Raw genomic sequence first — 132,460 nt, forward strand, 5'->3', positions numbered from 1 at the left:
TTAATAAATTATATTTAATTAAGATAAGCTATTTATATTAAAATTTTAGAAAATACTTATGGAAATATATAGAATAATATATAATTTATTTATTACTAACTATTAATAAATAAATAGATAAATAGAGAGAATAATCTAATTAATTAAAAAATATTTATAATATTATCTAGATTAAAACTAAGATAATTAGATTAAATTACTACTAATAATATAATTTATTATTAATAATATATAAAATACTATAACAGATATTATATCTTATATTATAAATCTAGAATAAAATCTAAGAATAAATTAGAAAATACTACTAGTTAAGAATAATTAGAAATAATACTAATATAAGTTTTATATTTAGATATATTATATAAATCTATTATAAAAGTTATTAGGTAGGTAGAAGAAAAAATAAAATTTTACTATAATATAAAGTATAAAAATTTAACTACTATAATAAATAATAAAAAGAAAAAATTCTAATATTTAAAGTAAATAATCTAATAATAAATTTAATATTATAAAATATTAATTATTTAAAATTAAAAAGAAATTTATAAATAATAATTATTATTTAATACTATTAATAAGAATATAAGTTTACCTAGTATTCTATATATTATTACTTAAACTAACAGTAAATCTAGAAAATACTAATAATAAAATAACTAATATTAAAAAAGAATATAAGATTAAGAGAATCTTAAAATAAAGATTAGAATAAAAATAACTTTATTATCTTATTAAATAAATTAGTTACTTATATAAAAATAATATATAGGAACTAGTTAGATATCTTAACTATTCTAAGAAGATTTAGAAATACTAGTAATAAATTAATTAAAAGTTATTTAATTAAAAGAAAAAGTATTAAATATAGAAGATAAAAAAATTATAATAATATAGAATAAAAAAGTATAGTAAAAAAAATATATATTTTATTAATTTCTAGCTAATAAATCTATTTTTTTATCTTTTTTTATTATTATTTTTTTTTCTTTTAGTTTCTCTAATTCCTTTATTTTTTTTTAAATTATAAGTAATAAAGTTACTAGTATACTTATAAAGATTCTTATTTTTAAAAATAATAAATATAAGTAAAAAGTTTAACTAAATTATTTTAAAATTTTTAGATTTTATTTTAAATTAAAATTTTTTTATTATAAATCTTTTACTATACTATAATAAGTTATTTCTAATCTCTTTTAAAAAATAAAAACTCTAATTTAATATACTTTTAATAAATATAAATATATATTTTATAGTAACTTAAGTTTTTAGATTTAATATATTTTTATCTAAGTTAGAATAATAAATATATAGGAATATTATTTTAAAATTATATTTCTCTATTTTTTTATTTAAAAGCTTTCTTTTAAAGACTAGAATCTAAAAATATAATAAGATTAGTACTAAGATATTAAAAAGAAAAGTAAGTTAAATAATATTATTATTTATTAGAGATATATATTTCTTATATCTTTAGAAATAAAGAATATAAGAGAGAGGGATAATTAAAGAATATAGTATATATTATTAATTAATAAACCTGCTATACTATAGCTAGTACTATAATAATAATAAAGAAATAATAAACTAATCTAGTTATACTAGAATTATTTTTAAAGTATAATATTAAGAAATATTATTATACTAAATATTATTATACTAAATAAGAAGAAAGAGTATAATAAAGATAATTATCTATAAAGTAGTTATATTTAAGTAGTATAAATAATATAATAAAAAAAATTATTTAAGAATAGTTATTACTACTATATCTAGAAATTTTATTTAATATCTATTATTTTTAGAACTAAAGCTAGTCTATCTTTTAAGCTTATACTCTTTAATATATCTTTTATTCTTTAATTAATATATCTACTAAGGACTCTTTTCTACTTATTTATAGAATATCCTTAAGGCTAACCAGACTTAAGGATTGGCAGACCTCATCTGACAACTAGTCTTTATTTAGTTTAGTCTAAAAATTTAAATACTTATCAAGTATTATTATATAAACTTAAGTTAAACTTAAGTTAAGTTTAAAAATTTAAAAAACTTGACTATTTTTAACTTAAGTTTATTAAACTAGGTACTATAGTTAGTCAAGTTAATTATTCATAACCCTAAACTCGACCAAACTCGATCATATCCAAGTCTACTGAAGTATATAAATTATAAGATTTAAGATTATAAAAGAACTATATATCCTATATATCTAGATAATTAATTTTATATAAAATATATATTACTTAGTTATTAGGAATAGCTTCAAGTTTCTTAGATGTAGCTAAATTTAGTAGGGTAACCGGTTCACCTGTGATGACCAGCTGACCTGTGATTTACATTAATCTATTCCTGACTATTTAATTAAAAAACTTAATATTTTCTAGTGATCTTAGAACTAGTAATTATTTTTAAAGCTAATATAATATCTATTATAATACCTATTTTATTAAAGTTAAAGATATCTTTATCTGAAATTCTATATTATATTTAAGCCTGCTAGAGTATATTAAACTATATATAAATAATTCTAGAATCCTTATATTTAAATTTTTAGTAATTATATTTTTATATAAATTAACTTTTTAGTTCTAGTTATTACTTAGTAAAGTTAGTAGCCCAGTTCTTTCCTACTAGTATATATCTAGATTAATTATCTATTTCTAGAATAAAATTTACTATTTTAGTAATATATTTAGATCTAGAGATAATATTTATTCTACTAAAGTCTTCTTTTAAATTATGGATAGTAGTTATTTATATAGAGTTCTTATTAATATTTATAGTCTTATAGTTAGTCTTAGAGTATTAAAGATAGTATAATATAAATTATTACTATAAAAAAATACTTAAGATTTTATTTTAATTTAAAGTAGAAATTATAAGTGTGATCTAATTATCTTATTCAATTAATTCTTAGAATAATTACTACTTTTTCTATAGTATAATAGTTATTTAAATAATTAGTGTTTAACATGCGTTGACTTTTATAATAGGGTGCGCAACTTGCGTGTGACTTACCCGGGAATTATGTTAGCTTCCGCTTTCTCTGACATTAGATTAGCCTAATATATTAATAAAATATAAAGATCTAGTTATTAAATACAAAAACCATTAATTATTACTTTTTTTATTATTACTAAGTACCTTATTATTTTCTTTTTTTTACTAATTTAATAATAAGAATATTATTTTTCTATATTCTTTATGTATTATATTTAATAAATCTTCTAGTCTAATTTAATATTATTCCTATTCTAGCCTAGACCTAGCTAATCAGTTATTCCAAAGCAGTGGTCTTCTATCCCACCTGATTCTATTGATTCCTCGCTCCACCAAGCTTTTACCTTTATCAGATGAATCCATCAACAACTTCAACCGCGTTCTCTCATAATAGCTATAATTGATATTACTTGAAGAGATATTAAGATTAAGAGATTTAACTTAAAATATATATTTCTTTATTATATTCTTAATCTATATACTATATTTTATATCTATTAAGTCTCTGGTTGTTGAGATATTAAAGGTTAAAAAATACTATTTTGTATGGAGTACCGAGTGAGCGGCTCGGGTGTGGTGCGCGACTCGGGTCGACAGCAGTCTACAGGGGTTACATGGTCACGTGTCGCAGCCTTGGCAGATCGTGACAACTGTCCTGAAAGACTTCATAATACGAAGTAGAATAATAATTTATTAGATTTAGTGGTGGAGGTTAAAGCGTGAGTGGGGCATGGAATGTGTAAGGATATTTATGACCGCCCTTCGTAGTAAGGTATAAAACAAAAATTAGGAAATCACTATAGTATAGCTGACCCATAATATCTGTCAGCATTGGTTAGCTCTGTGACAAGTATATATCATCTATTAAGTCTGTTAGTCAGATAGCTACAGAGGTTCTGTGGCCATCAAAGCTGCTCCTGGCGTGTTCTTGCGCAGGAGAGTTCTGGACCGAACAGAACCTTAAGACAAACCACCCGCATACCGGTACCCCACTCACTACTACATAGGTAGGTAGCTAGCTACTCTTGCCTCCCCTGTCTCACCGGTCCGTCTCACCCCAATCCAAGTATGTCAGACTTTCTCGTACAGTTGTCTGCAGTGCCATCTCGCGGCCATGGGGCTGCCATTACAACCGACAACGACTATGACCGTCAGCTTCGGGATCTGCTTGCATATCTCAAGCAGCCTGGCCTAGTACCAAGCACAGCGGACCTCAATGACTTCCTGGAAGTAAGGTTACATACCGCATGAAGAAACTGCCAAATATAAATTCCGGGAGACCCATGAACTAACGTTTATACCCCAACTACAGGCTGTTAACCCTGCCGTACATAGCTTATCATTCCTATTCCTGCTCCGGTTCCAAATACACCTTATCCAGAAAAGAACGAACCGTGATGTCCCGGATGATCTACTACCCGGTCACAATCTATGGAAATACACAGTTAGGTTTTTGCGTTTATTTGACCCCATTCAGGTGCGATACGCTGGTCATGAATGGCGCCAACTCGTTGAGCTCATCGCGAGTGCCGCACAATCTGTTTCAAACGTAAGACATCCATTTCAATGAAGACCGTAAACTGACATTATATTGACCTAATGAAGCCAGTTCTAGCTGTTAAAGTGATTAGGAATGCGCTAGAACGATTTGACACTTCTGGGACGTTTACGTCAATACATCTGCTATTCGTCAAGCTTGCGCTACATTCGTCGTCGTACGCTTATGCACTTCCTATCTTGGATAAATTCCTCTACCAATTACCTGCCGATACAGAGCATGCATGCACCGAACACCTCTTATGTTCAGTGCAGACATCCAATGGAATGTTTATTACTGATTCGTCGGGCTTTTCGGGGGTTTTAACGTACCGGGACTACCTTCAATTTTATCTCTACAGTGCGATGATACACATGGCTGTTAAACAATGGGATCGGGCATCCCACTGTTTGAACATCGTTGTATCGTCGCCAACCGCTAACTCGGTTAGCAAAATTATGGTAGAGGCATACAAAAAGTGGACATTGGTAAACCTGCTTGGACACGGAAAGGTGATTCATTCCAAGGACATCTCTCTACGCATAATTGGACCTGACCAACACCATCCTACTAGCTCCCTCCCACCTCCAGTTTGATCGCACCTCATGTGATGCGAGTTTACCAATCACTAGCGAGGCCATACATTTCACTGGCCGAAGCCTTCGAAAAGGGCGACATGCGAAAGTTGGCCGCTGAGATCAACATAGGACGGGCTGTTTGGCGAGCTGTATGTCCCAATACGCCGGTCCACTGCATTGTTCCTGCTGATAAGTGCAGGATAACAATTCCGGGCTCGTGTCCCAGATATTTGACGCGTACGACAAGTTCGTTGTTATCAAACTAGGGATCATATTTTCTGCACTCACAATGCCGGATGTGTTACAACGGGCCTCGCCCTGCTTGAAAGGATCCCATGACATCGAGGAATTTGTGGTCTCGCTGGTGATGTCAAATGCATTGAGAGCCACCCTTTCCCATTCGTCGAGCAGTGAGAATACCACAATGCTACGTTTCGCCCCAACCACACGGACTCGTGGCGTCCGCGAAGAGTATATACGCGCTAGACTGATACAGACGAAGCACGCTCTGACTACAATCGCCGGAGGAATAATTCAGACGGACCGCACTCTGGGAATTTCAAATGAGAATCTTCAATTCACAGTTAAGAACCAGACGTGGAATGGTAAATCGGAGAAATCTGGGGTGGTGGGTTCTTTCGAGGTGGATGGTGGCGATGTTGGCGACATAGAAGAAGACCTCATGGGGAATGCCTACTAATGCCATTCTTGGATGAGGCCAGAGTTACGAACAGCCATGCGAGCAAGTAGCACGGTACAAGCGAGTGACTAAACCTACAACAACTGGTAGACCTCAGAATTAGGGTTAGCAGCCCGAAGGCAGTTGTTCACAGCACCCAAGTGCCCAGTAACGAGCCATCAACCAGTTGCTCATTAATTAGGCTTATATAATAAGCAAGGCGCTGAAAGTATCTCCAAAACAGCCATCGAGGTACCCCGGCCGGTCGATACTGAAAGCTTCGTTGTAGTTGACCACATACATACCGCAGTAAGAACTGCCATGTACATTTGGTAGTGACGATTCAGAACTCGGGGAGCATCTCCGGTTGCCGAACCTATAAAATTTCGATGATATGATGATCTGAGGTCTTGGTATAGCTTTATTTTGAATAAATCAATGATCTTCGTATTAGTCATCACTATTGGTTTTAAAATTATCTATCGGGCAAGATGCCTAAAAACGGGTGCCCGGAAAAACTAGCTATCCGACTCAATATGGCAATAGTAGGAAGCTATAGACCCACCAAATGACCAATAACCCCCCACTTCTAGTCGTGACAACAACCCCCTCTGGTGAAGTAGTTTCTCGCCGGAACCTTACGTCTTGGTACTTCTTTGAAGATCCCACCGCACATATCTTTTGCTTTATGGCAATCTTTCATCAACGTTGAAACCCATAAGTGTCAGCCAATCAGTGTAATTGGCTCCCGGAATGTCCCTCACGGACTCTTCAGCGATTGATATCGCAAAATCTGCATCCTTGGCCTCGCGCTACCTTGCAACACTGTCCGAAGCAAGTCGGAACGAAGCCCTCACAGCCCTTCATGACGCCCTTTCAGCAAATAAGGAAGTCATTCTCGAAGCGAATGCCAGAGACCTCCAGACGGCAAAACTATCTGTCGATGGCGGCAGCCTCAGCCATAGTGCACTGAAGCGGCTCGATTTGTCAAGACCGGGAAAATACGAGGATATGTTGCAGGGAATTCTAAGTGTTAGGAATCTAAAAGATCCCAGTATGCCTGTACCTTGATTTGTTGATTTTTTCACTTGTTTCGTTTTTCTCGGTGCAGATTTCTGATACTGTTTTTAAGTTGGCAACGTTACGTTAAGAACGCTCCTCGACGATGGTCTTATTCTGGAAAAGGTGGCATGCCCTATCGGGGTTCTCTTGATTATCTTCGAAGCCAGGCCTGAAGTCATCGCGAACATTGCTGCATTGTCGATAAAATCGGGGAATGCTGCGATATTAAAAGGTCTGCGCACACAGTAACGCTATCTTCATTTTGAAACCCGCGCTGATGTTCAAAAGGTGGGAAAGAATCCACGGAATCTTTCGTCGTCATCTCCAAGGTAATTTCGGAGGCTATATCGAATACCCAGGTGCCGCAGTCGTCCATCCAACTTGTGAAAACACGAGCAGCTGTTTCCGATCTGTTGGTACAGGACTCGCTTATCGATCTCGTTATACCCAGGGGCTCCAATGACCTTGTTCGATTTGTGAAAAACAACACGAAGATACCAGTCCTTGGTCATGCGGACGGCCTCTGTTCCGCCTATATTCATTCAGATGCCGACCCAGAAGTTGCTGTCAAGGTTATAGTGGACTCAAAAACCGACTATCCTGCCGCTTGCAATTCGTTGGAAACCCTACTCGTACACCAGAGTGTTTTGAAAAGTGTTTTGTTGTTTGTCGCGAAGGCGCTAATATCTAAAGGCGTTATCCTTCGGTGCGATGAGTCCTCCAAAGCGGCGCTCATGGAAAGCTTGACTTCCACGGAAGCAGAGTCGCTTCAGGATGCTCATGACTCGGACTTTGGGACTGAATTTCTTGATCTTACCCTGGCTGTTAAAACAATATCTTCCGACTCGGCTTTCAATAGTGTCGAAGCAGCAATAGCCCATATCAATTCGCACTCTTCCAAACACACGGATATCATCGTGACCCGGGCAGAGGATATTGCAAACATCTTTATGAAAGGTGTTGATAGCGCAGGGGTATTTTGGAATGCATCAACAAGATTCGCAGACGGAATGAGATATGGATTTGGCACGGAAGTTGGTATCAGCACCAATAAGATACACTCTAGGGGACCGGTTGGTTTGGATGGGTTGACTATCTATAAGTATCTGATTCGAGGCGATGGCCACAGAGCTAGCGATTATTTTGATGGGCCTCAAGGCAAAAAGTACAAGCACCACAATTTACAGATACTGTAGTTTCGATACTTGAATTCAAGAAGATTTAAACATGTTCATTTTTTCCTTATCCCGATCGACGCCACCTAGTTACCGGAAGTTATCGTTCAATCAATGGCATGTCTTTACATTCAAGCCAACTCGGTGTGGCGGCGGCTATGGCTCGACAGGCTTCAATAAAGACACGGCCTCGTAGGACAACCTCAAATTCATCCCGGAATAACCTGCTTGCCACGACAATCTAAACTATTCCTTTCAGACCTTGAAACCACGGGATCTTCTGCGACCACGAGCTCTCTCGAACTTCCGACCCTTGCTTCGCACATACGGTTTCTAGGCTAAGATTAGCATACAAACGAAAAACCCCAGGGAAATATCAGGAGCACAAACCTTATGCTTGTGAGGACCAAAACCGAAGTGCTTCACGGATTCCCTGGCGTTCTTGGGGCCACGGAGGAGGAGAGTGTTTGCTCCAGTTGGTGCTCGTAGAGCGAGTTGATCCAAGGTTAGAGTCTCACCGCCAGCTTTCTCGATGCGAGCCCTGGCAGTAGAAGTGAAGCGTAGGGCAGCCACGGAAAGCTTGGGGACAGTAAGGAGACGGTTGTCATCGGTAACGGTGCCGATCACAACGATGGTCTTGCCTTGGTGGGACTCGGTTACATTCGAAGCGATGCGGGAAAGCGAGACGGGTGGGCGGTTGATACGGGACATGAAAAGGCGGCGCAACACAACCTTATTGAAGTTCGATTCCGTGCGGCCTAGAATTTATTAATTAGCCCTCAAATGTCCATATCCCCAAACCGGCAGGTGTTCAAGGTCGGTCATACGGGCAAGGAAGCGGTAGAGCTTCACCAGAACCTGCAAGTAAACGTTCTCGCTTTTCGGCGCTTTGCGATGGGTGCTGCGCACATGGTGGCGGTCCAAGTCGATACCTATTTGTCCACCGATAATCAGCAAGATTCGCTTGAATAGAGCGAAAAAGGAACGCGTTAGGGAATAACGCGAGTCCCTATTCAATTGTGCCTGTCAAGATTCATGATTTTGTATAATTCCTGAAACATACCCATGGCTGCTGGAGAGTTTTCGACTTCGAAGTTGGCTGACTGTCGCACCCGGATGCAAAGTGAAGCCGTCGAGGGTTTCAATAGACGATTTTCAGATGGACGGTGTGTGCGGGTTGAGCCCTACGCTAATACATTTTGAGAACCATCTGGGCTGGGCCGGGGTATGCAACGCCGGGTCCGATTTCTTGGCTAAGTTTCCCACTCGTGAGTCGAGACGGAGACGGGACGCTTAATTGTTCAATTCGAACCCGATGCAAGTAGAACACCATGCCATTGGAAGGATCTATTACTTGTGAGGTTATACGGTGTAGATAGCTTTTACTATATTATTAACCCTATTCTTACGGTGTTCCTTTTATAACAGATAACGCAAAGTAATGAATAATACAGCGTAAAGCCTGATACCTCTTCAGGTTGTCTGTGTTCGCAACGGAAGGAAATGGCCGCTTCTATTATTGGAAATTTAAAGAACCCCTCCCGATTGACTGTCTAGAACTAGCACGACACGAGGATAGAGTTTTGAATGGTAGATCAATATGGAATAACTTCTACAAGGACGTCAGAGTCGTGTACTCCTCGTATGGTTGGTCGATTTGCTGAGAGCATTTGGACCACAGCGAAGACACCCGCATTCATATAAAACATCACCTTTCGTCCCATCCCAAAAAGAAATCTCGAGTTAGCTCAAAACTGAGCCAACTACTGGCCATACTCGGTGCCACTTTGAGAAGATTTGGCGCGATGCCCTTGAAAAGACCGCGCATTCCTTCTTCAGCCACAATAACCTTCACCGCATCAAAAATTGATGCGTATTGGTAACCCATGTTGGACATTGTATTGATCTGGAAGCGTCGCCGAAGGACATCACTGAAATGCGGTTAATATAGTTAATAATCAAAAAGAGGCGTAATTGAGATAGTCCAACTGATTAAACTTACAATGGATATGTGCATGTCTGCGCCACTGCCCCTGAGATAGCCCCTGCTAGTAATTTACGAAGGGCACCGGGTGTCGAGTCCCCCTCGGGGGTCAGGTATTTACGGACTGATTCATATGTCATGAAGTTGAGACCAACCTAAAGAAAGTTAGCTAACCAAGACCACTCGCTAGGGACCTTCGAGTAACCACGCCATACATATGGTGCAACGCCGGCAACAGTTGGAACGATACCGCGGTAAAGCGCTAGGAACCCGCCCTCATTCTTATAAATTAAGACCATGGTGGTAAACATGCCAGGCAGCTTCTCTCCGGCAATTTCTCGTTTGAGAGCGGCAAACGAAGCCGACTGAATTGACAATCTAGTACGAACAATATCAAGAGGATATGTGATGACGACCGAGGTGATCCCGGCCGCGCCTCCGCACACAAGTCGGCGTATTGGCGTCAAGTCCGCATTTGGCGAAGGCTCCGCAAACTGCAAATATTAATACTTTTCATCCCAGATAACTGTAACCTTCAGCTAAGAACTCACTCTCTTATAGAAGTTATAGCTCCCAAATTGAACCGCCGAGTATGGTATAATGCGTATACAATTCGTCCCATTTCCTCGCAGGAAGCCTCGCCAGCCTTCCTCCTTTCCAATCTTTTTAAGAGCCTGCCAAATGGACAGCCTATACTCGTCTCTACCAACCGTCTGGACCTGGAGTAGAATTTTTAAACGTTCGAGTGGCGACACGATGGTTCGGGATACAGCACCCGCTACACCCCCAGCAAGGAAAGCTGCCGTGACGGGCTCGGAAACTGTAGTTTTTATCCCATGTAAGAGAGAGGTATTCTCCGGGAAAGGCCCCTGTTCATGATTAGCGGGGGTAATAAGTAAAATCATGAGCTCCGGTTACCTTATTTGATGCAGGTGGTGGTAATTGCGAGATTTTCGACAAAGTGTTTTTGCCATTGCCGTCCGGTCGATCATGCCGGGCAGCATCCTGGCGGTCTAAGCTCATTCTGGGCTAATAAATGCGAGGATCTAACGATAGATAACCAAGTCGTCTAAACGTAACTACAGGCATTGAGCCCGAGGTTACTTACGAATGAACAGCTCTCGCTCACTCGTATAATAGTATCGTGTTATGCCAACCAATCCCGGCCTCAAGCGTATATGTATAAAGACCAATATGCAGCAAGGTAGTGAGATTTGGATATTCGATCTTCGAATGCTGCACTAGCCATGTGTATATGGTTAGAGCTGCATCGTGCAACAAAATGAACCAAGTAGAAGAGCCGGCCTTAGAAAAAAACGATGGATGGCGCTTTTCAGAATTCCGGGACGCGGTAAGCCTAGATAATACACCAGAATATGAATCAATATGACGAGCTGATCGACCACTTTGAGCACGCGAATGTTAGGGGTATTAATTTCAATTCGGTCCCGGTTCGGGAGCTGAAGAGGATTCCGAAGCCGCCTGGAGAAAGTCGGAAAAACTCACCATGTCGGGGTTTCTATCAGACGACTTCGGGAGCCTCTTCAGGCCAAGGTGAGCCTCAGAACTGCCAGGCGTTGTTATCAAGCAAGCGGCAGGTAATATGGTTAACTAGTTCAATAGTATTAATCCTCAGACCATTATGTTTATTTTTCCCTGAAAAATTCGTCTCACTATCCTCCAAGTGATCGCATGCAGATGCGTTGGTCTGATTTAGAATCTCCGAGAGGTAAATAGCAGTCTCCGCTTACAGGGACCGTTCAACTAGACAGTCTAGCTAGGTATACCGGAACATGTAAATATAGAAGGAAAATACCAAACAACCCCGAGTCTCTGGAGAAGGTAGCCTATGATACCGTTTACTATGATTAACGCTCTTAAGGGTTGTCGTTGGCGTCATTGAGATATTTCCTTGGAATATGGATCCGTCTCAAGTACCACTTCGTTTTAGGCATATGCCGCCGCCTCTAGCCAACTCAAATCACCCTCCTCAGTCTTTTTTTGTCACTTCCTCCCTTCATCTCACTCGGGTCCTTTACTCGACGCCTCCATCCAGAATCCCTCTCGACCGCGTTTTTTTCGCCAGCAATCCATCATCATGTCCCGTCCTGGTACTACGCTATATGTCACTGGCTTTGGCCATGGCACCCGAGCTCGCGACCTTGCCTACGAATTCGAACGGTATGTGCCGCTCGTCGATTGCCACGCGCTACCATGATCCATCCGAACCGCATCTCCCTCCACCTTCGCTGTTCTTCTCGGTCGGTCCTCGCAATATCGGCGCCGGAGATACCTCCTGTCCTGTTATGAAAGATCTTGTCCCACTAGACGTCTCCATTCCAATCGAATCTCCTAATCCGTCATTTTTCTTTACATTGTACTTCTGCACTTCTGCCATCTTCCTATACCTACCGTCCGCATTATTCTGCTATTCACATACAGTTGCTACTACATACGTACTAACTTTACCTAGGTACGGGCGTCTTGTTCGATGTGATATCCCTGCGCCGCGTACTCCTTCCAGCCGCCTGTATGTTCTCACCACATATTCTTCACCTCACCAACATTGACGTCCTCCCAGGTTCGCGTTTGTGGAGTATGAGAGTCGCCGTGATGCAGATGATGCATATCATGAGATGCATAACAAAAGGATTGGTCGCGACGATTTATTGAAAATCGAAGTAAGTTACGCCTTCATGGCTACATACTCTTATCCGTTTTATTTTATTTCGATTATTTTTAACATCGTAATCAGTGGGCAAGGACCCCGCCTTCTGCCTCATGGCGCTTCGATTCCGGCCGTGACCGCCGGCGTGACCGCACTCCACCTCGCCGTGGTAGATCACCCTCTCCCCGACGTTCCCGTGGAGACTATTCCCCGCGCAGAGATGATAGATATGAGCGCGAATTTGATAGAAGCGACCGTGACTATGAACGACGTGACCGCGACTACGACCGCCGAGACCGCGACTACGATCGTCGAGACCGTGACCGCTCTCGTGACCGCTCCCGCAGCCCCGACGAGAGAGATCGCGACATCAAGGATGACCGAGAAAGACGCGAGGAGGAGCGCGAGCGACGTGACGAGGAGCGCGAGAATGGCCCGAATGGCGAAGACAGGAAGGGTGAGTTCCCGTTGTCCCGACTAACTTCCAACATCCGCTAAATAAGACAGTTCCATTAGAACCCTTGACGTCCGCTCATGACGAGCTTGACACTGCTGAGTAGATTGTCTTTGCGAAAAAAGTATAACGCTCCATTCCACTCCATTCCACTCCATTACCTGTCGGGCTCATGAGAGACTCGATGGCATACTGACAACTTCTTCACCAAGCGCGTGGCATTCTAAATTGTTCTGGAAGCTGGGAACTGGTCTTTGATCCGGAGACTTGTTTTCACCTGCCTCATCGCACTCTTGATCAGACTTACCTTTAATTCCTGTTCAATTTGATTCTTTCCAGTTACACCTTTTTTGCCCTTTAATTTTTTATGTTATTATTTTATTTTTTTTTTGTTGCACTACTGGTCTTCCTGCCACGTCGCGTTTGCTTTGCCTTTTCCCTTCCATCTCTCTCTGTTTGCGCTGCCATATGACTTTGCAAGGCTGAACGGGAACTGGAAAAAACAAAGAAAGGGAAAGGAAAAAGGGTGCTAAAGAAATGACGGCTAAGTGATCATTACCTCTGGCACGAGTTTAATTATCCCACGTGGTATTTATCATATTGCATAGAAGCGGGAATCAGATTCGAACTCACGCCGATCGGTTCATTTTCTTTTGCCATTTCCAATTCCACCTCCGCCGAATCATGTCATCCTCACGTTGATTTCGATGAAACCAGTCCGTTCGTTTTCGCCTTCCGTCGCAGATTAATATAAAACGATTATAATCCCCGTCTTCGCCCATGACGTTCCGGTCGTGATCCTCGATAGCCGTTTAAAACTGCAAGGGACGTTGTCACTAGTAGCTGTAGGATTTACTTTATTAAATACCACAGACTTCCCAATTGGGAATACAAGTTCTCTTAGAGGTAGGTGGGTACAGCGAGATACGCATCTTGGATTCTATTTGGTTGGGGATTCTATTGTTCCGCTTTGATTTCGAATGGAACTTATTAGCTGCCAGCCTGCTCATGCTTTAAAGATGCAGCTCAGAATCGGCACTTGACACTACAATGCCATTACAATCAAACTTAACTTGTAACTGCAAATTGATCAACTGTAAGTAGAGGCAGCTCCGGTGAACCTCCTTCCCTGTAACAGTCTTGGTTAATTTCAGATATCATGCATGGGAGGTTTATCACTAAATGTAATACAATAGTACGCACTCGTGCTGAATGAACGAAGGGGCCCCATTAGATCTCTTTCTTCAACAACCATCTAAGATTATCAAGCGTGTTTTCCAGAAGTCGTTTAATATTAATATTTCATGAAGTCCAAATTACAAAGAGATTTTCATTTCTATCCTTCAAGAAATACCTAACTATGATACCAGTAGTACGCATTACATATGTTTTAGCTTATCACAACGCTGTCAGAAATCCACTAAGATGTTTTGGAGAGCCTCCACCAATACAGAAATAGTAATATTGTTTCCTATTTATTTTTCATTCTAAATGACATTTTCAGGTGATGACACCCGCACCATAAGCATATCAAGAACAGCTTAGTAGAGTAACGTGGGGCGAGACAGCCACTCTTTCCCGAGCTTGCTTACTACATTTTCTCGTGTGTAGCCATAAGAGATCCTTAGTAAACAAAGTATTAGAACTATATCCTCGATATAAGTAGTTACCTATTGGGGGACACTTACCGATAAAGGTAGTCACCAGGCGAGACCGAACCTGGCAGATATCCTCAGGCACCAGCCAAATAGTTGCACCTAGCTTGCGTGCGATACTGATGCTGAGTTTTGCGTTCGCATAGGCTTGTTCATCAGTCTGGCCTGGAGTCACAAGATCATAATCGACATAGGAGGCTTTCATGCCGTTAAGTACATCGAGCAGGAACACGCCGGAGCCAATCGACTGATCTTTGAAACTGCGTATGGAGGAGCTGCGGCCACCTTTGCGGGATAAATCATTCGCCCACTTTATCATTTCTGAGTCGGTGATTTCGCGCTTACCCAGTCGACTTGCCAGACTTGAGAGAGTATTGGTGATATCCCGTCTCATCAGCTGCCACACCAAGCCCAGTGTCAGGGTCCGTTGGCCATCAGTAATATCGGCTCCTTGTACACCCACCAAGGAGAAGCCATGATATTTACCAAGTTCGATGGCATAGTTGGTGTTTTCTACTGCCTTGAAACGCATCATCTCTTGTCCTGATGCTGGCGGTTTGTTGACGTGTCTCCAGTTGACACTCCCAGGAATAACCTTGTCGTATGCTTGCATCAAGACGGCTCCGTCGCGAAGGTCATCAAACAATGAATTGACGGCGGGCTGCACATCGAGTGAATTTAGCCATAGGGTAAACACTCTTGCCTCCCGTTCCCCTTCGGCGTCAAAGTCCTCAACCTCCAGCTTTTCCTCCTCCGTAATCGGGTCAAGACCAGGGATGGTGTTGAATAGATTAGCAACAAACGCAAGATTAAGTTTTGGATTCCCTGCAACAAGTGATGTTGGAGTCAAGAATTTGCGACAGTTTAACTTTTCCGCATTTGTCAACACTTCCTCTGCACGTTCTAGTAAGTCTCGAGTCTGGAGCGGTTGTCGTGAGCAAAGTTCAGGTGCCAATTGATTTAGGAGGACGGTGTAATTCTCGCCGTCTTTCACATCGGTGGAGAAATTTGTAACCCTTTTTGGGAAGATGACGCTGTCAGCTCTTGGTCTGTAAGGTAAAAAGAAACAGACCAAAGGCATTTGAATTCTGCATGAGTGGGGGAATTCCAATATCGCTTACCTTCGCGGCCATTGCGCGTTTTTCAAGTGGTAATTGAACCAGCGCAGCAGTATCTGCTCAGGAGGAAGACGTAGGAATTGCTCCAATGTCTCGTCCTCTTCAAGAAGCCTGTACAGCTCGGGGTGAAGTTTGATGTCAATTTTTCCCAGCAGACCGCGGCGAATAATTTGCCAAATCAAGCCCAGGATAAGATGTTCTCGCACTTCTATAATGTCGCCGCTTCCGATGTTCACGACCGAACATCCGATCCCCTTAGCCGAGTTGATGACAATGTTGTTGTTTTCGGTCATGTGGAAAGCGTTCAGCTCCTTTATTTTCCTGCCAGACTTATTCAAGACGCGCTCATCGATTGTGTCCGGAACGCTGTCGTTGATCAGTTTGGCTAGAACCAACCCATCTTTGCATTTATCGAACATCTCGAAAGTATCGGTAGGAAAGGGTAGAAAGTGCCCAATGTCCGGGTCACCTGCGAGGACAGCATTGATATGCCTCGTGAATTCAGTTCTCTCATCTTCATTAATTGTATGCGTCACATTCGAGGAGGAACCTTGGACATGGATTTTCCCTCCTACACTACCTTTCGAAGCGTGTCGTGGTGCATGGGGGGCAGCTGCAGAAACAGGGTCCCGAACAGGTGCGCCTTGTGCGGAGCCGGAGCGAAGTTTGGCAATGAGCTTTGAATATGTTTAGCTGCTTTACAATCAAAAGATGTGTAAACCGGGGGCGCTTACATCAACATAATCTTCAAGTTCCACCCGACGAGAGCTGTCAAGCTCAACCTCTTTTAGTGTTTGTCGCACCGTGTCGTAGGGTTGGCGCTCTGATTGCTGTGTCGCTTTGATCACCGTGCCCTCATCTAGATATCCTTTGTCGTCCACATCTAGTTTCCGGAACGCGTCCTGGAGAGAAAAAATTTCACCCTGCTCGAACTGCGGGTACTTCCTACAAGGTGCAATTAGAGACAGTGTGAAGTATAATGAAGGCAGGGACAAAGCGAGAAGAATAAGCGGGTGTTCAACAGATATAGCTACGAACCTTTGAAGTCTGATCACGTTCATTTTGCCTGGCGCCCTCAGGTCTAGCAAGAGGGTGTCAATGGATTTCAGGAAGGGCAGGGCTTTTGAAGAGTCCGCTTTCAGACAAGGATGAAGGAATTCACTGGTGAGTAGATTTTCAAACCGGAGAGCAGGGAAGGAGGGGGGTGGACGAGTGCCTGTAAGGGTGTGGCTTTGACGATACACTGTGGGGGAGATTTAAGTACTACTACTCCGTACTCGAGTCGTACTATCCATATTTAGGCAGCCTAAGCCGTGGCCCAGGCAGATTGATATTTACTGTACGTACTCACCTTACAAACGGAGCGGGGTGGGGTCGACAACCGTAAGATCGGCTTAGTGCCTGTCCTCAACAGCGAGGCCTCGTACTGCTGCGCATTTGAAGACCATTCTCCGTAATAATACTGTTCCAGAAATATGAATCGTCGACATGCTCCAGACTGACAGTTAAATTGTTTTGTACTCTGTGCATACATCTAGACGGTACCTCCGGGAATTCTACCAGCCCTTGTCAATGATGTAATGAGCCAAGTTCTAGAACTTACCTCACTACATACTACGTAACTAAGTGTCCCTCAGTTGCTTGCTTAAGTGGCCGAGGGAAGACCACACAGTAATTGGGCGGCATCGCTCAAATCTGCCTCCGCTCTCAGGCTTCAAGTAGATTACGTCATATGCTACGTATCGCAAAATAGACTCCCGTTTCGATGTTGAAGGAGCGCTGGCCTCTGGTGAAAGTGGCATTGGTTTGTTGGAACTTGTACTGTTAATAACGTCGAAGGGCCCAAGGAGGTGTACGACGATAGCCTCCTGTACTTGGGATGGTTTGTGCCGAGATACTTTATGCCAAGAATGGAACTAGGAGGCTCTTGCCTGGATTGGAAGACTCAACGATTTCCCCCAGTTTCCCTTTCTACTACTCGGTACATATTGCCTACTGCATGCAAGAAAAGACCCGTCCGCGAGATTCCCCATCAGCCACACGTCTACCCTTTCGAGAAACTTGATTAATACAACATTTCTTTATTACAACGTCAATCTGACCTATTCCTCCTGAATCTCGCTTCATTCTTAAAAAGACAAACCTACCTCATTTGGACGCATGAACCCTTCTCCCCCATCGAGGTTGAATGCGGCGTCCAATCGTACTGCTCACTGCTACTCCGTTAAGTTCTCATCCGGTTTTTGTCAGTAAAGCCCACGCTGTTGGCATTGCGTCCCATATTCATCGCGCCACGGTCAGTTCATTCACGGCGTTAATGGCAACAGAAGCTCCGAGAGAGACGGCTTGCTCAAGAATATCATCACCCCTCAACAACGCTGAAAATACATATAGCCAGCCGAAAAAAGGTAATGATACACAAGATGTCCTCCAGAGGTCCCAAGGAAGAGACCATACCGTGTCTCATAGGCATAGGCTTGGCCTCCGCCACTATCCTGTTGACTCCCCGCCTCTGAAGGCTAGATGGTTTTACGCAGTAGACTCGCCTAAATGGAAACCATCTTTCTTGGATCCAAAAAAGGAAAATGTGAAACCCTTGCCTGCTCCTAAAAAATTTGTCCCCTTTACTCCAAAGGATTCTCAGTCCCTCGAACATTCATTCCAGCGTTTGTGCAAGGTCGAGATAGAACTGGAGAAAACACATAACGACCGGCCAACAGACAAGTCATGGGATGAACCAGTCAACGTACCGGTCAACGAAGATTACCTTTTCGATGTGAACATAAATCGGAGGGAATTGGGCCCAGCCTACTGGGTAGGGCCTGTATATGAGGTTCGCCGTGGCACTTGGTTCTTTCAGGAAGGATCTACAATCAAGCCATGTGAAGAGAATCTTGCAACGCAACTTGAGGAAGGCTATTTGAAAGTGAAGCCGTGGCGCTCGGCAGAGCATAGCCAGCACGTAACCCGGCCCTTGACGACAGCAAATAGCCTTGAGCAAGGTTAGTCTATTAATAGGAGATCGAGCTGCCAATCGCGCACTAACCATGCAGATTGTACCGAGAATTCGGCGCCTCCGTCTACCAGTGAAGCACGAAAACATCGCTTATTCGGCTCCTACATGAATAGCATTGTCACATACCAAGATTCTACAACAGCACTGCTCACGAGCGATGATTTTATGTCCAGAGTGAGTACAACAGTTTATCAAACTCTCGGTGGAGTACCAGGAACCAGGGTAGTCCGTGGTTTTTCAGAACCGAAGAAGTACAATGGGACCCAGGATAAGAACTCCGGTGAAATACCAAGTAGCAAACCATGGCCCGACGCCCCAGGTGCACCAACCGGAAACGCAGCCACGGAAGGAGCACCAGAACTTTCGGAACCTGATATGTCGCCAATGGAATTGTCGCAGGACACGGCTCAGTCCGAGACGAGACCGATTACAACATTGGAACGGCGCGTTTCATCGTTAGCTGGTGCTCAGGGCTCCGTTGATCTCGAAGAACAGGCGCGTAAACAAGAGGAAAAGGAGATGGAAGATTTAAGAGAAGGGGATGACGAGGATAGGGAAAGGGAGATCGATCATCTCGTCCTGGTTACACACGGAATTGGTCAACGACTTGGTCTGCGGTTAGAGAGTGTTAACTTTATACACGATGTGAACGTCCTCAGGAAGACAATGAAGCGCGTCTATAAAGCGTCGCCAGACCTTCAAGCCCTCAATTCTTCTTTCCCAGATAAACAGAAGAATTGTCGCGTTCAAGTATTACCTGTGTAAGTTGAAGGACCATAGGCTCAGCGCCGTTATTTGGTACTGACCACTACCCAGGTGCTGGAGGCATCTGCTGGAATTCCCTTATAAAAAGGTTGGACAAACCCGCAGTGAATTGGACCTAGCGGACGCAGACACGCTCGAAGATGACGTATACCCTGCGTTATCAGACATCACGCTTGAAAGCGTCCCGGCCGTCCGAAACCTCATCTCTGACCTTGCCATTGACGTGTTGCTCTATCAAAGCAAGCACCGTGAGCAGATTTCTGCTATAGTCAAGCAAGAATGCAACCGGATCATCGAACTCTACATGAAGCGGAACCCCTCTTTCAATGGAAGTGTGAGTCTCTGTGGACACTCTTTGGGGAGTGCAATTTTGTTCGATATTCTTTGTTCCCGGGGCATGGAGCTGAAGAAGACTGATGATCTAGACGAGTCATCTGCCAGTGCATCAGCATTTACATTTGAGTGTGAGGAATTTTTCTGTTTAGGGTCTCCGGTAGCTCTATTTGAGATGCTCAAAGGCAAGACGATTGCTGGGCATCCTACCAGGGGAGACCAGTATAATGCAGAAGAGAGATCTAAGCGACAACCTGCAACTCTAGGCACAGGTATAACCATTAACGAGAACCAGTTCGCCGTATCCACTCCAAAGTGCCGGCAACTGTACAATATATTCCATCCTTCTGACCCGGTGAGCTATCGCATGGAGCCCTTGATATCTCCAGCAATGTCGTCGATCAAGCCACAGCCTTTGCCATCTGTCAAACGGAGCATCTGGACCGCATCCGGACAAAGCCTTTCATTGATCGGTAGTCGTGTGGGTCAAAGTGTCGGGTCACTATGGACTAACTTCACTTCTGGTGTGGCGAGTAGTCTGTTGAACCGCAGCCTTGGTATTGGCCCCGAGGATAGTTCTTCACAACAGTGCTCGGGTATCCGCTCGCAGACACGGCCACGTACCTCGCTGCGACCAGATCCGCCCGGGAATCGAAGCCCCACCTTGATAGACCCGGATATAGAGACATTATACGAGGGGTTTCAAAAGGCCAAGTTAAAACGCGAGAAAATAACTACTAATTCGAAGGCCGAGCATGATCCGGCGTTGCAGGAGACGGACCGTGGTCTGAGAAAATTGAGACTTGAGGAAGAGAAAGTGAGAATATTGAACTCCAACGGACGAGTCGATTATAGCATACAGGAGTAAGTTCAGGCTCCGCTTCTGGCTCTACCTTGACGCATATATTAACATGGCTTAATTCGGTGCAATAGGGGGGCATTTGATATATCCCTAATTGCAAGCCTTGCCAGCCATCTTAGCTATTGGTCAGACGAGGATGTCAACCACTTCATGCTTTCACAGATGCTCTGCAGAAAGCGTACCCAAGCTTAGAAGCAGCTAAACCAAATAATAGGTGGAACGCCCAGCTGCGCTAGTTCATGGTATGGGCTATCCTATCCCAAGACAGGCCATGTGCTCTATTAAACATCGACTAAACCGGTGACCCTGAAACTTTTCGAAAACATGGATGTCTCCACCGAAGGGATATATCAGCGTACCCATCCATGGGTCGGCGAGCAGCCCATAACGTATGTTGCAAAAAATAGATTGCGAAAGTACTGGGTTTCATAATAAGATAAAATGGGTTCGAGTACTTAAGTATCACAGTATATAAATATATTCATTATCATCAATGCATATAGCGCCCACAACCTTACCGGCAACTATAGAACCACAGCCCTTAGCGCCTGTAAAAGGATAGAAAAAACAAATCCTCTAGCGACAACTTCAATCTGAAGACTGTCAAATACTTTGCCAAGAGCTTCGCGGCTAGCTACTGCTCCCATGACGCTCGTTATAGCTTGCGGAAGTCCTTTTTGGACAAGAATCCGGCGAGCGGCCTCTCGTTGACGCTCCCTTTCAGTATTGGACATCGCCGGCGGCCAGGTGCTCAATTCTTCAGCTGTCGGCAGTGCATTCTCACGAAGTTTAGTTAGATACATCCCGACAGCCTCGTCTGTGGTATGACTGTCGATCATGGATTCCTGCAGTAAACCGCGGATAGTCTCTAGACTTGGGTTACCCGGTCGAATTATATAAGATTTCGCCGCGTTCAACAATGTTCGACGTATGTTCCAGGCTGAGGATAGTGAATATAATTCATTTATAACGGCAAATATCAGCTCCACTGCCATTCGCGTTTCGTCTGGCGAGATAGTGCTTCCCTGGCCTTTCCGCGCGGCCGCTATCTCTGTGGATTTCCTGTTCTCCGTGGGTACGGCATCCCTATTATTATTATTCTCTTCCGTGAGACTGGCAGCAACGGGCGAGACCCGACCACCCAGGCCATCATCAGCATTTTCCTGAGACGTGCGGGTTGGTCCGATAGTAGTCAATGGCTCAGTAACAGGAGCGACCTCGACGGGCGTATTGACGCCACTCGTATCACTCGAGTGCTCCGACTGAGGTGGGAGCGCACCGATTGCTGTGTCGTCGCTTACCCTCAAATCCCCCCGTCCGGTTGACATACCACCATCCAGAGGTGGTGCGCTTTTCTGAAGCGAGACGCGACGTCCTTTACTGTCACCGCCTACATCTGGGCCAGCTTGTGTCTTTTTGTTGGTCCCTCCGCCGAATACACCAGTGACACCCTTGGGTGCGTTTGTTAATACGCCCAATACACCTTTGCCAACATTTTCAAACGTAGACTGGCCTGGAAAAGCAAAGCCTGGCTTTACCGAAGAACCTGTGGTATTTGCACCAAGCCGACTATCCTTTTCGAGAAATCGTCTCATAGTCACACTCTCGGCAAGGGGCTCGTGTCGAAGAGCGTCATGCAGGTATCGCTCGAGATCGCGTGCAAGAGCTTGCCGCGTTTGTCCCTTCCAAGATGGTATGAGTGAATGAGTGTCACCAAAACGCAATTGATTCAATCTCGCTATCGTCCCCAGGGTCTCATGAATAGATTCAAAGTCCGCATATTTCTTAAATACCATCCATCCACTGGTACGTCCAGAATGAGGTTCAACTTGAATTAAGTAGTCAGACGTAGGCTTTGATCGTAAGACCGCCGTATCCTCAGAATCGAAACTATCATCAACTGTTATAGATGCGCAATGAAGAATTGAGGCTGGTGGAATATCATAACTGTCTGAGGTGGAACTCGTTGGAAGCCCCGGAGACTGTACAGACGGCGAAATTATTGAGTTGCTCACTTCGCTGGAACTGACTTTCTGTCCTTTCTGAATCTCTTCGATCAATTTGGTTTCTGGCGGAGTCCCTTCGCTACTCCGTCGTTGGCCCGCCAGGCTCCCCACGCCGGCATCAGGAAGGGTACGGTTGTTATGCGTTGAATCATCTGCAACCTGTGTGTTGTCCTGCGTCGCCTGTTCGGCATCATTGGGAAAGTTTTGCGCTGCAATCATATCGCTCAGGCGTTTGGCTTCTAGCAAGGCTTCCTCAGTTGCTTGATCTACTGTATTAGGTATCGAGCCCGGCGTCCTCGACGGAGAAATCGGTTCTGAAACGCCGTCATCCGTAGACCTTGAAGGGATTTCTGAGTTGCCCCCGGAAGCTTTGGCTCCTGTTACGCCATGGTTTCGAGCCCCCTCCACACCGGCATCAATTGCACTCATTATATCGGATTCACCTTCGCTAAATAGATATGTAATCCAGCCATTTATAAACTCAGGCCGTGACATATTAGAGATCGTCGACTCAAGGATAATCCCGCTTAAAACTTCCCGCAGAAAGTTTCGCACTGGGATACAATTGTATGCGCCGGCATCCAGAAATCTGGCAAGAACATCGTCGGACATGGTCTTAATTTTTTCCCCTTGCTGCCGCTGGGCTAGAAGACTCGAGAGGCTGCTCTCAGGGTTCGATTCTAGATATCGCTGCACAGCATCTTCTGCTGTGATGGCAGGGTCGGCTGCCTCAAATGCCGCACAAAGCTCATTCAGAAATACGATAACCATAGAAGACGAATTAGTGAGAAATTCTAGGAAGGTGTCTACCGTTCGTTTACGGCAGAGATGGGAGGAGATGGCGGTTACGAAATCAGCCAATACCTTCCTGCATGAAACAGGGAACGTTGATTCAGACGGAAGAATCGGCTGATACCAGTAGCTTTTGAATCTGGTAAGCATATGATAAAATATGTGGTATAGGATCTTACTTCACGTAATCTCGCACTGCCGCCTCGATTAATGAATGTAGCGCGGTGGCCGTCGCTGGACCAAGGGAGATGGATAAATTAACATCCATATCCAACTTGCTTTCCGTAGTATACTCCCCATCATTGTCAACATTCGGGTCGATTCCAATTCTTTGCTTGCTCTTCCAGTCAAGGAGTTTATAGACTATGTTTAACGAAAGCTGCTTCCTGTTGGAGCTTAGGGTTTCTGGTGAATGACGATTACTTGCGCCCTCCCAAGACGAATGTAACGCAATACCGAGCGCTATACCAATGAGTAATATCCCAAGTCTACCCAGGATGATATATGTAGCTCCCATAAGACAAACTAGAACAAGAAGCAGCGATTCGTTACCGCATGTTGATAGGAAGTGTAGCATCCAGTCCGCCAGCTGTTGCATCTGCAAGCCATTCGAGTTGGCCTTTACCGGCCGGTCGTCCATATCGTAATTCACGCCGTTGGTGGAAAGAGGTTGCTCGATGTGTCGAACTTGATCAGGTTGGAATTCGTGCGAGGCATCGTTTGAAACGTCCATATTCATTGGGGTCAAATAGCCGGTACATGAGCCGCAATCAATTCATCAGGGCGTTGCATGCATTCAATTAGGTCGGCAGAACGGTATGTAGGAGCCAGGAGGGGTGACGGAGGTAAAAGGAATTTCTATACCCCTGTGATCCTTAATGGTAGTACAGGTGGTAGTTATGAGGCGAAACATGATCATTATTGAAGTGTAGTTAATACGATAATATTTACGTAATATATTGCTTTTCCATATGTGGAATATGATCTACCGTGCCAGTGGGCAAGCTGGACTGCTTATTCTCTTAACGATAGTTAACTTACTTGGTTCCCTCCTAATGATGTTCAATAACGCTACTCTATTCCAGTTACCCTTTACCAGTTCGAGGTGCAATGGTTATCCTGTTTTCCAAAACTCAGACTTGCAATCTTGCGGTTGATTTTCAGAATGTGTCATTGATTTATTTCTCAGTTTTCATCACCACAACTAGTAAATGCAAGACTGAACATGTACCCGCTATTCAATGTGAACCTACAAAATAAAGCAGGGGGTCCCCAGTAAACAGGTGGAGATGGTTATCCGCTATCTGAGTGAACCCAGGCACTTAAAGTATATGTGAATCACGCCGGACGCAAAAAAGATGGCGGTGCGGTCGAATCCATGTGGCTGTGAGCAAAAGGTCTTGATTCAAGTTGGCTATCGTGCTTTGATGTATTTTGTATGAGACCCCTGCGCCACTAGGGTGGTACTGCCAGGGCTGGTGCATTTTGAGATAGTTATGGTAGTAAAGGCGAGAGACCTGCCAACTTTATTGGCATAGCCTCGGATATCCAACCAGTCCCCTGCACTTGCGGAAGAGAGGTAATTGACATTGATGTTGGTGCTCACTCCAGTAGATTCCAGTCCACATGAAGCGATTGCCAAGCCGCCTGCCCAATCCGTGACACAAGCAGAAAATACACCATNTAAGCCGCCTTTGGAGTTCAGATGTTTAGCGCCAACCTGAAGCCTCGCAGAGAATGAGCCTTCTTCGGCATGATATATATCCACATCGCTAAGCAGGAAGTTGTAAATAGGGCTGTTGGCTTGGACACGATTGCAAACATTAAGAACCTGTTGTAACGGTGTCCTAGTCCCATTTGATTCAGCCAAGTTATTTTGCGCCATGGCCATCGGGCGTCGGGAGAGAAGCTAAGAGAGAAAGGGAATCAATTAATCCAGATCCAAAGTGTGTGCATGTTTGTGTGGAGACTTTTGGGGGTTGTCTTGTACCTCGATCCATTCGCGAAATCTTAACCCCATAGAGCAGGCGGGGAGAAAGGCGGCAGAGCGTCAGCCTCAATCTTCAACCTCATCTACAACATATCAAGCTTGAATACACCCAGCGTACGTACTGACATATCACCTCATTAAGATCATTGTACCTCTCAGCTTGCTAAAGCATATAACCTTTCCTAACCTATAATTACGGATTGAAATTCATAAGACATCTCGTCTATCCCTTTCAAGTATCCAGCTTCGAAAGGCAAGACCAACAATTATGACTTCGCGGTCTAGAAAGAGAGTTTCAGAGGTCTCTGATAACTTTGTGGTTGATGACGAAGCTCATCTTAACAAGAAGTCTAGGACTAATGCCTCACACCTCTTAAATTCAACTGGCCCCCGTACTCCCCATGGGATCTACACCAGAAAAGAGGACTCAAATGGAGATAGCTACTGGGAAATCTCAAAAATGCGTCGTATCACTATATCCTCGTTTCGGGGCAAAACTATGGTCAACATCAGGGAATATTACGAGAAGGATGGGGAAGAGCTTCCTGGGAAAAAGGTAAGCTGCAGCCACACTTGCATAGTTATCCTAGAAAAGATCTCTAACTGCTCACAATAAAGGGAATCTCATTGCCAATCGATCAATTTTCCGCCCTGTTGACTCTTCTACCTGACATCGAATCTGCTTTGCAAGAGAAGGGAGTATCGATCCCTCGACCAGATTATGTCGAGTTAAGTGCAAACTTCGATGGTAATGGCGGAGAGAAGGATTTGACTGACGAACCCTCGGGGGCTCGGCCCTCGCGACTGAATATTGAGGCTACAAGCGACGAAGATGAAAGCGAAGAATAGGGCTTATGAAGGTAATCCGGATGGGAGGTATACTCTTGCTGTAATTTGAATTCCAGTCCAGTTTATTTCATGCAGCAACAAAGGGGCAAGCTGATTATTTGCTCTTGTTTCGTGTCTCTATACACAATCTCCATTCAACTTAAAGCTAATCATTATCCAATTACTTGACCGCCCACCCTGGATAGTGCTGAATCGAATGGCTTTTCATTTTTGTCGAAGGTTTCCATGAGCTGCTGCTCCCACACATGATCTCTAGTAGGAAATGTCGCGCCCCACCAACAAATGAAAGATTCAGGATGAAGATTGCCTGGGGATTTAGACTACGAATCCTGCTGTATTACTGGATCGACAATATTCGTTGGTTGTTGGCATGCTGTTCATCTACCCATCAGATCAAGATTTATGAGTAGGGCAGCAGGGGACTGTTTACATAGTATCCAATATAGTTAACTGGAAACAGAAAGAAAGAGGTGCCGCAGTCCGTGGCTATGCAACATCACTCCATAGCCAGTTCAACCTAAGCATTAAGTATGGCCGGGGGCTTCAACGCTTTACCGGTATTAGGGATGTTTGGCCAGCTTGATGCCCTTGTTGGATAGTAAGGTGCGAGGTGCGGGGAGCTTTTTATTCGATCACCGAACATTTACCAGCCTTTCTAGGATCTCAGCTGACCATGTAGGTAGAAGAGTACAGTCCCTTTGGCGAGTCGTAAATCGAGATGCATTGATTGAAATTTGGCCATTGACTTTGAGGCATTGACCCCACATTTCGAATACCAGTCAGTTGTCACCTCCTCGTCGAAGAACCAACGAGTCAACGACACCAGGAGGAGTCAACTTGCAGTCCGCCTCCTCGGTGCTTCTCCATTGGATCCACCAGCACCCCTGAGCCGTCTTTGCAGAATTCCTCGATTAACTAATGTCATTGCTTTTCTTTCGCTTGTCCGTGAATTGTATTGCGGTCGCCATCACCTACTTCTGGCTTGACTCCGAATGTCAGCGTTATTTTGAGACTTGAACATCCGTTACAAATGCGCCTTTCGAGTACCTAATCAATTTCATTTTGATATTGCTAGTCCGTTGTGTCCGCGAGATACCCCCATTATTATTTGCAACCAGAGAACACCAACGGCGCACCGAGCATTAGCTGTTCATCGAAGACCGAGGCTGGGTTAAGTACCAACTGGGACTCAATATTTTGTCGTCCTTAAACACAGAAGGCGATGTGTTTTTCTGACGACTCTTTCCGCTGTGTCGTGCTGTATTGAAACACTGAATTTAACAATCTGGAAACCGTCAAGAGGACACGCCGTTGCCAATTCACACGCCAATTCACGATCTTTCTTCAACACGGGATGTCTATCCCATCAACCGCTATTATTCCAAGAAAGTCTCACATTCCATGAAGTATGCCGTATACCTTCTCCGTCTTCAGAGAATTAGCCCAACTCACCCGCCACGCTCTCACCTAGCTATCATTACCGATATTTATTCTCAACCCAATAGCTTTCTTCTTGCCAGACGGCTGTTGCCATCATCAATTTATCACCGTCTCTAGCTGCGACTGCAGACGTTACGAATCACAATAGATCCCCACACGCCTCGAAACGGATTAATTCTCCAGCTTAACTCCTTTTCATTTCGCAGCCCCAAACTTGTCTTCGCCGTCGGAAGTGGGTTGTCACGAAATCAAGCGCGTTACCTAGGATTGGCTCATACCTATCGATTTTCTGCTTGCCAATACTCGTCTTCGGAAGCGTTTCTCCTTGTCATTGTTACATGTCCGGAATACGGTTTCTCGCAAGAAACGGTGGATGCGCTTAACATTGAGCTGGGGACGTTGAAAATGTCAGAACCACCCAGCGGACAACTTGCCAGCTCTCCAAATGCCATGGATGATGGCAATATCAGCGGGGGTCTTGGTAACTTGAACCGATGGTCACAGTCAACGACCTCTAGCAACTTTTCGCCGAATTTTGTAAATCATCGGCGCCAGGAGAGTGCCCATAGATTGCTTGCGACAGATAATCATATCTCGCACAAGAAGATCCCAAGCTTAGAAACTAGCCCCCAGGGTCGTTTCCCATATCAGATCAGTCAAGAGAGTCACGGTCCATTTACAAGAAATCATACTTCACAGTCAGCTATTGAGCGGAGTCATATGGAGACGACAATGCCAGACCAGACGGAACTAAACGCGCTGCCGAAATCATCCACGAATACGATAGGTCCATCTTTGTTGCGGCCTGAGTCCCCTCTTTTCGAGTCGGCATTTGTACGGAATGATCTACGAGGGCAAAAAAGTTCACCAGAAAAGGAGCTCTTTGAGCCGGTGCCAGCTGACTATTCCACCCACCAAACCTCCGGCCACCCCTACAGCCAGAATGATAAACGGCGACAAGGTACCTCTCAGAAGGCCATGCTCTCCAAAGCTCTGCAGAAGGCGAACACAGCTGTCCTTCTTGATAACGCAGCGAATTTTGAAGGTGCTATGGAGGCGTACCATGATGCATGTCAACTTTTGCAACTAGTGATGCTTCGAAGTAATGGAGGAGAAGATGAGAAACTTAAACTTCAAGAAATTGTAAGTGCACACGCGTTCTTAGGTCGTGGGATCGCAGCTCATAAACAACCAGCGCGACACTTATATGATTCGAGTTACCGAGCTCCAGCGTATGGATTTTTCGTTTCGCAATATCGACAGCAAGGCGCTTCCTGAACGTCCGCTGAGTCAAGAATCGTACGGCGAATATATTCAAACTGTTCAGGGGGGTGATTATGGCTTTGCCAATGGAGACTCCGGCTTCTTAGAACAGGAATCACCCGCTGCCCGCGAGACAGTTTTGGAAGGGGCAAAGACATCGGTTCAGCCGCACATTCCTCCAAGGCGCCAGTCGTTGCTCCCATCAACTATAGAAGTTGGCGTGCATAGTCAAAATTTCTCGTCTATTGACAAGGATCAGGCGAATTCTGCACAGTCTATAACCCAAGGACAGCCCTTTTCACACAACCGTGAGAACTCGAGCGTCGTTCCCGCCTTTTTAGGGGAATCAATCTTGGAAGAGAATGAGCATTCTCTTAAGTCTCGGTTATCGGAGCTATCGGTTTTGAGCGAGCAAGCCCGAGATATGAATGGGTCGACTTCGTGGCTGGATACTATAGATGAGTCTGGCGCTTCTTCATCGCCGTCGACGCATTCAAAAGCGTCGTCTGTATACTTGCGCCGCAGAAGAAGCACTCGTAACAGCCATGGTACGGAAGCCGAGTTCGATGCTGCTCTTGACGCAGCGGTGGAAGCTGCATATGATGAAGGGTTTGAACCAGCAAGCGGATCGGAGGCGCAGGAAGATAATGATGATGCTTTTGCAAACGCTCGCCGCAATGTTGAAATCGCGAAACAAAAAGTAAGGGAAGCTGAGCGAGAAGCCGAGGTGGCGATGACACGGGGACGGGAATTACGTCGACCCCAGGAGCAAGACAGCTCGGACAATATTAATGATTCGGGACTAGAGTATCTTGACGAGGAAGCGGAAGAAGAGGAACGATTGTTAGAAGAGATGACTAGGGGCTATGTTATGGATGATTTCGAGTTTGACCTCCAGTCGAAGTCAGCACTTCCGCGTCAGTCTACTTCGGGCGGTCATCTAAGGAACACTTGGGAGAGCCCTGCCACAATTAAAACAGTAGCAACAGGTGGGACGCTACCGCCTCTTGTGGAGGATAATACGTTTCCTTTCGAACAGAGTCCAACTCAGCAAGGGGAGCCAGATTTCCACCAAGCCTTGGCGCAGTCGGCTTCTAGATCAGCTCACGCACAAAGCGTACGCGCGCGAAGAATGTCCGGTCAGACCACGGTTGAACTCAAGATCGAGACCAGTGCTCGTTCAAGCTCTGGGTCGATAAACCCCGATATCTCTCAATCCTTGGGCAGACGAGCGACCCGGTCCTCAACGGCGCCAGAACCATTAGAAAAAGAAGAGGATTCGACGAGCTTCACTCTACAACCAAACGGTATCTTCGACGCAAATTCCTCGATAGATTCGACAGTGAACCAAACTAAGCGGGATGCGTCTATTGGGTCCGTCAATGAAGAGACATCCTCGAATTTGTACCTTGCTAGGGAAGTAACACAAGTTGAGGATGACGACACCAATGGAAATTCTAAAATGCTTTCACCAGCTCGCCGGCCGATGGGTAAGGTGCCCTCCGCGCCAGATAATCTAGGTAGGCCGCATCCAAGCACCTTGCCTCTTCGATCGAGAAATGTATCAGTGCCAAATCCAGACGTTTATACCGATTCCCCAGCCACACCGTCGATGAACGCATTCCCCACATTGGATTTCCAAAAGGGAATTGCAACAGCTTCGATAAATGCTTTGCCCACACCAACTGCTGCCAATTTTGTCTCCAGCGCGCTGCCAAGCGACGGCCTCTATTTGTTTGACAGCTACATTCATTCGCCAACCAGCCCTGGCTCCCCCAATCCGCTTGCTACTAATTCACCTCTCCCGCTAGAGCCTTGTCCTGAGTCGTTTCTCTTACGTCCGTTCTGGCTCATGCGGTGTATATACCAAACCATAGCCCATCCCCGGGGCGGATACTTGTCGACGAAATTATTCGTTCCCCGTGATGTTTGGCGTGTTAAAAATGTTAAACTTAAAGGCGTCGAAGAAAAAATTTCGAACTGTGACCTGTTAACGGCAGCATTACTCAAGCTATCCAAAGTTGACATGTATGACGCCGACGCTGTTTTGGAAGAGATGCAAACATTTGAGAGTGTATTAGATCAGGTTCAAATGTCATTATCCAAGAAGATTGGCAGCGAGGTGGGTGTACAGGGCGCCATGCCTCTCTTTAAAGCGGCACAAGCGCTCGACGATGTCACAACTTTTGATGCACCACCGCCGAGAGTGTCAAACGGACCAAGCAAATCATATTTGAGCTCTTGGCGGAAGCTACGGTCTAAGAATTCTGGATTTGGTGCGGGCTCAATGCCTAGCTCAAAGGAGCCAAGCAAAGACCATTTGACAATAAGCTCACTTCCAATGACCCCAATACCGAATGCCCAGCATGCCAGCCGAAACATTTCACAGGTGCAGTTCAACGGACCGAACGCGAACTACATGAGTGCGTTGGGCCGACTTTGTGATGCTGCTCAAATTTTGGGTGAGTTAAAATTTGAACCGCACTTGCTATTGTGGTTACTGACGCAGTATTATTGTTCTTTTCGCTAGACCAAATCGCCCAACAAGTTGAAGACCCGGGCTTGAGACACTCTTCTCAAACGCTTGTAGGGTTGGAACTTAGCACTCGCCACGCGGCTGAATTCTTTGGCTTTTACATATGCCGATTTGCGCTTAACGACATTGGTATAATGCTTGATAAGTTCATCAAGAGGGGTAGTGAATGGGTTCTCCTTTAAGCAAATGCAGGTTGCCTCTTTTATTTCTCTTTTGACGCTTGGGCGTTTCTTCTTTTTCTTTTTCTTTTTTTACGGTCCGCCACCTATAATTATACCCCTGTGGCGGTTAAATCCTTTGGCTGACATCTGGGAGTTTCTTATCACTTATCATGATGATGATGATGCAACAACACATCGCGCTACGTTTATGATAATTGTCTTGTCTACACAATACCCCATGTCATGTATATAAGTTCCAATATATGTATACATACATACGTTGCAATCATATCAATTTCCTGCACGGCCATTTTGGCTCTACCTTGAGTGCCATCTGCCCGCTTCCCAGTGCCAATGATGGTACGCATGATAATAAAGAAACCTACTATGTGAACTGTAACATAAGAAAACGGGGGTCTTCATCTCGTTGATAAATATGTAGCCTCTTAATATTGCTCCGCGTCAGAGAATTCTCTGAATGTGAGTCTGGCTGATTCACTGAAGATACCCGCCTTCCAGATCATCTCCAGAATGGGCACTTCGAGTCACTCGATGTGGAACCCTCTTTCCTGTGCCAGGGAGGGGCGACTAAAATAGCTTTCCAAATCAAATACTGAAATCATTTCTCAGAAAACCTCCCCCGACGACCCGAGACAAATTTGACGACGCCGCTCTGCGTCACGAAGTATTTCCGCAGATAGCTTGAGACTTGGCGCTAGATGCGCGTACCGGTCGACCTCTGTTATCACGCTAGATATAATACTATCCACGCGGAACGTAGAGGGCAATAAAGCCGCGAGTGTAGGAGACATAGTTGCGCCCATTATTAGTAGTGATTGGGATACCATTGATAGAGCACCTTGCCATAGATACGGGAGATGGCCGTCACGATGACTAGTCACATTCTCTAGTTGGCATAGGGTAGCCTCTAAACAACGTCGGCAACATTCTCTTACCCACGGATCGCCTGCTGTCTGCTGATTCTCAAAAACCGCCAGTATATAAGGCCGGTAGATGATTGTTCGACAGGCGAAGTACCGGAGTCTGAGGACAGTCTGGACGGGCTGCGAAATGGGGGAGTGGGATAGAGGAAACCGAACGGGTTGGGGAAGGCCGTCATACCATTGGGATAATTGGAAGTCTAATTCCGACACGATTGGTGCAAGGGAAGCGAGCGTGAGGGTGTTGTCTCTCTGGTAGATCATGTGGCTAACTCGATTGAGCAATCGCCTCAGCGCAATCTCAGCTAGGAAATACCATAGTTCGTCACGACCAGCACGGTTGGCAAATGTATGTTTGGCATTCTCGTCGTTCTTGCCCGCATCATCACCATCGTCATCGTCATCATCATCATCATCATCAAAGCCCTCATCAAATTTTCCTGGAAGATCGACGAGCTCCTCAAAGTTCACAATTCCAGAGTGCGGTAGATCTAATTCAGCCAACAGATCACTTTCATAGAGGAGGGTATTCCAATATACCCTCACACTTAGCTCCCTCCATTGGATAGGGACACGAAATGGGCTGCCGAATAATAACTGTAACTTGATGCTGGCGTTTGATAGCAATGCCCAGGCTTCAAGTGGCCGCACCAAGTAAAATAAGTAAGCAGCTGTCAGGATAATACATTGCGCGGCAGCTGCAGAGTTGCGCATAATGACAGATGGCAGAAGATTCCATGCGGCCGTAAAATATGAAAAACCAGGAGGATTCTTGTCCGTCGGTACCAAAGCGATACTGCCATACTGGGCGGCACAGCCAAGAGCTAAAACCAAAAGAACAACGCAACTCTCTGGGCCTTCCCTAAAGCCAAGAGAAACAGCCGTATTATAATATCTTGGCCATGTGTATGGATTAACACACGCATACCAAACGTTGACTAGTTCAAAGAAGGTTTCGATATAAGCCGGGGCGTGGGATAGATCAAGCGTAGCGGGAGTATCCATTCTGAGCGGCTCACGGGCCATTTCTAACTGTAACAGCGTTTGTGGATCATATGGGCGAGCCACTAAATCCTCAATCAAGGGCCAATTCAGGAGATTCAGTGCCGGCGTGGTGTGTACTTTGGGCATTGTTGATATGCTTGTTGGCGGGTTTGCCCATGAGCCGAGTCCGACAATGCAGGTTGTTCTTCCAGGTACAACGGGATGCCTAGACGATTTCGCAACGATGTCATCGCTTCTAATATTGATGTCGTTACTTGTTGCAGGTGAAGTCGAGGACAACGGCAAGCGAGCATTTTCCGCTGCTAGGCTAGTTTGTAGTAGTCCCTCAATTCTTGTGAGCCTTTCAATAATCAATTTATCTCCAGCATCTAGCTTTATACCGGGTTCCCTGTAGACGCATTCTGCATCAAGGTCAGTGCAGAGTTGGCACCTTGGGCGTGCTCCGTTGCACCTAGTTTTCCGTAAACGACAGATTTGGCACTACTTTGCTTATACTTAACGATTAACAAGGTTTGGATGGATGGGGGGAAAAAAAGAAAAGAAAAAAAAAAAAAAGAGGATGTTGAATGGATGGGAACGAGAGCCTCAATATGACCGCAGGCTCTATGCATGCCATGAGAGTCTTTGTTCGCAAAGCAGNAAAAAAAAAAAAAAAAAAAAAAAAAAAAAGAGGAGGAAGGGGTGGGAAATGGAGCGGGCAAAGCTCACGTACTCAAATGTTGCGAAGATCAGAACGAGTGTAGGTCAGAAAGGTGATAAAAATGGAGCACAGTGAAGATACATACAGCAATTGTAGCACGTCTTCGGGGGTATTCGGTGGCTTCGGAACTGGGGCGTTTTCTCTTGTCCGCTAACTCATTTAAAACAGTTGGTGAATTAGAATCGAAGGGTAACTCCCTGTCCCTCTCTGGGGAAATAGACATGGTTTCGGATGCGGAAATGGTTAATCTAAACATAAGCGGACCAGGCCGCCGTGGAAGAGTGCAAGTCTCTTTATATACGCAGGCAAGCTTCACATGCCAACAAAATCACTGGCCATTCGTACCGTTGAGCTGTTCAAAGCGAGTATCCAAACTTTAGTACTCCTAGCATTTCTCGTGGTTAAGAAGGGCAAGGCATCGGATATTTTGAACACCAACAATTAGGGCTTTTGTCGTATCGGACAACGCCTTGGGCTGAGGACGGAGTTCGGGGAAAGTAGTGGTTCTGAATCGTTCTCGAAACAGCGAGAGATATGGAATAAAGGGAAAACTTCTGGAAGAAGCGTGGCACGGACACTTGAAGAACCGTCGGCAGTAAATACCGCCTGGAAGCTAACCACTAATCCAGGGCCGTCCTGATTGCTAGGCGACTTGGTGGTATGGCCCCGAAATATTGACTACTCCGTATGTGGTGGTGACTCATGATTGTCTTATTGTTTCCCCACCTTTCAACGTTCTTTAAAAATGTATCCGTCTTCTGGTTGAGCGGGGAAGCATTAATAATATGTATGACGGATTGACGGTGGTTCGGGTTCCTAACTTCCTCGACGGACTGTACCGGCCGTTGACCCCACGTGAGAAGATGGTGGGGCCGTTCTGCTATGGACGTATCAGGAGTCCAGGACACTGCGGAGCGTGGATGGACTCCGAAGTCAAATTCTCACCGAGAGCAACGATTAAATCAACTTTGGCACGATTGCCTGTCCCTAGCTCAACCATAAAGCCTGGCCGAGGCTTGTTTCAAGGGGTCAGGTATTGTTTGTCATACCTTCCGAGATACGGTCTGTCGTCCGTGGTGGATGCTCAACGGAGCCGATCTAATTTGGAGACGAGAATCTTATGCGTCATTCCCTTGGTTATTCTGTCCGTTTGGAACTGTTGGTGGGCTTGCCTTTATATGGAAAGGTGTTGTCGTGAAGGGCTGAGGAGCCTGCCATACCGAAGCGACTCCACTTAAGCAGCCAACCCAAGGTGAGGACACTACCCAGCTGAGCTCAGTGTTGGAAGCCGATCTTCGAACAATCTATGACAGTAACATTCAATGGTTGTGTCCGTTACGTACTAGAGACCTTACTACTGTAGAGTACGGAGTAGACGTGGAATTAAACAGAGGTAAAGGCAGTCGTTCCTCATGTCGGGTCTGGCGGGGCCCAGTCCAGATCGGAGATGGTCGTTGCCAAATATGGAGTAGTGTAATTAACGCGTCGCTTTCTCAAAACAAAGCAACGCGAGATTAACTACGGTCACACCTCCCACAGATTCGCAATAACACCCTATTTGCGCCTCACAATTTGAAGACAAATCAATCTCTCATTTTACTTCTGGTTCTCATTGATCGGTTTCGAAAGCGAACGCAATACCTCCTTCATCGATAATACGTTTACTTGATATCGATATCATGCCCAGACCGGCAGCGAAGCGCAACCGTCTGGCGACGGCGGCTTCGAAGCAGACCCAGAGTCATGATTCATCGCGAGATATCGCTGGGTCTCGCGATATTTCACGGTCACCAAGAAGCGATGCAGTGGGCAGTTCGCGACTTGCGAATAGCGCTGACCCATCCGATATTATACGACAGCTAAGGAACCAAACACCACTCAGAAAAGCGCACGGATTTGCATTAGGGTCATCACCTGGAACCGAACAGGGAGCTACAGGAAGTCGACCACCTACGAGGGCCCGGGGCTATTCTTCGACCCTTTCCATTGCTGGGCGCAAAGGAGATACGAGCTCCAGGATCCCGGGAACGCCTGCTTTTGAGAGTTCGATGTTGAGCAACTTCAGACGACGACCTCGACAAGCGAGTATTCTACATATGATGCACGATGAGGATGGGTCATCCGATCTAGACGACGACGACTTTCTCGGCGGCTTAAGTCCGGAGGATGAATCAACACCACTGAATATCTCGCGAGGGAAATCATTGGTGCTTAGGCCTGCCGTGTCTTCCCCTGAGCAGTCTCCGTCTTTACTTTCAAGTGGTAAATCTTCGAAGCGCAAACGGTCAGTCGACGAAACCGAAGCCTCCAACTCGTTTCTCGGTTTTGAAAGAAGCACACCTGGGGCCCCAACATCAGGAATGGACACAAGACAGAGAGGATCCCCCGCTGATCTGCTCCATTCAACACGATCTCCGGCTACTTTCAGCGAGACGATGGTACCGCCAATGAGCAGCCCTGTTCCGGGTCTCACTTATGGAATGTCTACACCAGATTCAGATCGGCAGGTTTCTCGTGCAAACCAAGTCCAGATCCCAAAGGGCGCACAGCCAAGTGATAACAAGCTTCATATCCCAACAGCAGCACTCCAAGATAAACTTTTGCCTCGAAGGCGCCAAAGGAGGGTAGTGCGCCGGGCCGCATCCAGATTTGATGTCCTCAGCGAATCGGATGGAGATGAAGTCGCTACACCTGCGCCAGACGATGATGAATTGAGTTACTTACCTTTCCGGAATCGTTCTCGTACGCGACGACATCCAGCGAATAAGCCGAAACTGGCCACCGGTAATCGAGGCGAAGCAGATATGAAACCTCACGGCAAAGATCCCAAAACCGTTAAACAAAACGGCATTAGCTCTCGTAAAGAAACAAATAATGGCAAAGAGAACGAGTCAACCGTCATGTCCTCACCTTTGTCATCAGCCCTTGAGTCCGACGAATTCGATCCTGAATTCGACCTTGAACAAGAATCTCCGGTCAGGGCTTATTTAAGTGAAGAATTAAGAATGCAGGCTCTAAAATTCGCAGAGGTGGATAAATGGCAGATGGAGTTTGAGGATGTGATTACCAGCACTCAGGAGAATGGGGCCTTTAGGTGAACGCTGTTCAACGCCCCAGGATATGAGTTTCACTTATTATGTTTGAACTAGGCAAGTTAATGTAACCTTAGAAAATCTGAGAAGTTACGTTTATCACACCCCCGTAGACTAACTCTAGATTTACATCGAGCCGCTGGACGGTGATTCAACCCCGCTGTCAGATTGGAACCCCGCTAGTTTGCCGAGCAGGGCCGATGGAAGCCGCCGTTGCATTGGACACACATAAAATAGCTCCAGTCCCCAGAAAAGTGCGCTTGGACTTCTTACATAGTAGTAGAACGGAAAAACCATGACTTCTCTCGACACCATTCTCACGGCCAAATATCCCGCCAAAGCACATGCTCGTCGGGTTGCCGATGGTCTCAGGGCTCATGGCCACAGTGGAGGCGCCATCTATCTAGAAGCTCAGAAAACCCGCTTAATAGAAGACAATGACGAGCCGGTGCCCTTCAGGTAAGTGCTTCTTGGCCATGAAAGGGATACTATTCTTTGTTGCAGGCCGTATTATTTGTGGAAATATTGCTTATTTGTTGACTATCGCAGGCAACGCCGCCCTTTCTTTTATCTCTCAGGGTGTTTGCTACCGGACTCGTCTCTAGTCTACAATATCGATTCTGATCATTTAACCCTCTTCATTCCTCCTGTTAACCCAGATGACGTGATCTGGTCTGGCCTTCCACTGTCACCTGCGGAGGCACTCGAGCGATATGATGTCGATAATGTGTTGGAGACACCTGAAGTCAATGCAACATTGGCGACCATTGCTGCCTCGAAAGACAATAAATGTGCTGCTTTTGCGATTGCGGAGCAGGTATCTGAAGGTACAAAATTTGAGGGCTTCTCTGAAACCAACTTCAGCGTACTGAAGGGTGTCATTGAGGAGACTCGCGTAATAAAAGACAGTTACGAGGTTGCGCTTCTTAGGAAAGCAAACGATATCTCCGCCAAGGCCCATATTGCAGCTATCAAAGCCGCGAAATTTGCGACCAACGAGCGCGAAATTGAGGCGGCATTCATTGCAGCCTGCATCGCTAACGGAGCCCGTGAACAATCATATCATCCGATCGTTGCCTGTGGCGAGAACGGAGCCACTCTACATTATGGAAAGAACGACGAGAACTTGGTCGACCAGGCTACACACCGGAGGAAGGACAACGTTCTAATTGATGCCGGCGGAGAATACCGTACTTACTGTGCAGATATCACCCGTGCGTTTCCGCTGAACGGTAAATTCCTACCAGAAACTCGCCAAATCTACGAGATTGTGCTCCAAATGCAATTAGAGTGCATCGATATGCTGAAGGAAGGGGTACAGTGGGAAGACGTCCACGCGTACGCGCACCGCATTGCGATCAAGGGCTTGCTGAAGCTGGGCATTCTGCGCGGTTCAGAGGAAGAGTTATTTGACAAGCGGATTAGCGTTGCTTTCTTCCCCCACGGCCTTGGCCATTACCTTGGAATGGATACGCACGACACTGGCGGCAACCCGAACTATGAGGACAATGACACCATGTTCAGGTATCTTCGTGTCCGGGGTCAGCTACCGGCTGGGTCTGTTATCACCGTTGAGCCTGGTGTAAGTCTTATTCACTCCACGCTGTGTCTTTCATTGTTAATTACTGATTGTTTCCCCTATAGATTTATTTCTGCCGTTTCATCATTGAGCCGTTCCTCAAGAACCCCGATCTCCAAAGGTATATTGATGTGGATACTCTGCAGCGATACTGGGCTGTCGGTGGAGTTCGCATCGAAGATAATATCCATATTACTAAGAATGGCCACGACAACCTGACTACAGCGCCCAAGGTGATTGAGGAGATCGAGGCTCTGGCTGCTTAGGACCACAACTTTATAAAACACCGAATCCCGAATTTCATGCTCTCGAAGGAACATCATAAAGTACAGAACCATAGAGTAACACAGCTGCAAAGGAAATCTTAAGGACGTAGAATTGCCGATCAGTGGGTTGTGTATAGGCGGCCCAGGACCTGCAGGCACATAAACAGGTGGCGGTGCGTCTAGAAAAGCGAGAATAGAAGATCGGGCCTGTGACGAGCAGATTGCAACAAGTGATGGATCGATCCACTGATAGGTGCGCCCACAGTTGCGAGTCACTTCGACAAACCGGTTTGTGCCCCCCTACAGGCCACTGCGAAGTCGCTTCCTTCCACTTCCCTTCACCCCAGATTCTGTCTCCGCTCGATCCTGTGCGCGTTTCTCCTTTTGGTCCAGAACCACAGTCAGGACGTCAAAACAAAACTGCGGAACATCGAGACATAGCTGCTCAAAGTCTTCGGCCGCTTCATGGCGCAAGACATGGCTCCTCATACCCCAAAAGTTCGACACGGGCTTGCGAATAGTAACATCATTGGGCGCCGTGTTTGCATATACATAGCGGGCATAGGCCAATTCACCACGCGAGGTACTGTTGATGCGATGTATCTTAGAATGTGCAAGAGACTTCAGGGCAGGAATGCCCAGTTTCCCTGCCAGCGTGTATACACGAGCATGTTTGAGGAGCTGTTCGCCAGTATCATCTGTTACATCAGCAGTTTGTGGTTGTGAAGGTGCATAGTCCCGCGTATATTGATATTGTAAGAAATAACCAAACGCTTCGACGTCTTCATCAGGGAGTTCAACCCGGCGCTATGGAATATATGGTCAATTAGCGAACATCACCAAATGGGAAATAATGTGCCACCTACTGGACCTTCGCCAAATGCCTTAACCTGCTCGGACAGCATAGGCGATTCCAACAGTAAGCTCTGGTGGGCAGTCATGGCAATCTTTTTATCGCCGCTTCCAACAATAAGCTCGACAATTGGTGATGTCAAGAAACTATCGAGAAAGTCCATCATTACGGTCCCCATGATTGCGGTTGAAAATAACACATAGATAGGCTATAAGGGAGGCAAGTGAACGCGGCTGGGGTGTTGTGAACTTACTCAAGGAAGTGGAGCAGTTTTGGGGGCTGCGGTTCCTCTGCTGGTTGCAATCCGACCTCTACTGGTTGCGCATCTTGTAAAAAAACATCTTGTGACTGCTCTGTTTGACCGTCATTTCCTGCGCTTGGAGCCGGTGTCATCTCCGCATCGACTGGAGTTTGCGTGTTCCGCGCCGCATCTTCAATTCCACCAACTTGCACCTGCGGTGCCGAATCCATTTTCAAATATCATGCGGGAACTACGTAAGCTCGGTGAGTATACAAAGGGCACTGGGAAACAGTCAATGGAAGCTAATGGTAACTGACTGAAAGCAAATGAACTCTAGATTAAGCTCCGAAGGTGCTGTGTACCTACGTCACACGAGCAATTATGTATCCAATTAGGTTCAGTCTCAAAGACAAAGTTTCCCAATGGAACTTAATTGTAATCTGATACACAAGCGAACAGATTAACACAGACTCATTCATTGAGCAGTTCAAAAGCTCCTTTAGCACTAGTAACACGTGACCTGAGCTGTGCTCTTGCCCCTGCCGAGATCATTAATGTGCTGTTAACTACTGAAGTTACGTAGTTAAGCCTATCAGATTCAGATAACTCCAACCATCGCTGGAGGATCACTCCAGCTGGGGTGCTGGACTGTCAGCCTGGAGGCAGATCAGCGATGCCTCTTCTTTGTCGATTCGACGAAGTCAAAACTGCAGTCGATGTAAGCTTCTGGCACTATTTTGTGTCTCGAGAGGTTACAATATAGACGCACATCCATTGGCCGCAATTGTGTGCATTCTGGAGAGTTCTCCATGTACACGAGAATAATTGGCCGCGCCATTCTCGTCGCATTCATCGAGCAACATACGACGTAATCGGTGCCTGGCAGCCTGAGGGCGCATCAGCATACTCCGTATATGAAGGTGCGGCTAATAACGGGGAATTGCAGCCGAAGAGGGAATTTGGATCCACCGCCCTTGCCGCCAACGACTACGTACTTGGAATCAAAGAATTTCAATCGTCCACACTCCAAACGCGCCAATCCATATGTTCCGGTCGTTTTTACTTCGATCACAGAAGCTTTATTTTGCCCGAAACACGCTCTACAGCAATTCAACCAGAGGCAGCCTCTGCGTACGTAGCATGGCGACGCTCATCAACCCCGCAAGGGACCCTAATACTTTGTCCAACTATAATAATTGGATTTGTACCCATAGCACCGTCAACTTTGAAATCCTTTTTGAGCAAAAGAAGCTTGTCGGAAATGTTATCCACAGGCTCAGATCAACCACCAATGCTGAAACTCAGGAAGTTATTCTTGATTCACACCACGTCGATATCGATGACGTCCAGGTCGCGGGCTTACCCGTGAAATGGGAGCTTCTTCCTCCACTGGGCCCTTACGGGACCGCGTTGAAAATTAAGCTTGAAAATCCTGTTAAACTTGATGAAATAATTGACGTTAACGTATGTCAGATCGCAGAGGCCAGCAGCCGGCCAGGCCAATACGCTAACGAGGGTTATAGATCTCTGTCGAAACAACAGAGAAATGCACCGCTCTCCAGTGGTTGACTCCTGCCCAAACATCAAACAAGAAGCACCCATATATGTGTAAGAAGACCTTTCGAAATTTTGTGGCCTGTGATAGTACTTGGTTAGAGCTAACGGTTGTTGGGTTTCAGTCTCTCAGTGTCAGGCCATCCACGCCCGGTCGATTTTCCCATGCCAGGATACGCCTGATGTTAAATGCACTTTTGACTTTAACATCACTTCACATTTGCCCGTGATTGCTAGTGGCCTGCCTGTTCGCAATTCCTTGGGCAAGCCGCAACTTGGCGTAAAAAGCCTTTACCAGTTCCACCAAAAAGTCCCTATTCCAAGCTACCTATTTGCTTTGGCTAGTGGGTGAGTGCAAACGCCACTAATCACAGCTGTAATTACTTTTCCCCCTACTAATTTAGATAGCGATATTGTGGAGGCTCCTGTTGGGCCACGTAGTGTTGTTGCAACCAGCCCTGATAAGCTTCAGGAATGCCAGTGGGAGCTCGAGGCGGACACGGAGAGGTTTATCGATACGATAGAGGTTTGCTTATAGACTTGTTTGTATCGGGATATCTAACTAATTTGTGAGTTCAGAAACTTATTAACCCCTATGCATGGGTTGAATTCAATATCCTGATTCTTCCGCCCAGCTTCCCATACGGAGGTATGGAGAATCCGGTATTCACCTTCGCGACACCTAGCATAATTTCAAAGGTAAGTTCAAAAAATAACCTGAGCACATTCTTCTGTCATTAATGTAAGCCACCAGGACCGAGAGAATGTCGACGTTATTGCCCATGAGCTGGCCCATAGCTGGAGCGGTAACCTGGTAACTAGTGCTTCATGGGAACATTTCTGGCTTAATGAAGGGTGGACAGTCTACCTGGAGAGACGCGTAAGTTCCGAAATCATGCCTACTTGTTGTTATGTGAATGTTGAGCACAGTTGACCGTTGTACAGATACTAGCTGCGATGTGAGTGATAGTATTCTGTTATGTCTTCAGCTCAAAAATTTCATTGACCGACCATGATTTCATAGACATGGCGAAAAGTATCGCCATTTCTCGGCCATTATAGGCTGGAAGTCCCTTAGAGATTCCGTTGAGCGCTATGGTCATGATCATGAATTTACAAAATTGGTTCCAACTCTCAAGGGAGATGATCCAGATGATGCGTTCTCAAGCATCCCGTACGAAAAAGGGTTCAATTTCCTGTTTTATCTGGAAAACCTTATTGGAAAGGATAAATTCGACCGTTTCATTCCTCATGTGAGTCTGCCAATGCGCTCTTGACCTGGTAGATGTGATATTGATATCTCCTAGTATTTCACTACCTTCAAAGGGAAATCGTTGGATTCCTACGAATTCAAGTCCACGTTTCTGAGTTTCTTTGGGCCTGATGCTGAAGTCTCCAAAATTTTGCAGGAGGTGGACTGGGACGCCTGGTTCTACAAACCTGGTTTGCCTCCAAAACCAGACTTCGATACGTCGTTAGCTGATGTTGTGTATGAACTGGCTAACAAATGGAGGACTCTTCCCGAGTCTTCATTCCACCCTCAGCCGAGCGATATCCAAGGATTGACAGCAAACCAGCTTGTCGTATTTTTAGAACAAGTCCTGCTCTTTGAACAGCCTCTGACCGCTGATCTGTCCAAGATTATGGGTCAGGTTTATGGGCTTGCTAAGAGTGAGAATATTGAGGTTTCCAATCTCTATTTTCAAATTGGTCTTAAGGCTGGCGACAAATGTGTGGTCGAGCCAACCGTAGATCTCCTGGGAAAGATCGGAAGGATGAAATTCGTGCGACCACTGTAAGAAACCCACGTCAATGAACAGTTAGTTCAGCGGCCTAACGAGTGCACAGATATCGAACTTTGCAAAAGGTTGATCGTCAAGTGGCGATTGATACCTTTGCAAAGTACAAAGATTTCTACCATCCAATTTGCCGAAGTATGGTCGAAAAGGACCTTTTTTAGCAAAAAAAATGTGTCGTTTATTCAGCCCCGCCCTTTAACAACTCGTACAGGCTGTTAGATTGGTCTACCCAAGCCTGCTGGGGTTTGGGAGGCCTTCTTAAGGACGCTAGGTCCATAAATCTACCAAACATGCATGTTTCCACTTAAACCTTGCAGCTCTCTAGCATAAATAGACACTCCCGCATGCGGCATATACTATACAAATGAAGACCTCTCTCATAACTAAAATTATATCGTACAAATATCACACGTGAAATACGCCATATTTTCCCGGCATATTCACAACTGTCGCTTCTTCTCTACCAAAAGCTTGTCTGCATCAGAGGGTGAAAACACACCGGGTTTACCGTTGTTCGGTGAACCTAGCTGGAAGATCAGATCGGCATCATCCATGTTCGACAGTTCTGAAAGCAACCGCCGCATATAGGCGACAACACGCGCAACTTTCTCCCACTCAATCTCCTTCCCGTCAGGGGTGTTATAACTCGCTTTCCACAAATTTCTCCATACGGCAGCACCTAGAACGGCATCTCCTTTGATGAGACCCTCATCGTATGCGGCGAGAACACCACGCCACTGGATGAAGAGGTCTTTCAAGAACTTATTCCTTATGGCACGGCTCGTTAAGCCATGGAGCACGTCCATACGATGCTCGGCACTATGTGAGAAGTGGTCGATCAAATGGCGCGAATACGTCTGAAGACTCTCATGAGACGGTAGTGCCCGAAGTCGAGCCGTCAATAGGTACATGTGGAGGAAAGTAATCTGAGACCACGTTGAAAAGGTTGGGACAAGACCTAATTCTAATAGTGGAAAAAGTGCATAGTATCTATGTCAGCTACTGTTGCTCGATGCAGAACAAAACACACGAGTATGGCCGGAAAACAAACCTTGATACCACCAACCGTCTCCTACACCTAGATCTTCCCCGGCCTCTGTCTTGGGAACCTGGGCGTTCTTCTCTTGTAGCTGGGGTATTCTGTAGTCCCCTTGGCTGGAACAAGCCTCGAATAGTTTCTGGGTCATTCCGTATGCAATGTAAGTTTCGGTCGCTCCACCAGGGCGCGGTGCTATAGCTCGCGCTAGCCTAGATGCGAACCTGCAACCGTGTGTATTCGCATTTGAAACTGGTCTCCTGTGGGGTTTCGATGGGCGAGTTGTCTCCGGCAGAATCGCTGATAACGTGCATAACGAACGTCGTGAAGGAATAACGAAAGCAACTGGGCGATTTGTAGTTTGCACCTGTTTTCTTTCAGCAGTGCTCAAAGCTTAAGTATGAACAGTACGCGAGATTTTCAGTCCACGGAAAAGGTGTTGGTAGTACCTGAAGTTTGAGGCATTGGCGACTGAGCTTCCCGCACCAGAAGCTGTTGAATTGTTTGGACGGCATCTTGAACGGGGAATTGCTCCAGCGCGAAACTCCGACCTTTGCCGGATCTTGCAGATGAGTCTGGTTACGAAAAATGGGCGATGATCATGAGTGTTTGCACTGTTTGCTGTCTACCGGACGGTACCCGCAGATTAACAATCATCCTGATTGGTGGTTCGCAACTTGCCATCCTCATAGAATCAGCAGATACAAAGTTAGGTACTGCGAGCAGCTTTCGATTTCTCAAGGAAAAGAAGTCTGCTCTATCATATGTATTTACACACAGGCGGATAATCTCTCCCATTAATTTTTGGCCTGTCATTGGCCCTAAAAGAAATCCAACCTAATGTTGCCGTGTAGGGCTCAATACCAATAGCCAGCCAAGCGTGAGAGGCTGCGCCGGTTATGTACCAGGACACCAACCGGTGCCTATCGTTGTGAATCCTGATATCAATAAAAGGATTGTAGATGAGCGTCTGAATATAGGCCGCTTTCGAGTGTCCTTCAAGTCACGGAACAGTCCCTCGCACCGTTATGCCGGGAAAAGCATGTCGAAAGTATGAATATGATTTTGCCTTTCTGAATTATTCACCGAGATATACTCGCTCTAGTTGCTTATCAATCACGGGGAGAAGTTCAGAGAGTCTGTTTGGGTCTCTCATGATCGCTGGTATATCATCCCGCGCGCTGGCTAAGTTCTATATGACGCGTTAGCTTTCGAAATCCGCTATTCTAAATTGAACTTAACATGCCTGCCGAACTGTCTCATATTCGCATTCCCTGGCCTGGTACTCTCTTATTATTTCGGACGTTTCAAAGTCGACATAAACCCTTGTATCCCGAAGCCGGAAGAGAACGTTGTCCAATCTCATGAAAAACCTCGACAGGAGGAGAAGTCTGTCTGGCATAACACGGATTTTACATGACAGCATAGTAATCCCGTTATCTGCTAGCTCATCTTCGTATAGTATTACTTCGTCGAAGAACAATATTGGGTCGGGGCGTTTAAGTAATTCTATTGGTATAGGAGTTGAGGTCTCTTCAAAGTCGCTGCCTTGTGCAGGTAAAACAGTTCCTTTGTAGTCGGTACTATACGACCAGTCAAATGGCTTGACAACCTCCTTTATACCTTCGTGAGTTGTTTCTCTGCTAAACGATCAGCGGCCGGAACTGGTTTCAGCCAACATATGTTCAGCTCACCTGCTCTTTTGCCACTGACTTGAATACGCTACCTTAAGCATAGACTCTCCCGTCTTATCCACGCGGTCTAACGCGTCGAATGCGTTAAAGTTGATTCTCCATCCACTTTTTTCGTGTTCAATCGAAACGAAGTTATCGCCAAATATCATTTCTGGCGGAGCGATGCCAAGATTTTTCGTCATAGTCTCAATGGGCTCTGCTTTAAGTATGGGGAGCTTCTGAGTCGAAATTTTGAATCCCCTTACGACAATTGAATTGGGCGTTTGCCAGGTGGGCGAGACTGCAGCTGTATCCCCCGCGATGGCCACGGGCGAGGCGCGGTCATTCGAAGTCATGTTTTTCTATGCGGAGTGCCGATAATTTGAAACCAATGAAACATGAATGGTCAGATTTCCGTGGTTGAATATCTGTCTATATGGAAGTAGTATAGAGAATAGAGTAAATAGTTAGATAACAGTGATGTCAAAGCTTGGAATGTATCGCACTGGTGCGCTGTGGAGAACGGTTTCAATAACCCCGCGGTGCCCGGAGAAAGGTGCGGTCCGACGGGTTGCCGTGGTGACAAGTCGAGCTTCAAGTCACCATAAACACCTGATAAGTTCTCAGATCGAACTTCGATTCCTTTTCCCGTCGACAACCGGTGCTTTCGATCATATCTTCCGCTGCACATCTGCTTAATTCCTCAATAATGCTTGCTTAAAACATACTATATTATACTCCTTCCCGTCTCATTCGCGCCGCCCCCCGCCTCTTCTTCCCTGCGATTCTCACACTACAACTCGCATCATGGCGACCAAGACTTTGGAAGCTCGTTTCGAGCACCTCTCTGTGAAGGAGGATGCCGGAAGCGGAAATAAATCATCCGGCTATCCTAAGCACAAGGTATACCTGCTTCATCTAAGGCTCTATTAAGACGCTTCCACTAATAATGCTATCCAGAGTTCGCTATCAACCGCTGTATCCCTTTCCGGACTTGGGGTCACAGGACAGCTCACAAGTGGTGCGAATCGGTCGAATTTACTCAAACTGGCTTTGCAGAACACAAATGACAATAAGGTCAATTCCATGAATGTACCTCAGTCTCCCGGGAAAGCCACTCAGAACCCTTCATCGCTACGCAGCCTCGACGAAAATGGAGATTATGAGCAGCCGGCACCCAGGAAGCTACATCTCGGAATGTTCGAGATTGGGAAGCCTTTGGGAAAGGGAAAGTTCGGTCGAGTGTACCTCGCCAAAGAACGCTCATCCGGTTTTGTATGTGCACTGAAGGTTTTGCATAAGTCTGAATTACAACAAGGCGGAGTCCAGAAGCAAGTCAGACGAGAAATTGAAATTCAGAGCAACCTACGTCATCCGAATGTTCTCAGGCTTTATGGCCATTTTCAGGACAGCAAACGAATCTTCCTTATTCTGGAGTTTGCGGGTCGAGGGGAGCTGTATAAGCACCTACGGAAAGAGCACCGGTTCCCTGAGTGGAAAGCTGCTCATTATATTGCACAGATGGCCTCGGCTTTGAAATATCTGCACAAGAAGCACGTTATGCATCGGGACATCAAACCAGAGAATATTCTGGTGGGTATACACGGCGAGATCAAAATCAGTGATTTTGGCTGGAGTGTCCATGCGCCGAACAATCGTCGGCAAACAATGTGTGGGACGCTTGACTACCTGCCTCCTGAGATGCTCAACTCTAACCCGCAGGGGAATTTCTACAATGAGAAGGTCGACTTGTGGAGTTTGGGTGTTCTAACCTACGAATTTCTTGTCGGAGAAGCGCCGTTCGAAGACACCCCGGTTATGACGCAAAGAAGGATTCAGCGAGGAGACATGCAAGTTCCTTCGTTCGTGAGCCCCGAAGCTAGGGACTTAATCAAAAGAGTAAGCTTCTACAGTCAGTATCAGATCTCTGATAGAGTCTAACATTTCTTAGCTGCTCGTGCTTGATCCCGAGAAACGGATTTCACTTGACGAGATCCAGAAGCATCCCTGGATTCTCAAACATTGTGCGAAAACTGATCGGAGCATTAAACGGAGCTCGGGTCCATCAAAGGACGGCAAAGCATGATGTTCATATGCATCGCAAGGGGTTTTGGTGTTTTGTCTTTAATTTAATTTTCGTCTGCTTTCATGGAGTTGAGTACATGGTGCTAAATGGTCTGCTTGGTTTTCATTCCAGTTACAAGTCTTCTCAGAATTAGCAACTGGCACAGAGTCTGTTTTCTTTTCAGCGTTCCGAATATGATACAATATGGTACATTCAAAAGCCCTTGACGCCACAATTAAGAACCCGATCAGCATGCGTCTATTACAAGAAAGGAAGCACTGTTATCGATAGATTTCGTCAAACGGCCGCGTGTCTTTAAAGCAACTGTCCCAAACTTCATTAACGACCTTCTCAGCGTGGGCTTTGTCCTGACATCCCGGTCGCGCCTGTACTGATAAAATAGCTCTTCGCCGAACACACTCTTGATGTTGTTGTGTAAGTTTCCACTGGCCACGTCGGAAGAACTCTCGGGCCCATCGACATTCTCCGCTCAGTGAGCTGGCTCGGATCTATTCAACATTAGTGTTTCCCCGGACATCAAAAAGGCTTTCTTCTTTTTGGTACCTCTGAGCAAGCTGCATGCCTCAGATTGTCTGTCCAATTAACTTTGAACCTTAAATGATCATAGGCATGGACCATCTCGTGGGCCAATGTATCCTCCAGATGCCCTTGATCTTTCATTTCATTTGCGCAAAGCAAAATCCCATATTCCGGATCAAAGCCCCCTGCTTTCCGGTTGGTACATCGACGACAATAGATATTATGGCTCGACAAATCACCGCCCAATTGCCGGATGCTGTCACTCATATACCGGATAACTGGGCCTTTTCATGACATTTTTATTAGCCGCATGTTTAATTGGGTCAAAAGCTTCTGAAACCTAGGAGTACTCAAACTTACTGTACTGCAAAAGATAGTCTCTTTGATCATTGCAGCGCTTGCAGTCTTCCGTTTCATTTCGCAGATCTCGTGCTACGCGAAATTTCTCTCTTCCCTCAGCCGTCATCTTCCCCGTGAGGATGTTGAAGATGTTGCGCCAATGTGTAAACGTATCATCTCCAGGTTGAAATCCCGTATCGGCGACCTTTTCCGGTGCCGGCAGTTCACTACTCGACTGGGAGTCTGACATGGCGTTTCTGATAATTGGGATGTATGGTTGGTGTACCTGACAATCGATCTTCAAATCAAGAGCTGATTCCGGGGCCTTCGGACGCTCTCCGCATTTTACCTTGGCGGTGCCCTGCGGCAGAAAGAAAACAACATCCTTGTCCGCAAATGAGTCAGTCAGCCTTGTTCATGTAATCGAGGAGTCAAACAAAAGAAACTCCTATTTTGCTATATTGTGTGATGTTCAGCAATTCAGTGTCTTCTAGAAAGATTAAATCTCGCAGCGACAATGGCAACCGAGCCCCTGACCGTCGTCATCAAATTAGGTGCGGGGATCCAGTAACCTGGCAGAGTCACGGAAATTCTAACCACCTGTTTTCGAATAGGCACAAGCTCTATTGTCGATGAACATACCCATGAGCCTATCCTTTCGATTCTTACACTCATCGTCGAAACAGCTGCCAAACTTCACCGTGACGGCCACAATGTCGTCCTGGTCTCTTCCGGTGCCGTTGGCGTGGGGTTGCGGAGAATGGATGTCGAGGAGAGACCAAAATATATACCTCGCATACAGGTATGAGAACCAATAAACAATTCGATTCATGGATTTGAAGACTGAATTGTGCAGGCGTTGGCAGCTGTTGGTCAGTGCCGACTCATGAGCCTCTGGGACGGGCTATTTTCACATCTTCGGCTTCCGGTTGCCCAAATACTGCTGACTCGCAATGACATCGCAGATGTAAGTTAACTCTTGCTGGGTTTATAGTATTGCACCTTCTCTAATGGCAGAAAGCGCACTCAATATGTTAATGCGCAAAACACTTTTGCGCAACTGTTTGATATGGGGGTGATCCCCATTGTCAACGAAAATGACACACTGGCTGTTTCAGTAAGTTATTCACAGGCTGCATGTAGACTTCATGTGTATATACTAATATGACCCACAAAGGAAATCAAATTTGGCGACAATGATACATTATCGGCTATCACGGCGGCAATGGTCAAGGCGGACTACCTCTTTCTGATGACAGATGTTGATTGTCTCTATACAGCAAACCCGCGGACTGATCCTGATGCACGGCCAATCGAAGTAGTTTCAGACATTTCTTCGCTAGAAGCAGATGTTTCTTCTGCCGGATCTGCGCTCGGAACCGGAGGTATGAGTACAAAGATCACAGCGGCCAGATTGGGAACTAGCGCTGGCGTGACGACAATTATCACCAAAAGTTCCAAACCCGGAAACATTCATGATGTTGTAAGATACCTCCAGGAGTTGAAGAAAGCAGCTGCATCCGATTCTGCGGATGAGGCGAGCACCACTTCCACACCACAGGCATCAAGTCCACCCCTCCATACTCGCTTTCTTCCTTCTGAAACTCCCATTCAATCACGTTCATTCTGGCTGCTTCATGGTTTAACACCTCATGGTACTCTATATATCGATCAAGGCGCATACGCTGCACTCCAGAAAAAGGCAAGCCTCCTCCCAGCAGGAGTCGTCGACGTCGACGGCCATTTTGGGCAGCAGGAAGCGGTTCGGTTAGTGGCCGTGGAAAGAATATCCCCCGATGCTCTAAATGGTGACTTCCTTCACCCTGGCCAAGAACCCAAAGAAGTGGGTCGTGCGTTGGTCAACTATGGTAGTCTCGAAATAGCTCGGATCAAGGGCCACAGGAGTACACACATACGGTCATTACTAGGATATGCGGACAGTGAATACGTTGCACTGCGCGAGAACATTTCGTTCTTTGGAAACGATGAATACACACGACGATGACCATTGCCAACATCATGTTGCCAATACCATACCCCATTCACGGAAGATTATTGATATTTTTGAAAAGCGAACGATACCTATCTACTATTATATAGCCTGATATTAGTTTTTTCTGACTTTTCACCATCTTTGTGGTCTACTTGTCTTACTGTATATAGAGATAAAAATGATATTTGCCCGGTTGCAAAAGTGATGAGAACTCATGGGAAAAAGTTATAAACAAGGGGATCGATTCATCATCTACACATTATTTTGAACCGCTAGTCCCCATGTGCCCAAAAGNCCACGCCGAGAATGTCTTCATTTTGCCCACAACTCAATTTCAGAATCAACCCCACTCAACCCCCGAAATATTTGATATATCACGAATCTTAAGGATGTTGTGCAGGAGCAGCCTTGAGTTGTCCGTCAGTCAGACTGCTTTCCATCAACCGCAGCAGGAAAGAGGGTGAGGATTCTGCAACATATAGCATATATCACATACCGTGTTCTCAACCATAGTAACAGACACTGTCTCAGAAGCAGTAAGTGTTGTCTCGACGGTTGCTGGTGACATATACTTTGTAGCAACTATGTATGGACTGGACGGAAACTGGGGCGTTGGCGGCGTTGTCGCGATCGCAGTTCCAGGTTTCTTGGCCATTGGGGCGTATCTAGTCAGGCCGGTCTGCAGGGGATAGGGGACTGCGTATGGATCCGCCGCGACTTTTCGTTTCTGCATATCCACGTCGCCTTCACTTTGGTTCATCCTGGGATATAGATCGGGTGAGAGCGAACCAGTTTCTTCCCAAGTTGCTGTTATGGCGTCGCGAGATTTGACCGCAGCTTCTGCGCCTCGATTTAGACTATTGAAGCTTGCAGAGACGGTCGATGCCAGGGCAAAGATGAAAGTGACCGTAAATGCACGGGTGAGTTGCATAATGAGCGTCTTGTATAGTTCAGAGAGTTGGTGTAAATAGTAGCGCGGCGGAAGAAAGTGGGAAGAGTGGGCAAGGGTCGCAGATGAATGAGTGAAAAACAGTAGATAAATTCGATTGAATGAGTGAAGATTCTATTATTCGCATTTGCTGCCTTAATCTTCACCCTACCATGTACCCCCTTGGAAGCTTGAGGTATGTAGCCCTTCAAAACATTGATGGCCTGTATAATAAGGCCTTCAGGCAGTAATAAATTTTGGCCTTCATATTAAGGCATGAACAACCTTGTGAGAGACTGAGAACTCCAGGTGGCGTGATCATTATTGCTGATCACTCACCGTTGGGAAACAAGATCCACGAGTATTTCCACGAGGTCGGGTTTCCGATTCTTTCTGCTGAAGACTCCGGACACTATTTCTCAACCATGACAGGTTGACGGATGGGACCTGGATTTCCGATATTCCTTTCACATTCTTTCTTTTCTCTACACCACCATCTACCATTTTCGGCGGCACACCACTCAGAATGAGCGCGTACGAGTTCTTCGAAATAGTAGCTACAAAGCTGCTTGAAGGGAGCCCGCTGGGGATTGCTATCGCGGTGATTATTACATTCGGTGTTCCCATCTTGCTACATCTTATCTTCTACCGAACAGTTGCATCTCCACCGTCCAGCAATTTCCTACTTCTCGGGCCTAGCGGGGCAGGTAAAACTGCTCTTCTAAGCCTGGTATGTTCGACCATGTCCCCTCGTGGAATGCCAAAGCCCAATTGTATACTTCTTTTACTAACCCGGTCACCTTGAAAAGCTTGAAGCGAAGTCGTCGTTTGCTCCAAAGCCAAAATCACAGCCCACGCATACTTCCCAAACCTCAAATCTCGCTATACTTCGCCTTCCTGTCTCCGTCCCCATTGCATCCAACAGATACCGATCCGTCAATGACCCTTCCTTGAAAGAAGCTCAGCGAAACCCCATAAAGTACCGAGTGAGGGACACTCCCGGCCATGGAAAGCTGCGCGGATCCCAGGGCCTTTCCGAGCTCCTGTCAATGTCCACGTCTAAAGATACGAGGTCAAAGTTGCGTGGCATCCTCTTTATGATCGACACTGCAGCGATTTCTGAAACAGAAGCTTTGAGAGACGCGGCGTCGTACCTGTATGACGTGCTTTTAATCCTTCAAAAACGCGCCCTTCAACGGGGTAAATCCTCAGCCAAAGCCGCGGCGGAGATACCTGTTCTTGTTGCAGCGAACAAGCAAGATCTGTTCACAGCACTCCCTCCAAGATCAGTGCGTGAGAAATTAGAGGCGGAGATTGATAAGGTCCGCAAGTCTAAGAGCAAGGGGCTTATGGATGCTAGTGCTGACGGTGGTGAGGGTGAAGGGGAGGATGACATTCTGGGCAGTTATGATGTGAAGGATACATTCGACTTCCAGAGTTTTGAAGAAGAAATTGGTGTGAACGTCCAAGTCGTGGGTGGAGCTGTCAAGGGCGATGAGGAGCATGTAGGAGCTGGTGTGCGGAGATGGGAAGAATGGGTCGGCCAGTGTCTTTGATACTCTAACACATGCAACAATTTTTGGATGTCTGAGATTACAGATATCAGATTGATATATACATCAACTACCGGCACAAGTAAATGCCACGCAGCCGGCTATTTGCATTCTGCAACCCTTGTATCATTACGAGTACGTATTGGCATTTTTTAAATCCGAAATATAGAAATATGCTGCGATGGAAACTCCGGCCAGTGTGATTTGATGGTGTTGAATCCAATGTATTCCCGACTCCTCTATTCCTAGGCCCAAGAATACCGAGCAATAATGAAATAATAGAGATGAAGTAACGTTGAGCACTGTCACAAAAAAAAACATTTCAATCCAATGTGAAATCTATTTTATGCACCATTCTTTTTGTGATGAAGCATCCAAGTAAGAAGGTCGACTTTCGTGACAACAGCCACAGGTCTGAGGATCCCGCTCTTGTCTTTCTCGGTAACAATAGCAGCGCTGTTCCATTCGAAGAAGCGATTCAGCACACTCAGAGGAGTATCTAGAGTAATCTCAACGAACTTTCGATTTCTTATCTGTGGCTTTAGCGCATCCCCGCCGTTTTGACTGGGCTTGATGTTCGTAAGGCCCATGTCTCGCGGATCGGTGACGACCTCTGGGATGGTGCGGAAATCAAACATGACGTCTGCAACTGGGCTTTTCCCATTTGCGCGGTTATGTGTCAGTCGGCTTAGAACATTCCCGAGTGTGACGAGGCCGACAAGTCTTTTACCCGACGGTGCAAGGACCGGAAGTTGGTCGAAACCTCTGTCGCGCATGATCTCAATGGCAGTTTCGCAGGGTATGTTGGAATGGACTGTCGTGATTGGCTTGAGTCGTAGTGAGCTGACCTTGTTGCCCATGAAGGCGTCATCTTGTCCCTGAGGCTTTTCGCTGGAAGGTTGAAGGGTGGCCTCAGTGGAAAGTGATGATGGTAAAAGATCGTTTGCGGCAAGCCAATCGTCGTCAGCGAACTAAATTAGTTAGAGATATCGATTGCCACAAAATTTAGTTGAAAGTGTTACCTTGGTAAGATAGCTTCTGATGCTGTCAGGCAAAATGACAACGACAACGTCGTCTGTTTTGAACTGATTATCTCGTGCAGCTTGTACGAGAGCCGCGATTGCGCTTCCGCTGCTTCCACCAACAAGAAGTCCCTCTTCCGCAATCAAACGGCGAGCATATATGAAAGATTCTTTATCGTCTGTCTTATACCACTTGTCGACAGCATGCTGATCCAGTACCTGGGGAATAAAATCATACCCAATTCCTTCAACCTTATACGCTTCGTTGGCATGTTTCTCGTTCAATGCTGCTGGTAAGGCCAAAATAGACCCCTGGGGATCCGCGGCAATTACTTGAACGTTGGAGTTATGCTTTTTCAACCCACGGGAAAGACCCGTGATTGTTCCACCAGTACCTGCCCCAGCAACGATTGCCTTTATTTCACCCTTAGTCTGGGTCCAAATCTCTTCCGCTGTGCCGAACTCATGCGCTAAAGGGTTGTTTTCATTTCCATATTGGTCCAGAATATGTGCGTTCGGAAGCTCCTTTTCGAGGCGTTTTGCAACGCCAATGTGGGATTCAGGCGAGTCGTATGCAGCTTCATTAGGAGTGCGGATAATAGTGGCGTTCAGTGCGCGCAAAACAGAAACCTTTTCGGCAGACATCTTTTCTGGGAGGGTGATGATTGTCTTATAGCCTAAGATTAGATTAGTTCGAATGTCAGGCGACGGTAGATTCAGTTGGGACACATCACTTACCCTTAACGGCTGCGACAAGGGCCAACCCAATACCACTTGGTAAGAATACAAGTTAGAACGCGTACTACATGAAGTTGTTCAGAATCTAGATAACCTACGTATTACCACTGGTAGGTTCGATCAGAGTGTCGCCTGGCTTAATACGCCCTGACCGTTCGGCCTCTTCAATCATTCGAAGAGCTATCCGATCCTTGACACTCCCGCCTGCGTTGAAGTATTCCAGTTTCGCATATACCGCCGCGCTAATTCCGAAGCTCTGCGGCAACTTGTTCAATCTCACAAGAGGAGTGTTGCCAATGTGTTGGGTAATAGCATCAAGGGCCACCGGAGGGATGGCTGGGGTCGTTTTGGATGACATCACGGCGTAACCCTCCAGAACAGAGAAGTGTCGCGATGGGGTTTCTGTACACAGATTAAAAAACACGGAATTCAGCGAGATCCCAATTCGCGGTGATGGTGGAAAAGTTCGAATGGGACGGCGAAAACAGAGATGTCCCTCCGCCGAGGATAGCCGCCCGCCACTTCGAGTCTCGCCATTCCGCCGCTGATGTCGACTTGACTAGTCCCGATCCGGACGACGTCCCAATTAGTTCTGTTTGTTTTGTAGCCGTTCCGCACGAAGATTCGCGACAAACAACAGCCTGCACAATATTGTCACTGCAGAACTGCAAATGTCTTCCTGCAACTTCACTAGTCGAATTCCTTAACTAAAGGGGAATCAAGGGTCTAGAGATGAGGTGAGACTAGGTATCCAATACGGTCAACCTACCTCGTATATGGATGGGCCCAGTAAAAGGCAAATCATGCAAAGCCGTGGCAGCAGGTGCACCCTGCCCCGCCCTGGCTGTTTATTATTGAGTTGATAGCGATCGCGATATTAGGCAGAGCCCTCTGTCCGAATCCCAATGAGCCTTGAATGCCGAGAACAGTCTCAAGATGCAATGCAACTCGGGTCACATTCATTTGCCTACGGAGTTAAGCGTGAGATGGCAAGCATTTTCAGTTTTCACAGCCCCGGAATAGGGAGGGATATTTTATCACACATCGTCGCATAATGGCCAAGTTCCGTGCACCTTATTGTTTGTTTATCAGCGCCACAGCTCGTCCTGTATTTTTCAGCTGTTGAAATGAGCATCATTTAAGAGTGGGTATATCTCGCCCTCGCCCGGCCCACTTCATCCCTGAGCAAATGAGCAGGAGCAGTTGAGACTGGGATGTGTCGGGACCCATTGTGGCTGTGCAGGGTGGATTTTTGGGCATATTCAAGCTTTCAAAAAGGAGTTTTTGGGGCAGATATCCGACTCAGCATTCAGCAAGGCTCTTGCCCAAGTAAGGCAGAAAGGGTGCCAAGTGAGCATCATTAAAAAAGAACCCATCAATTCGGAAGAACGAATTGGGTGTGGTGCGCTGTTTGAGTGATACACCCTGCAACGTGGATACATTATTGCCGTTTGCAAGTTGCAACGCAGCCTGTGGACATAGCAAACCCTTAAGGGGCAGATGAAGGAAGTTCGTTCCAAACGCCTTTCTGCTCTCCAGCCATTGAAATGGAGCTGGGCCTTGATGGCCGAGCCAAAGCGTTTCAAGGGTCAAGAGTCAAGATACATATCAATTATCAATAGACAACATTGTCGATAACAGCACCTATCGCTGACTCGACTCGACAAACGGCCTCTTCCAATTGGCGAAAACTACGCCCCTTCGGTATTTCGGCTTTCGTCTCTGATCTTCCTCTTGCAGAGAATAAGTTTAGTCTTGAGGGACTAATCCACACGGCTGAGCCACTTGCGCGGTGCCAGCTCACCCAATTTGAGACCGATCGTCTTCTGTCAGGACTAGTAATTACAATTATTCTTATTAGAGCCCTTGCCGTTGTCCCTTGGATGTCTTTTCAGCTCATGTTTGTGCCACTATTCTCACTGCCTCCGCTGCTGCGTCCAAACTCTCAGTGACTGTCCTCCCTGTCACCAAGCTGGATTGGACTCGACATGCTTTGACGCAACGTGCTTGGATGTATGAAATCACACGCCGATGATCCACGTTTATTCTGTGTACCTTTGTTTTGAGCTTCGGCTACCTCTTTGTTCTCACCAGAAAATACTATACCAGCATACCCTTCACTATTGGCCACGCCTATCGGATACATCCTTGAAAAGCCACCTTTGACAGTTACGTCGTCCTCACATACCATACAGAATGTCTCGGGTAGGGAGTCGGCCCTCGTCACTCCAAGAGGGAAATGAGAGTTTGTTGATGTCCGACTTCAATCGCCCAGTTGCCAACACCAACGATGGCGATGGAAATGTCCTACCCAGGCATCATGATGAAAAAGGGCCACCCACGCGTCGAAACTTCCTTCGAGTCCACACTGCTGGGCAGAGTGGACGGAGCGGAGTGCATCCCCTTTTGTTCCTGCAGGTCTGCTTCAGGAGCACTTGTACTCTCTCGATGATAGTTAATATCCTGTGGCCTTTTGTCCCAGCGGCGATCGTTATGCACTTCGCTCGACCGGACCTTCACGTTTGGGTTTTTGCCCTTAACTACGTTGCAATGGTGCCATCTGCAAACCTGCTTGGCTTTGGTGGCGGCGAGCTTGCCAAAAAGCTACCCAAGGTGCTTGGCGTGCTTCTGGAGACTACTCTTAGCTCGGTTGTGGAAATTGTCCTCTTCATGGTGTTGATCCATAACGATCAAAATGGTAACCTGATACCCGTTATCCAAGCTGCTATTCTAGGGTCAATCTTGGCAAATCTGCTTCTTTGTTTAGGCCTATGCTTTTTCTTTGGAGGCCTTGGGCGTGAGGAGCAGACGTTCCATGAGGCAGTCAGTGAGGTTGGCTCTGGGTTGTTGCTGGTTGCTGGCTTCGGTCTGTTGATTCCCAGCGCCTTCAATGCGACTCTGAACAGCGGCGGCACAAGTACCAACGTCACGTCGGACGACATAACTCGGTCTACTCTAAAAATCAGTCGAGCCACCGCCGTCATTCTTTTGGTCGCTTTTTCTATGTAAGCTCGCCCACTTCCCGGCGTCTAGAAGGCATTGCTTACGGGGTTTTTCTGCTGGTCAGGTATCTATTCTACAACCTCCATAGCCATCACACTATATTCGACGAGGTCCTCGAGATTGATGAAAATCGCGACGAGGATCGTGAGAAGGAGAAGAAGCGTGCCAAGCTCACGCTTACAGAGTGCCTGATAGCAATCGCCATAGCCCTAGCCTGTGTCTGCATGTCGGCTGTATTCCTTGTCCAGGAGATTGAACATATCGTTCTGGAGCAAGGCGTGCCGGATAACTTCATGGGTCTCATTCTCGTCCCCGTCGTCGAAAAGGCCGCAGAGCACCTCACCGCTATCGACGAAGCTTGGTAAGTTGTCTACATCATCTCTACAACCCGCATGAGGCCCTGCACTTGAGCTACATAGAACTTGCTAACGTCTATTTGTAGGGACAACCAAATCAACTTCGCCCTCTTCCATTGCCTCGGGCCGTCAATTCAGACCGCTCTCCTAAACGCGCCCCTCGCCGTCATTGTCGGCTGGGGCTTATCCAAGGATGTCAGTCTCAATTTCGAGATCTTTATGATTGTTCTCGTTGTTTTGGCAATCCTTGTTGTAGGGAATTTCCTACGCGATGGCAAATCAAATTACCTCGAGGGAGGTCTTTGCGTTCTGATCTATCTCATAATCTCTGTTACCACTTGGTACTATCCGCAGGTTGAAGCAGCTGGTGAAGGCAGTCATGGTGCGGGAGGTACAGCAGAAATGACTGCTCATCGGTTCTAATCTGAATCGTTTTTATTCAATCTGTTTACATCCGGTCTGGATGTGGCTGTTTTATTTATTTTTAATGTAGGTCTTCACATTAGGTGCATCACTTGAACAGTCAGCGCGCATTTTTTTTTTTTCCCCAACGTAACACAACTACGAAACGCGTTACTTAAGGAATGGTTTGAAATACTGGTAAAGACATTGCGCGTCCGGGAGTGGCCACGTTCATTCAGTAGTATAGGTAACAAACATTGCTTGCTCTCAAGCCCGCTTGATGACATCCTTTCTGTCCAGTGCCCATCAAGGTCACATAGGAAAGGGAACAACAGGTTCAAAAAAAAAATATGATAAAGGTAAAAAATTCATCATAGAACGCCCCAAAGTGCTCCAGAAAACAACAAAAGAGCTTTCCATATACTCCAACAAAAGGTTCTCAGAAAACCCCATTACACCATCGAAATCATCTTGCTTCAAAATAGGAAGAAAGAGCCTCGAGTGTATAAGGGAGACAGGATGCCCCGTGGAAGAAAATAAAAAAGTAAGAATCCAACCACGCAGATATTACTGATACATAGTGGAAGGGGAAAACCCAAGCATCGAGGCTAGATTGGTGGTACAACAACAAAAGAAAATAAGGTAATGAGCGGAATAACCTTTGAGGCAAGCTGCAGTATCAACTGTCAGAGCGTCAAAGGTGGTCGGGTATAAGCCAAGGTAAGTGGTTGTTCTCCGTCAAAGCCACTGTGGTGGTTGGTGGTCCCAGAATGAACATTAAAAGTCGGTAATGGCCGCATGAACGCCGTCATTAGATGGTACCATAGGGGAATCTGAGAAATTACCAACTCCGTCCAAATGCAATAATATGACAGGTCGTATTAATCAAACATCGATCATTTCTGCGTCTTCTGCAAGAACATCATCGGCAGGGCCCCAATTGCCCTCGTAAACTGTGGCGCCAGCCCTACGCCGGGACGCGGAAAATTGGACGCCATAGGACTCCAGAATTTTATCAGCCGTCGGACGGTCCTGTGGTTCAGGGGAAATCATCCAGCGAACGATATTATCTAGGGATTGCTCATGACCAGCATCGACCATAAAAGCAGGAGGGTCGGCAAGTTCACTGCTCCGAGTGAACGGTATTGGTTTTCGTTCGCTATTGCTCCTCAAAAAGTCAGGTGTACCGAAGTCATCATCCCCAAATTCCGACGCGCACAGTTCATCAAATGATGGCTCTTCCGAGACGGGGTTCCCAGACGCATCGCGGAAAACAGTAGTCTCAGAGCTCCAGGTCAGGCTCGGTACGTCACTCATATCGCCGTTCCTTAGCTTTTGCCACGAAAGGCCGTTGTCGGGAAGCTCAACATTGCCGGCAATCTCGAAAATGATCAGTCCCAAGGAGAATATGTCCGCTGGCTTGTCATATCGTCCCATTAAAATTTCTGGGCCAATATATTCACGGTCACCCTCCCCTTCAATTCCCTCTTCGGCAGGCCATCGGGTAGCCATACCAAAATCTGCAATCTTCAAGACACCTTCGAACGTGACCAGGATGTTAGCTGGTTTTAGATCGAGGTGAATAAACCCGGAATCGTGTATATGTTTCAAACCCTGTTTATGATTAGCACACTGCAGTCTTGCGAGTATAGAAATGATGGGCAAGTTACCGTAGATAGCTCGAGCAAGATCTTCCAGATCCGAAAGTCATCGAGCCTTGCTTTCAGTCCCACCTGCGCGAGGAAAACATCCAAGCTACCCTCCTCACAGTACTCTGTTTGAATGTAGAGGTGCCCATTGTCTTCCCAACTGCCGGTGAAAGATATAATATGGTCAAAATTCGTGAGGGCCTTCAAGGTGTCGACTTCTCGAATACGACGCTCACGGTCCTTCAACCCTGAGTATGGTTGTTTCGCCTTCTTAACAGCCCAAACCTTCTCATGCAGAGCTTTAGGAGATTTTGGAGTTGTCGAGAATATGGACAAAGGGACTTCATTCGGTTGAGAAACACGGTAGACTTGCGAGAACTCCCCGGTGCCGACGAGTTCAACGCGTTCAAAGCGAGATGTCAGGCACGGATCTACATCTGGAGCATGGTGTATATCCAGTGGGAGGCTCGGCCTTTTGCCTATGAAAGAGTCGCGTGGGCCGGTCGGAGTGGCAGGCAGGTTGAAAGGGTTGAAGTCTGGCTGGACAGACTGCCGGTCATTGGGTGCTGATATAGTTAGGCCACTAGGATCGGGAGGGCAGAGGTGTTCTTGAGGCGTACGAGGGGATCCACGTTGAAATCTGTCATGTAATGGGCTAGAATTTGTACCCCTCGCCTCAGACAGGCGCTCAAGGGAGGCGATTTGTGAGGCGGTAGGAGGGTATGTTCGAGACGGGAAAAACGACTGTTTGGTAGGCGTTGGGGGTAAGTCGGACTCACAAAGTGGCTGACTATCCTGTCGGTTAGAAGGCGACTGAATATGTAGCCCATCATCCCCGTCAATACTAGCCAAGCTTCCGCGCCGCGAGATGTCTGGTCGATTGAAGGTATTTCCGAAGATGCCCATACCTCGACCAAAAGGGCCCGGCTTGGGTCGTGCGCTGGGAGGATTAAACGGCGAAGGAGGAGGCATATCTATGGAATTGCTCAGAGTCGACTTTCCGAGCAGTTCCTCGGGTTGGGCCCTCTGGCCAGTGGTAAACAAGTTTACAGGTCTTTTGCACGGCGTGTCAGGCATATTTTTGCTTGATCCTAGCATGCTCTGGGAATCATCGACATTGCGGTTCTTCTTTGATATGAGACCAGTGGACATAAATGCGGCTGGGAGGGGTTTGACGAGCTTGTAGTTTTCAGGTGTAGCAAAAGAATCCGTTGATGACGCCGAGTCCTCGCGAGTGAGATGGCATGCAGCGGTAGGCCGAGTGGCACCAGCTGGTAGTGATTTCGAGAAATTGAAGATCGCTCTTGGGCGATCGCTTTTCTGGGGGGGTTCATGAGTAGGGGAGTCATCTACCAGGCTAGAACTGGATGAAGATTGAGTGATCGTCCTGGACAACGGATGAGCGCTTGGTCGTGGCGCTGTTTCATTTGGGTTCGAGAATAATGAGTTACCCTTGGCAGGGCGTGGGGAGAATAGGCTCTCGTGACTGGGTTGGAAGGTGTTGCTGTCCAAAGATGGCCGTGAACGAACGGTTAAAGGAGTTCCCGCATCGGAACCCTCTGAGTCACCCATAGTTTTAGCGCGAGAGAATAAGGACCTATCGCTTGAACGTTGCTGGAGTGTTGACCGCCGTAGAGATGAGGTACGTCTAGGGACGGTAGCAAAAGGACTGAATGGCGGCGTAGTTGTATTAGTAGTATTTGGGAATAATATTGCGTCCTTCTCCAGGTCGAAATCTGCTGTTTTCGAATCCTCCGGTGTATGCGTGACACTTTCGCTATCAAATATGCTAAAGTCTGCTGAGAGATTCACCGCATGGACGCTTCGTCGTTTCGCTGAAGGGCTACCCCTTGACGCGCGATCTAAGTTCATAATGCCATCGCTTCGTTTCATGGGACTCACAGCTGAGTATGAGCCAAATGTCCCGCTTCGTCGCTTCTCAACCCGAGAGGCTGAAGGCCGGGTAGTAGACGATCCATCCATACACACAGTTTGGTCGCTCGAGCATGCACCAGGGGCCCCGCCCATTTCGTCAGGCAAGAGGCTGATTCCCGGTATGGGCGAGGAGTTCTCTACCCCAGGAGTAACCGGTATCTCGTGAAGGGGTTTTGCGTTCCCTTGGTCAGTTGAGACGTTAAGAGCGCGTTTGGCCGGACTTCGAGGAGACGTCCGCGCGCGGCGCATTGTAGGGCGCGAGATTTTTGCGCTAGGTGGATACGGGATAGCAAATGGTGATTGTTGAGAGGAGCTGGGAAAGAGCACAAAGTTGCCCTGCGCGGATCTTCGCGACGGCGACAATGGGGAAGAGACGTAAGAGGTGGTTTTAGACGGAGAGTGGTTTCGAGATGTTAGAAGTGAGAAGTTCGAGCTCTTCGAAGGTGAGCGGGAGAAAGATCGGCGAAGTTGTCGGATGGCCGTATTGGCATCGATGTGATGAATTCCAGAATGTGATGGTAGGTGCAATGTGCCGCCCGCATCACGATGCGGCGAGAACGTAGCAACCATGATTGGTTGGGTCTTGACAAACTGATCAAAAAAAATCACGATTTTTGATCGATAATATATGAAGTAGAGGTGAGACCTGAGTGTGGTGTGGTGTGTGAAAGCTAGTCGTGTCAAAGATAACTATTCGAGGCGCAGCAGGAAATCACAACAAAGTGAACAGGCAAGTCTGACTGCTCTTTTCGTCCTCCGTCGTTAGCCAACCAGGGCTGATTGTGTCGATTTCCGACGCGATGGAATGTTTGGAGAGGATCGTGCGAGCAACGGTCTCAAAGGCAAAAAAAGCAAACAAGGTGTAGCGGGCTATGGATTGACATCACAATGTTAGAGGAAGATCCTCAAGGCCACGTTATAACAGTTGAATATTGATGGTGTGGGTGCACCGCCCCTCGACGATATTCAAACCACCAAGGCGCGCACTCTCGACCAGCGTATCTGTTTACCACTGCTGGGTTTGGGTTTTCCAGGCGCCTTGGATGAAACGAAACCGATAGGGGAATGTTTCAGGATGGTCAAGCCCGCGTCAGAATAAGCAGGCACGACGCGAAAGTGCAGGAGCGACTGGACTGCAGCGAGGATACACGCGCGCGATCAGAGGGAGGCGTAAATCCAAGACAACGACAAACACCTGCGACACCTGCAATGGTTCGGACGCGCAAGAGACAGGCCGAGGACGCAGTGAATGCTGTTCTGATTCGATTGCAGGAGAAGCAGCAGCAGTTACTTTGCGTCTCCCTTCCGTCTCCCTTCCTTTAAAACCCAGATGGATGGGCTCGCCGGGCCGTGAAAGCGCAAGGGGTTGCTAATGCGCGGCTGTTCCCCTCCGAGAAAAGTAGAAGAGGCCAAGCAGCCACGCGACGATGAATCAACAGATGAGATGGATGGCGAAGAAAGGGATGAGCGGACGTATGGATCGAGAGGGGCGCTTGCGGATATTGATGGAACTCAAGTTGCGGTATGCAGCGGCGAACCCTCGCTGAAGAAAATCGCCCGAGGGAATTTCCCTTACGGGACGGAGGGGGAGTCCTGTTTTAGACTTCAAATGAAGGGCAATAATCAGTTGGAATAGCACGGCAGAGATGGAGCATGTGGGAAGTACATGGAATTGAGTTGATGGGTGGATGGACAGCAGCTTGGACGAGACCCAGGCTGATGGAGGAAAAAGTTGACACCGTGCCTGACATGGAGAGCATCAGCCGTTCGAGTCGCTCGTCTTCTGCGGCCAATCCTGGAGCGGGACTCTAGGATGTTATTCTTCCACGCGCAACCGTCGCGTCAGTTGTTGTTGATGTCCACCCAGAATAGACTAGCGCGGGACATCACGCGTCGCTCCACATCAAACCATACGTGACATTCTGATACCCAATCATCAGACAAGACATTGAAACACTGCTAGCTATGGATATTGGATATTGTCATCTACTGAAAATTGTTGGTTTGGATAAACTTGTATCCATTTCCTCATTCCGACACGGCGGCATACGTGCAGCCCTGATTCATTGAATGGGGAGGGAAGCGTACCGGTATCGATAAGACGCGGGGACTCCAGGCAAGATGGGATCATCAGCCCAACGCGCAAATTCTCCCTTGCATGTGCCTCAATTATTACTGTCTATGCTTTGCTTACTACTCAGGCGGCGTCGCCACCAGGTGCACAACTGGAATCATCATCGCCAGTTGGGCTGATTTGAGTGGCGAAGCTGATACCTAAACATGAGCCTCAAGTAAACAATGAGTCATCTTCCTCTAAAAGAATAGAATAGAGAGGCTCTGACTTGTCTGAGATTAGGTACCAAGCGGCGCCGCGCAAGCAGAAAACCGGAACCAATGAGGTTGGGACCTTCGCAGCAGCTCACAGGTATCCAAATTCATCGTCTACAAGCTGCTAGGGGTTGCTTCAACCAGGTAGTTGTTACTAGCCATGGGTGAGTGCCTGGGTGGTCTGGGTCTGGGATGGGTGGGAGTACTACGCGTGAAGATCGCAACAAGCCCCTCTCTCCACGTGTGACAGCCGAATGCCCCCTCGTCTGACGTATCCAGAATATCGACATCATCAATGGAGTAACTGCGACTGGCGGTGTTCATCCCTTGATAGTCAGACCTGGATTTTCATCTAGCCCAGATACTTCCGCCATGCCGGATGGTTGGATGCTGGCGGTTGGTGGTTGATCCTAGCAGTGTCTCAAGTTCATTCGTAATATGCCGTACTGTGATTGCAACTAGCCTTATTGGCAAACTAGAACCGACACGGCTCCCTCGTCTGCTGATAGGGATAATTTTGGTGAAAAGCAATGTTGCTGGGCTATCGAGACAGAAGGCTCCGTTGTCCCTGACGACTAGTTACTCAAATATATATTACTTCATCCCTACACACTGGGTTCGATATTGTAGACCGCTTTTTGCTACAACACTAAAATTTCACGGTAATGGCAATCCAGAATATCGATCTCTTTAACCCTTGACTCAATAGACCGGGCATTTTAATTTGGCGAAGGCTTTGGGATGGACAACCCCCACCGGTGTTGCTGGACAGTCGAGTACCTGTACCGGTATAGATTCACTAGTTCTAGTTAGATCTTGCATACGGCGCAACTTTAAATCAACAGTCCCTTACACCGCCTGTTTTGGTGAATTTTCCCCAGTTTTGCGAGCCGATATCTAATCTCTTACTCGAGCCCGCGAGCTGAGTGTGATATATCAGTATCTACTAATCTATAGTCGGATTTTGAGGCATCCCTGCGTAGCATATCCTCTCAACTTCCTTGTTTCCCCCCCCAAACCCCTAGATAAGACCGCTGCTTTAGATTATGGACACATTGCTCTTCCGAGTTGTCAATAATAACCCCGTATCGCAAGACCTTGCAGGCGCATGTCGCTTATACTTTCACATTATATCCAAGGGGTAGGGACTATTGATGATAGAGGTTTATCACGATAGCATTGCATCCATTGTGTGAAATTGAGACTCCAAGATGCTGCATTGTCTTCGAGCCTGTTTATCCCACTCTGGACATCCAGATCAAAGTTAGTCCGTCAAAGCGGGAGGATCGGGGAGCAATGGTGACTTGCGTTGAATAAGCTCAGCCCGGTAGCCCCGATCGCGAAGACCCAAATAATATCTAACCACAGCATGGCTGTGAGGCTATATCCGCTGAATCCAGAATATTCCAAGGCATCTTAAAGATAACGAAGGTTCCGGCGGCCCCCCCCAAGCATCGAGGTGTCAGAGGCCGTAAGGGATGACAATTAAGCAAGGAGGCTGCCATAACCGAAAGGTTTGATTCCTTTGTACGGAACAAATACTCTATATCTGAGAGGGAATGCCATGTCAGCAGGTGGATGATACGAGAAGAGTCCTGCCAGATCGAACGGCGACAGACTGGCTTCCTTGAGTAAGCGGTGCTCGCAGCTGTAAAAATGCAATGGGATTGACTAGACAAAGCAATGCTCTCATGGTTGTCATTCGATCATGGGCTGGCTAGTCAAATGATTTAACAAGCGAGAAGGGTACTGCACTAGGACGAGCTTGATTGAAGTCCGTTCGTATGTAACTTGCGGCTTTCAGGGTTAGCATTAAGCAAATCAACTCTCGAATATGTCGCAATTTAGAACATAATAGTCTGCTTCTGAACCGCATGGGATGCAGAGGCTTTTAAGATGCCCAAGGTATCGACTTACGGCCGGATTCTCCGCTCCCATGTTTGCAATAGTCGATATACATTTACCAGGTGCTCTGAAGCTTAGAATAACAAGTACGTCCATTCTCGCAGCTGGTGGCAGTGACACAGCCAGGGACTTTCCGAGCACTATGAAGAGACCATGGCATCTGTACTTTGTGTTTACCGAGGCGGCTCGAGGCTCCTGGGATATTGGACTTGGACATGGTCCGTTTGCCATCAGACTTTGATATAGGAGTACCCTACCCGTCTTTCGACAGTTCGCATGGTACCTAGGGTGGGAGAGCCCCAGCCCCGCTCGAATTTGTAAGTCAGGCAATACGTAGGTAGTAATTAAGAACATGACAGTCGGAATCTCCCAATAATAAGAGTGATGTGCACAAATCATGGATGGGTGGGGGCTCTTGTACGAGTAGTCGCATTTTCGCACCTCCGTACGTGGAGGGGAACTTTGGGCCTTCTAACCAACCAAGATGCAGGTGTTTCTAATCGGAGACACGAAGATTAGATCTTGGAAAACGGAACGCCCTGCTTTGAGAATTATAAGTGAGATATGGAGTGGGATCTTACGTACAGACTAAGAGTAGTTAGTGCTACTGCTGGACTGCCGAAAGCCAGGAGCTACTGTGGACGCGAGACAAGCGCCAAAAAGAGGCCCCGCTCAGTTATGACCATGATCAAGCTCTAATATGCTTCAAGCTTTCTGAATGTTTTATGTTTTGGTTATGGCCCCAGTTATTGTCCCAGTTCCGTCCTGTAACGGGCGCTGTATTAGCCGAAAGCATGGCCAGGGGAGAGCTCTGGCATCTACCACGTGTAGGTAATTGGCGAGGCGCCGCTATTGAGACGCTGACGTTCCATGCGTTATGTCAATCCATGTCGGCTTGGAGAGGCATCAGGCAGCTCATTCAGGGTCCGCGGGTGGTAGGTTGGGAGGCCCGTCGAGTAGAGAGAATGGGATAGGAGCTTATGGCATTTGGAGATATTTCGATTGGCAGTGACCGATGGCTTCTGTTTTTTTCTCTTCCTTGCATTTTTCCCTCTTAGATCAGAGAGGAAAATATCGGCGCAAGATTGACATTGAGCTGCGTCTTATGCGCCTTTGGTGTGGGGGAGGACAAGGATAATGCGCCCTAGAAAGCTGAATGTTTGGATTTTGGGATAGTGGTTGTGAGGAATGTATGTATATACGTTCCTGCGTAAACATATTATCCTGTGTACGATGAGCATCGAAAGTAGGTTTTATCCTGAACTGTTAGTAGGAAGGCAGTGGCCACATACTGAGAGTATGCACAGAACATGCAGAGAAGCAAAGTTCAAATACCCCACGGTTTCGAGCTCTTACATATTGGCCTGCATAGAACGTGGGAATGATACTGGGTCTCTGACGCAGCATATACGCAAACGCTCAAACGGAACAATTTCTCCATCCTCACCAAGAGTAGGAACAAGTCAGCGCACCTGAGATATTCGCCAACTCCGTCGGCAAGTGAGAATCATTCCCGACATCGGGCAGAAGCGGATTCTCGTCTCGTGTCCATCATCCCACCTCCTTGCCAGGCTGAATGGGCCGAGAGCTCGGACTGCGGGGCCCTGGCTGAAGAGTTCCCTTGACCAAGATGTCAAGGTCTCAACTCTCAAGGCCAAGCACGCCGGCGTACCTTGCACTCGCTGTGGCGTGTTCGGATCCCAAAGAGCTGTGAATCGTCATTTCGTGCTCTGGTGGAACCCAACTACCCTCCTTGACAAGTTACAACGCCATTTGGCGGCCCGCTGCCAAAGGACGATTCCACTCTCTCGCGGTGTCTTGGTTCCCACTGTATTTTATTCCGGTACGATTCTACAATTTTGCAATTTCCGTCATATTACGGGAGGAGAACCCCCGCTAGCATGATGGGCCTGATTTCCCATGTTGCTCGATTTCCACCCCAGCCATATATAACAGGCAGTCCCCTTCTACCTCTCCGACGATCCCATCTTCTCTCTCCAAGCTCCATCTTCCCTCCGATCTGCTCTTCTGATAGCCCGAAAGCTCCCTCCCCTGCTTCTGTTTTTCTTCTCCGCAGAAAGGGTACCTGCCATACCAATGGAACCTGTTGAGCGAAAACCCGAGGGTGACTTCCGGAGCTATCGCAAGATGTCTCTTGCGCAGCAACGTGGTGCTCAGCGACTGAGACCAACTCCCCCGGACGAGCTGCACGACCTTCTGTGCGTGGGGTTTGGACCTGCTTCGCTATCAATTGCAATTGCTCTGCATGATGCCCTCGATCCATGCTTGAACAAATGCGCGCCCACCTCGGGCTGGCAGCCGAAGGTGGCCTTCCTGGAGCGCCAGAAACAGTTTGCCTGGCACTCAGGCATGCTGGTTCCCGGCTCAAGAATGCAAATATCCTTTATCAAGGATCTCGCCACTCTCCGTGATCCCCGCAGCAGCTTCACCTTCCTCAACTACCTTCATCAGAATGATCGCCTGATTCATTTCACGAACCTGAGTACCTTTACACCGGCGCGTATGGAGTTCGAAGACTACATGCGATGGTGTGCGCAGCAATTCTCCGATGTCGTGGCCTACGGCGAGGAGGTGATTGAAGTGGTCCCCGGAAAGTCAAATCCGGATAGCACCGTCGTCGACTACTTTACAGTTCTATCTCGCAACGTAGAAACCGGCGAAATCTCATCGAGAAGCGCGCGCAAGGTTGTGCTCGCCCTCGGAGGAACTGCGAAACTACCAGCCGAGCTTCCTCAAGATGCCAGGATCATGCACTCCTCGAAGTACTGCACTACCCTGCCAACATTGCTCAAGGACAACAATGAGCCCTATAACATCGCGGTCCTTGGAAGTGGCCAAAGTGCTGCTGAAATCTTCCAAGACCTCCAGAAGCGGTATCCCAACTCCAGGACTTCGCTCATCATGAGGGACACTGCCATGAGACCCAGTGACGATTCTCCTTTGTAAGTCATTACCGTTCTGCGCGCACCCGCCGAGACTAATTCAACGCCAGTGTGAACGAAGTTTTCAACCCAGAAAGAACCGACAAGTTCTATAACCTCTCGCCCGCTGAGCGCCAACGCTCCCTCAAGGCCGACAAAGCCACGAACTACAGCGTTGTCAGAATCGAGCTCATTGAGGAAATCTACAATGAGATGTATCTCCAAAGAGTCAAGAATCCCGACGAGACCCAATGGCAGCATCGCATCCTTCCCGGCCGCAAGATTACACGTGTTGAGCATTATGGACCAAAGCGACGGATGCGATTGCATGTCAAGGCTGTGAAGGAGGGTAGCGATAGCCTCGTCGGCGACGGAAAGGAGGTGTTGGAGGTAGACGCGCTCATGGTCGCCACGGGGTACAACCGCAACGCCCACGAACAGCTCCTTAACAAGGTCCAACAGCTGCGACCGGCTACGCAGGATCGTTGGACCCCGAGCCGAGATTACCGCGTCGACCTGGACCAGAGCAAAGTTAGTGCAAACGCTGGAATCTGGTTACAAGGCAGCAATGAGCAGACACATGGATTGAGCGACAGTCTCCTGTCGGTTCTGGCCGCACGAGGTGGCGAAATGGTGGAATCGATTTTCGGAGAGCAACTTGAGAACGCGGCGGTGCCGGACACCAGATTCCGCGCTATGCTCTGAGAGGGAGGGGGGGGGGAAAGAAAAGAAAAATTCAAACCCAAAAAATAATTAACGAAGAGCTGGTGGACCCGCTTGCGCCGATGTATGGAATACATTAACGTGGGAGGGAGAAGATGGATTCCACTTGGCATTTATTGTGTAATTTTGGTTGGTTATATAGACATTTCACCGTTAATTTTACCTTTCTTATTTTCTTTCTAACGTATGGCAAGGGTTGCAAGGGCCGCCTAAGTTCTACGGCGAGTAGGCATAGGCCATAGACAGATTCACATGGAGATTTATGCAGCTCTTTCCCCTCTTCGTCTCGACTCCGAGTACATTAGCACGACCCACGCTAGGCCAGACCAGGTTCAGTCGGTCGCAATCGCACAGAGAAAAAAAAAAAAGAGGAAGAGACCTCGGAGAAGTCCAAAAGCTCAGACACTGGTTGTTATTTGCAATGCAGATCACGGACCAAGTGAGGAATCCCTCTTGAGGATAACCAATGACTGTTGAAGGTGACAAGCGAGACTGGGTCGTCTTCACACGAGGTCCAAAATAGCGTTGGCTTGCCCAGCCCAAGACCCATCCAATGCCACTGATTGGATTGTGGTTCCGATAATCTGATCATCAGATAAAATTTTCACTTGTTATCTGATGGCACCATTTGAATCCTTCCATTCGTCCTTCCTGCTTGGTCCCGGCGTCCCGCTGGTCTGGGAGGATGGTGATCTTAGCTCCCTGGCGGTAGAAATTAATAATAATCCATTGTTGTTCTTGTACATAATTTATTTCTCGGTTTATGGCCCGCCAAAAGCAACCAGCAATTAGCTCGAAGGAGCTGCTGGGAAAGGGCGGCTAAGAAACAATTATCATATCAGATTGATCAGCTCCTACGTAACCAATTGACTGCCGGGTCACCCACACGGATTCTTATTGATTCCTGTGCGCGAGAGTATCCACTGCACCAAAGAAACATGACTCCATAAGTCCATCCATAGTCCATACTCTACAAAGCCTGAGCCGGGCGCAGCACAGCCTTGTTTTGAATTAACTGAAGAAACAAGCAAAATTCAACCACCAAACTCACCGACTTGAAGAGCCCGACTCGTCTTTGGTTGGCTTGACGATCGTGTCGTGTTCCTTCCCTCCTTCCTTTTTTTCTTTTTTTCTAGCCTCGGTTCACACTCGGAGATGGGCTGGGAACTTGTATTACACTCGAAGTAGGATTGGTGGTCTGCTTCAGGAAATCCTTGTCTAGATCCCTGAAGTTCTGACTGTCAATAGTCTATAGAGTTGCTGGGACTTGACAGCTGCGAGCTCTATACGTCTGCTGATCGCCAGCCAGAAAGATTCCAGACCCTTACCTAAGGTAGGTACCAGTCCAGGTACCTGAATCCCAGCATGGACTGTGCAGTTCGCGCAGATGCAGCGGAAGGACACCGACTGACCTGCATCGGACCACTCGACGAGTCGACGATAGTTTCCTCCCACGTATAAGGCCGAGGCGAAGGAGCGGGGGCTTGGATGGAATGGTCGTTCAAAGTGGTACTTTCGCATACCGCACAACTCATTTGGGTGCACTATGATCCTGGATTTGGGATTCTGGGCGTCCCTTGTTCTGTGAGGATGGTATATTGCACATTGCGCTCATACACAGCCCTAATCAATCTAATCAACCGTCTCCACCTTTGGCAGACTTATGATGCCGTGAAGAGCCTATCCGTGTGTTCTTTCAGCGACGGGGGTAAAAAAAAATATAAAGTAAAATAATAAAAATTGAAATAAATACGGGCATATATGGATGCATGGCCGTGCGTGGGGTCTGTCTCCAACGCTTCTTTGTACGATGTAGGAAACAGACTGCGGCTCGAACGATTCTCAGATGCTCGGAGAAAATTCTTAATCTGCTTCGACTAGACTACGTACCAGGATCCTCCCACAGGAGCGTTCGAACGTTATACCCATGATTCTTCACCTCAACAAGTTTCCTGGGCCTGAACAGTCGTTTAGGTTTCCGCCTCCCACGGCCAAGTCCCAAGACTCACTCTGAAGAGTCGGAAAGTTTGACCATGCGGATTCGCTAACCAGACAACGAACCGCGTGGCCCCATCCGGGGTCTCAAAAACGCAACATCAAACGCCCTTTCTAGCCGAGATAAGATGCTAGTGTGGGATTTGAGTTCCAGTTCCACTTGGAATGCGGCGCTAAATCGGTAAAGAGCGACTCTCGCGGGTGCAGCTGAGACATGGAAACTTATTATTAGCTTATTAAGTACGTATTGAAACACAGGGTGCAATGGAACTGAAAATTTACGGCGGATGTGCGATATCGGATCTTCGGTTCTTCTGTAATGATAAATCGTCGACTCTTCCATGAATTTTTTTTTTACAGGTTCCAAGCCGTGTATTTTTCATTTACCCAGCGGATTCTTCAACAGGGAAGTGTCGGCCTGTCTCCCGGGTGGTTCTGCTACGTACTTCGAGTTAGCTGACTCGGTGTGCAACAATCCTGGGAAAAATATACTAATACTACATTATCGTGGATGGTTAATTAATCATGATTCGCAGTATATACAGGCGAATGGGAACGTTGAAACTGTATATGCAACATTATACAAAGAACAACCCCTCCGCATTACCCAACAGACGTAATATTATATCCCCCTTAGGACTCGCTTTTTTCGTCAATTAAAGCATCTAGTGCAAATCCGGTTTACACGACGTCGTCTTCGTATGCCACGCTTCGGTAGTCGCCACTACCGTGCATTCTTGATGGAGACTCATACATCCGGTTATAGTTAACAATTTCACCACCAAGCATTGCGGAGCCGGGTTCTCGCTTCCCGAAATAAGGTGCTGGATCACACCAGAAGTCTCGGCAGTTGGTGGCGATGCCGCGTGAGAAAGGATTCTTTGGCCGTGCAGCGCGGGGACCATCTCGAAGGCCCTCGCGTGCGGTTGCAAAGAACGTATCGAACCCGAGCAGAGATGACCATTGTTTTAAGCAGCCGCCTCGGTGACGATGTCCCCCTTGGCCCAATGCAGGATTCGGGCCTTGACCAGAAGCTGAAAGACCGGCGGCGTCGAGTGAGGTCGTGCCCGCTGCAACCGCAGAAGCGAAAGCCCGCGAGCTGGGATAGCTTCGGTCCATCGAGTGACCTCTCATGTTTTCGTACGTTGTCTGGTTTCGAGAGACCTGAACCAGCTGAACAGCGCCAAGCATAGTAATCCAGACCAGCTGGACAGCTATCCAAATATCAAGGAGAAGAGTGAAGGTATCGCGAAGCACAAAGTCACATATCTGGTCATTCAGGACGCTGCACTTCGGTTCCGCGGGCGCTGGTAGCCCGTTGATGTCTTACCCATGTTAGTGTCTTTCTCAAGTCGTCGGGAACGATGTGTACTCACAATTGAACGTCAAATGCAGGAATAAGATAATACCAACTTCCAAACAGATAATGTACAAAACAAACTGCCGCAAGTTGTTGGTACCGACGCAGTTATCAATCCAGGGGCAGTGACTGCATGAATTAGCCTTTAAAATTGGGGCAGGATTGGCCTTGCAAGTCTTACTGGTCATGTTTTGCGACGCAACGGGCGCAGCGCTTGCAGTGTTTGCTACGAAGGGGTCTTCGAATCATGCAGTAGACGCAGAAGTTCTCTTCGTCAAACTTCCACTCATCAAACAGTTCGCCGATCACCGATTTTTGCTGGTTCCTGCTGCCAAGCTTCGGTACATACCCTGGATCCGCAACCATTGAGTAGAAGTAGAAGTACGTCGTCAACGAGGAGAATATAGCGAAACCTAAGTTCAAAAAGGGATGCGTGGAGTATGTTGCTGCAGTTTCGTATATTAGTACAGCACGCGAGACATTAAGTTGTGGACAAGTCCTTACCTGGCAAAACATAGAGCAAATATCTGATAAATACCCAAAATAACGAGCCCGCGAAAACACCGGCCAAGAATGGCTAAAAAAAGTCATCAGCACATTACGATGGCTTCGGAAGACATACTTGTTCTTACCGTTTTTTGAATGAACCGATATTCAGTAGGACCCTGGCTGGCAGCCTTCTTGGCCACCCATTGCAGCCCAAATACTGCCACAATAGCAATGGGGATGGCGAAATAGATTACCATGTGACTGAGGATCCATACGACCACAAAAATCAGAACGAACGGCCAAAGGAAGAAGAATTTAGACATGATGCTCTTGTCCCTCACGTAGGGGGCTAAACCCAAGGGGAGAACCTTCCGATTCCCCTCCACATCGTAGCCACACTCGTTCAGGGCACGGAACCAGACATGCCTTGTATTCATTTCCTGTGCTACTAGGGCCGGCGTCTTCCCGTCCGTTGTCGTTGCAAATCGATCGGCACCATATTCGAGGATTTTCAGAACACAGGGCAGAGATCCCTTGACAAGGGCCCAGTGGAGAGGTGCCAGCCCACCGTCATCAACAGCGTTTGGGTTGGCGCCCCAACGCAAAAACAGATCCACGCACGCCGGATATCCTTTATAAGCCGCCCACATCAACCCCGTATGACCCTGCTGGTCGACAACATCAACCGGTATCTCCTGGTGGAGGAGCAATACGAGTAAGAACGCGTTTCCGTCGATCGTTGCGAGGTGGAGGATATTATAGCCTTGGACGTCAGTAAGAAGTGGATCAGCTCCGTTCTGAAGCAACAAATGCACAATATAATAGTGGCACCGCTGAGCTGCCCACATCGCAGGTGTGGCGACTGAATCTCCTCCTTTTGCGTTTACATCGGCTCCGGACTCAAGTAGGAACTTGCACATCGCATATTGATTGTTGATCGCGGCCCACTAGCCGTAAAGTTCATGGGTTAGCATGGTTATTCCTCATATGAATTGCAGTCCTCTAAAGATTCAGACGCACATGTAAGGGGGTAATTCCCTCCTCATCCGTGTGGTTCGCAGTGAACTTTTTCTCCTCAAACAGCTTTTTCATAACAGAAACCTCACCGATTCGAGCAATCTGCATGATATCTTCACCCAGCGGGATTGACCGCGCAGGGCTTCGTTCCGTATTCATGTTTTTTAGCTCAACTGATATATCATCTGTAGCGACTTTCGGGGGAGTCGCGGCGCTTTTGCCAGAGGGCGCGGACGGCGGACTTGAGCCGAAGGCAGTAGAACTGTTGTTGCTGCTGCCGGCCTGAGGCCCGGACGAGGAACCCCCAGACGACATAATCTGTCTATTCTTCTCCGGCTAGGAAATTCGACGGGATAACGGGAGTAAATAGAAAATTGGGCGAAGAAAGTCGGGAACCGCGGAGCCGAGACGTGACACGATACGAGTTCGGGGAGGCGCTATGCGGACTCAAAGAAGCAATCCGGAGGTCATAAACAACCAAAAAGACAATGACTGCCGATATTCAATGATGTCGTCAAATTAAAGAGGATTAAAGGAAAACTGAGAAGAAAACGAGGCCGTATAATAAAGGGGGAAAAAGACTCGGGGCTGAACAAATTACTTGGTTGTCAACGAGGGAGACGAGAGGCTGCGGACACGAAAACTGTCCAGCCAGAGGACGATCACTTTTTTGCGCCTCAGGGACTTTTAGCAACAACGCTGACGAAGGGACGAATGGCACCTCAAATACAACTTTTTACCATTTGCAAGTTACAAATCCATTCTTCTTGAGTTTGGTGTAATTATGGTTTTCCGATTGAACGGCCATGGGCAAACACACCGAAGTCACCTATTACTCAGCCGTTTATACGCTGTAGTTAACTATCAATCACTCGCCATACTAGGCAACCGCGTTGTTTTCGTATTCAAACCCTCGCTTATTGTAAAAACGTTTTAGTGCTATTGAAAGTACACAAGGGGTATCTAGAAGAATAAAGATAAACAAAATAAAAGATTGAACGTTACGAGCGCAACGCCAGATCATGTGTCGACTGGTTCTTCCTTAGTGAGATTCGGTCTCACCTTCCAGATGTTATGCCAACAGCGAAATCGCCAAAAAAAAAAAAGGTTCAAGGTTAAGTGTCCAGATTGGGCGAGGACGAGTGTGTCATGTGCCATTGTAGAACCATTGCCTGCTCAGCTAGCATTTGTTTGTCGACACGTAGTTCGAAATCTGCGAGAAAACAGAAACTGATTTCCAGTCGAGTGAGTTCCCAGTCTGACACTCCTCCAACTTTAGCAACCCGGCCATGCGAATAGCTGAGGTCCTCAAGCGTCTTCATCGCTACGCGCAGACCAGCGAGTACCAGGCGATGAATATTCTTCCGGTTCACCGCTATGACTCGGTCGACGTTTGCTATTCTAGTGATGAATAGGCTTGCGGCAAGATACACCCCTGTGGACAATGGACAGTAGCGATGAAGTCGCGAGAGATATTCCCTTAGAGTTATCGGTGGTTCTCGCTTCGAGACGAAACGCCTAGACAGGACGGACTGTTGGATGCGATCGCGACCGTCACCGTAGACATGCAATTCGGGCGCCTGTGTTGGCGTCTCCTCAGGACCCTGATAGGAATCGCCGTCCTGAGGGCCTAGCATGCTAACTGTTTGCATTGCTGCGAGTTTGTCCATACAGACGCACAAGAGTTCCAAGGCCTGCTCTGGTTTGATATCGAACACGTCCGGGCAGTTGAAGTTCGTGTCATTTCCCGCTTCTTTGGGCAGGTATAATAGCCCGTTCGTCTGTTTTATGTTTGTATCATTGACCAGGGATCCACCCCCAGCGGCACAAACGTTCATCACGACGGATCGCAATTGCTTGAGAGAATAAAAATAGCGCCGCGACTCGTACGCCTATACTGATAGATGTACCGCGGTATCGTAGATGATAAGCGCATGGTCGGACTTCGCCCGGATTGTGATATCGCCAACCTATCGTATATCAAACCGAAACGATAACAGGTGAGGGTTGACTGAGGTGAATGGTAAGGGAGAGGCCGAGAGAGTCGGGGCGAGGCGAAAGACAAGGGATGAGAATGATTGCGATGAGAAGAATCAATCCACCAGCAGGATATTAGTAAGTTGTGAGTATTCTGCTTAAGAGTTTTGAGCTTTTAGTTCGAGGCCAACCGTAGTAGTACATTTGAATAAAGCACCTCGTTCACAATGAGGCCGCTTAGCACATGAACACCTACCTGCTCTGAAGCGATGACTTAGGGAGAAGCACACGAATGGCGTTCACGATCGATGCAAATTGGTATACTGCAGAAAGTTGTCGCCTCACTCATAGGGTTCATTATAAATCTTTAACGGGTATTAGTTGGTGGAATCATCATGGAAACCTTGACCCTCCGTCCAGGCGAAGCCCTGGTGGAGTGGTGGGCATGAGATGATCGGGCACTATTTCAGCCGACAGTTTAGCCAATTTTGACTTTGATGATGACCGCGGTCTCCTCCCTCTGGAGTTGGCGCCAATTGCTTCACAGCCTTCCTGTGTCGGGGAATATTAAAGAGAAGGGGAAAAAAGAAAAAAAAAAAAAAAGGCTACAGAGATAACGCCTTTATCACGCATAAATGTTTCACTTCATAAAACCGAGCCCAGCTATAGTCTTCGAAACGGGAACGCTCTGACGAAACTCCATTCCTCTCGAACGCCGCCTTTGGTGTATATTCTCCACCAAAACAAAATAAATTCGCTAAATGATATGTTACACGAGTCCCAGCCTCTGAAATAAAAATTTCCAATGTGTTTGGAAATAATATCTGGGCTCCTTCATCGCCAGCGGCGGCCATGTCGTCGAGACAGAAGATAACTGTCGTCGTCCGAGCTGAAGTCTATGTCGTCAAATCGATTCCTCCATCTTGAGCTTGAATGTGGTACAAAGTCGTAGAGATCCCTTACTTGATCTCTTCTTCGCCGAGCTGCGGCGTAGATGCGATCACTTGCTTCGGAGAGTTCGCGGTCCCCATCTTGGATAATCCGAGGCCGAAGACGAGGTCTTTCAGATGGTCTTGACCTGAGTGTTTCTCTATCGATTATCCGGTATGCCGTCGTTTTCTCTGGCGACAAACGCCTGACACTAGACCTGCCATCAACATCAATTGGGATTCTCCGCTCCTGGATACGGCGGCGTATATTTTCTCTTTTGTCGCTATCGCATTCAGGCTGGTGATGCTCATTGCGCTTTGGGGACCGGCTTCCATACTCTTCATAATGGATGTCTTCCGCGAACCGGACTCGCCGTCTTCCCGAACTTCTCTCCCGTCCTTTTCTTTGCTCTGGAGACTGGTGGATCTCAACAGGGTGTTGTTTCCGTTTGACCGGCTCACGCTCAACAACTGGCGTCCTCTCGCGTGGTGGTCTGGCGCCGTTAGGTCGTTCCAGTGACCTGGGTCTCCGTGGGATCTCATCGACGATCACGGTAGTGTTTTCTTCTCTTTCCAAGGGTCGAGGGGATGGCCTTCTTGAAGAGGACCTTCGCGGCGAGACACAACGAATCTCAGGTGATGGGGATCTTGGTCTCTCACTTTTTGGCCAAGCGTATCTTATTTCCGGGGCGGGATCGACGACAAAGGGGCGGGCAGATCTAGCACGGCCTCCTGATGATTCAGGTTCGAAATTATCTCTAACCGGTGCCACTCGCCTGGCATATGGCAAGCGCATCTTGAAGGGTTGGCTCCGGACAGGCGATAAATCTCGCTTCCACAGTGTGTTGAGGCTTGTTTTAGGTCGCAGTGGCTCCCGTGGTTCGATTATGCGATGAGTTGGTGAGTATCGCTCCTCGCACCGGTTCCGCTGAGCATGGCGCCTGTAATAGTATTCTTCTCGGTCGAAGGTCTTTGGACGCTTTAGTGTCCCCCCACCGTCCCTGGACACGTATCTGCGAATGACCTTTCTTGTTCGAATCTCCATTGGGGGGTACATGTTAGCAAAGGTATCTCAATGAGGCTCATCCCGCTTTTCTAGCAACTTCTTGATGCAATGCGAACCACAGTACAGCCCCGGCAGCAGACGAGTATATATTTAACAGGCGGACGCGCAGACGCTCTGGGTATGTATGATGATTTCGAGTACAAATATAGGTGAATGAATGTTTGATGGGGTCAGAGTATACTCGTTCTGAAACGAGATCGATCTCCAGACAAAGGGCTAACAACAAGAGCAAAACACAAAGGCACCACATAATAGCAGCTAACAAAGAAGAGGGATACCTTGGGATGTTTCACCTGCGACGATAGTAAGTCTTCTTCAAGACGTTGTCATGAACGAAGAACATGTGGTCGACGTCATGGGTTCAAAGACGAGCGCCTGATTCGGTATCAGAATACGGGCCGACTCATGAGTGCTCCGGCTAGGGGTTTCTTTCTATGCTATATATAAAATATTCACATAGAGTGAACAAGGTCGCTTTGATATTTGACTGAGGAGACAATTTCAAAAGATCTCGGGAGGCCAAAAGAAAAGCCTTACGAGATGAAGTCCCGGCCGGGAGTGTGAGATGGGATGGATTGGATGGATGGAGCGAGACCTGTCCCGAAGCAGCAAATAATAACTCTCAGGGGCCGTATCGGGTACCTGCCTAACTTCATATACCACTGCAGCCTAGATAGCCATGCATTATATCAATTCCACTAGATCTAACGAGGCTGAAGAGAAGAGGGGAAAGCCTAACACATACTACTAGCAAGTGTTGGAAAACAGCCCGAGATCGCACAGCCCACCACCTCAGCAATGTCCAGTTACGTAGTTAGCTGTGGTGCCATCCTTACCGGCTTTCCATGAGATTCCTCGACCACAGCTGCTTCTACGGTCACTAGACTCGATTCCGTTATGGCTCTCCAAGTCAGCCGGGCGGGTTTCGCAAACACCAGGCGGGACAAGGAGCAGGTGACTTTATAATGAAGACCGAACCACGCGGTTCTGAATGCGGATAGCAGATATTGATTCCTGGAGGCTACAACAGTGTGCTATTATTACGATTTCTAGTTTATTTTATGTTTATTTCAAGGTGAAAATGCGGGTTCGGCTTCATACGAGGTGATCAGGGCAACGAAGGAATCGGTGACTGGGATGGAGGGTGGCGACAGGAGATACCTAGCGGGACAGGCCGACATTCCGGGGAGCTTCTCGGACTCACGTCATCCCTATGGATGCAGTTGCAAACCTAATATTTTGATGTTCGCTTGGCCAGGTGCCGGAAGAACTGCGCATGTAGTTGCTGGGTGATTGGATCTTGTGGTCTTTAATAGGATGTGGCGGTGCCATTGGTGGCTGTGCTGTCAACTACGGAGTAGGTATGATTTAGAGTGATTTCCAGGCACGAGGCCAGCCATATTGCATTGTTCTGGAGCGGTAACAAATGTCCTTGCACAAGGGTTGTTCATATGAGCCAAAATATATACCAATATTTCCTTTCTGCATTGTCTCCCACCGGCGCACGCTGTTTGCATATATCCTTACTCCTAACTCCAGAAGCCAAAGCCCACAGTTGGGTGACGGAGCCGCAGGTTAAAGTTTTTTGGGAGACAAAGGCGCAGGTTGTCGAGTGGTCACTTCCATTATTCATGTTTGCTGCCCATATGGCGCGGCACTAGCCACAATTAAATCGGCGAATGGTTCGCACGTGTGGCGCGTTGGCCTTTCAAGGAGCGTAAGCATGGCAGATACACGCAGGTACTGATTTGATAAGCATCGGTCTAAATTTGCATTGGCGGCTACTTGCGCCGTGTTGTAAGAATGCCAGGCTTGGGTGTAAACCGCAGATCTCAGCTGGAAAAAACAAGGCACCCGACATCCTGAGACAGTGCCGCTACCCCCACTTCTCGAGGAACTTTTCCTGGTTCTTGTCCCGTTGATAAACAACATCCTGGTTGAGATTCTGAATGCCTTTCTGAATACGGCTTAGTTTTGACTCGAGCACCGAGAGGCTCCTCTCATGTTCCACACTTGATAGAGAGGCGGCGCATAGAGAGTCAGCTTCCAACGAAGAAAAAAGCAGCCTAATTGCCCGGTCTGTTGGAAGAAGCTCAGTCGCCAGGGGTGAATCACTGGCCATGGCATAACTGTGCATACCATCAAGCATGTGCTGTCTCTGTTGGGATAAAGACCGGATTCCTCCGTCGACTTCCTCGGCCCGGAAGACAGCCTCAGATGGTAGGCCTAGACGGCGCAAGAGCCCACCTAGTGCCTCCGATTCTGGAAAAGTGCCAGATCGTCTCCCAGGTTGGGACGCCACAGGTGTAGGTTGGGTAGAGAACCTTCTCATTGTTTCTCGCCTTGAACTGGTCGAGTCTAAGATCTGGTCACCGACCTCGGATCGATATTTCGAAGCAAGGGTTTCAACCGTCGCACAAAATGACTCCCAATCTTGCAGGGTTTCAATAAGGCTCTCTATATGTGCCGCCATATCTGTGACTGTTTCCAGAATCTGGGAAGTGTTAGGTTAACCTCAAGGCAGACATGGCGTAGGGGTCTCACCAAATCGAGTCTCTGATGGGATGCAATACGCAGCTGACCATGGTGATTCTGGAGTTGCCGGAGTATGGGCTCTACAAACTGTTGCTTGGTCGACATTTCGGCCAAGATGTCGATTTCTGGGTAGAGAGATTGCATTTCTTGCTCCAAGCCAACTACAGCCTCAACCTCTTTGTTCGTCGGGTCATCTGCGGAAGATTTACTGCTGCCGAGTATTCTCTCCAAATACAAGCGGTCAAGCCGGCAGTATATCTCTTCGGCGACATATTGAGCGAGGGCTGTGCTTAATGCTGACGTTCGCTTCATGATAGAGGCATCGCCATCAGAAGACTTTACTTCAGTCGCAAGAGCCTCAAGGTCCGACAGTAGCTTGTCGTTCTTTTTCAACTGCGTCGTCAAGGCAGAGAGTATCTTTTTCCCGTCCATCGTCGATTTCTCCGCCTCATTCTTCAGGTTGGCGTCGAATTCATGAGCCAACTCACTCAACTGGACATCCTTCTTAGCGACGGCTCATAATGTCAAGTAAAAGGTCAAACAATTACCGCAACAACCATATTCTGCCTTTCTGCGTCATGCTTTCGTCGTAACCTTTCCACCTCCCTGTTTTGTCTGGATCCCCGATTGTCGTCTCGCTTTTGCTGTCGGTTCAAAACTTCATACTGAGATGTCAGAATATCAGTTTGCTTCTGTATTTCAGCCGTAGATGTGTTCAGCACTCGAATTGCCCTTTGAAGGTCTCCATCGAGGAAAGGTCGCGTGGAATCGAAGTTCGCGTCGGCGAGAAGCGTGTGTAGAGTTCCCGAACCTTCGAGTATCGAATACCTATAAAAAAAAGTCATTACTATTAGCAATTTTAGTACCATTAGATATGGGTTCAAATGCGTCAGGAAAAGACAGCATACAGCTTCAATTCCTCTTGCGATAGAAGCGTGTCCGAGGTTAGATGCTCGTGCACCCATTCTGTATTCTTGACACCGCTGGCAATATCATGAAAAGCCGCTGCAATCTCGTCGCGTTTCGGATATATGTTTCTGTCCTTTAGTGCGGATATAACCACTTCTGAAGGGTCCATATTGTTGTTGTTATTGTATTGGGGATCTAGAAACGGGGAAATCTCCACAGTCGAGGCCCATTATTGAATGTGTCCTCGTTGAAAGATATCGGCGATGCTCGGCAGACTCGCTGCCCAACTCTAATTCACATATAAAATGGTTCCGTGCATAGCAAAGACCACCTGTACATCATTGTCGAAGCAGTGAGTGTGCCTGACGTTTGACAGAGGTCCTCTGCCACTACTCCCAAGGTAACAGAGCGTTTCTTGGCATCGGCTTCGAAGGCGGCGAGTTGCTCTCCGACTTGGTTTCAACTTCTTATTATCAGAGCGACGACCAATTTCTCGTTCCGCCCGGATCGGATGGTCATTTTTCATTCAAAGCCTGTTTACTGCATGACTGGCCATTCAAAAACACCATCTTATTCAGGGCGACGATGCCTGGTTACCACTGACAGTCATCGCTAAGTCCTCGAAGAATCACCACTACCCGCAGACTTCTTTACCTTAACCTTGTCACCACAACCGCCCTATTCATTGAAAAATAACACAATATGGACAACCGGACCTTTGTTTCGGACTCATTGCTCCGTCTGACGAATGCGTCGGACCCTACCGTTGTCGACTTCTTTCTCGCCACCGCGACCTCCGCGAAATCATCCTCCTCGCTTCAGGATAAGTTAGCGCCATTCTTAGATGGTGATGTGGGTGAGATCAGCGCATTCTGCTCTGAACTCTACAAGCGGGTTGGGAAGTCTACAACTAGCACAACTACCAGCGCTGGGACCAGCGGCGGGGGTCGAGACGCGAAAGCTAGCGCGGCGGGGAAAGAAAAGAAGAAATATCGCTTTTTGGATATGGATGAGATTGATGATGAGGGAGCAACTGCGAGTGCGAGTTCGTTGGGCCCAAGGAACGTTGAAGCTGAGAGGAAAGACAGGGGGAGGAAGAGGCGCGACAAATATCATGATGGGGATAGGGACAGTAAGAGCCGGAGTGGTCCCTCGGAGAAGGAGGAAAGCCGGAAGAGAGAGCGCGAACATAGTCGGGATCGGCATCGGTCGAAGAAGTTGAGACGACGTGATGTGGATGATTTCGAGGATCGATGGGGAGATGAGGAGGTTTTCGAAGAGGAAGAAATGCAAGATACTGGCGAGGAGCTCGAGGAATCACCGGCTAAGAGGACGAGGTTAGACGACGGGCGTGCCTCACCGCGGTCGAGGGAGAATTCGGCTGATTTGGACCCCGATCAGCGCGCAGAGCGGGACCGGGAACGGGATCTTGAAGAGCGTGATGCCCTCGCGAAACGACTGGCGAGCAAAGATGATAAACGGTCGAAGAAAATCGTTGAGGATCGGACAAAGGATAGTGAGGCTGCAAAACGACGGGCGTTGGCAGATGATTCTAAAGCTAGGGCGGCTGCTATGCCGGACCTGAGGCTGCGGTCGCGACAAGAGTATCTCAAAAAGCGAGAAACGGAACGCCTAGCTCTGCTAAGGAGACAAGTCGCAGAAGAGGCGCAGGAACTGCGTGAAAACCCGAATCTGACGCGGAGAGAGAAGGAGGAGTTTGCGCGCAATCGTGAGGTATTGCGAATCGCAGAGGAGCGGCTACGGATCGATGACCACCGCGACGGGTATATGATGCCAGAAGACTATATAACAGAGAAGGGGAAAATTGATCGGAAGAAAAAGGAGGACGCTCTTTACAAGCGCTACGTGGATCGCGATGAACTTGGCCAAGAGAAGTTCGTTACAGAGCATGAGGAATGGGAGCTGGAGCAGACAGCCAAGGCTAAGGCCCAGATCAATCGGGCAGAGTTCGTTGACGAAGGAGATTACGAATATGTTTTTGATGATACGCAGAAGATCAATTTCACCATGGACGCCCAGATGAAGGGCACACGCAAGACTATGACCCAGGAACAGCGCATGCTTCAAGAGAAACTTGACGAGGCCGAGAAGAAGGCCCAAAGCATCGAGGACACCCGGAAAAAACTTCCCATATACCAATTCCGAGACCAAATCATTCAAGCAGTTGAAGATCACCAGGTTCTCATCATTGTTGGAGAAACTGGATCCGGAAAGACGACTCAGCTTCCGCAATATCTCCATGAAGCAGGGTATACCAAGAACGGAATGAAGGTTGGCTGTACGCAACCACGACGAGTTGCAGCTATGAGTGTTGCATCACGCGTTGCAGAAGAGATGGGTGTGAAGATAGGCAACGAGGTCGGCTATTCTATTCGATTTGAGGACAACACGAGCGACAAAACGGTACTGAAATATATGACGGATGGCATGCTGCTGCGTGAGCTCCTCACGGAGCCGGATTTAGGGCAGTATTCAGCTCTAATGATTGATGAGGCACACGAACGTACAGTGCCAACAGATATTGCTTGCGGTCTTCTAAAAGATATTGCCAAGGCGCGGCCAGATCTAAAATTGCTGATCTCTTCTGCAACCATGGATGCGCAGAAGTTCCAAAGCTATTTCGATAATGCTCCTATCTTCAATATCCCTGGGCGCATGTACAATGTCGACATTCACTACACGCAGCAGCCAGAGGCTAACTACCTCGCTGCTGCCATTACGACAGTATTCCAAATTCACGTTTCCCAAGGCCCGGGAGATGTTCTTGTCTTTTTCACCGGCCAGGAAGAAATCGAGGCAGCCGAGCAAAGTTTACAAGAAACAGCAAGGAAGCTTGGAAACAAAATACCAGAAATGATTATATGTCCAATTTACGCTAATCTACCGTCCGATATGCAAGCTAAGATCTTCGAACCAACGCCCCCCAAAGCCCGCAAGGTCGTGTTAGCTACCAATATTGCGGAGACAAGTTTAACAATTGACGGGATTGTTTACGTGATTGACCCTGGTTTTGTTAAGGAGAATGTCTTCAACCCCCGAACCGGCATGGAGAGTCTTGTGGTCACGCCCTGCTCGAGAGCATCAGCAAACCAACGAGCGGGTCGAGCAGGTCGAGTCGGGCCTGGAAAATGTTTCCGGTTATATACCAAATGGGCATACTATAACGAGCTAGAGGAGAGTACGACACCTGAAATTCAACGGACCAACCTAAGCAGCGTGATTTTGATGCTCAAGTCGCTTGGAATTGACCAACTTCTTGAGTTTGATTTCATGGATCCGCCGCCGGCGGAGACGATCATTCGGGCACTGGAACAGCTTTATGCGTTAGGAGCACTGAACGACCGCGGGGAGCTGACCAAGATTGGGCGACAAATGGCTGAATTCCCAACAGACCCGATGCTCGCCAAGGCAATCCTGGCTGCCGATAGTCAAGGCTGTGTGGAAGAGGTTCTCTCGATTGTCTCGATGCTGGGCGAAGCCAGTGCGCTTTTCTTCCGGCCAAAGGACAAGAAGATCCACGCAGACAGTGCACGGAATCGATTCACAGTCAAAGACGGCGGCGACCACCTAACGCTCCTCAACATCTGGAATCAATGGGTCGACTCCGATTTCAGCTACGTCTGGGCAAAAGAAAACTTCCTACAGCAACGTAGTCTTACTCGAGCGCGTGACGTGCGTGATCAGCTCGCGAAGCTCTGCGACCGCGTCGAGGTAACGGTCAGCTCCTGTGGCTCAAACAACCTCATTCCCATCCAAAAGTCCATCACTGCCGGCTTCTTCCCGAACGCAGCGCGTCTCCAGCGCGGTGGTGACAGTTACCGCACCATCAAAACAGGACAAACGGTATATTTACATCCGTCAAGCACTCTGTTCGAGGTGAACCCGCGATGGGTGATCTACTTTGAGTTGGTTCTCACAAGCAAAGAGTATATGCGTAGTAATATGCCCCTCCAGGCTGAATGGCTGGTGGAAGTCGCACCGCATTACTACAAGAAGAAGGACCTTGAGACGCTGGGCACCGAGCGGAAATCGAAGGGACAGGGGGCGGCAGGGGAAAAGAGCCGGGATTGATTAATTTCAAGTACTAGATGTTGTACAATATCAAAACATGCATCGTGCATAACTACCCAATTCCGTTCTATAGAGAAATATTCCGTTCATATGGCTCAACGGTCTCATGATCCAATCACAATCTCCGTAAATGTCATCGGCCGCGGCTCCGGAATCCCAAAGCCGAGGTACAGCTACTCCAGTCTGCCATCCCGCACCCCATCATCTCGGCCGAACTCCAGCTAAATACAACTGATTCTCGACAACGCAGCCTTCTCATCAATCCGCATACATCAGGTTAAACCTTCATCTACTGATATTGAAAAATAACAACCCAAAATGAGCAAGTCGTTCACTCCCGCCGACGTCGCATCCCACAACTCACCCGACAAGGGTCTCTACATCATCGTGGACAGCGCTGTCTACGACGTCACAAACTTCATCGATGAGCACCCCGGAGGAGCAAAGATTCTGAAGCGCGTTGCAGGAAAGGATGCTTCGAAGCAATTTTGGAAGGTACGTCCACTTTCTTTCTCTACTTCCCTTCGTTCGGTTTGTTTTCAATAGCCGACATGTTTCTTGGGGCGCACACGTGAGATGAACATGGGGCGCTGACTTGGTTTTACATGCTTGCAGTACCACAATGAAGGTGTCTTGAAGAAGTATTCGCCGAAGCTGAAGATTGGAGATGTTAAGGAGGGAGCGAAGCTGTAATGCTCTTTTTACATTTTCCGAAATACATATTGCTGGCTTGGTGATAAAGAATTGTGGAGAGGGATTTGTTACATTATACCATCGTCGAGTCAATTTTTTCGCCGTACTAGAGACGGAGGGCTCGCATACCGTGCCTGCCATGCGGTAGAGCCGTGGTTATTATTTCGCTTAAGCTCAGTCCAAGGTTATTACTGGAAATAAACTTTATATCTGTATTCATATAGATATTTTGGGTTCTATATACAGTCCCGAACAAATTCGCTTAGATGGTATCAATGTAAACACAACTCCGATATCAAATGATAATAGAATACAATGAAGATAGAACACGGGATTGCAAGCATAGTCTAGAATCCCCTGAATGGATCATCATGGCGATACTCGCTCTCCTCAAAGGGAGAGTCCAATTCCGGGTATCCCGTTCCCTGGCTCATACTCCAAGGAGTTGACGCTTTGCGCGTATGGCGCCGCGCGGGTCCAGGCCGGTAGCGGTTTGACTCCGTCTGGTCAATAAAAGCCTCCATGCGTACGGTGCCGATCGCATCGAAGAAGTTTCCCGTCCGGACACTATTCGTCTCCGAAGTACGATGGCTAAAGCTGCTCCGCACGCTGTTCAGCCCATGAGAGTTTGATGACGGCGGGCCCGTCGCATCAGGAGAGCTTCGCATTGATGGCATCGTATTCTGGCTAGAAAAACTGCGGATATTCGGGATCGGCATCCTCGGCGCCGTGTTGCTGCGTTTGCGCGAATGGTTTGAGAACCGCGGCACCGTCGGCGGATCAGCTGCATCTTCGGAGGCCCTCACCCCAACGTCAAGGTTGGCGGGAAGCTCAGGTACGGGTTCTGGGTGGTTATTGGTAAAGGACCTCTTGCCCTTAGGGAAGGGTCGCGGGCGACCCTTGGCAATTCGGATGGAATCGCGAATTGGATTACGGCGGAGAGCTGCTGTAGGTGTTGGGTTGGGGTACTCTTCCTTCGGTACTGGTAGTGCGGCGAGGTCTTGAACACCCATTGCCGAGTGGCTCAGAAACGATAACGCCGTCAACCAAACGTAGTGACGTTCGATGCTAGTGGCTGTGAACTTGAGTGCTCGTTGAGGGGTTAGGATCAGGATGGAACGATTAAATTGTGCCGGTCCATTGAATCCTTTAGGTAATGGGTTGTCGTCTTTAACATCGAGGACGGATTGAATGACCACTACTCAAATCAGTAATTGGCCGATCCCGCACAGACATTTGATACTTACATTTCCTACCACTCTTGCCAAGTAGCGCAGGCCCAGTGGTCGGTTGCTTGCTGCTCCACATGACGGCTCGTTCGTACGGCGCCACCCAGACCCATCGCTTATGCCTCACTCCGCTATTGGTAATGCTGGCAGATACCTCTTCGGCATTACGGCCTTCCCAGTTGTCCCTGTCTCCGCCAAACGATCTTCTCCGGCGGATGTACTTCCACATCCATTCTCCCACCATGGTTTGCGCAATGGCATCTACCACACTGGTTGGCTGAACCGACGTTGATGTTGACTCATGCCGCTCATGTACACGGTGCTGCGATGCACTTGGTCGGCGAACCTGTCGCCCGTGAGAGATTTGTTGATGCAGTGGTATCATGATATCGTCGAATGGTAGGGGAGTGTTCTGAGGACTATCCGCCGCATACGAAGAAATTGACATGGCGGGGGACGAGCGGGTGGTTGGCCGGTCCGTCTGGTCTGACTGAGACATTGTCGCCGCTGAGCGGACACGCCGCAGGGTAGGACGACGAACAATACCTGGCTTTGGGCGATCGGTGAAATTGCGCGATGGCGTAGGGCTCTGCCATCCATCACTTCCGGGTTGTGGAAATTTCCTAGAACTGAGTCGGATAGGGACAGGGAAGGGAGGTGCGACGCTAGAAGCATTGCTACCACTGCCACTGTCGATGCTTGGTTCGCTTGGGCTACGCATCCGCATCTTCTGATGCGTCGCTGCTCCGCTGGAGATCATTGCCGCTTTGCGTATATCTTGCTGCCGGGGCCCTAGAGCTCCGGAGCGTGACCAAGAGGACCCTGGCGGGCTGGGAAATAAATTTTCGGCTCCTCCCTCAAAGTGAGACTCGGAGTCGAGATCCTCAGTAAGATCCGGCAGCATGGCCTCCTCCAGACTGCGGCGGCGCTCGTTGGCAGAAACGAGCTTGCCCTTCCGCACCTTGTATGATGCGAATGGTCGATTAAGCAACTCATCATCGGTGAACACATCTCTAGTGGCCTCGGGCGACTCATCGTCGCTTGTTTGTTCGAAGCCGGCGAAAAGACTGCTTGACCGCAAAGGCCGCCTCAGGTTAAGCTTCGAGTCGCCTGACAATGGCCCGTTGTCATTATTGCCTGGGTAAGCTTGAACATGTTTAGGTTTACCTGGTGCTGTCGCATCGGTTGGCATTTCAACCACAGGAGGTGGCCGCATTCTCTCGCTCTTGACTGTCCTGGGAGGCGGAGCGTGGTATGGCTGAATATGGTGCTCTTGTGTAGCCGTGCTAAGGGGAAGATTCGGGATGGCAGACGGTAGCAGACTCGCTGGGAGTTTGACGGGTCGTTGATCAATACGGATGGGCTCCGTTTGGATACCAGTCGTTCGGGTATCCCTGACTGGTTCAAAGCTGGCCTGACATGAAACACTCTTGGTTTGAGGCGGCAGAACCACACTCCCTCGGGGAGAAGGCGGCTCAGATACAGGAGGATGAATTGCAATCATCGGAACCTCCATATGTACTGATTTTGCCGGGGTATGTGCAGGCTCGGGCTCATTGTCAGATTCTGTTCGGGAGTCTGTTTGCACAGAAGCCGAAACCATGGTAATCTCTATATCTGACGGTGCTTCGACTCTCGGCGTCCATGGCGGGGTAGGAAGATCATCGACTGTCTGGGACGAAGTTGACACCATATCCATGGCCAAAGTTGACGTGCTGCTGTCCTTTGCTTGGTATAATGATAGTTTCACGTCATTCACATCTTCCGTACCCTCTTCAATCGGCTTATCATGCGTTGGAGAGAGAACAGGCGATGGAGGCGGAGAGTATTGAACACCAGAATCGTGGTATTCAACGAGTGGTGTTTGAACAATAGGCGGCGATTCCTTGAGCTCCGAATGCTCTTCTGCTTTCACGGCATGGCCATCCACGCTCTCGTTGAGAGAGAGACCGAGTATCTTTCTCGCTTTGGCATCCATGCCCATCGTGTGAGACATTTGAGAATGGACAGAAGCAGGGCGCTCCTCGGGAAGTGCCTCGGGAGACTGAGTGTTCATTTCATCATCAAGGTCAAACTCATCGTCTTCGTCGAATGCAAGCTCATCTGCAAGGTTCGCCTGGGATCCTAGCATATTTGCAGCGCTCATAACCGAATAACGGCCATCATGGAACGCATTCTCATCGCTACCTGCACTACTCAGGCTTGTGAGGCTGGTCCTGCGACGCCCTGGACTGCTCGAGTATCTGCTTACTGAGTCACTGTCCTTTCCGGTAGATGCTTCTTTCATCGCATCCTGCCCATCGTTTGACATAGGCTCCCTGGAGCCGGAAGCTTGGGCAGCGGCAACTTCATTTAGAACAACTTTGAGACGACCCTCAACCACATGAATCTTTCGCTCCAAACTCCTGCGTTCACCATCCCAGACATCCTTATCACGAGTCCATAATTTCGTACTTCTTTCCAATTCTTCCTCTCGGCTTTTAGCCTTCTTTTGCGCCTGCTCGAGCTTCCTGCGAACTTCCGATATGCCATCAAGCGCGTCGTCCCTCTCTTTGGCTAACTCTGTGAGGGCCGATGAGCTACCGCCTTCCAACAGTTGTAATTGATGTTTTAGTGATCGTGACTCTCTCGAGTGTTTGGTCAGTCGTTCGCTTAATTCCTCATTCTCTGTTCGTGACTCGTCGAGGGTGTGTTCCAAAACATCGATAGCTTTCGTTTTGCTCTCTACATCTCGCCGTAATGCAAGAATCTCGGAGACAAGGGAGGCGTGCAATGTTGGTGTAAACCTTCGCGGATCCAATGGGGATATGACGTCTTCATCTACAACGTCGTCGAAATCGCTGCGCCCGTCGGGGGATGAGATGTTGTTTGGGAGGGAGACGGGCGATGATGTAGGGCCTGGTGAGGAATCTCCTCGTGCATGTGTGGAGGGAGGCCGCTTCGGGGTTGTAGAAGGTGTTGGAAATGCACTCGCAGCTGGCGGGCTTTGGTAGATAGCTTGCATTGCCATGATGTCTGCAACTATACCATTAGAGGTACACAACGCCTGGGTCAAGGCCCGCAGTGGTAGGTTCTCATGTAAATGCTCGAGTAAATTGTCGTGTTATCAAGCTTCCATTGACTCGGCATATGCTTCGTCTCGCCAATAATCGAAAAGAAAGCGCGTGGAAACAGCCGTGAAGCGAACGCAGAAGCTGACCAGCAGCGACGAGTATAAATTAGGGCTTTGTTGCTACTTCGATTCTGAGACATGCATTAGCCGATTGAGTTCGAGTCGAAACGCGGTAGGAGAGTCACAAGGGCATTCAGAGTTGGTACCTGCAGTTAGAACCGTGCACAGATCAATGCCTAGTTTGAAGACCCCCGACGTTTCGAGACTGGGAATTTGAACTGCCCCGTTGTTCTTCTTAGTGGGGGATTTTGAATCGCAAGACTCGGGTCACGGAGGGAGAAGTCGTGAGAACAGCAGGTGAGACAAAGAGCATAGAAATTAGAAGTAGAGAAATAAATGTACACGACGACAATCAACGAGTGGACGGTATCTGCGTGGCCCTAAGACCCTCACTTTGTCTATCGTCCAATCCCTCGCCTTTCACAGCAAGATCTGAGGAAAGAGGGGGGACAGTCAGATGCACGAAGTACGGAGTCGCCCGTTGTTGGTTCGCGTTAAGGACCAACTGAGCCTTGCGGCGACGGGCGAGCAGATGACATGATGGGCTCGGCATGACCATGCTAAGATTCTCGGGGAGCTCGTTACCTGCTAGCTTCGTCCAGGGGTGTTCGTTAGGGGATGGGGAAAAGCGAAGCCCACGGACTGGACTCGCAAGGGGCCACTCATTCCCCACTAGAGCTGTATGGTCTCCAGCCCGTCGCGCAGATGGCAAATTGAGGAAAGCTGACAAAAGTGATCTGCCAGATTTAGGGGCACTATTGGCCATGGCCACAGAATGCGAAGGAGTCGTTGTGCATGGGGAAATCCAGGGCCAATCAATCCGGACGAAAAGGGGGAGGGGAAAACAAGAACGGATCTGAAACTATCGCGAAATGAAGCAAAAAGGAGAAAAAGTCCGTGGGCGAAGAAAAGAGGCTAGCCAATTACCGCCGCGGAACCGGATATAAATAATAATAGCTCATTATAAAGGAAACGGCGCGACAATTCTAACAAGCATCGCCAACAGCTATTCGAAGTACGGGTTTAGTGCGTGAAAGAAGTTCACGTCAACCAGGCGTCGACTCCACTGGTTGTCTTCGGAAGATGAAAACCTCCTGAGGATCGAAGTTCAGTCAGATAAATTTCCTCGAAATCTGCAGATTCAGTGTTTGCGATTATTGGCGTTCTTCTAGCATAGAAATCTCCCTTAGGACTGAGGGCGAGAAGAAATGCCTCGGCCACGGAGTCTCAACCAGCATCGCACTTGACTGGAGATTATTCCGAGACAGCAACGCGGTCGTCCGACAGATGCGGAAAGGACGTGGAGGAACAAATTGCTTTGGCGCGATCGTCACTAGGCAATTTCCCAGAGAGCCCATGGTCCGTGTTTCACCTTGGGACTCTGGGAGCCCAACGAGCAAACATCGAGACCTTGATTGAAGGACTCCGTCGTCCTTTGTTCGGGCTTGACTTGAGCTCAAAAAGCCACGGGTACATTGGTCTCGCTGTTTTGTTGGCCAATTGACCTGTTGTCTTGTCTCATCTGGGATACTGTATAGAAAAACAAATCAGCTGCAATAATTGACCTTCTGCCAGCTCAATATATTGCCCGTGAGGACAAAGGTGTACTCTCTCCTTGCCCATTGTTTTCCTTTTACTCCTTTTGCCCGATCCCATCTCTCGGTTTCTTTGTTCTTGAGGTGGGATCCCTGGTTCCGCCACAGCTTATAGAGCTCTCCACCCATATTTCCACGGTTCGCCAGCGCGAGACCACCACTCAACGATCGCCTCGAAAATGAGAATGGAGTCGATGCGCTTCCGGAGAACCGACACTCTACGAAGGAGTTAGTCCATTACTAGACGTAGATTAACTATCACTCTGAAGTCTGAAAATATTCGTCACATCAAGGCAAACCCCTTAGTTAGTGTATCGCGGTGACTAACGCCGCTTATGGAGTGACTTTGTCGGAAAGTTGAATAACAGAATTATCGTATCATGTGGCCTTGTTGTACTTGTAACAGCTGCAAGGCGCGCAACGGCTTTGACGCACAGCCCTGGGAGGGAGGGACCTGCCTCCTCTATTTTACTTTGTTATTGATCAGATTGCAATGAAGATGCTGATTTTCTTTATTGGATTGTTGGCTTGTTGCTGGTTTGGTTTGGATGTGCGCTAACCGAGTTTAAGTTGGAGCGAACGTGTGCACAAAGAGAGTCCATCAAAGGCGAGACCGGCGCTGTCGAGCCCGGACCCCACGCGGCATGGAAGGTTTTGAGTTCTGTCTGGGTCTCGAGGATCCCAAGTCCAGACAATTCTCTGTCAACGCGTGGCTACATTCGTTATCGGAGCCGTGCACAGGTATCATTCAATGATCTCGACAATCAAGAGCCGGTAGCCCGAAGGCAGCATTGGTTGTTTCGTTGACAGGGACACAAGTCGGCCTCCAGGCGCCGTTGGGATCATCGGCCCAACCGGGTCGGCTGCAGCTGTCATCATTATTAAAAGAGACAACAAGCGACTAACAAACCTTGACTGGTTGGCCCCTATCAGCTAACGCAGGGCTTGCAGGAAGAAATCAAACAGCAGATATAGTTCTCAACCTGAAACACTCCGCGAGGTGATAGTGTGATGGGATGGGAGCCCCTGCGGCACAGATGTGTTTGCTCGGAAAAGCAGCTTCTTGTCTTGCAGGTCATTCGGATGGGGGTTGAGGTCGGGTCTTGAGGACGTGTCGGTATCAATCCGTGGTCACCAGTCTGAACACAAAAGTTGTATTCATTTCATTGACAGCGATCATCCCCGAGCAAACAATACTTAACAAACGAACCTCACTATGTTATCTGAACTTCGGAACCCCGCAAATGACTAAGCTCGTATGACGATAACTAGTTTACGTAGTTAACTATCCGCTCGCTCTTGAACAACAACAATAATTTTCGACCAAATCTCCCACAAAGTCGCCTGGGTCAAAAGACACAAATCAACACCGTGCAAAGCGATTTCAGGGACTCGCTCGTTCGGCACATATATTCGTGGGGGGAACAAAAGGCAGAACGCGAACATGCCCATCAACCCGCAAACCAAGGTGCTCTTCTTCGACACATTCGGCACCACCGTCCGCTGGCGAACATGTGTCACGAAAGCTCTACAAGAAGCCAGCGAACGTGCGATCCGCAACACCCGAGAATCCCTTGACCCAGGCGTCCGCGCACAGGCGTCGGCAATGACAGATGACAACTGGCACAGCATGGCCGAGGACTGGCGCAAGTCTTATGGCCGTTTCACAGCGACATTCGACCCTTCCAACGAGTTTGTTTCTATTGATCAGCACCATTACAACGCTCTAGTTGAACTTCTACGGACACGCCAGCTAGAAGATCTGTTCACAGAGAGCGAGCTGAAGGATCTCGTCCAGTGCTGGCACCGCCTAGACCCGTGGGATGACACCGTGCAGGGCTTGAAACTGCTGAATAGCAAGTTCCGCACGAGTACACTGTCTAACGGTAACGTATCACTGCTAGAGGACCTTGTGCAGTATGGGCCGCTGCCCTTCACGGACATTGTCAGCGCGGAGCACTTCGGTGCCTACAAGCCATCACCTCGTGTGTACCTTGGGGCTGCAGAGAAGCTAGGTTTCAAGCCGGATCAGTGTGCGCTTGTCGCAGCGCACCTGAAAGATCTAAAGGCGGCCAAGGGATGCGGGTTTGGGACAATCTACGTTGAGCGTGTTGGAGAGGAGTTTGGTAACCTCCAGCAGGCCATCGACGAGGGGTACGTGGATTTAGCGGTAGAGATAGAGACGAGCTCGGATGGGTTCATAGAGGTTGCGAGACAGCTAGGTATCTCGACGGATGACCACTAGAAAGTTGTAGTTGGCTAATACATAATGGTCTTCTGTTTACATTCAACACATCCATTCATGTAGCGGAAGCTTTCCGTAATCACCAGGAGTTGAGCCCAGAGCCCTTTGATGATATGTCCCATGACGTCACGCCGTCCATACAATCTGACTCTTGATTATAAATCCTAGAACAGCATCTCATAATCACAACCGTGAAGAGACCAGGAAGTAACTACCGGAATCTGACGATTAATAATTAGGTGTGCCAGTTGTTTGTTTAAGTAATAGAACCACGAAGGCACCAAGTGTCTTTCAAAGTGTTGAGTATAGAAGCCGACATACAAAACAACATAATGGCAGGTGAAACAGTAAGATACCATCCTAAGCCTGCTCAACCAACTTACAGTTACCAATATCCACCAGAATAGCACGATATACAAGCATGCCGACAGTGACGGCCAGTTTCGCCGCAAAGACTCCGTCTTCCGATCCTGGGTGTCGCGTTCAGCAGGTGCCAAATTCCCCCCGGAAAAAGACCGCTACGTGCTTTACCTTAACTACGGATGTCCGTGGGCGCATAGGACTAATATTGTCCGCTCCCTCAAGGGCCTGGAAGACATCATCCAGCTCGTCGTCTGCGATTTTGAACTCGGTCCAGATGGCTGGATTTTCTCCGGGCGGAACGGCTCTGCAAAGAAGGACCCGCTGTATGGGTTTACGAAGATGAACCAGCTGTATTTCAAGGCAGATCCGGGATACTCGGGTCGGTACACGATTCCGGTGCTTTGGGACAAGAAGCGGCAAACGATCGTGAGTAACGAGAGCAGCGAGATCATTCGTATGTTTTACTCGGAATTCGATGATTTACTCCCGGAGCAAAAGCGCGAGGTGAGCAAGGTTGGCGGCGGGCTGTACCCCGCGCATCTGAGAAAGGAGATTGATGCAATGAATGAGTGGGTGTATGATCGCATAAATAACGGAGTGTATAAGACTGGCTTTGCGACGACGCAGGAAGCATACGAGTCGAACTTAATCCCGCTGTTTGAAGCATTGGGTCGTGTGGAGGAGCATCTGGCGCGGCCAGGACATCAGCCGTATCTCTTTGGAGAGCACATCACTGAAGCAGATGTCAGGCTGTATACAACGGTTGCGCGGTTCGACGTGGCGTATTACCTGATCTTCAAATGCAACTTGAAGATGATCCGGCATGATTATCCGCTTATTGACCGGTGGTATCGCAGGCTGTACTATGATGAATCAGAGAAGACAAACGGGGGAGCGTTCAAGAAGACAACATTCTTCGATATTGTAAGTTGTACATGGCCATTCTGACACAAGGACGTGACGACTGATACAACTTGTGCTCAACAGTACAAATTCGGTTATTTGACAGCACTTGGGAAGAAGCAAGGCATCGAAAGTTCACAACTAGTCATTCCAGGGGGGCCGAAGCCGGATATCCTGCCTCAGGAGGCGTAGGCCACCATGTCTTTAATCATATTGATATTCGGTGTATATTCGAGTTACCTCAAGAATTTGCCCACGGCTTAGGCGTACTTCTGCAGAGTGTTATCGTGTCGCATAGGCGTTTAGCTTGACAATTCGGCACCCACTTACCATTTTCTCTACATTTCAGCCCGTCCTTGTGACAGTAATAAGGGGGGTATTCGGTTTTCTAGGGCGGCCCCAAAAGTACGGAAATCCTATGCAGATCGTCAGCGTTTGCATAACTGAAGGAAACCATCGTGAAATAGAGTGTCCCAGCTCCGAGTACTTGGGCCACAAGGGCACCCAGTTATTGAAACTGACGCCAGAAGTACTGGTCAGTGGTCAACGAAATCACAGAGAAGAGTTGATCCCAATATGGAGAGAATGTTGTCGGTTCCCTCCGAAGGAAAGAGTAAATTAAGAGTTATATCATCAGTCATCCCAAGCTTGTGCGGGGCGGCGGGGCATCCACGGATCCCTCAATCACAGGTTCCCATGCGCGGACAACCGTACAAGGCCCAAGCCTGCCTCCCTGGAAATGGCAGCCGGAAACAGTTCTGTTCGACGCCATATCCCTCTCTCAATTTGGCATCAGTCAATACGAAACTACCGTATCTGAGAATCAGCGGCCTTCACTCGCTGTGCGGAGCTAACCTAAAACCGAACTAACTCGACTCCAGTGTCTGGAATCCTTTCAAATCGGGTATCACGGAACCTCAAGGCAAAAGCCACCAAACCAGGTTTGAAAACGCCTTCTAGCAGCCGATCAGTATTTCTTGCGACTATGCAGAGCTTCCACTAAAGAACGCTCGCAAAATAATAGCTCAACTGCAGAGCTGTGGACAATCAGATTAAACGCCCATGATCCGACCCTCACTTGTGTGATCACAGCTTTCGGAGTTCGGACTCAATTTTAATAGTGGGCCCTTCGCAATGGGCCTCAAAAGGTTCAATGCTCAAAAAATGACAGCTCGCAGGTCCATAGATCTGACACTTAAATGAAAATTTACAGTGGGCGCAACACGAGCCCCTGTCCCCTGAAGACAACAATTGATCATTGATGCTCGGCTGCCGCGGCCTTTGGCCTGGACTGGGGAAAACTGTTGGTGTGATTAGAGTGCATGCGCTGCAGCACTGGTCTCAGATCATGCAGCAGTTCTCGAATCTATGCTCCACGCATGCATGTTCATGCAAGCTAGTCTTCCTACAGCAGTCCAGAGTATCGTCACAATTCATTCCGCACTCAAGGGTAAATATGGCTTCTCTCCCTTACTTTTTCGACGAGTTGTCTTGAGGCCAGTTCAAAGACATTTCCGCGTTTGACAGGAATGCCGGCAAATATTAAGCCCCTTATTTTTTTTATGGGGTATGCCAGAGACAGGGGGAATTATAATGGGGTAATGATAGCAAAAATTGACAGGGGATACTACCAATAATGTACGAATATTATAATAAAAGACGCGTCCCTCGGTGTAGTCTTGGGTATCACTAAGTTGCCATCGACTCGTTGCAAATATCGTAGGCCCTTGGACTGCCATCCAGTCCGTGAGTTTTCGTTGGGCAAAACGCTCGACATCGGTATACGATTCTTCACCCACCCACGTGGGAGAGAAGACGGGACGGGCAACAACTAGCGCTGAATTCGAACAATTCTGAATCTGGGAGGGACGTTCAGTTTCATCATTCTCTTCACGGGCTCATCCGACTTGAAGCAATTCTGCAGCGATATGATAATACCCACTGCGTTGGGCAGGCAGAATTAAAAGAACTATCGTTTTTTAATTCAGGAACGCACAGCTCCAGAGCTAGGATGCGGTTTCCCCTTTCAGCGTAGAGATTTATAGGCTAAATCCTGTGTTCCGCTCCAAGGCTCATCAAGCGAGCTGAGCACTGAGCACTAGCAGTGAGCACAGTTTTGGCTCCTCTATCGGGTATCCCGTCCTGTGTCTGGTTTTCCACGAAGAAGAAGCGGAATAGGTCAATCCCTGCTAGCTGATGGAACGTTCTCCCGCTCTGGACCGGGCCGGCCATCTAGACGTTCATTGCACCGGCCCAAGCGTGAGCAGCACTGACCGGGCCATCGCGGTTGGAGAAAACGCAAGTCTGACACATGTTGTTTCCTCCATAATAGCACTTCCCTCCGTTCTTGGGGCAGACGATAGCAAATAATGATGACGGATTAGAAGGTCACTTCTCGCTGGAAGCAGGCCGGTCAACTCCCAATGGAAAAGGCCAAGAGAAGTTGGAGACGGTGCCAATAGGGGGCCGGCCAAGGGTGGAACTTCTCCCAAGCCACCCCACATAGACCGAGATACCCTTCGGATCCTGAATCTAGCCCTGCCTGGTAAGTGATTGTCCTGTACTCCGTATACGTCTGCCCATCTCTTCAAGCCGAGGCGACCAGGAAACAAGAGCACGCAAAAAGGAAGGACCTGGACAGGAATCCTTTCTCCGTCAGGCTGCCGTAATGCCATTTATTCCTTGGGCGGGGCGATTAAACGTAACGTCAGTCTTCTAGACCGGAATATTGTCCCGTCGTACCGCGAAACGATGGCTTATGCTTATCCCAGTTGGCCCCTCCTTGAGGGCGTACTCGGCATCCGACAACACGACTCCTGGGGTGATGCGTAGGCTTCGGGAATCGGAAGACCCAGGAGCCTGGGAGATGGTATTAGCCTTGCCACTATCCGCCGCGGAATGTTCGATATCCTTCCGGTTGGAGTCCGGTGTAACCTGATGTCGATGAATAATTGAATACGGAGTATGCAGCAAAAGGCCAACGGCCATCCTTCGAGTCTGTCCCGAAGCTGGTAGCAGCGGAGGATGAGATTGTGCACTTGTGCAGTGGGGGGTTCCTTATGGTGCCACTCTATAAACGTTAACCAAATAATAGTAAGCCGGCACATCGAGGCTTGGGATTGAAATTGAATAATTCCTGTCCCGCCTCTTGGGCGAACTGGACCCATTCAGGGTTAGATACACTACGTATCTCCCAAAGTCTTGGTCGACGGGGGAGCCTCTGGTTCGGATCCGCTCTGGAACAGCTTCGTGTCTACCCGAGACTGTCCCCTTCATATGGACTGTTGATTTATTGTGGGACAGCGGTTGAGGTAGAAGGTTCAGAGGGCGCCGGAGAAGGTTGCTCTCCTGACCCCAACCCAACTCTCAAACACCCAAGTCATGATGTTTTGTGAGATAGAGCTAAGGGTTTCCGAAACGATCAGGATTGTTAACGGCAGGGGCCGGCTTGAGAAAGATATGTTGGCGTGACTGACAGTGACGGTCGCAGACTCGCTATGGATTAATAACGATAGATCAGTATAATAGCCACCAAAATATGATAACCAATGCATGGGGATGGCAGGCTCCTATCGTGGGTCGCGGACTGACTGCCATGATCCAGCCCCAGACGCGAGACTACGCCACTTTTTCCAGGTTGTCTAACTCAACTTTCCAGCTCTCCCCCCTACGATCCATCCAGTCTGAGATCATCGCGTCCAATTCTTAGTTTTCTTCCCTCCGGCGTGTCAAGTCTATCAGAAAGGCCTGGTCGTTTTCCTTTTCTTTCGCTTTCCGTCCTCTTCCTGGCCCCTCCAAAGTGACCTTCTTCTCCCCTCCACTTTCTCCTCACCCGATTTACCATCACATTTACCACACCACCTAATTCCACCTTTCTCCCACCTCCGCGGCTTTCCATGCTTTTGAACTGAAATACCCAGCTACTCCTTGCTGGCCAAGCATTTTTTACCTCCTTGGGCTCGCGCGCATCCCCACCGTTTGACTCACCAGCAAGATTAGAAAAGCCAGCGTCGAGCTGATCATCTTTATTCTCTGCTTCCCCTCACGTGGCAGAACCAAACGCGATCAAGCCTGCCTCTCCCGAAGTTTGGGAATCCTGCCTTTCTATTTCTAAAGCTTTATTCCAGCTGCCTTTTTATGTGATTCGATTTTTATTATATTTTCTTGGTCCCCTGCAACCGCCTGCACATCCGGAGCAGAGTTTCTTTATCCGACGCCGTTTGGTACCATTTTGCAGTCGTTGGTGGCCGCTTATTTGCGACAGCTGCTCGAGTCCAAAACCTTAGTTAGAGCCGGCTTTCTCCTCTTCTCGCTTCCCCTCCTCGCTACTCTCCTGTTCCAATAAACCCCCAGGAGCACAGTCCGTGAATCTCCTGCAGCCCAACTGTGAGGTACGTGGTTCTAGTCGGCTGAAAAAAATTATCCCTGTCTCTTTCCCGGCATTGGCATGTGGGTTGGGCCAGCAGCCTAAAGCAACCAGGTCGATTTCTCCGGTGGCTAATCGCACTACCAAAATAGCCCGTTCCTTTCCAGGTCCAGCTTTTCGCACCTCTCCGCTTCCACGAGTCCGTGCTCCTCGCGGAGTCCTGATAGATCTCTTTCATTTTCTCCCTCCTTCACCCCTCGAATTTCGATCTTCATTTATCTCTGGTGCCCTCCTCTAACTTCCACACTCTTCCTTTTTCCCTTTTTTTTTCTTTTTTTCTTTCTTGTCTCTTCCTTTCTTCATCTATTACTTCGCAAATCCAAAAGGTGCCTTAGAGAGGTGCCCAATTTATGGTCACCATGGCCGGAAAGATGACACTCTATAAGTTGGTGGTGCTGGGGGATGGTGGTGTCGGAAAGACGGCGCTCACAATTCAGGTTAGCCATTGACTCTCCGCCCATAGTGGTGTTCTCGAGGCTGAACAGGCGTACTACTCATAGTTATGTCTAAACCATTTCGTCGAAACATACGATCCGACCATTGAAGATTCATACCGAAAGCAGGTGGTGATCGATCAGCAATCATGCATGCTGGAGGTTCTCGATACTGCCGGCCAGGAGGAGTATACCGCTCTACGCGACCAGTGGATCCGAGACGGCGAGGGGTTCGTTCTCGTTTACAGCATTACGTCGCGTGCGTCCTTTTCCCGAATAACAAAATTCTACAATCAGATCAAGATGGTCAAGGAATCAGCAAATTCTGGCTCACCATCTGGCGCCAGCTATCTGGGCTCTCCAATGAGCTCGCCATCGGGTCCGCCGCTCCCAGTTCCCGTGATGCTAGTCGGCAACAAGAGCGACAAAGCTGTCGAGCGGGCAGTCTCGGCTCAGGAAGGTCAAGCGCTTGCCAAAGATTTAGGGTGCGAGTTTGTCGAGGCATCCGCGAAGAATTGTATCAACGTCGAAAAGGCGTTCTATGATGTCGTCAGAATGCTGCGCAGCCAGCGCGTACAACAGCAAAGACCCCAGGATCATCGCCGGACGACTGGGCTAGGTCAGATGCGTGATTCGGGGCCTGAATATCCTAAATCATTCCGTCCCGACCGTTCTCGACATCGCAGCGGGCTCAAGTGTAGAATCTTGTGAGCTGTTTCGCATGGCCACATTATCCGATCGTCTATCAAATTCCCATGCGAACAACATAAATACGTCCGTCCAGTTATCTTGTCACTTTTTGCGATCGGCGCACGGCTGTTTGCTGTTTGACTTTACTCGCTCGTCGCAACTTCTTCATACGATTATTATTCAAATCACTTTTTAGACAAATCATGCGAGCTTGCTCCATGACGATATCCTTCTCTTGTCTATATTGGCTGCCAGAAGCCTTGCCGGTCCTCAAGCTCTTTTTGTGCTCGCCATCTTTCGCTCCTCGTTTTCTTTCCTTTGGCCGAGAGCCCATGGCTGCGGTGGTGGATATGTGGATATGCTTGATGCAAGGGTTATGGTTTTTTTTTTTTTTTTTTTTTTTTTTTATTTGGGAGGCCGATTTTTCTTTTCCTTTATTCGACTCGATCGCAGGTGTCTGGACATGTGAAGGGGATCCTTACCGTGTGTTTCAAAGGGCTAAGGGCCAAGGACGATATTCTTCCACTTTTTCTTACGGCGTACCATTTCTCATTTTCCCTTTCCCTGATTCCTCATCTTTCCGCTCCTATATCCTTATGTCCGCGAATATCCGTGCGTTGTTTGTCATACTGTCTCTATGCCCACCTCTGGGTATCAAAGGAGCCGTCGTCTCGGCGAGAACGATGGAAGGTGGACGCAGTCTGAGGGTGAAGCGCTAGTGATGGATACAGAACGAAGCAGTGCAAGAAAAGAGGACAGTCGACCGTTTAGCAGGCATTGCGATATGATACCCTACGGCTGAGCTTTGAGTTGTGAATTTCGATGCATTTGCACCCAGAATATTGATGAGCACAGCATTGCCGATAGAAGCTTGCACATCAATGATACGATCATACAGCTAGAATGTATAACAATTGGGGTACATCTCAGCCCATGGAGTTGCATGTAATCATAATCCCGGTAATTCGAATAATAATCAATATTATCAACCAATTAATGAATCAATGTGGCAATCGATCGAAAAAAGTTAGGAATCCGAGAAGCAAAGCCCGCGTGCCGGTTATGACTCCATAGTGGGTGGCACTGTCCCATCCGAGTTCCCCACGGGAGAGTGCGGGGAAAGCTGCGCTGCTGCCCTGTGCTTTCGCTGCTTCCAGCCTGCTTTGGCCCCCTGCCATTTAGCAGTTCCTCGCTGTTCGTCCGGGACTTGCGTCTTGCACTAGCATCGTTCTCCCTCCGCCCGACCCTCGGTCTGTTCTCCTGCCTCCCATCTCCACGGTTAGATCCGGCCTTATGAACCTGAACAACTGTCGTTTCTTGTGTTGGTCTCTCTGTCTGCGTTGTTCACCTCTTCCTACTCAATTCAATACTCCTACCTAGCTGCGGAGAAAATCGCTGCTTGAGACCAGGATCATTTGCCGAACCCCCTTCCGGAGGACTATCGACCTCCGCTGGCTCCCACTTTCCAACCCCGTTTACAGCTGTCTTACCTAGGTACGGAGCGGAGTTATTACTAGTCCATACTTCACACAAGCTACGCACCTGTCTATCCACCATTTGTGCAGTGCCGAGTAACGGATTCCACATTGCACACCTCTTGCAGAAAACCTAAATACACGTATAGCCCGTATACACTGGACTTGTATCGGCTATTGGTTATCGACCCCGCTGACAATGGCACACCCTCAACAAGCCATCCACGCCACCTCACTGCAGGACCCGGAGGCCTTCTGGTCTCATCATGCACAGCAGCTTTATTGGCACCACAAGCCATCACGTGCAATCAGCCGCTCGACCAAGACTGTCCCCAGCGGCGCCAGCCACGAGTCCTGGGCTTGGTTCCCTGACGGCGAAATCTCTACTACCTATAACTGTGTTGACCGTCACGTGCACAACGGAAATGGCGATAATGTCGCCATTATCTGGGACTCTCCGGTGACGGGGAAGAAAGAAAAGTATACTTACAGGCAGCTATTGGACGAGGTCGAAGTCTTGGCTGGTGTATTGCAGGAGGAGGGAGTGCGGAGGGGCGATGTGGTTATCATTTATAGTATGTGCCTTAATTCTTTAATTCTTTTAATTTTTCTTCAAGAGAATTGAAGGCTTACACTGCGGTGCAGTGCCTATGATACCGGCAGCATTGATCGGTGCCCTGGCTGTCGCTCGACTGGGGGCAATTCATGCGGCTGTCTTTGGTGGGTTTGCGGCCAAGTCGCTGGCGCAGCGTATTGAGGCTGCGCGGCCACGGGCTATCTTGACAGCATCATGCGGGATTGAAGGGGCGAAAGGGCCCATTTCGTACCGCCCGTTGGTGGAGGGCGCCATTGAAGCGAGCAGCTTCAAGCCGGAGAAGGTCCTCATCTGGCAGCGTGACCAACTGCGATGGAATAACCCTCACAAGCTGGACGGCCAGCGGAACTGGAACCGGCTTGTGAAGAGCGCGAGGATGCGCGGCATTCGTGCTGGGCCGGTGCCAGTGAAGAGCACGGATGGTTTGTACATCATCTATACCAGTGGTATGCTCCCCAGACCCGTCTTGTCGTACTTGCCACTGACCAAACAGGTACTACCGGACTGCCCAAAGGGGTCGTCCGAGAAGCAGGCGGGCATGCCGTCGGGCTTAGTCTATCGATCAAATACCTGTTCGACATCCACGGACCCGGTGACGTTATGTTCTGCGCTTCAGATATTGGCTGGGTAGTAGGACACTCGTACATCCTATATGCCCCGTTGCTGGTCGGCGCGACGACTATATTGTTCGAAGGCAAGCCAGTCGGCACCCCGGATGCAGGCACATTCTGGCGGGTCGTCGCAGAACACAAAGCGAACGTCCTCTTTACTGCACCCACGGCGCTTCGTGCTATCCGCAAGGAAGATCCTGATAGCAGATACTTTGAAAAAGTAGCTGGAGACGGTAACCTCCGACACGTCCGTGCTCTATTCCTCGCGGGGGAGCGGAGCGAGCCCAGTATCGTGCGTGCTTATCAAGATCTTCTTACCAAGCACGCTGCTCCTGGGGCTCTCGTAGTAGACAATTGGTGGTCGTCCGAGTCCGGGTCTCCTATTTCTGGCCTGGCACTGCGAAGCGCGGTTGGACGAGTGTCACCACGATCTGACGAGAATAATATCGCACCTTTGGCGATTCGTCCCGGGTCAGCGGGCTTACCAATGCCAGGTTTTGATGTACGAGTTGTGGACGACGAGGGTAACGAGGTTCCACAAGGGACGATGGGTAACATCGTAATGGCAACGCCTCTGGCACCCACGGCATTCACACGGCTATTCAACGACGACGACAGATTTTACAAAGGATATCTCAAACGGTTCGACGGTCGCTGGTTAGACACAGGAGATGCCGGCATGATTGATCAAGACGGGTATATCCACGTCATGTCGCGGTCGGACGATATCATCAACGTAGCAGCCCACAGATTCAGCACAGGTATCTATCTACCCTATCCCACTCCTACCACCTATACATATACTTGGTTAGATCTAACCCAAAACAGGTTCCATCGAACAAGCAATCCTCTCACACCCGGAAATAGGTGAAGCGAGCGTCGTCGGTATTCCCGATCCATTGAAAGGTCACCTTCCATTTGCCTTTGTTACACTAAAGAAGCCACCCAGCGGCGACTTGCCGGCGCGACCATCCGAAGATCTCCTAAAAGGCGTGAATGGGCTCGTTCGCGAACAGATAGGCGCAATTGCGTCGCTGGGCGGGATGATCCAGGGCCTGGGGATAATTCCGAAAACACGGAGTGGGAAAACACTACGAAGGGTGTTGAGAGAACTGGTGGAAAACGGGGCGAAGGGAGAGTTTGACAGGGAAGTTGGCGTGCCCCCGACGGTGGAGGATAGGGCAGTTGTGGATGTTGCAAGGGAGAGGGTCCGGGAATATTTCCAGGGAAGCCCTAAGGTGGGTGTTAGGGCGAAGTTGTAGCCGCATAGCACCCACCTTACAACTTATATATAGATATTTTGGGATATATCTAAACCATCTACGAGAACTTTGATAGCCTACGAATTCAAACAGTTACTTTATGTTGAGGAATTTGTTCGGAGCATAACAGCATTAGATGTACCCAATTAGCTTATACACAATGAAACAAAACAGCCAGGTCAAATCGTCAAGTACAAGAAGTAAAAGATATAAGCAATTCGAAATAAAGTAGTAAGGAGGTATTGGTATCTGTCGTATTCATCGACCAAAACAAATCGATAAATTAATCAACTCAACTCAACAATCAATCAATCAAGCCAACCGCACACAGAAGGGATGAATAGCAAGTAGTACACCATCTTGATCTTGCATCGACCAGACCGCGAACCCATCTGATCGACTGTCCCATTCTCCAACCCTAATTTTCACTCAAAACACACACCGCTCAGAAGAGGGCGAGGCGCTTAGAGAAGGGCAGCAACAACACCGAAAAGACCAGCGACGGCACCGGCACCGGCAGCGGCGCGGCTAGCACCACCAGTGAAGGTGGGGGGCGCAGGGGTGGTGCTGGAAGCAGCACCGCCAGTGGGGGCAACACCGGTGGGAGCAGCGGAGGGGATGACAGGGATGCTAGTAGCGACGGAGCTGGAAGGAGCAACGGTAGCAGAGCTAGAGCTGCAGAAAAGTTAGATTTTGAAGGTCTGAGAGACTGTGGGATTCGGTGGGCATACCAGGCCTTGCAGCGGGTGACGGTGGTGGTGATCAGAGGACGGTGAACGGTGTAAGGGCCGTTGGTGAGGGTGACGGAGCCGGGCTGGTATCAAGTCAGCATTTACTCATAATCACCTACTTGGGAAGTGATTCGTACAGTCTCAACGGGGATGGTCTCGGTGCCGACAGTCAGAGTAGTGGACTGGGGGCAGTATGTGGTGTACTCAGTGACCTCAACAGTGGTGGTGGACTGAGGCTGAGCGGTAGAGCTCCCAGCAGCACCACCGCCCTGAAGGGCAGCAGTAGCGCCAGCGGCGAAGAGGGCAGCAGCAGTGAAGAACTTCATTGTGAAAGATTGATTAAGAGAGAGAATTAATTGGGGTTAAAGAGTGGATGTTGATAAACAACGGGTGTGAAAAGAGTGTAATCGGTTGGAAACCGGGAGTGAGTGCGTTTGGCAGATGGAGGCAGAACGGGCTGAGGAAGGGAAGAAGAGAAGGGAGAGAACAGGAACGGGGGAGAGTCATATAAACAGCAGAGCCCACGCAGCCCAAGACCCCAAGCCAGGAACAGGCAGCGCCGTCGAGACTAGTGCGTTAGTCTGGTCTGAACAGTCGAATCGTCGCGGCGTCAGGGGCTGTTGGTGGAGGCGTTTCTGGGCTAATTTCCTTTGACTCGCCCTCTGATCTTAATTTCATGTTATTGCTACAGTATTATAGGGGCGCCCTGCTCTTCTCTCCACGTTCCCTGCCCTGACGGGCCTTGGACAAGATCCATCCGAGTTCAGGCGTGCGTCGAACCGGAGGAAATGTAGACCACAGTTGCCACTGGAGTTGCTGGGACATGTTGCCTGTTGGTACCTGAATCACTCCAGGAACAAGGCCTCAGATCGCCGGCGGACCACGGAACCAGGTCAGCCTGCACTCTGCAGGCTTGGACTCGCGAACCATTTTTGGACATGACTATTGCCCCGACTCAGTCAGTGCTTATTATTGAGTTTTTTGAAGAAAGTTCAGTAAACCAAGTGTCCCTGGACGTCCCTTGCAGGCACTTGACACTGTCTGTCTCAAGGCACTGCGTGTCAGAGTGACACAGACTGATCACAGGCTCAGTTACCGCAGTCCCTACGAAAGTAACTCTTGTACCTTGCAGCCATGCCAACTCAGTGAAGACTGACGAGTCGGGCACTCCTGCGTAACTTCAGAGTTCACTGTCTTGAGGTGGGAAACGAGACAGCAGAGTGGCGAGTCTAGACCAACCGACAAGCAGACGATCACCGACACGAACAGATCACGGACACGAAGAGATCAACGCAAACTCTTTCATGTCGAGCCTCGAAGAGTCGAGATCCGGTCTCTGACGATCGACATCAATTATCATCAACTGACAACTGCACAAGATAGTTGCACGACTACAGTGTATATTATTATTGATAATTATTACTCCGTCCTCTCAAACCCCTGAAACTGGACTCCATATCTTGTAGCATACGACCGAACTCCTAATAAACTAACCCCGTATCCTCCCCACCGCTTCATGCCGAGGAATGTGCCAGACAGGCTATCACACACTTCCAATCTGATGGTTCATTGCCCCTTATGGATGGTGAGAGGCGGGGACATGGCCGCATCGCCCGGGATGTCCAGCGAGCTGGACTTCCGCGAGAGCTGACCAGATAACGCCGTTCGTCATCTTGGATTTAGTTGTGTGATGAGGAGAGGAAAGGAAGCGAAGCGCGAACCGAAGACGAATTTTTGTGCGTGCGGGCGGATCATCAATTTCCCGCCGCACCGACCAGTCCGGAGATGCTAGTCCAAACATGGACTAGCGCATCAGCTTCCCGCGGGCAACGGCAGGACGTCACCTTGTCCGACGATACGGCGGAGTCTCTTCCTATCTACTTATACTTCTTTCTTTTCTTCTTTCCCACGTTCGCCAATTCTGTCAGAGAAAGACCTCTTTAAGTTGCGAATCATCATGCTTGGTCGCTGTGGTCGTCAGGCTTCGCGCCTCCTCCCGCGCCCTGCTTCCGCGTACCGACCGCCTTCAGTGCAATGGCATCGTATGTTATCATCGTCAAATAGCCAGCAATCGGTGAGAAACCACACAGCGAGTACTCGGAAAAAAAAAAAAAAAAAGTGAGAAACATGCAGCTAATTGGCTATACAGCTGCTCTCCGCGCCTCTCCAAGAGGCCGACCCCTCGGTTTACAACATTCTCCAGAAGGTAGGAGCTTCCCCTCAACCGCTATCCTGGGCCCATGAGCTCACCCATTGCAGGAGAAAAAAAGACAGCAGCACTTCATCAACCTCATCCCCTCAGAGAACTTCACATCTCAGGCTGTTCTGGATGCGCTGGGCAGTGTTATGCAGAGTACGTCCACCGTGGTTGCTCTTGCGGGCGATGCTAATTCGAGCAGACAAATACTCCGAGGGATATCCCGGCGCTAGATACTATGGCGGAAACGAGCATATCGACGAGTCCGAGAGGCTCTGTCAGCAGCGCGCCCTTGAGACCTTCCGTCTCAGCCCGGAAGAGTGGGGGGTGAACGTTCAACGTAAGGGTGTCTTTTCTCACTGTTGATGGTCTTCTGCTGACGTCTTAGCGCTCTCCGGCTCCCCCGCAAACCTATACGCCATCTCCGCCCTCCTCAACACACACGACCGATTGATGGGATTGGATCTACCGCATGGTGGTCATCTGTCCCACGGCTATCAGACACCTACGAAGAAGATCTCGTTTATCTCTAAATACTTCGAGACTTTCCCCTACCGCCTAGACGAGTCAACAGGTCTGATCGACTATGATAGCCTCGAAAAGCAGGCCCTCCTTTACCGCCCAAAGCTTATCATCGCCGGCACATCAGCCTACAGCCGTTTGATTGATTACCCCCGCATGCGCGAGATTGCCGACAACACGGGTGCGTACCTCCTAAGCGATATGGCACATATCTCTGGTCTGGTGGCTGCCGGCGTCGTTCCCTCGCCATTCTTACACTCTGATGTTGTGACAACTACCACGCACAAGTCTCTCCGTGGCCCACGAGGAGCCATGATCTTCTTCCGCAAGGGCGTCCGCAGGATGGACAAGAAGGGCAACCCAGAGATGTACGACCTCGAGGGGCCCATCAATGCCTCCGTCTTCCCAGGCCACCAGGGTGGCCCTCACAACCACACCATCACCGCGCTGGCCGTGGCCCTCCAGCAGGCACAGTCGACTGAATTCAAGACATACCAGGAGACGGTCCTGGCCAACGCCCAGTCCCTAGCTGAGCGTCTGGGTGGCCCGACAAGCAGCGGAGGCCTGGGCTACAACATCGTGTCCGGTGGCACAGACAACCATTTGGTGCTGATGGATCTTAAGAACCGCGGTGTTGACGGGGCCCGTGTTGAGCGCGTGCTCGAACTCTGTGGTGTTGCCAGCAACAAGAACACCGTCCCGGGAGACAAGTCCGCGCTGAAGCCTGGCGGTTTGCGACTCGGCACCCCCGCTATGACCACCCGCGGGTTCCAGCCGGAGGACTTCCGCCGTGTTGCAGACATTGTCGACCGCGCAGTGACGATCACGCAGAAGCTGGACAAGCCGGCTAAGGAAGCTGCTGCAGCCAAGGGCGCTAAGAACCCCAACACTGTCAAGGCATTCTTAGAATATGTAGGTAACGGTGAGGAGATCTCGGAGATTGTGCAGCTGCGCCAGGAAGTCGAGGATTGGGCCGGCACGTTTAGTCTCCCATGGAAGAAGGAGTAGATTCCCTTTATAAGTTTATATGTAATTATGTTCAACACGATAGGTCAATATTCAAGACCGCAACTTTCTCACGAGAGATGAGTCATTACATCCAATAGACTTGTTCAACCTGATAGGAGCTAGAAGCTTATTGCCAAGGCGATAACGCAATAGGAAAGGAATGTGGCATTGAGGCGGGAGGAAACTACAGGGTTACTTCCACTGATTCCAGCTCCACGGCCGTTCTCGATCGAGTTGGACTCCTCCGCATCCGTTGTCGGATCCGAGTTTAAGACACTCCATCTATCGCCATGTAACCATCCAGCTCTTCATACCACGACCCATCCCTTCTATCCGCGTTTACCCCCCTTATCCATCAAATCTTCATCGATTTCATAGTCTTACAGAACTTCTACAGGAAGAATTGTATATGCATAATTACACCTACCTATCATGAAAGTCAGCCAGGTGCATCTTCTACCAACTCCCCTTCCAACCCACTCATCAAAATCATGCTCCCAGAACAATACCTTATCACAGTCATTTCAAAACATAAGCTAACTGGCCCAACAAATTCCCCAACCCAGATCTACGTCTACCCCGTAAAGTCCCTGCGCGGGGTCTCCCTTACCTCAGCCCAGGTGACGCGGTTGGGCTTCAAATATGACCGCCGTTTCATGCTGCTGAAGGTCATACCTTCGGAAACCAAAGGTGAAACAACACTGAAGAACATGCACATTCCGCATTTGCCTGAGATGGCATTATTTGAGACGGAATTGTTTGAACCGGGGGTTGATGGCGAAGACGAGAGGGGCAGATTAAAGATTATATATAATCATCCTAGATCTGGGTCTGAGACGGAGGAGCAGATAAATGAGAATGGGCCTGCAAAAGAACGAAAACACAGAGACACGATCGATGTCCCGCTTACCCCGGACACAAGGGGACTTGACGAGCTGGCTATCGTGATGCACAGGTCCCCGACGAAAGGGTATAACATGGGCGCAAAGTACAACCAGTGGCTTAGCGAGCGGTTCGGGTACGAGGTTGTGCTGGCTTATCTGGGGGATGGGAATAGTAGGTCTGTGTTGGGGACGTTTGCGCCGGCGAAGCACGTCGCGCATAAGAACCAGATTCAGCGAGAGTTGGACCTAGGTGGGGGTTTTGCGGCGCTTCTTGTTGTTTTGGGGGTTCTTTGGGTGGGGTTTACGGCGACGAGCATGCCCATGTCTGTGGTTGTGGCTGGTGGTGCTTTGGGCTATGATCATTCCTGGAAAGCCGGTGTGGGTATTGGCGCGACAGTCGCTATGGGCGGACTAGCATATCTTTCGTTTATTTGGAGGACGGGAACTGGGAGAGAGGATCGCATCACGTTTGCGGATTCAGCAGCGCTCTTGGTTATTAACGAGACGTCGGTGGGGAATGTCTCCAGTCGGTTGGAGGGGGATGAGGAGATGGATAGGAGGAAATTCCGGGCAAACATAGTTGTTGAAGGATCAGAAATGGCGTACGAAGAGGACTTCTGGGCCGAGTTGGTTGTTGGTAGTTCTCAAATCCGCGTGTTGTTGACAGCCAACTGTGCGAGATGCCAAAGCATAAACGTGAACTTTGCTACTGGGAAGTTCGGGACGGGCGACTCGGGAAAGGTATTCAAGAAGCTCATGGCTGATCGCAGGGTCGACAAGGGCGCAAAATATAGCCCAATCTTTGGACGATATGGGTTTCTGGATGCCAAGTCGGACCTGAAGACGGTTCGCGTCGGCGACGATGTTGTTGTGGCGAGGCGGATGGATGAGCGGGCTGTTTATGGTAAGTTCAGCTTCGAGAAGATTTCCAGAATCCGAAGAATCTGGGGTGAGTCTGTGACTAACCCGGCTTGAATAGATTGGCCCGGATTGGGCTAACCGGCGAGATAGTTCAGCTTAGAGTGAATACGGCTGCCTGGTGACGTTAAATGAGACCGAGTAGGCGAATCGTAGTGTGGCCAGTGAGACGAGAGGGTCGTCAGGCACAAAATTAGCCACCAGCTGAGACAAACTCGCCTGAAGCTGCGGCTGTGCACAGAATTCTTGGCTGCACCACTTCGACTTCATCTTCCCCTCCTCAGCCTGCATTCTCCTTACCAGTATTTTGGTTCAAAATTCGGACTTCATCGCCATGGATCAAGTTCGCCGTAAAGATACTACCAAGGGTCCTCCGCTAAGGGTCCTGTCCCTCGGTAGCTATTCCCCGCCGACTTCGACTTTACTATGACGAAACTAACTGTTGAAACCAGATGGCGGTGGCGTGCGAGGATACTCCATGCTCATCCTCCTCCAGGAACTGATGCATCGCGTCTATGTCGAGGCAGAAGGAAAACCCCCCCGGCGCGACCAGGTTCCCAAACCATGCGATTACTTCGACCTTATCGCCGGTACCGGTACTGGCGGTCTAATCGCACTGATGCTCGGCCGCTTACGCCTCGACCTCGAAACATGCAAGGACGTCTACGTGCGCATGACCCGCCGGGTGTTTGAAACCGACAAGACTTTCGCCGGCATTCCATTTCGCTCGACTTTGTTCAAGGCGTCGAAACTCGAAGAGGCCATCCGGGAGTGTGTACGAGAACATACAATTTATGAAGCAGAAGGGAACGATACTACGTCGCCGACATCGCCGGCATACGCTCCATTTAGCCCAAACTTCTCGACGACGTCCATCCCGCAGCGCTCCGGAAGTCGCGCGAGCCAGAGTACGACGCACTCGTCGATGAACAACCGCAGTTCCGCATTCATCAATGGCTTGAGATGGGGAAATCCAGATGCGCTGTTATATGATAATCGGGAGAACCGGACAAAGACGGCTGTTACGGCCTTGTATCGAGGCACGACCAAGGGCGGAAACTCAGTGCTCCTTCGATCCTACGACTCCCGCAAGGAGCCCGCGCCCGAGTACAACTGCACGGTCTGGCAGGCCGGCCGCGCAACTTCGGCTACCGGACTAGCTTTCAAGCCCATTCAGATCGGACAACATTGGTTCATTGACGAAGGTCCGGGCACATACAACCCCTCGCCACAAATATTAGACGAAGCAGTTGTCAACGAGTGGCCAGGACGTGAGATTGGAGTGTTTATCAGTGTAGGCACGGGGAAGCGTCCTCCTAACACCAACAATCGCCAACATGAGTGGTGGGAGGACTTCTTTGGCGATGCCCTAGGCACATTCGCAGAGGCACGCCGCCGGCTGATTACGAAGATTGAGGGCTGCGAGGATATCCATCATGACATGCTCCGCGAGCATCTCCCCAAGCGCAACGTGAGCAAGGACAACTACTACCGACTAAACGTCGAGGTTGGAGTGGGCGAATTTGGCATGAACGAATGGCACCGTCTCGCAGACATTAGCACGAACACCCGTCGGTACCTCTCGCGGCCGGACGTGAAGAAGATGATACTCGACGCGAGCGTTAAATTTGCCAAAATCGAACGCATGCACCGTCGTCTCGAAGCCCACACTGCGGCCGGACACGACCCCAGCACTCTACTCGAAGATGACCATTCCTCGCTAGCTCCCAGCCCTCGTCTCTCAGTAACATCGCCTGCACCCGCACACGCACCCCCACCACCTCCTCCCGACGCGATCGAGCTCCCCGCGGAACTCCCCGGCGACTTCATCCAACTCCAGCCCAACGACGACAAGCTCCCCGTGCACCCAACACCGCAAGACGCAATCCGCCCATCCTCTGGGCGCGCATCGGTAAGCGACATCATCAGCTCCAATGAGCCCAGCCGTCCAACATCGCAAGCCTACTCGCCTCCACGCCTAAGCTTCGACCACATGCACTCACACTCACACTCGGGGCCTCCGCCCATCCCTCCCAAAACACCAATCCCCTACCCAGACACTGCAGAACTTGGAGGAATTCAAATGCCAATGCCGAGTCCAGGACTACATCCGGCTCATGCGCCGGCAGCCGCGACCGGGCGACCGCCGTATCCGGTCGACGAGCCGCCGCCAGTCGTGAATAAACTGCGAAAGCCGAGCTACCAAGTGCGTGACTATTCCGCATAATAATCTTATCGTTCAGGCATTGCTTTTTTTTTTTTTTTCCCTTTCCTTTTTTTTTACCCTTGTTACATTTGTTTCTGCATGTATTATGAGAGATGTACGAACTATACCCTAGATGAGCCGGTCGCTACTATGATAATTGATTTAATTAAATATATAATGTGCATAATTGGTAGGTCTACTATATCTACTATCTATCTCAGGGTATATATATATATATATATATATATTACACATAGACATGTCACCACGACTCATAGGAACATCAAAAGTGCGAAATAAAACCAAAAGTAGGACACAACTATCAAAATATATTTATTGAACAAGTACCCAACAGTCAAACTGCCCATTAAACATATCAAATCTACAGTAAAATTCCAAACCAAACTTTCTCCACTTCAAATCCTCAACCAGGGCCCCAAGTCTCCAACACCAAGAACAACACTACTACGTACATAGCACAAGCCCAAGCGGCAAGCAGATAGTGCAGCCCCGATAAAAACCAGATTCAGAAGTTCAGAGTTTAGCAGGAAGATCCCCATGCATATGCAGCACGGCTCGCTGCAGCTGAAACCACCGCACCCGGGCGGCGGCGGCCCCAGCAGGCGAAATCATTCCGATAACAGTCCAGTGTCCACACAGCCCACTATACCATCGTACCATGTCGTCATCCCCGACTACTGTCGACTAACTAATTACGACCGGGTTGGGCTGAACTGGACTTCCTTAGCTCATCGTTGTAGCAGTAGCTTAACCTAGTAGGGTAAAAGGGTGAAATTTGTACAGTAATTCTCAAGGACACGAGACGGAGACGAGGAACAAGAAAGGAAAAAAAAAGAAGAGATGATTGACATGGTGGAAAAGAGGAGGGGGGACTGAGGGGAGATGATAGGCCGAGACAGCGCCAACACATTTTCACCGAGCAGTCAGCAGTCAATCAGGTCTGTCTGCGAATTTCCAAGGGGAACGGCCAGGCCAGTCCAGGCCATTGAATGATCTGAAGAGGGGAGAAGAGAGAGCAGCTGACTTGGTTGAGTTTAATTCCTCTTCCTCGATCATTCTTATTGATTTGATTCTTGTTGTCTGTCTGGCAGGGCGATAATTGTCATCGTGATTATTATTGATGGCCCTGTGTGATCGTGATTGAGGGAGTGGGGACAACAACTTGGCGAGCTCGTCGACGTGGTTGCTCTCCCGGCCAGTCGATGGATCGTCCCGGCAAGAGCCTGGGCCCGCTCATTCGCCGAGGACACAGTCATCCACAGAGTCAAGAGAGGAGGAGCTGGGCGACTGCGCTCGAAGAGTCAGGCCGGTTCGATCTAGATGGACTGTCCGTGCACCTGACAACTGACTTGGTCTGGCGAGGAGTTGGTGTGGTGGGTGGGATTGGAAGGGATTCATTATCCTCCCGAGAACGGACGAAGACCGAGAAGATGGCAAAGACGGACTGACGGAGTCTCAGCTGTGTGCTTCCACCTCATCACAGTCAGTCTCCGCTTGGATGTGATAACTGAGAATGACTGGAGACAGGCAAACATCCATCCCTCATCCGTATCGGTTTATCGCCCCTCCCCTCTTCTGGGCCCCTCTTTCCTCCCCCGTCATGCCCAGATTGGACAATGACAATGACAATGACAAACAGCTCAGTGCTGTCGCACCGTTACACAAAATACGAGGGTAATCTCCGACAATGATGCAGAACGGAGACTTTTCTTTTGATCTTCACAAAATGGGGGAAGAGTACAATATTAACACCATCGTGCGCAGGGGGAACAGAGGAATAGACAGAACAGGAAACAGGTAAAAGACTGAAACTCGACTCGCTCAGCCTGGAAGTTTGATGGAGTTGATGGACTCTGGACTCTGGAGACAAGCTGCCATGCAGCAGCAGCATTGCATTTGCAATGTACGGTAACTCGGTAAGACGAGGGGGACGGAGATCAGGGTCGTGCACGGGCAAATTCTATCTTGGATGCAATGTGAGGTTATTTACTGCTTGCAGATATACCACCTTAGGCTCCTGCTAGTTTCGTCAACTTCAAACAATTCGAGAGGTGGTGGGATATGAGACCGTCCACAAGAGGGTCAGGATTTCGGGAAAAGTCCTTCACAGCCATCATGCTGTCGAGTTCGGCCATTGGCTGCGTGGCTGATGAGCTGGCGCTTACTGAATCCCTCGGGCGAGATAGCGCTCGCCCGTCACAGACCATCGAGTTTCGCGGCCTTGATTCGGGAGATCACGATTATCGGAGTAACCGGCATCACGACATAACGAGAAGAGAAAATGAAGGAAAGAAGGAAGGGTAAAAAAAGGAAAGAAAAGAAGTAAAAAAAATTAAAACAAAATAAAAAATTGGTGTGTTGCACAACAACCTTCCCTGGAATACCCTCAGTCCTCACCGGCGAAGAAAGTACGGAGTCGTGTCACACAGACTAGGGTACAACGCAGGGGCAGACATGGAAAATATTCCTTCTTTTCCCAATCCCAGACAGGCTGACAGGGCAGTTCGCAATTGCCTGGTTTGAGCCCGCTAACTCCAGGCGGCAAGCACAGAGCGCATCCATGATCGAGATCCTCCCCGGGTTTCATGTTTCAAGTAAAAGGACTCTGTCATCAGAATAAGAATCTGCACTCCGAGGCTACTGTACGGGACCGCCAGCCCAGGCGGCTAGTAGGTTTGAATCTCGATTTGCTCATGTGCGGTGTATGTATGCGTGGACGAGGAGAGTATAGAGGCGCTGTAGGGACTGAGGCTCCGCATCAGGGCTGCAGGTACAGCCGTATCTCGCGCATCTTCACGGTGCCGTCAAGACTTCAGCCTGGGGAAAAGACAGTGTACGAGTCAGGAGGAACATTCCATCATCCAGACCTCGCGGGTAATTGCCGGGGTTGTCACTTGACAAGTTGACAGTGACACTGAATAAGAAAACGAGGCTTTTCTTTTTTGGTTACTTTTTTTTTTTTTCTGGATTCAGCAAGAGCGCTCCAGAGAGGAGTCCGGACAACAGACACTGCGGCACAAGGCGACAAAAGTGACAAAACCACCCAGCGTCAGACTCGTCACTTCGGAGAGGCATGACTCGGCGCCTCACAGCAGTCCGAACATCGCGGATAAAGGGCCTCATCAGCCCCACCATGAATCCACGGCGCGAACTGAAACCCTTCCAAGGCTAACCCGCCTGTCTCGCGATGTCCTGCACGCGGCCAATGAAGTCGCTCGAGTCCGAGATGCGCTGTCAATCTCCTATCTGCTAACCAGCTCCGTCGTTGACTGGCCTCTCTTGGGAGAATGGCCACTTGGCCAGCGGCTAACTAACTCTCTAACTAAGGGCCAAGGGTCGCAACTCGCAAGGAAGATCACCGTCCACTACTGTTCAGCCAGGCTGTGTTTTGCAATTTTCAAGTTTTCAACGTCTCCAGGCTCCAGGCTCGACCACCAACGACTTCCCTGCTTAGTGCTCCTGCCCAGGCCAGATCCAGTCCCTCGACCATTCCTCTTCCGACCTTCCGTTCCGTCACCCGTGGGTTTCTTTACTTTCTTATCATTATCGCCCGAGCACTAAGGGCACAATTGCTTTTTCGGCTTTGTTCGTGGCCTGAGGTCCGTCGCTGGCCGGTCACCTGCATCGACTGCTTCGAGTTAGCCCGACTTGCTAGGCTCTTCCTTCCGATCCGGAGGCGACTTTCCTGGTGGGGTTTCGCTGGCCTCTTGATGGTGACAATTAATATGAAATTGCGCTCGACAGCAGCGCTTGCCATGATGAGTCTGCCCCGTGCCATTTTACTCACAGCAGATGAGGAGACGGCGAGGAGCCCCGCAAGATCTGCTGTATGTACGACGGCTGCGGGCGTCGGGCCGTCGGTAGCGCCGTGAGTTCTGATCCTTGTCATTGCCATTATTATGACTCGTAGTATTCCGCTTCTTTGAGGCTTGACGCAGAAATAATTGTAATAATCTCGAAAGCCAGGATTGAGAATCGAGGACAAAGGGCCACTCCTCCAATCCACAGCCGGTGAAATCTCCATCCGTGTTTTCGAGTGGGGAACTGAGAACAAGACGGAGAGAGGAAGCCCTCTGGAAGAGACTTAGGTAGGTAATAGGCGGCCCGCTCCGTGCAGCGTGCTTAAGCTGCTCTGGCGGTCCGGCTGAGAGTGAAAAGTAAGTCCGCACGGGAAAGTATGTAGCATGACGAAGGAAACCCAAGGTTGGCTTGCAGCTGTCGTTGGTATGGATGGCTTTGTCGATTCTTCAGCCTGTGCAGGAAGGGTCAAGCGTGCATAACGGCAGACAGACAGGCAGGCACGCCAACAGGCAAGGCCTGACGCCGGGCTGGACTACTGTATGTCATAGTTTGCTTGGACTCATGGGTGCTGACAGGAGTTCATCAAGGTGGGCGGCCGGGTGTCAGGGCACGAGAGTCAAGATAATCTGACACTAGCATAGCATAGCATAGCAGGGCAGGACAGGACAGGGCAGGGCAGTCGGTCCGACAGAGCACCACGGAGCGAAGCGTGCACGGTATTACTACTGCGAATGCTCGGACCCTCCATGATCAGACATCCATCCAGACCCCAACAGAGGCGAGATGTCAGACAAGGCATTTGTCCCCAAGACACGCCGGCAAAGAGACTGGGATTAGAAAAAGCAAGTTTACAAAGCAGACATTCCAGACAGGCATGGCCATCGAATTAACGCAAGTCTCTCACTTACCGACACTCGATGGCAGTCACCGACTCCAGAGAAACAAGAGAATGATGGGGGAAAAGGCCGGAAGAGACAGGCAAAGTGGGGGGGTTGGAAGATGGTGGGGTACGATTGTTGGAGTCGTGGATAGCCCAACCTGCACAGACTGACTAGGGCGAGGAAACGCAAGGGGCAGGATGCAGCAGAAGGTTCCGGACCTATCACCTCTGGACAACTTTGAGCAACTGACAATTCATACAGCCGATGAGATAAGAGGTATCAGTGCGAAACAGCGGTGAGGCCTGCCTCAGCATTCTTGTCGTCGTTATTCGTTTGCCCCGAGTGATAGAATGATATTGAGGGGGAGCACTCTGGCGTCTGAGAGTCGGACGTAAAATACAGTCACTTGATTAAATGAAAATAACACAGTCCAGGGAGCCACTGGGGACAGGAACTGCGAGACTAGCCCCGAGGCCAGCACCGTTAGCCTGCGACTAACACCCGGGCAAGAAGCGCGACAAAATGATGTACATATCCTCAACCTTCTTTCCCTCAGCGCTTCTTCCAACTCGACTAATTTTAAAATTATTAATAGCCCTCCCGTTTTCAAATTCTATCTCGGGCCGGTTGAAGCGAGGAGGCCAATCCTTAATTCTACCGTCAACCATAAACTAATTTTAATAGTCATAATAATAAACGCATCGTTCGCAGCCATCTGCCAGATAGACTACGTTTAGTCATGTACTAGCAAGTAGCCTAGTCGTCGAACTAGCATGTCTCTCATGTACATATATGTACTATGTATGTACGCAAGTAATACGGCTGTACATATAGACCACGGACAGCTAATCGTGCCTTCGGCTTAGCTGCTGCTCTGGTCCTCTGACATCCACGACAGAGCTCTGAGATGTTCTACAGCTGTTCATACGCAGGTCTCGTGAAACGCAGCAAGCCAATAGTGACGCAGGCAATGCGCGGGCGAGGGCCCAGAACCAGCCTGCCTGCCACTGGCTACATTGGCGGAGAATTTAGACTTGATGGGGACGACTTCTTGAGGACTTCGGACTATCGATGTGACGAAGCAGCCGTTCACGCTCTCGAGAAGAGTTTGATGGTTGCTTGCGAAGGGATTACTAGCAACTGACAAAGTGATGGCTGGCTGGCTGGCTGGCTGGCTGTTGACCGACTTTGTGGTTGGCCATGACAGGTCTAATTGTTGTTGGAGCTGGAGATAAACAAGGACCAGTACAGTTCAGTAGTAGCACGGCAATTCCGAGAAGATGAGGTTGGAAGGATCTCTCCAAAGGAAGGGCTCACCAAGGGAGAACTCAATACCATTCAACGATTAATTAATTAATATTATTGTTCAACCGCCATAACGTCGTTCCTTCGGACTCATCAGCCACCCTCTTGTCACGAGAGGTTCGACCTCCCTCCCAGACTTGAACAAAATAAAAAAAGAAAAGAAAAGAGACGCGACAGAGGGGGAGAGACAAGTGAGTTGTGACAGCTGGTTGGGGAGCAGAAGGAGAAGAATGTCAGAGCCTTGGGAGATCGCCGCCACCTGGTTTCGTGGTGCACTCTGGGCCACTGATTTTCCCTGCTGGCTGCGCGAATCCCTGCCACACTGCTGGGTTGCTTCTGGCCCGTGTAACCTCCTTGGTTGATTCTCGCGTGCTTGCATTGGCTCTTCTTCCTATCCTGAGGGCGCGACGATGGGCAAAAAGAACACCTGGGCAGCAGAAGTCGGCGATTCCGAGAATACGGAGTACTGTATTACTGATGACATACTCATTCCATAGCTGATTTCTTCAGCGTTGAGAGAAAAAAAAAAAAAGAGAGAGAGAGAGAGAGAGAGCGTGTGCGTTGTGCGTGATTTTCGGAGTTTTCGAAGAAGAGAAGAAATGGAAAAAGCACCGAATCGTCTGAGGAAGGAAATCCTTCGCCCACTGCCGCTTAATTGATGTGTATTATTACAGGACTCTGCCTGATTGTTATTATTCCATTTCCAATATTCTTGTAATATTCTTTCCCTGTCACTCCTCACTCCTCACCTCTTTTTCCTTTTTTTTTTTTTTGCTTTTTTTCTGTTTCGCATCCACAAGTCACCGCCATTTGACCCTGATGTCTTGGGTTGACCTTTCCAGAAAACCCCCTTCGTCGTTAGAACCCTTGTTTATTACTTAATTCACGATATACTTTATTAGCTATAGTACTTGGTCCGTGGTAGCTCATTCCGAGGTTCAGTGGGCCCCGGGTTCATCGTGGAGCCAGCGGACCGTGGAACTCATCTTGATCGGACTGGGCTGTCGATAATTGCGAGGACTCTCGACGGAGTAAATTTAGTATGAGTTGTGAGTCTGTGACTGCCTGTATGGAAAATAGTGATTCACTGACCGATGATCCACTACGAGCTAGCATCATCCCAGCTCCGAGGACGATCGAATGACTTACAGCTCGATCGGTCCTAACAGTCTTGTCTGCTGCCAGTCTTGCTTTAGCTTTGAGATGGTATTATTATTAGCAGTAGCCGTGAGGCATCCATGGAACCGCGCTGCCTGGGTTCCGTGGTAGTAGTATTAGTAGATTTAGGAGTATTTTGTTTGCGCTGCGGGCCTGCCAGTGACGACTGACCTCAAAGTCTCAAACCTGGAGCCGGAGCTGGATCGGCGGCTGGTGAGATCCTTGCTTGGTGGCGGTTGCGAGAACAACTCGTCGTGTCTGAGCTTGACACAGCAGTAGGGGTTCCCAATCTCAAACACAGCGCGAGAACAGTCGCCAGACAGCAGACCCTCGACAGTCAGACACTGACAGAGCCAAGCCGACAGCTCTTTCCCGTCTGAGCAGTCAGGAAACATCAGGAAGCCTGGCACTAAAGCGCACGGTTGTCAATCCCACTCGCTCCTCGCGGCTCCACTTGATTGTCATTTATTTGCATTTGCAATTTTTAGTTACCGCTGCTCTCTGAGTATTTATCCCTGGGTGTTGAATTATTGCTGACACCTGGGTTTGATTGACGACTATTTGATTCCTTTTTACCCTCTTAAGGACGAGCTCGACTGGCGGTGCTGTTATACCAGAGCGCTTCGATCTCTTCTTTCTTTTTCTCCTTCTTCGCCTCGCCCGATCTTAAGAGCAGCATCTCTGGCAAGCAATTGCCTTGCAGCGTCTCCTACGTCTCCGCGCAGCAGGTCTCGGTCTGAACTCCAGCTTCAGTGCTTCAGTGCTTCACACGTGCGGTACGTCCTTTCCTGTTGTCTGCAAAGGGGTTCTGTTTCTGGAACACCTCCTTTCTAGCATTCTGCTCTGTATCTGCCTTTCAGCCATCCTGGCTATCCACCAAGCGGGCAGCGGCCAGCCTCCCGCTAAAACGCGGTAGCCGAACGGGACGAGTCTTGATCCCCTCCTCCCACCACCCTCCACTTTCTGCTTCAAAGCAAGCCTTCCTTCAAGCCCTCAATCCCTTCGTCAAGCCTTGAACAGTGTTGCAGGCCACCTCCAGACTGAGCTGCTGGTTGAGCTTCAGCCTTCTGTTCCTTGCCCCCGCCGCGGTTTCACTCCCAGCTGCAGAGACCAGCCGAAGCTTGGACTGCGTTTGCTGTGCTCCCCCAGCCTCCTCTCCACCTTTCTGTATGATCTGCTTCTGCCGCAGCTGCAGCTCCTGCAATCATTCAATCTTCACGCGCCTGCTGCCTTTACCGCCTGCTTGCTCCCTCTCGGTCATGATCGCCCTGAACAATTATTGTCTGAGATTTGGTGCTTTTTGATTTTCTTTTTTTCCTTTTCTTTTTTCTCTTTCCAGACCTGCTCTTCCCACCCCCCCTCTCTTCTCCGATCACTCTCCCCTGCCCTTCTCGCCCTTTGCTTTTCCCTCGGACTTCTATTTTTCCCTTCCCCACCGACCTCCTCCTGCTCTTCTCCTTGGTCCGCCGCCATCTATCCCTTTCGTTTGTCGCTTTTATACATACTCGCGCTGTTCCGTCACTTTCTCGTCTGCATCGATTCTCTTCGTTCTTCGTTTTGTGCTTCGCTTCGTCCATGTGCTACGAGTAATGATCCCTCGACTCACGCTTGCTTTGCTCGCTTTCTAGACCCTCCCGCGCTTCCACTGGAGCTGCTCCCTTGCCACTCCCGACAACTTTGCTACGACCTGTTACGACTCTTGTACGAGCCTGATTTAAAATTTGCTGCAGCACGCATACGTATCATTAGTCTCCCTTTGCCACTTTTGCTTTCGCATTGGTTTCTGTGCGGACTTCAAACAGCCTTTTTCTTCACGCTTGGATACTCCTCGCGTCGCCTCTTCCCCGCTCCGTTCTTACGACTTGAAACGAGACCCATGATTCCGCGCTTCCGCTGTTGACGTCCCGAACCCCTTGGTCTTTGCTCTTGAAGCTCTGCCGTGGTCTGGCTCCTTGATTCTTCGGATGTAGATTTCCCACCATCAACTGCAGCCTATTTCTCGACCCGTTTGCCTGCAATCTAAAGCGCTGTTTACGGTTACGACGTTTCACGAAGCTTGCCACGATTGCTCTTCCTTGCATTTTCGCATTGCCATTTGGAGCCTTTTATTATTTTCTTGCTGTTCCGTTATTGCACTTTGCACTTCTGAACGACATCTTTTGCATATTTGCTGCGAGCTCTCCGTCTTCTCGACATCTCTTTCCTATCTCATGATATTCTAAAAACACAAACACAACCCAAAAGACTTATTATAACGTTGGGACGCTTACGAGTCCAACGTTCAACCGCCCCGACTTTCTTTCCATTTCTTAGGCCCGTTATTCGCAAACCGAAAAACTGGAGCTGCCGTCGATCTCCCAGGTCCACACCAGAGGTCCTGTTGATATTCCTTGGTATAACCACCACGCCGCAGAGAGACCCTTGTTGTCTGGCGACAGACTTCCGGCTCTAAGCTTACCGACGGCCTCACAGCCGCCGATCTCGGGCCAGTCCTATCGGACTAGCTACGAAGACGCGCCGGCTCCGTCTAACCAGAGCAGCGCCAGAACCAGCCTCTCGGGGTCTGCGCCTGTTTACGAAGCCAGGAGCCCGCCGTCATCGTCCGCAGATCTACCGGCTGGTGGCCAGGCCCGACTTTCTTTGGACTCCGCCACCTCTCAAGAATACAGCATTCCTCAGAATTCCGTCAGTGAGAGCTACTATCCCAACCAATCTCAGATGGCTAGCATGAGCCAACCCCAACCGTACATGGATGTGCATTCACATCTGTCGTCGGGACAGCCATATGCTTCTCACCCTGCGCCAGCTGGAGGATTGACTCATTACCAGTACCCGCAACAACCTCCTGTGCTCCAGCCTACCTCAACATATGGACCGACCAACTCTTACCCACAGTATCCCTACCCTAACAGTGTGGCATCTTCTCAGTCCGCGCCCCCGCCTCCGACAACCTCAATGAGTAGCCAAGTCCCCGCTCAATTACTGCCTCTACCTGGTAAGTTTGTTTGATGAATATGAATTCGTGTTCACAAAAAAAGAACAAAAAAAAAAAAAAAAGAGATTGATACTGATCTTTTTAGTGACCAACCATCCTGTGTCTGCCCCAGGATATGGAAACAACACCGGGGCGCCAATGCAAGGGTATGTGTATGATCCGACTGGCCAGATGGCACCCCCCGGAGCCAAACCTAGGGTCACGGCTACATTGTGGGAAGACGAAGGTAGTCTCTGCTATCAGGTAGAAGCTAAGGGAGTGTGTGTTGCTCGACGAGAAGGTAAGTCTAAATTAAATGTTTACCTTTTTGATCTACAGGCATGTACTAAGCTTTGCAGATAACCACATGATTAACGGCACGAAGTTGCTCAACGTTGCGGGCATGACTCGAGGCCGCAGAGATGGTATTCTTAAGAGCGAAAAAGTCCGAAATGTGGTGAAGATTGGACCCATGCACTTGAAGGGCGTTTGGTAAGTTTATCTGATAGATCTACCTTCCACCTCAACCGCTAATTAAAATAGGATTCCATTCGAGCGCGCTTTGGAATTTGCGAACAAGGAGAAGATCACAGACCTACTATACCCCCTGTTTGTTCACAACATCGGCAGCCTGTTGTACCACCCTACCAACCAGACCCGAACGAACATGGTAGTGCAGGAGTCGCAACAGCGACGACTCGATGGTCCCCAGCCTGCTCGCACCCCTCAAGCTCCCCAGCCCCCCAGCCTACACCACCATCACTCCCTGCAAACACCCGTTTCCACTCACATGTCTCAGCCTCATCCGATGGGCTCGCAACCCGGGGCCCGGCCGAGCATTGACCGCGCTCATACATTCCCTACTCCACCTGCGAGTGCTTCGAGCCTAATGGGAATCACCAGCCAGGGTAACTCCTACGAGTGGGCCCAGGGGATGAACTCAGGTGTTCCTAACTCTCAACCGTTGTCTATAGACACCAGCTTGACCAATGCACGATCAATGCCAACAACGCCAGCCACGACACCACCAGGAAACAATATGCAGGGGATGCAATCATACCAACAACAGTCCGGCTATGACTCGAAACCTTACTACTCGGCAGCCCCATCCGCACACCCTCACTACGCTCCTCAACAACCTTTGCCGCCGCAGCCGATGGCGCCTTATGGCCACTCAATGCCGAGTTCGTACATGAAAGGTGATATGGCGCCGCCATCTTCTCAACGTGGGTCCATAAGTCATCCAGAACCCGATTCTGATGTGAAGTCGGAACGCTACGGACACAGCAGTGGGCATGTTGGTGGCGGAACGTCAGAAGCCGAACAAGAACCGGAGTATGTCCAGCATGAGAATGGCTACAACACCGGTCGCGGCTCGTACTACACTACCAATCCTTCTGTCGGCGGCCTTACCGGCGATCATTCCCAGCTTACGCCAGACATGACTGGCTCTCCCCAGCAAAACGGCTCTGGGCGCATGACTCCCCGTACAAGTGGTGCTGCTCCTCAGTGGGCCCCGGGATACAGCACGCCTCCGCGACCAGCCGCTGCCAGCAGCCTGTACAACATTGTTGGCGACACGCGAGGAACGTCCGCCACAAACGGAACCACATCTGACAACTACTCCGTGGCGTCCAACTCTGGCTACTCCACTGGGTTGAATGGCTCATTGGGATCCAATAAGCGTATGCGTGACGATGACGACGACCGCATTGTTCGGCCGGATAGTCGTGGTGACTATGATAGCAAGCGTCGCAAGACCTTGACGGAGACCTCCGTTGGTGGTCCGGTGGGTGGTGTTCCTCTCGGGCTCCAACCCATGAAAGCTGGCGGCAGTCTCATGGCTGGTCGCCGTTAAATCACGCGAAGGACAATAAACAAAAGAACAAAAAAGACATTTTTGGGAAAGGAGCAAGACAAAAAGGATTGTTGAATTAGGGTTGAATCTCTTCTCGGGGTGCATTATGGTCTCATAACGTTTTTTTTTTCTGTTTCTTTTCTTTTCTTTTCTCTAATAGAACACACTCACACTGTTCTGGGTGCCGGGCCATCGCATTCTACCTGCGTCAGGCCTGATACCTTGATTTATTCTGCTTACTTTGCGCGCCCGACGGATGTTAGACATAACTGGGGCGCCTGGACAAGGGTGTCCGCCGATCTGGGCATGGTTGAGATTTATCATGGGGAAGACATGGCCATAAAGTTGCGTGAATGACTTGCAAAAGGATATGTATTCTGAGTTTGTTTCTGGTGCAGCGTTCTGAAGTCGCCTCTCTGCTTTTTGGCTGCCTCTTGGAAGGCAAGCACGGCCTGTGATTGTTTGTGACCGGCTATATTTATGACCATGATGAAACGAATTTCCTTGACGAGCTATCAATACTATTTTACCTGGCTTGCATTGATATAATCCCTATAGGCTTTCCATAACCTTTTTTTGAACTTGGCAGTGTATGTGACTTGATCAGGCTAACATTTGGGTGACGCGCTGTTGTGTATGGTTGTGTGCATCAGCCGGGACGGGCAGAAACTGTATTCTCCAAGGACAACCCAGTAAGCAACTCCGCATCCGATCTGCATTGATCAATCAAAGATAAGGCAAGAATATCAGCTGACCCTTGGAACTGAAGAAACGCGTGGGGACGCTGGGGAAGCCTCCGCAGACGTGGCACGGACTGAAATCTGGATTCCGATCAATAACCGGGGGAACTTGGAGGGAGGGCTGTTTCAACCGCGCCGCAAAGGGGAATTGCCCCCGCGTTCCCACCCGGGGTAATTTAGCCCGCGCGACAGCGAGGTATTGGAGGGTATAAGAGGGGTCGACGATGTCACCATCTTGCGACCACGAATATTCTCATTTCAGACTCATTCAGCCTGAAGAGTAAGTACGTGAGCAAGATGATTACAGTCACCTACGCTGCTCTTACCGGCCTCCTGGTCCTGGTCTACTTTGTGATATGGCCTGTCTTCGAGTACTTCCGCGACCCCAAGGGTATGCTCCTCTAGTATTTGATCCGTTGATGATGAGCGACTGTTGCTGACAATGATAGGTCTTCGCCGGTACCCTAACATGTCCTTATTCTCCGGCATGTCGGCGATTCCGTTCATGTTGATGGCGTCTCGCAAGTTCCGCTCGAAGGAGCTCCAGGAACTGCACCAAACGAACCCGGTCCTTCGCACTGGGCCCAACACTCTCTCCTACGGGGATGTCCGTGCTATCAAGGACATCTATGGCCACAACACCCGCTGCATCAAGGACCCATCCTACATCGTCTCCGCCGGTTCACATTACCATCTGGCAGATGTGATCGACCGGCCCGACCACTCTCGCAAGCGCAAGGTCCTGTCGTCTGCGTACGCCCTGAAGAACCTCGAGACATGGGAGCACAAGGTTAGCGACAAGATCGCCCGCCTGGTCAAGCACTTTGACAGCATCTGCACCTCCCCTCTTCCTGCTGGCCAGGAGAAGCCCGATCCCGCCGATCTCACAGTCGACTTCCGGGCGTGGACGAATTTCTTCAGTCTCGACGCCATTGTGGATATCGGCCTCAGTGAAAAGCTCGGCTTCCTGGACCAAGGCAATGACATGTGCACAGCCGAACGCAAAAACGGCACAACCTACAGAACATCCCTCCGCGAGGCCCTCTACCCAAACGCAAGAAAGCAGTCTCTCATCATCTGGAACTACGGCTGGTACCCCATCATCAACAAATGGGTGAATATCATCCCCTACTTTGCCAAGATGCAAAAGTCCGGCGACACATGGGAAGACATCGTCTGGCACCACGCCATGCAGCGGCGCCGGCGCTACGAAGCCGGCGAAAAGCTCGATGACTTCTTCTCCGCACTGATGGACGACAAAGCCGGCAAACCGCACGCACTGGAATGGGGTGAGGTCTCCGCCGAAATCAATATCATGATGAACGCGGGCTCCGTAACAACCGCTATCGCAATCACAAACGTCATGTACCAGTTGTTGAAAAACCCACACACGCTCGAGAAACTCCGCGAGGAAATCGACTCCGTCTACGACTCCGAGGACGAGGTTGTCGCCTCCTACGATAAAGTAAAACACCTGCCCTACCTCCGCGCCTGTCTCGACGAGTCCCTCCGAATCTTCCCCCCAACCTCCCACGGCCTCCCTCGCGAAACACCACCCGAGGGGATGGAAATTCTCGGCCAGTGGGTTCCCGGAAACACAACCGTCAGTATGTCTGCATATGTTGCGCACAGGGACGAGAGAGCTTTCCCACAGGCACACCTGTACAAGCCTGAGCGGTGGCTCGGCGAGGAAGGAAAGGCACTGGGGCCGTATTTTGTTGCATTCAGCGCCGGCGCTCGATCATGCATTGGCCGGAATATCTCATACCTGGAGCAAACGGTTATTCTTGCGACACTGGTGCGGAGGTATGAATTTGCCCTGCCGGATAAAGACTGGGAGCTGCAGAGGGAGGAGACGATGAATTTGATCTTGGGTGGTATGCCTGTTAAGGTTTGGCGGAGGGAGCTTGACGTTGACGCTTAAAACAATTTTCACTAGATTAGACTTTTTTTTTTTTTTTTTTTTCCATTCTCTCTACTTGTTCTTCTATCCTGTTTCTAGATTGTGATATTTTGAAGTGATGTTTTGGAATGAGGACATGATGGGCTTAACGTTTTATATTGTCTGCGCCTTTAGCGGGATTAGTTGAGAGAAGGTATACTTGGAGTATGCAAAATTAACTAAAGTGAGGTCTTTTCTGAGTTTTTGACTACTTTTGTAGTACATTCGTAAGGTTTGTCGGGTTGTGTGGCTGCTTTCCCGTATAGATACTTTGGAAGCTTGTGTCATGGTAGTTCCCCGAATGATAACAACACATTCTTCCACGTTCTCTGTTGGTGTGAAATGCACTCACAAAATGAACTTCTACCTGTCATTAACTGTAACCTCGATCTTGTGTTTTCCCCCTTCGGAAGCATAGACGGTAGCTGCCCGTAATTTGGTGGCTTATTGACATCAGTGTGGGATACAGGCGGTACTTTGTCCCTACTCCGTGGAGATGCAACGGCCAAGGCCACAGATCCCTGAGACATTGTCCACCTGATATTGCGGGGGAGATCCAGGGCCCCAGATGGTGACAGTCTGCGCTGTAGTCGAGTCACGGAGGCGAGCGGGCTAAATTTCCTCACCCTCTATCCCCCGCGTTCAGAACGGGAAATATTCCCCATCTCCAACGCCCCTCCGCCTCATCTCTGAGACTCTCTCTATGAGGTTTCTCCAGAATAGAAAAAACAAACACCGGGCCAGGAGGTATAAGTATGGCTCTCCCATAACCTCTGATCGATCAAGTGCACAGCTTCGCCAGCCAAAATGGCCTCCCTAATCACCCTCCAGACCCAACCTAACACAGCCGACTACGTCGCTCTCACCTTCCTTTCCCTCGTGGGAGCTACCTTCTTATCTCGTGGCATTATCTGGGACAGACCTGACCCATACAGGCATCTTCTCTATGAGAGACCCCAGCTCAAATATGGCAACGGCGCGGGTGCAAAGGCCGAGCAACAGACGAGAAACATTGCTCGCCGACTCGAGGAGACAAACTCTTCCATTGTCGTCTTCTGGGGTTCGCAGTCCGGAACAGCCGAGTCCTTTGCCCACAGACTCGCCAGGGAGATTACCCTGAGGTTCGGGCAGAACACCCTCACAGCCGATCTCAGTGACTACGACCCTGTGTCCATTACTGAGATCCCGTCCTCGAAGCTGGCCATCTTCATCCTCTCGACGTATGGCGAGGGTGACCCGGCAGATAACGCAATTGAGTTCTGGGACTGGCTCAACAGCAATGAGCGGAATGAGGAGAAGAAGCAGAAGCTGTTTTCTGGGTTGAGATACTTTGCTTTCGGGCTGGGTAACTCCAACTATAAGTTCTATAACCGGATTATTGACCGTGTTGTTGAGGTTCTTGATGAGCATGGTGCCAATGCCCTTCTTCCTGTGTCGAAGGCCAATGACGTGAATGGGGGAACACAGGAGGACTTTATTTCGTGGAAGGAGACTCTTTTTGCCTTCTTCCGCGAGTCTTTGGGATTCACACAGTCTGAGCTCGTTTACCAACCTACTCTTACCGTCAAGCCTGATGAGACTATCGAGCATTCTGCTCTTCACCGCGGCGAGCCTCGTCACTCGCCGAGTCCTGCGGCCATTCCCATCACGGAAATTAGACAGCTATTCGAGCCTACCTCTGATAGGCACTGCCTGCATCTCGATTTGGATATCTCTTCCACCCCCGACGTGGTCTACAAGACCGGAGACCACCTCGCTGTTTGGCCGTCGAACCCAGACGAAGAGGTCAACCTGCTTCTTCAGATGTTGGGCCGCACCAACGAAGCAGACACACCTATCTCTATCTCCGGTATTGAGGGTGCAGAGGAGGACACTGCGAAGAAGGTGCCTTCTCCAACAACCCTTCTCGTCCTCCTCCGTCACTATCTCGAAATCACCGCGCAGATCCCGCGAGACATCCTCTCCACGCTTGCTTCCTTTGCCCCAACCGAGGAGGCAAAGTCCTTCCTCACGACCCTAGCAAATGACAAGGAGGCGTACGCCGACTTCACAAGGCGAAACCATCTCACTCTCGCGCGAGTCCTCGCTGTCTCATCCGGCAACCAGCAATGGTCCAACCTCCCCGTCTCATACATTCTCGAAACCCTCCCATCACTACAACCC

At 48.7% G+C, this 132,460-nt stretch overlaps 44 protein-coding genes across 44 annotated transcripts in view; 24 read left to right on the plus strand and 20 right to left on the minus strand.

Moving 5' to 3' along the window:
• The first annotated feature begins 3,896 nt into the window (after positions 1–3,896).
• Positions 3,897–6,240, plus strand: ASPSYDRAFT_44718 (putative COP9 subunit 3). Its single transcript, XM_040846899.1, has 5 exons — positions 3,897–4,236; positions 4,319–4,555; positions 4,612–5,055; positions 5,118–5,270; positions 5,321–6,240. Exons 1-5 carry the CDS (start codon positions 4,075–4,077, stop codon positions 5,819–5,821), a joined length of 1,497 nt encoding a protein of 498 aa, XP_040702204.1. The 5' UTR covers positions 3,897–4,074; the 3' UTR covers positions 5,822–6,240.
• A 134-nt stretch (positions 6,241–6,374) lies between these two features.
• On the plus strand, positions 6,375–8,551 carry ASPSYDRAFT_44719 (glutamate-5-semialdehyde dehydrogenase). Its single transcript, XM_040846900.1, has 4 exons — positions 6,375–6,854; positions 6,933–7,094; positions 7,151–8,370; positions 8,428–8,551. The coding sequence occupies exons 1-3, from the start codon at positions 6,554–6,556 to the stop codon at positions 8,056–8,058; spliced, it is 1,371 nt and encodes a 456-aa protein (XP_040702205.1). The 5' UTR covers positions 6,375–6,553; the 3' UTR covers positions 8,059–8,370; positions 8,428–8,551.
• On the minus strand, positions 8,092–9,153 carry ASPSYDRAFT_44720 (60S ribosomal protein eL18). Its single transcript, XM_040846901.1, has 4 exons — positions 9,101–9,153; positions 8,865–8,969; positions 8,428–8,795; positions 8,092–8,370 (listed from the first exon to the last, which is right to left on the minus strand). The coding sequence occupies exons 1-4, from the start codon at positions 9,102–9,104 to the stop codon at positions 8,293–8,295; spliced, it is 555 nt and encodes a 184-aa protein (XP_040702206.1). The 5' UTR covers positions 9,105–9,153; the 3' UTR covers positions 8,092–8,292.
• Positions 9,154–9,745: 592 nt separating this feature from the next.
• Positions 9,746–11,044, minus strand: ASPSYDRAFT_150769 (putative mitochondrial carrier protein; the record flags this gene model as incomplete). The annotated part of the gene is made up of 5 exons (XM_040842037.1): positions 9,746–9,968; positions 10,040–10,176; positions 10,237–10,515; positions 10,573–10,890; positions 10,940–11,044. 5 exons carry the CDS (start codon positions 11,042–11,044, stop codon positions 9,746–9,748), a joined length of 1,062 nt encoding a protein of 353 aa, XP_040702207.1.
• A 1,075-nt stretch (positions 11,045–12,119) lies between these two features.
• Positions 12,120–13,249, plus strand: ASPSYDRAFT_150670 (RNA-binding protein; the record flags this gene model as incomplete). Its single annotated transcript, XM_040842025.1, has 5 exons — positions 12,120–12,202; positions 12,495–12,551; positions 12,603–12,702; positions 12,777–13,146; positions 13,197–13,249. The coding sequence occupies 5 exons, from the start codon at positions 12,120–12,122 to the stop codon at positions 13,247–13,249; spliced, it is 663 nt and encodes a 220-aa protein (XP_040702208.1).
• Positions 13,250–14,508: 1,259 nt separating this feature from the next.
• sac6 (fimbrin) lies at positions 14,509–17,232 on the minus strand. The gene is made up of 5 exons (XM_040846902.1): positions 16,955–17,232; positions 16,651–16,861; positions 15,920–16,593; positions 14,832–15,814; positions 14,509–14,766 (listed from the first exon to the last, which is right to left on the minus strand). The coding sequence occupies exons 1-5, from the start codon at positions 16,975–16,977 to the stop codon at positions 14,735–14,737; spliced, it is 1,923 nt and encodes a 640-aa protein (XP_040702209.1). The 5' UTR covers positions 16,978–17,232; the 3' UTR covers positions 14,509–14,734.
• A 1,001-nt stretch (positions 17,233–18,233) lies between these two features.
• On the plus strand, positions 18,234–21,084 carry ASPSYDRAFT_57712 (DDHD family phospholipase; the record flags this gene model as incomplete). The annotated part of the gene is made up of 6 exons (XM_040849416.1): positions 18,234–18,918; positions 19,075–19,693; positions 19,749–20,215; positions 20,297–20,385; positions 20,437–20,894; positions 20,964–21,084. 6 exons carry the CDS (start codon positions 18,234–18,236, stop codon positions 21,082–21,084), a joined length of 2,439 nt encoding a protein of 812 aa, XP_040702210.1.
• A 332-nt stretch (positions 21,085–21,416) lies between these two features.
• Positions 21,417–24,527, minus strand: ASPSYDRAFT_132071 (PX domain protein; the record flags this gene model as incomplete). The annotated part of the gene is made up of 2 exons (XM_040840594.1): positions 23,870–24,527; positions 21,417–23,820 (listed from the first exon to the last, which is right to left on the minus strand). Exons 1-2 carry the CDS (start codon positions 24,427–24,429, stop codon positions 21,417–21,419), a joined length of 2,964 nt encoding a protein of 987 aa, XP_040702211.1. The 5' UTR covers positions 24,430–24,527.
• A 153-nt stretch (positions 24,528–24,680) lies between these two features.
• ASPSYDRAFT_44727 (PaaI family thioesterase) lies at positions 24,681–25,665 on the minus strand. Its single transcript, XM_040846903.1, has one exon. It carries the CDS (start codon positions 25,579–25,581, stop codon positions 25,105–25,107), a length of 477 nt encoding a protein of 158 aa, XP_040702212.1. The 5' UTR covers positions 25,582–25,665; the 3' UTR covers positions 24,681–25,104.
• Positions 25,666–25,948: 283 nt separating this feature from the next.
• On the plus strand, positions 25,949–26,529 carry ASPSYDRAFT_57715 (transcriptional coactivator p15/PC4 family protein; the record flags this gene model as incomplete). The annotated part of the gene is made up of 2 exons (XM_040849417.1): positions 25,949–26,236; positions 26,299–26,529. 2 exons carry the CDS (start codon positions 25,949–25,951, stop codon positions 26,527–26,529), a joined length of 519 nt encoding a protein of 172 aa, XP_040702213.1.
• Positions 26,530–28,419: 1,890 nt separating this feature from the next.
• ASPSYDRAFT_152417 (uncharacterized protein) lies at positions 28,420–31,762 on the plus strand (the record flags this gene model as incomplete). The annotated part of the gene is made up of 2 exons (XM_040842188.1): positions 28,420–29,112; positions 29,165–31,762. 2 exons carry the CDS (start codon positions 28,420–28,422, stop codon positions 31,760–31,762), a joined length of 3,291 nt encoding a protein of 1,096 aa, XP_040702214.1.
• A 793-nt stretch (positions 31,763–32,555) lies between these two features.
• ASPSYDRAFT_57717 (putative C6 finger domain protein) lies at positions 32,556–34,798 on the minus strand (the record flags this gene model as incomplete). The annotated part of the gene is made up of 2 exons (XM_040849418.1): positions 32,556–34,355; positions 34,661–34,798. 2 exons carry the CDS (start codon positions 34,796–34,798, stop codon positions 32,556–32,558), a joined length of 1,938 nt encoding a protein of 645 aa, XP_040702215.1.
• Positions 34,799–36,098: 1,300 nt separating this feature from the next.
• On the plus strand, positions 36,099–37,772 carry ASPSYDRAFT_44731 (uncharacterized protein). The gene has a single exon (XM_040846904.1). The coding sequence runs from the start codon at positions 36,255–36,257 to the stop codon at positions 37,671–37,673; it is 1,419 nt and encodes a 472-aa protein (XP_040702216.1). The 5' UTR covers positions 36,099–36,254; the 3' UTR covers positions 37,674–37,772.
• Positions 37,773–37,962: 190 nt separating this feature from the next.
• Positions 37,963–39,512, plus strand: ASPSYDRAFT_31089 (aminopeptidase P family protein; the record flags this gene model as incomplete). Its single annotated transcript, XM_040844836.1, has 3 exons — positions 37,963–38,126; positions 38,217–39,249; positions 39,312–39,512. 3 exons carry the CDS (start codon positions 37,963–37,965, stop codon positions 39,510–39,512), a joined length of 1,398 nt encoding a protein of 465 aa, XP_040702217.1.
• Positions 39,513–39,812: 300 nt separating this feature from the next.
• Positions 39,813–40,836, minus strand: ASPSYDRAFT_31090 (uncharacterized protein; the record flags this gene model as incomplete). The annotated part of the gene is made up of 3 exons (XM_040844837.1): positions 39,813–40,319; positions 40,379–40,511; positions 40,619–40,836. 3 exons carry the CDS (start codon positions 40,834–40,836, stop codon positions 39,813–39,815), a joined length of 858 nt encoding a protein of 285 aa, XP_040702218.1.
• A 910-nt stretch (positions 40,837–41,746) lies between these two features.
• Positions 41,747–44,120, plus strand: ASPSYDRAFT_89166 (bifunctional aminopeptidase/epoxide hydrolase; the record flags this gene model as incomplete). The annotated part of the gene is made up of 10 exons (XM_040852121.1): positions 41,747–42,070; positions 42,130–42,214; positions 42,286–42,508; positions 42,569–42,686; positions 42,740–42,859; positions 42,915–43,040; positions 43,106–43,119; positions 43,185–43,413; positions 43,468–43,955; positions 44,009–44,120. The coding sequence occupies 10 exons, from the start codon at positions 41,747–41,749 to the stop codon at positions 44,118–44,120; spliced, it is 1,839 nt and encodes a 612-aa protein (XP_040702219.1).
• Positions 44,121–44,399: 279 nt separating this feature from the next.
• Positions 44,400–45,562, minus strand: ASPSYDRAFT_201714 (uncharacterized protein; the record flags this gene model as incomplete). Its single annotated transcript, XM_040843809.1, has 3 exons — positions 45,445–45,562; positions 44,986–45,362; positions 44,400–44,949 (listed from the first exon to the last, which is right to left on the minus strand). The coding sequence occupies exons 1-3, from the start codon at positions 45,508–45,510 to the stop codon at positions 44,400–44,402; spliced, it is 993 nt and encodes a 330-aa protein (XP_040702220.1). The 5' UTR covers positions 45,511–45,562.
• Positions 45,563–46,073: 511 nt separating this feature from the next.
• Positions 46,074–47,024, minus strand: ASPSYDRAFT_57723 (TIP41 family protein; the record flags this gene model as incomplete). The annotated part of the gene is made up of 3 exons (XM_040849419.1): positions 46,074–46,187; positions 46,242–46,635; positions 46,690–47,024. The coding sequence occupies 3 exons, from the start codon at positions 47,022–47,024 to the stop codon at positions 46,074–46,076; spliced, it is 843 nt and encodes a 280-aa protein (XP_040702221.1).
• A 451-nt stretch (positions 47,025–47,475) lies between these two features.
• ASPSYDRAFT_151344 (aurora family serine/threonine-protein kinase) lies at positions 47,476–48,754 on the plus strand (the record flags this gene model as incomplete). Its single annotated transcript, XM_040842090.1, has 3 exons — positions 47,476–47,571; positions 47,629–48,567; positions 48,620–48,754. The coding sequence occupies 3 exons, from the start codon at positions 47,476–47,478 to the stop codon at positions 48,752–48,754; spliced, it is 1,170 nt and encodes a 389-aa protein (XP_040702222.1).
• Positions 48,755–49,014: 260 nt separating this feature from the next.
• On the minus strand, positions 49,015–50,072 carry ASPSYDRAFT_132081 (mitochondrial inner membrane protease ATP23; the record flags this gene model as incomplete). Its single annotated transcript, XM_040840595.1, has 3 exons — positions 49,634–50,072; positions 49,298–49,557; positions 49,015–49,242 (listed from the first exon to the last, which is right to left on the minus strand). Exons 1-3 carry the CDS (start codon positions 49,860–49,862, stop codon positions 49,015–49,017), a joined length of 717 nt encoding a protein of 238 aa, XP_040702223.1. The 5' UTR covers positions 49,863–50,072.
• A 57-nt stretch (positions 50,073–50,129) lies between these two features.
• ASPSYDRAFT_57727 (glutamate 5-kinase) lies at positions 50,130–51,617 on the plus strand (the record flags this gene model as incomplete). The annotated part of the gene is made up of 5 exons (XM_040849420.1): positions 50,130–50,166; positions 50,194–50,414; positions 50,469–50,579; positions 50,634–50,729; positions 50,790–51,617. 5 exons carry the CDS (start codon positions 50,130–50,132, stop codon positions 51,615–51,617), a joined length of 1,293 nt encoding a protein of 430 aa, XP_040702224.1.
• A 371-nt stretch (positions 51,618–51,988) lies between these two features.
• On the minus strand, positions 51,989–52,536 carry ASPSYDRAFT_89172 (putative beta-1,6-glucan biosynthesis protein (Knh1); the record flags this gene model as incomplete). Its single annotated transcript, XM_040852122.1, has 2 exons — positions 51,989–52,012; positions 52,102–52,536. The coding sequence occupies 2 exons, from the start codon at positions 52,534–52,536 to the stop codon at positions 51,989–51,991; spliced, it is 459 nt and encodes a 152-aa protein (XP_040702225.1).
• Positions 52,537–52,706: 170 nt separating this feature from the next.
• Positions 52,707–54,089, plus strand: ASPSYDRAFT_31098 (signal recognition particle receptor subunit beta; the record flags this gene model as incomplete). The annotated part of the gene is made up of 3 exons (XM_040844838.1): positions 52,707–52,729; positions 52,966–53,263; positions 53,343–54,089. 3 exons carry the CDS (start codon positions 52,707–52,709, stop codon positions 54,087–54,089), a joined length of 1,068 nt encoding a protein of 355 aa, XP_040702226.1.
• Positions 54,090–54,152: 63 nt separating this feature from the next.
• On the minus strand, positions 54,153–54,533 carry ASPSYDRAFT_939196 (uncharacterized protein). The gene has a single exon (XM_040852901.1). It carries the CDS (start codon positions 54,405–54,407, stop codon positions 54,216–54,218), a length of 192 nt encoding a protein of 63 aa, XP_040702227.1. The 5' UTR covers positions 54,408–54,533; the 3' UTR covers positions 54,153–54,215.
• On the minus strand, positions 54,431–56,204 carry ASPSYDRAFT_151827 (cystathionine beta-synthase CYS4; the record flags this gene model as incomplete). Its single annotated transcript, XM_040842132.1, has 4 exons — positions 54,431–55,057; positions 55,109–55,785; positions 55,847–55,881; positions 55,945–56,204. 4 exons carry the CDS (start codon positions 56,202–56,204, stop codon positions 54,431–54,433), a joined length of 1,599 nt encoding a protein of 532 aa, XP_040702228.1.
• Positions 56,205–58,042: 1,838 nt separating this feature from the next.
• Positions 58,043–59,628, plus strand: ASPSYDRAFT_152261 (hydrogen/calcium exchanger domain-containing protein; the record flags this gene model as incomplete). Its single annotated transcript, XM_040842173.1, has 3 exons — positions 58,043–58,851; positions 58,914–59,210; positions 59,292–59,628. 3 exons carry the CDS (start codon positions 58,043–58,045, stop codon positions 59,626–59,628), a joined length of 1,443 nt encoding a protein of 480 aa, XP_040702229.1.
• An 864-nt stretch (positions 59,629–60,492) lies between these two features.
• ASPSYDRAFT_152477 (tyrosine protein kinase SWE1) lies at positions 60,493–63,761 on the minus strand (the record flags this gene model as incomplete). The annotated part of the gene is made up of 3 exons (XM_040842197.1): positions 60,493–61,221; positions 61,278–61,822; positions 61,877–63,761. The coding sequence occupies 3 exons, from the start codon at positions 63,759–63,761 to the stop codon at positions 60,493–60,495; spliced, it is 3,159 nt and encodes a 1,052-aa protein (XP_040702230.1).
• A 5,760-nt stretch (positions 63,762–69,521) lies between these two features.
• Positions 69,522–72,421, plus strand: ASPSYDRAFT_89177 (uncharacterized protein; the record flags this gene model as incomplete). The annotated part of the gene is made up of 3 exons (XM_040852123.1): positions 69,522–70,387; positions 70,438–71,038; positions 72,338–72,421. 3 exons carry the CDS (start codon positions 69,522–69,524, stop codon positions 72,419–72,421), a joined length of 1,551 nt encoding a protein of 516 aa, XP_040702231.1.
• A 1,344-nt stretch (positions 72,422–73,765) lies between these two features.
• Positions 73,766–76,265, minus strand: ASPSYDRAFT_152099 (ankyrin repeat domain-containing DHHC palmitoyltransferase family protein; the record flags this gene model as incomplete). The annotated part of the gene is made up of 6 exons (XM_040842160.1): positions 73,766–74,409; positions 74,461–74,573; positions 74,626–74,890; positions 74,949–75,021; positions 75,077–75,880; positions 75,954–76,265. 6 exons carry the CDS (start codon positions 76,263–76,265, stop codon positions 73,766–73,768), a joined length of 2,211 nt encoding a protein of 736 aa, XP_040702232.1.
• Positions 76,266–77,065: 800 nt separating this feature from the next.
• ASPSYDRAFT_57735 (putative cyclin-dependent protein kinase complex component) lies at positions 77,066–79,901 on the minus strand (the record flags this gene model as incomplete). The annotated part of the gene is made up of 3 exons (XM_040849421.1): positions 77,066–77,731; positions 78,184–78,188; positions 78,803–79,901. 3 exons carry the CDS (start codon positions 79,899–79,901, stop codon positions 77,066–77,068), a joined length of 1,770 nt encoding a protein of 589 aa, XP_040702233.1.
• Positions 79,902–81,676: 1,775 nt separating this feature from the next.
• Positions 81,677–83,801, minus strand: ASPSYDRAFT_944182 (uncharacterized protein). Its single transcript, XM_040852964.1, has 4 exons — positions 83,366–83,801; positions 83,000–83,285; positions 82,467–82,949; positions 81,677–82,416 (listed from the first exon to the last, which is right to left on the minus strand). Exons 1-4 carry the CDS (start codon positions 83,533–83,535, stop codon positions 81,799–81,801), a joined length of 1,557 nt encoding a protein of 518 aa, XP_040702234.1. The 5' UTR covers positions 83,536–83,801; the 3' UTR covers positions 81,677–81,798.
• Positions 83,802–87,776: 3,975 nt separating this feature from the next.
• On the plus strand, positions 87,777–88,151 carry ASPSYDRAFT_152263 (cytochrome b5-like heme/steroid binding domain-containing protein; the record flags this gene model as incomplete). Its single annotated transcript, XM_040842174.1, has 2 exons — positions 87,777–87,953; positions 88,074–88,151. The coding sequence occupies 2 exons, from the start codon at positions 87,777–87,779 to the stop codon at positions 88,149–88,151; spliced, it is 255 nt and encodes an 84-aa protein (XP_040702235.1).
• Positions 88,152–88,498: 347 nt separating this feature from the next.
• On the minus strand, positions 88,499–92,390 carry ASPSYDRAFT_89183 (putative nuclear migration protein; the record flags this gene model as incomplete). The annotated part of the gene is made up of 2 exons (XM_040852124.1): positions 88,499–89,349; positions 89,399–92,390. 2 exons carry the CDS (start codon positions 92,388–92,390, stop codon positions 88,499–88,501), a joined length of 3,843 nt encoding a protein of 1,280 aa, XP_040702236.1.
• A 217-nt stretch (positions 92,391–92,607) lies between these two features.
• Positions 92,608–93,512, minus strand: ASPSYDRAFT_944929 (uncharacterized protein). Its single transcript, XM_040852974.1, has 2 exons — positions 92,703–93,512; positions 92,608–92,623 (listed from the first exon to the last, which is right to left on the minus strand). Exon 1 carries the CDS (start codon positions 93,316–93,318, stop codon positions 92,905–92,907), a length of 414 nt encoding a protein of 137 aa, XP_040702237.1. The 5' UTR covers positions 93,319–93,512; the 3' UTR covers positions 92,608–92,623; positions 92,703–92,904.
• A 2,079-nt stretch (positions 93,513–95,591) lies between these two features.
• ASPSYDRAFT_31109 (haloacid dehalogenase, type II) lies at positions 95,592–96,392 on the plus strand (the record flags this gene model as incomplete). Its single annotated transcript, XM_040844839.1, has 1 exon — positions 95,592–96,392. One exon carries the CDS (start codon positions 95,592–95,594, stop codon positions 96,390–96,392), a length of 801 nt encoding a protein of 266 aa, XP_040702238.1.
• A 332-nt stretch (positions 96,393–96,724) lies between these two features.
• ASPSYDRAFT_31110 (uncharacterized protein) lies at positions 96,725–97,850 on the plus strand (the record flags this gene model as incomplete). The annotated part of the gene is made up of 3 exons (XM_040844840.1): positions 96,725–96,739; positions 96,795–97,679; positions 97,743–97,850. 3 exons carry the CDS (start codon positions 96,725–96,727, stop codon positions 97,848–97,850), a joined length of 1,008 nt encoding a protein of 335 aa, XP_040702239.1.
• Positions 97,851–102,443: 4,593 nt separating this feature from the next.
• On the plus strand, positions 102,444–103,229 carry rasB (Ras small monomeric GTPase RasB; the record flags this gene model as incomplete). Its single annotated transcript, XM_040842138.1, has 3 exons — positions 102,444–102,521; positions 102,585–103,043; positions 103,089–103,229. 3 exons carry the CDS (start codon positions 102,444–102,446, stop codon positions 103,227–103,229), a joined length of 678 nt encoding a protein of 225 aa, XP_040702240.1.
• Positions 103,230–103,237: 8 nt separating this feature from the next.
• On the plus strand, positions 103,238–104,231 carry ASPSYDRAFT_944948 (uncharacterized protein). The gene has a single exon (XM_040852975.1). The coding sequence runs from the start codon at positions 103,412–103,414 to the stop codon at positions 103,925–103,927; it is 516 nt and encodes a 171-aa protein (XP_040702241.1). The 5' UTR covers positions 103,238–103,411; the 3' UTR covers positions 103,928–104,231.
• A 651-nt stretch (positions 104,232–104,882) lies between these two features.
• Positions 104,883–107,151, plus strand: ASPSYDRAFT_150726 (putative acyl-CoA synthetase; the record flags this gene model as incomplete). The annotated part of the gene is made up of 4 exons (XM_040842031.1): positions 104,883–105,258; positions 105,329–105,724; positions 105,772–106,650; positions 106,718–107,151. The coding sequence occupies 4 exons, from the start codon at positions 104,883–104,885 to the stop codon at positions 107,149–107,151; spliced, it is 2,085 nt and encodes a 694-aa protein (XP_040702242.1).
• Positions 107,152–107,615: 464 nt separating this feature from the next.
• On the minus strand, positions 107,616–108,208 carry ASPSYDRAFT_89188 (putative GPI anchored protein; the record flags this gene model as incomplete). Its single annotated transcript, XM_040852125.1, has 3 exons — positions 107,616–107,826; positions 107,883–107,965; positions 108,020–108,208. The coding sequence occupies 3 exons, from the start codon at positions 108,206–108,208 to the stop codon at positions 107,616–107,618; spliced, it is 483 nt and encodes a 160-aa protein (XP_040702243.1).
• A 1,823-nt stretch (positions 108,209–110,031) lies between these two features.
• Positions 110,032–115,638, plus strand: ASPSYDRAFT_150938 (uncharacterized protein; the record flags this gene model as incomplete). The annotated part of the gene is made up of 8 exons (XM_040842057.1): positions 110,032–110,088; positions 110,142–110,235; positions 110,282–110,419; positions 110,468–111,586; positions 111,800–111,864; positions 111,996–113,401; positions 113,637–113,806; positions 113,864–115,638. Coding segments are annotated over 8 exons (4,824 nt in total), but the record flags the coding sequence as incomplete, so codon positions are not given.
• Positions 115,639–125,501: 9,863 nt separating this feature from the next.
• Positions 125,502–127,615, plus strand: ASPSYDRAFT_31116 (KilA-N domain-containing protein; the record flags this gene model as incomplete). The annotated part of the gene is made up of 4 exons (XM_040844841.1): positions 125,502–125,778; positions 125,864–126,058; positions 126,117–126,249; positions 126,301–127,615. The coding sequence occupies 4 exons, from the start codon at positions 125,502–125,504 to the stop codon at positions 127,613–127,615; spliced, it is 1,920 nt and encodes a 639-aa protein (XP_040702245.1).
• A 1,037-nt stretch (positions 127,616–128,652) lies between these two features.
• On the plus strand, positions 128,653–130,279 carry ASPSYDRAFT_89191 (cytochrome P450; the record flags this gene model as incomplete). The annotated part of the gene is made up of 2 exons (XM_040852126.1): positions 128,653–128,746; positions 128,805–130,279. 2 exons carry the CDS (start codon positions 128,653–128,655, stop codon positions 130,277–130,279), a joined length of 1,569 nt encoding a protein of 522 aa, XP_040702246.1.
• An 825-nt stretch (positions 130,280–131,104) lies between these two features.
• The window catches only part of ASPSYDRAFT_31118 (NADPH cytochrome P450 oxidoreductase family protein), a gene marked incomplete at both ends in the record, with an annotated part of 2,127 nt that continues 771 nt past the window's right edge, over positions 131,105–132,460 (plus strand). The window contains one exon of the mRNA XM_040844842.1: positions 131,105–132,460. This exon is cut by the window's right edge and continues 771 nt beyond it. Within this exon, the coding sequence (XP_040702247.1) occupies positions 131,105–132,460 (1,356 nt within the window).

This window comes from Aspergillus sydowii (genome assembly GCF_001890705.1).
Source record: "Aspergillus sydowii CBS 593.65 unplaced genomic scaffold ASPSYscaffold_5, whole genome shotgun sequence".
Lineage (NCBI taxonomy): Eukaryota > Fungi > Ascomycota > Eurotiomycetes > Eurotiales > Aspergillaceae > Aspergillus > Aspergillus sydowii.

Excerpts from the sequence above, each read along its gene's own strand:
- ASPSYDRAFT_944182 (XM_040852964.1), bottom strand. The coding sequence starts at position 83,535 with ATGGACCCTTCAGAAGTGGTTATATCCGCACTAAAGGACAGAAACATA. Across the intron at positions 82,950-82,999 it reads ATATGGTTGTTGCGGTAATT|TTGAGTGAGTTGGCTCATGA; the intron begins GTTTGACCTTTT and ends AAGGATGTCCAG. Across the intron at positions 82,417-82,466 it reads CCCATCAGAGACTCGATTTG|ATTCTGGAAACAGTCACAGA; the intron begins GTGAGACCCCTA and ends AACACTTCCCAG.
- sac6 (XM_040846902.1), bottom strand. The coding sequence starts at position 16,977 with ATGAACGTGATCAGACTTCAAAG. Across the intron at positions 16,862-16,954 it reads AACGTGATCAGACTTCAAAG|GAAGTACCCGCAGTTCGAGC; the intron begins GTTCGTAGCTAT and ends TGCACCTTGTAG. Across the intron at positions 16,594-16,650 it reads AACTTGAAGATTATGTTGAT|CTCATTGCCAAACTTCGCTC; the intron begins GTAAGCGCCCCC and ends ACATATTCAAAG.
- ASPSYDRAFT_944929 (XM_040852974.1), bottom strand. The coding sequence starts at position 93,318 with ATGGCCAATAGTGCCCCTAAATCTGGCAGATCACTTTTGTCAGCTTTC.
- ASPSYDRAFT_44718 (XM_040846899.1), top strand. The coding sequence starts at position 4,075 with ATGTCAGACTTTCTCGTACAGTTGTCTGCAGTGCCATCTCGCGGCCAT. Across the intron at positions 4,237-4,318 it reads ACCTCAATGACTTCCTGGAA|GCTGTTAACCCTGCCGTACA; the intron begins GTAAGGTTACAT and ends CCCCAACTACAG. Across the intron at positions 5,271-5,320 it reads GACGGGCTGTTTGGCGAGCT|GATAACAATTCCGGGCTCGT; the intron begins GTATGTCCCAAT and ends TGATAAGTGCAG.
- ASPSYDRAFT_939196 (XM_040852901.1), bottom strand. The coding sequence starts at position 54,407 with ATGTTTTTTTTTGTGACAGTGCTCAACGTTACTTCATCTCTATTATTT.
- ASPSYDRAFT_44720 (XM_040846901.1), bottom strand. Across the intron at positions 8,796-8,864 it reads GCTCTACCGCTTCCTTGCCC|GCCGCACGGAATCGAACTTC; the intron begins GTATGACCGACC and ends AATAAATTCTAG. Across the intron at positions 8,371-8,427 it reads TTGGTCCTCACAAGCATAAG|AAACCGTATGTGCGAAGCAA; the intron begins GTTTGTGCTCCT and ends ATCTTAGCCTAG.
- ASPSYDRAFT_44731 (XM_040846904.1), top strand. The coding sequence starts at position 36,255 with ATGCCCAGACCGGCAGCGAAGCGCAACCGTCTGGCGACGGCGGCTTCG.
- ASPSYDRAFT_44719 (XM_040846900.1), top strand. The coding sequence starts at position 6,554 with ATGTCCCTCACGGACTCTTCAGCGATTGATATCGCAAAATCTGCATCC. Across the intron at positions 6,855-6,932 it reads TAGGAATCTAAAAGATCCCA|TTGGCAACGTTACGTTAAGA; the intron begins GTATGCCTGTAC and ends ACTGTTTTTAAG. Across the intron at positions 7,095-7,150 it reads GAATGCTGCGATATTAAAAG|GTGGGAAAGAATCCACGGAA; the intron begins GTCTGCGCACAC and ends GATGTTCAAAAG.
- ASPSYDRAFT_944948 (XM_040852975.1), top strand. The coding sequence starts at position 103,412 with ATGCGAGCTTGCTCCATGACGATATCCTTCTCTTGTCTATATTGGCTG.